The sequence below is a fragment of the Rhineura floridana genome, chromosome 13 (genome assembly GCF_030035675.1).
Source record: "Rhineura floridana isolate rRhiFlo1 chromosome 13, rRhiFlo1.hap2, whole genome shotgun sequence".
Taxonomy (NCBI): Eukaryota; Metazoa; Chordata; class Lepidosauria; order Squamata; family Rhineuridae; genus Rhineura; species Rhineura floridana.
Window position 1 is genome coordinate 39,643,052 of NC_084492.1, and position 122,174 is coordinate 39,765,225.

Below are 122,174 nucleotides of genomic sequence, written 5' to 3' on the forward strand. Positions count from 1 at the left end.
TCGCCCACTGGACAGCTTCTCCCAGAGGTGATAATAGATAAAGCAACTACTGACGACAGTGTAAGGATGTTTTAAGTAGCATGGGCATGGTGGGTCTACAGAATGGAATCCAAGCTGTCTAAATGCATCTGCATCTTAGAAAAAACAAGCTTTCGTGTTGTAACTATCCAGGCTTTCCAAACTGTGCAACACGGAAAGTAATGGTCCTGCCTTTACCTCCATGTATTTGCAAACACATCCCAAGTCAGGCAATTTAATGTGGCCAAATGTACATTTACTTCATGCAAAGTAAATACTTGTTAAGTGTCCGAGGCCCCTTTCCTCTTACCTCCTCCCAGCTCCTGCCTGTTCCCTCCCCTGAACGCCATCCTGTTCCTCTATTCCCCTTCCCTTTCCCCATCTCCTTCTCATTCCTCCAGTAGATCCTTGCATTTTCCCAATGATCCTCAGCACAGTAAGAGATAAAAGGATGCGTTCCATCACCTTGCAGGTCAAACTGCATTCTTCCATTCCTAGTGCCATGGTAGACTGCGCAAGGCCCTGCCCTCAAGCAGCTGTCATCTCGGCCCAACAGGGTAAGACAGAGAGGGAGGCAACAAATAATGGTTTTACAACAAGAAGAGCACTTCTTTTTAAAATATCATGTAGATCTCCTGTCACAACTTAGAAATAGTTGCTCACTCCAAGTGTAAAAGCACTTTCATTTGGAAACATTCTGGGTAGCACCATAAATTCCTCTAACCCTTTTCTTTCAGGGTAAGGGGTTTATAACCTCTGGTCCTTTAGATGTTGTTGGACTGCGGCTCCTATCATCCAAGACAGTTGGCCTTGCTGGTTGGGTCTGATGGGCATTGGAGCCCAACAACACCTGGAAGGCCATAGGTCCCCCACCCGTTTTACAGTCAGCAAAATCTTCTCCCGGGGCGGGGAGAGATCACCATTGACTTGAATATGGGAAGGGGGTGGGAAAAAAGAGCATGGATCCCTAAGAAAGACTGGAGTGGGGGAGATGTCACCCTCCCAGTAAGAACTCCCAAGGGTCATTGGTGGGGGTGGACCTATGCCCCTGCCACTATTTTGGGGGATACAATGGAGAGCTCCGCTGAGTTGCAAAGGCCAAGGCATAGATCCATGTGAAAAACAGTTGGATTACCCTGGGAAAATAATTCATTGTGATTAAAAGTTAGACCTCTCGATCAAAATAAAAGTTATCTGTATCCCTCCCTTCTCAGGCTCTGTATGTTTCCGCATTCAGCTTGGTTTTATTTCTGGGGGTGGGGGCTGTGTGGTTTCTTTGGACAGCCAAGGCAACAGAGCCACTCCGAAGCTTAGGGTGTCCTTGATTTGCCTCAAGATGCCTTGTTAATGGCATGATCCAACTTGGAAATATATCTTCCCCAAGTTTCCCTGATTCACCTCGTAATTTGGGCTATTCGCAGAGTTGATGCGCACCTCTAGTAAATGTCATATAATGCCACATTTGAGGAAAATGTTTGTAAAACTCACCCATTATGGCTTTATCACATCAGTAATGAATATAAGAATCCAACCCAACCTAAGAGCCATATTGGTTTAGATCCAGAGATACTCTGGCTTTTCCACCTCCCTGTAGTCACCTAAAAGTCTCCTGCTGAAGGATCAGAGGACCTTCTAGAACAATATGGGATGTGTTTGGGGGGGGTCTGCAAGGAGAGATGGATACTGTGTGGCCCACCTGTGTGAACAGATGCACCTTCCACTTGAGGAAAGGATCCTCTGGATCCCACCATTATGTTTTAAGTAGGCATCTTGACATGTGTGAATGTGATAAACAGGTACTTAAAAGGAGTTCAGAGATCCAGAACTGGCTGCAGCTTCCTTGAGTGTATCCTCAATGGTATATCTATACTAGTTGCTGTATAATGTATGCCCTGAGTAAGGTGAAATTTGTGGTTAGAAAAATACAGAAAAAGCTGCTATAGTCTTGTGATTATTAAGGTGCCTGACTTAAAACTTAGTATGTCCCTTAAAACTTATCTCTGCAAACCAATTTTTTCTCAGCTCCAGATCCCCATCTGTAAAATAGGAACAATTTCTTTGTTGCTGTACATCATTTAAAAAGTTCAACGTTATTTCAGAACAATTTTTTGTAATAATGGACACTATACATTGTGTTTGCAGGTGCATAGTGTATTTTATCCCAGTATCCCTGGTTCATGATTGGCATGCTGAAGCTCAGTTAAGTCAGACTTTTGTTGCTGATTAACTGAGATGAAAGTGGCAGGTTGTAAATGAGAGAAATTGGGCATGAACTACATTAGATATTTTATAAGGAGAAACAGTCCTGAATGGAGTGAAGACCTGAAGGAACACTGGTTCACAAATTTAGCGCTGATAAGTGAAAGAATTATTGTTCATGTGTAACTTCTTTTCTTTTCTTTACTGGACCTCTATGTGAAAGCTATCTGGATATGTAATCATAAAGCCAGACATTTTTGACCTCTGGTTCCAGTTCTTCATGCTTCAGTTAACATATAGCTTCTTCCAGTTTCTTTAGGGATAGGAAATCTGTGGCCCTCTAGATGTTGCTGAGACTACAGCTCCCATCATCCCTTACCATTGGCCATGCTGGCTGGACCTCATGGGAGTTGTAATCCAAGGACATCCAGGGGTTGTTCCCCATTGCTGCATTGCTCCATTTGTTAAATGGAGTTTAGAAAAATAATCAGGGAGCCAGTTCAGACATTTGGCCTACATATGCACACCCATCACCATCTGTAAGATATCATCTGTGAGCCAGGTAATTGTCCAATATTCATAATCCTGGCATCACACTGGAGAAGCAGAAAGGCATCAGGCAGTTCACATATGAAAATACCAGACTAACACATGAGCTCATTCATGTGATGGCAAGTGAGAGTGTTCCTGAGATGAGGTTCTGTCTCCTCCTCGTCATGCACATCCATAACATTACATTGTTGTAAACCGCCCAGAGAGCTTCGGCTATGGGGCGGTATACAAATGCAATGAATAAATAAATAAATAAATTGTTGTTTTTTCCACAGACTAATGCAGGCACTTGTCTATCCTGCTGGGAGGAAGGGCGGGATATAAATCTAATAAATCAATCAACAAATAATAACAAATACTAGATTGGTTTTTGGTCAATCCCATCTGTATTTGCACATGTTCACTGATTAAAACTTACAAGATCTGAACAAGGTGGTTCAAGACAGATGCAACTGAAGGTCACTGATTCATAGGGTCGCCATAAGTTGTAATCAACTTGAAGTCAGCAACAACAACAACAACAAACACTGATTACAGGACCAAGCTTTACTGGAAGGGTGCACCCCCTGCCCCCCAGAAAGAACATCACAGCAAAGGCAAGACCAGCCTAGTCCCATCCATGGGCTGGAGAAGGAGCAACTGTGGGGAGATTTGCTTCTTCCTCTGCCCCCAGAACATTGAGGTCCACTACTCCCTGCGCTGAGAGTAGAAGCATGGTTTGGCATCTGTGCCCAGTTCAGTGGACTACTGATTGTGGGTTTGTAGTATAACAATATATTGTAAATTGCCTTGATAATAATTGGATAGGAAGGTGGAATAAAAATCTTTAAAAAATATATTATTTATTTATTGGACATATTAATGTTCAAGGAGCATCAGTCGCAGCACCCTGCCCTATGATATGTACACACAGTGCGCACACAGTTAAATAAAGGTGTTTCCTTCTACCTTATGGGGCACACCATGGGTAAACATGATGCATTCACTCATTGCATAATATGTGAAGGAACTCTGAGGCTTCATGCAAACTGTCCTGTAGCAAAATGCTTCTCAGGCCACAAAAGCAAGAGCCTTCCACGGGTTCCCAATTCTCTATGTTTCAAGGCAATTTGCATTTCTTGAGAGAGCTACCACTTCTGACACCAGTGTTACCCACACCGCAATCTCTGAGCAGCACAAGACTTATTTATTTTATTTATTATTTGATTTATATCCCGCCCTTCCTCCCAGCAGGAGCCCAGGGCAGCAAACAGAAACACCAAAAACACCCCAAAACAAGACTTCCATGGGTGCCAGCACTTACCCTAGGCTTGATTTCCTTGGAAAGAAGGCCAGCAAAGACTGTGGTGTCTTATAGGAAATATGGTTTTTATTTGTACATATATACAATCTGAGGGTAACATGGAGGGGTTTCCAGCATGAACAGTTCAACAGATCTTGCTTTTCCATCTGGGTTGTAGAGGGGCACCCCAAAGCCACATGTCTTCCTAGTTCCCAGCTTCCCCAGACCAGACTAATTCTAACACAGACACACAAACTACTTCCTTTGGGGGGGAGGCATCTCTCCTGAAAGAGTTCTTACGGCCCACTTAGCTCTCCTGGCCAATCGAGCCTTACACTTGTTAATGAGGGCACTTGATGCATTTCACTGAATCTATTCTTATGAATGGAACTAGTCTGACCCAGAGCTTGGAAAAGTTACTTTTTTAAACTACAACTCCCATCAGCCCCAGCCAGCGTGGCCACTGGATTGGGCTGATGGGAGTTGTAGTCCAAAAAAGTAACTTTTCCAAGCTCTGGTCTGACCAGTAGAGCAGGCTTCTACCTTTGGACCGGACTGGACTGCCTTCAAGTCGATTCCAACTTATGGTGGCCCTATGAATAGGGTTTTCCTTCTTTGCAGATCGCAAATCAGAAGCTGGAAAGGGGATCAATAGAAATCATTTCTCTCAGCCTCCAAATCTCAATCAGCTACCATCACCCCCATTTCTAAGCACAGCACCTTACTGTCAGGACTCCCAGTTCTCAGATGGGTGGATCTGCCTCCTTCTTTCTACCTTCCTTTTGTGGTGATGACCACCAAGGAAGTTATCAGAAGGCTGTGCCCTTCTAACCTGCCCATCTTCGCACTTCATGTGCTTGCCTGGTCCTTTAAAACTGTGGCTTAATTCAGCCCACACACACATACACAGAGCTAACCAGCTGAACTTCTGTTTGCTCATTAATGTCTCCCTCACCAGGAAGGCATTGTGATCGGAGGAATTAGCAGAGTCTAGTTGGGTTGGTGCTTCTCTGCAAAACTGAGTTTTAATGGAACAGTCTGTAGGTATGTGCTGTTAAATACGATGGTTGCTTTGCTGTGTTCAATATTACCCACAAATACTTTTTTTAATTAACTGCTGTGTTAATTATAGGCCTTATAGGCCCCTTCCAACTCTACTATTCTATGATTCTATGATTCAGCTGACCCCAGAAGACCTTACCAACTGGTTTATGTTGGTATAGTTTAGTATAGAAAAGTGTTGCAATGCTGGACTCTCAGATCATCTTATGTTTTATTGGGCCAATTTCTCTAGGCAAACCTGAGTTATGCAGAGTTGTTAACTGTCTGTAATCCTAGGCCAGATGTTATTTTAATAGTGCCCTGGGCCAACAGTACTTCTGAACCTTTGCTTTACATGTAAGATAGTAAATGGGTTACTTACTTATTCTGCCTGACAAAGGACTTTTTTGGCTGGCTTGTTCTAATTCTTCATTTTCATATGCCTGTATTTTCCTGTTCTTTGAAAACCTTCCAACTATTAATATTCTGGTGCCATCAGTAAACTATTGATTATTATACTTGTTTTTTATGGTTAGAATTCAGAACCCCACCTTCCCTCCCGAGGGAGCCCAGGGCAGCAAACAGAACAACAAAACAATACAATAATGATAATACAAAATCTAAAGACTAACCACAAGTGCTCTAAGAGATTTTCCCAAATCTCACATGTACCCTCTACTGTCGGGCGTTCTTGTTTTCTGTAATTAGTAAGACTGGGTCTGAATCTCTTAAGGCAGGACCAGATAACCTCTCTGGCCTTCAGGCCTCTCTGTCTCTAGTCCCCCCCCCTCACCTGCACTGCTCTGTGCCCTCCCTGAGGAGTGCTTTTCCCTGGCTAGAAGGTGTCCTTGAACTGTGTTCACGCCTCTTGTTTCTGTGGATGGAGGGATGTGGGAGGGGTGTAGAAATTTGACTTTTGCATTGCTGGAATGCAACTTACATCCCATTTCCTCCTCCTCTTTCCCCTCTGGCTCTGCTCTCTGTTGGCATGTGGCCCTTCCACGGTTGCCTGCAAGAGAATGCATCCCTCTGGCTGGAAAAGTTTCCCCATCTCACACCTAACTGCAAGGTGTAGTCATCCAGAGTATGGAGGGGGTAGACCCTTTACTTTTTTAGGAGCAGCGTCCCTACATACAAGCCAGTCAGCATGAAAGCTGAGCGTGTTACTCACTGAGAACAGTCTTCTCACTTGGGTAACAACACACTTCCTTATACTTTGGGGCTTATTTAAACCACGTATAAGCATACTTGTGCTTCAGAGCATAAGCAGGGTGTTTTTCTGCTTCAAAAGGTCATAGGGTCTCCTTTTGCTGGCGGTAGTCATGCAGAGGTCAGACAGCCATCTGTTAGAGATGCTGTGGATGCTTCCTGTATTCCAGGTCCTGCATGAAGCAGCAGGTTGGCTTAGATGACCTCACAAGATCCCTTCCAGCTTTATGATTCTCCTGAGTTGCTGCAGCCAGCTCCCACACATCTGGGCCTAGGAGTGGCCTCCAGGGTTAGGAAGGTGTTTTTCTTTCCCCCCAGGCAGAGTTGAGCCTTGGCATTCCCCCTTTCTAGAGATGGATTGGATTATCCATTGTCTCTTGGGGCTGACTTCACACTCCCAGCCCTGTGCATGTCTAAAGTGATTCCTGATTGGAAAACTGGTGAGGATGAACAGGGTTTTCTGGAGACAACCAGCATGGTGAAGTGGTTAGAATGTTGGACTAGGACCCAGGAGAGCCCGGTTCAAGTGCCTACTCAGCTAACCTACCTCACAGGGTTGTTGTGGGATAAAATGGAGGAAGAGGAGATACATGTACACCATGTTGAGCTCTTTTATTTATTTTTATTAATTATTTTATTTATTATACTTGTATACCGCCCCATAGCCAAAGCTCTCTGGGCAGTTTACAGTAACTAAAAACATTAAAACAGATACAGTTCAAACATATTTTAAAAACAATTTAAAATACAATTTAAAATTTAAAACAATATAAAACACGTGCTAAATGCCTGGGAGAAGAGGAAAGTCTTGACCTGGCACCGAAAAGATAACAGTGTTGGCGCCAGGCACACCTCGTCAGGGAGATCATTCCATAATTTGGGGGCCACCACTGAGAAGGCCCTCTCCCTTGTTGCCATCCTCCAAGCTTCCCTTGGAGTAGGCACCCGGAGGAGGGCCTTTGATCTTGAACGTAGTATATGGGTGGGTTTGTATCGGGAGAGGCGTTCCATCAGGTATTGTGGTCTCAAGCCGTGTAAGGCTTTATAGGTCAATACCAGCACCTTGAATCAAGCTCAGAAACATACAGGCAGCCAGTGCAAGCAGGCCAGAATCAGTTTTATATGTTCAGACCGTCTGGTCCCTGGTACCAATCTGGCCGCTGCATTTTGCACAAGCTGCAGTTTCCGAACCGTCTTCAAAGGCAGCCCCACGTAGAGTGCATTGCAGTAATCTAATTTGGAGGTTACCAGAGCATGGACAACTGAAGCCAGGTTATCCCTGTCCAGATAGGGACATAGTTGGGCCACCAACTTTGGAGGAGAGGTGGGACATAAACATAATAATAAATAAAAATATTTAAGAGTAGCCCTGCTAGATCTCACAAAAAATCCACCTAATCCAGTCACCTGCTTCCTATAGTGACTAGTTGAATTTGGGGGGGAGGTCACTGATATAGCACACTGGGGAGGAAAGCCTGGCTGGGAGTCCAGAGTCTGTGAGTTCAAATCCCCGCTTGTGTCTCCTGGGTGTCAAGGGCCAGCTAAAGATCACCCCCACAGGAAGTGGCTCAGGGGTTACATGCCCTGCCACCTGTGCAGCTGTGAGCAATCTACATAGTCCCAAGGAGCCCAGTTGCCCCCCAACGGGCAGTTACGGACAAGGAAGGGGCTGGCTTGCGCAGCTGTGGCAAGCTGAGCAGGCCCTAGCCAGCTGGGGAGAACTAGCCTCAGAGGGAGGCAATGGTAAACTCCCTCTGAATACCGCTTACCATGGAAACCCTATTCATAGGGTAGCCATAAGTCGGGATTGACTTGAAGGTAGTCCATTTCCATTTTCACAGGGAGGACATGAGGGCAACAAACAACATGCACAGGAGCAAAGCCTCGGCATGGAAATTCCTGCATGAACTTGTCCCATTTAATTCCCTTCTAAGGAATTTAATTTCTTCCAAAGCTAGTGGCCCTCATTGTGTCTTGTGGCAGTTTCTTGTAGTAATTACATGTGTAAGAAATTCACTCTGCATGTGCTCCGAGGCACTCTGTATTATGCTGACTATTTCAGGACTGGCATGGAAATCCAGGTCCAGAGTCCGCCCTTCCTGCCTCCATCCTTGCAAGAATGGCGGAGATGTCAAAATTAACGGAAAGCATTCCTCTGAGAGAAGGTAGATCCTAGCTAGAGGCTGTGGTAGTGGACGGAAAAAGTGGCCTCCCTCTTATGATCTGTCGCCTTCTAAGATCTAATTTGGATATGTATCATTCCAAGGGCGATACCTTTATCAGGCCAACCAAAATGTCGAAGAATAGTCTGCAAGCTTTCGAGCTCTCCAGAACTCTTCATCAGTCTAGATTCTGACATTTTTCTGACCGGCGGACACGTCATTACTCAGGATGGAGCATGGAGGCTTCCCTCCCCCTCCTCCTATGATGTGAATGAATATTCTCCATGTATTTATGGGCTCGCCATAGAAAGGGTGTGTGTTCTTTTTCAGTCGCTCTCTGCACGCGCTCAGAGGCGCTGCGGTGAAGTCCCGGGTCAGGGCTGAGGCTAGGCGGCGCTGGGCCTCCGCAGTGGCGCCCCTGGAGGGCGGAGCCGCTCCTCTCCGCACCTTCCGCCCGCCCTTGGCCTCTCCATAGGCTGCGGCTGCGGGTTTGCCTCCTCGCCGCGCTGGGCTGGGCGGAGGACAAAGCACCGACGCTGCGGCCAGTCCGACTCAGCCCTCCCCTTCTTCCTCCTCCTCCTCCTCCTCCTCAGGCTGCCCAGCAGCGCCGCTGTTATGGCAACCGGCCCGCCTCGCCGGAGAAGCCGATGATGGAGCAGCGGCCATGGCCCGAGCGGCGGCGGGAGCGGCAGGCAGCGGCGGGAGCGGCGCCCCGGCCCCGGCGGCGGTGGCAGAAGCAGCAGCAGCCGCCGCCGTGGCGGAGGAGGCGGGCGAGCGGCCGTCGGGGGAGCCGGCGGAGCTGTCCCTGGAGGAGGTGCTGAAGGCGTACGAGCAGCCCATCAACGAGGAGCAGGCCTGGGCCGTCTGCTTCCAGTGCTGCCGCGGGCTGCTCCAGCCGGGCCCCGCCGTCGAGGCCGAGCAGCGGCAGCAGGGGGGGCGGCAGCGGCGCTGGGGGCCGGCCGGGCGCATCCGCGAAACCGCCGACATCCGCCTGCACAAGGACGGCACCGTCTCCGCCCGCGGCGAGTACGGCGTGGCCGGTGAGTGGCGCGGGGGGGCGGGCAGGCGCCCTTCCTTCTCAGACCTCCGTCCCCGGGACAGGGCGGGGGAGCCCCTTTGGCCATCCCCGTCTGGCCGCTTTCGGGGGGGGGGCGCCAAGGAAAAGGCTTCAGGGACCGAGGAGCTTTGGAGAAGCTGCGGCGAAGCGCTTGCCCCCCCCCCGGCGGCTCTTCAGCCCGCAGGGTTTGCGGGGGCGGGGGAAAAGAGATTTTAACTAAGAGCTAAGCGCCCCGTGGGCGGCAGGGGGGGCTGCTGAAAACCCTCCTCCCCACCGGGCTCCCCCAGGGATCGCTGCTGGCACCTGCCGGCCCGTGGGGCGGGTAGTGGACAGGTGTATCTGAGCTCGTCCTTTAACTGGGAGGGGGAGTCCTGTCGAGACCCGGGGACTGAACTGCAAGGCTAGTGCCCCCTCGCCCCCCCCCGCTGCCTCACACTTTATTTCCCCCCAAATTTCCTTCAAAATAAAAAGTGCTTCTTTTCAATCGTCTCTAAGGTACCAATAAAGCCCTCCAGGTTCATCTGAGCAGGAAACAAATGAACGTTGAAATACCTGGGGGAGGAGCTTTTTGGAGGGGGGGGGCTCGATGTTATGGTAAGGTTTCTTCTCCTTCCTGAGCTTGAGAGAGGCTCAAGAAGTAACAAAAGTGCTTAGGTGGGAAGCCAAGTCTTGCTTGAGCCGTATAAGGGGTTTGGAAAGACCCTGCCTCTGAATAATGAACACAAAACCTGGACTTCTTGTTTCTGAAGGATTCTGATGGTTTGGGGTAAAAAATTCTAACGACTTGACTAGTTCTGAACTTCTCAAGGACGTAACTAGAGATGAATTGTGGCAGGGGCAGACATTAAAGCCTTTTCTTGGGAGAACAGCGTGCAAATAATGAATAATGGGAAGAGTTTATTCCCAGGCAGACAAGGAATGGTAAAGACACCAGTCAGCCAGCTGCGATGGCTTTTGAGGAGGTGCTGTTTTGTAGGAGTTGGTCTTTGCTTTTGGGCCTTCTGTCTCTACCCCCCTTGTGTAACGGGCAGAACTTAATTCTTTGGAAAGCAAGTTAGGAAAGCGCAGAAGAATTAATTCAGGCTATGTCAGTTGACGGCTGTGTGGACTACATTAAAGTTCTGTCCTCATCTGTGAATCAAACAATATGTGTGTGCCTGGTTCTCACTTCCAGGTGCAATGCACTTAAGCTGCAGGAAGGTTCACAGGCTTTAAAAACAAACCAGCCTTCAAATGGAAGAATGGGTAATTCTGAGATAGAGTGTTTTAACAGTCAATCTGGCTTCCTAGGGGACTCTGGGAATTGTAGCTCTGGCAGGAGAACAGAGGTCTCCTAACTCTCTGCACCTTTAACAAACTACAGTTCCCAGGATTTGGGGGGGGCGGAGCCATGATTTTTAAAGTGTGTTATACTGCTTTAAGTTTATGGTGCAGATTCAGTTGCCGGTCTGCTCGGCTCTCATACATGGCATTGGGGAGGAAGGTACAATCTTATCTATCTTAAGCACCAAAATGTCTTGGGACAGCCTGGAGAATTGCTGTAAAAGAACAGTTTCTTTTTGTTTGAGTTTTAACATTGTTTTATTTGGAAATCAACACCATACCTATCATAATAACATATCTTAATGTAGTTGCGTACTAACAAATCCTTATCCAAATAATATATATTTAGCCAGTTAACTGCTATTTGTCTAATATAATTTCATACTTTCCCAGTTATTTATTTATTATTGGATTTATATCCTGCCCTTCCTCCCAGTAGGAGCCCAGGGCAGAGTTAAAATGATAATAGCAAAGAACAGTTTCTTATAGTAAATTACTGACTTCTTTAAAGTAAACCTTTTGTCTGCTCCACACCCCACTTTCCTGCTCTCACGCAAGTCCAAAGGCTAAACTTCCCTTTGCCCCAGTGAGCTGGGTGGGGATCCTGGACTGTAGTAAGTACTGGATTATCTTTAGCGGGTGAGCAAAGAGATCAAAGTATCTCGCAAGGATACACTTCATATCCTTGGTATGCTTATGACAGGTGTAATTGCGCCAACTGCCAACATAGATATGGTGCAATTTGCTGAGTGTTCTCATGTGCCACCCCATAAACCCAAGCCATTTACTGCTGCAGTTATGCTGCCTGCCTTCACAGCTCTGCACCTGTCTGCAACGCAGATGCAGATATTTAACAGCTATCGGTTCTGTCTTATTATCTTTCTTGTGCACAGGGAAGTGGTATGAGCCCAACAGGTGAAGCAGCAAGAGGTGGTGAGCCAAGCCCTGTAAGGCATCGTGGGGGGTGGCAATGCTGGGGTGCTCAGCACCTCACATAATCGATCACATGGCAGGAGATGAGGGACTTGTGCATGGAGTTAATGCAAAGTTGTTCTCTTTGTGGATTCTGTGGAATGCAGCAGAGGAGATGTTCTTGCCAACGATGTGTACACACATGCACACACTTTAATTTAAGCTCTTGCCAATATCTCAAGGTCTGGGGCAGGTAGGAATAGCTATAGAAATTTTATCTGGGAAGCTGTTGATGCATTATGTATCTATTAAATTTGCTAGTTGCTTTTCTCCACAAATACTGTATGTGCAGTCAAAGTGACTTACAGTTAATGAAAAATTAAAATTAAAAAGATATAAAAAGTTAGAAACAAAACAGTACATCTGCAATGGAGCAACCCTTCTTAGGAAGGTGACACAACAGAAACCCTCCCAAAGCCTTCCAGAGCTAAGAACCAAATGCCTGAGAGAAGAGAAATGTTTTTGCCTGGTGCCTAAAGATGGATAATAATGGCGCCAGGCATGCGTCCCTGAGGAGAGCGTTCCAGAAACAAGGGGCCGCCACTGAGAAGGCCCGTTCTTGTGTTGCCACTCTCCGCACCTCCTTCGGAGGGAGCACATGAAGAAGGGCCTCCAGTGCCGAGCACAGGGGCTGGGTTGGTACATAAAGGGAGACGTGGTTCTTGAGCTATTGTGGTCCTGAGCAGTGCAAGGCTTTATGGGCCAAAACTTGCACTTTGGATTGAGACCAGAAACTAATTGGTAGCCAGTGCAGTTGCACAGAATTGGTGTTATGTTCTCAAACCATCTTGCTTTGATTTGGATTCCTGCATTGCGCAGGGGGTTGGACTTAATGGTCTTATAGGCATCTTCCAACTCTACTATTCAGTGATTCTATGTACCGGTGAGCAGTCTGGTTGCTGAATTTTGCATCAGCTGCAGTTACCAAACTGTCTTCAAAGTTAGCCCCGTGTGTAACGTATTGCAGTAATCTATTTTAGAAGTTACCGGAGTGTAGACAACAGAAGTCAGGCCTTCCCTGTCCAGATAGGGTTGTAGCTGGGCCACCAGCCAAAGCAGATAGAAGGCACTCCTCGCCACTGAGGCCGCTTGAGCCTCAAGTGACAATAGTGGATCCAGAAGTACTCCCAAGCTACGTACCTGCTCCTTCAAAAGGAGTGTGACCCCATCCAGAGCAGCCCACAACCCCTCCATCTGGTCTAGGGAACCACCCACCAACAGTGCCTCGGTCTTGTCTGGATTCAGCTTCGGTTTATTGGTTCTCATCTGGTCCATTACCAAGGCAAGACATTGGTCTGGCACATCTATTGCCACACCTGGAGAAGTAAAGTAATGACACCTGTGTGTCATTAACATATTGCTGACAACTTACTCCAGATCTCCAGATGACCCCACTCAACAGTTTCATGTAGATGTTAAATAGCATGGGAGATAAAACCGAGCCCCATGGAACCCCACATTGGAAGCTGTTGAAAGGGTGGTTGGGGTTCAAAAAGGTAAAACTATAATAATAATAATAATTTTAATTTATAAGTCGCCTATCTGGCCAATGGCCACTCTAGGCGACGTACAACTCAATTAAAATACATCATAATAAATACAGTACAACAATAAAACAGTAAAACAGTGACAGTTCAGAGTAGCAGGCAATTAGTCAAAAAGATTAACCCTCCCCGGAAGTCCCGAAGGCCTGTCTGAAAAGCCAGGTCTTCAAGGCCTGGCGGAATACATTCAGGGAAGGGGCATGGCGAAGATCGAATGGGAGGGAGTTCCAGAGAGTGGGGGCCGCCACTGAGAAGGCCCTCTCTCTAGTCCCCACCAGCCTAGCTGTTTTAGTTGGTGGGACTGAGAGAAGGCCCTGTGTGGCTGATCTTGTCGGGCGGCATAATTGGTGGCGTTGGAGGCGCTCCATCAGATAAACTGGGCCGAGACCAGTAACTGAAAGCATTTAAAACACCACAATATAAAAGTGATAAGAGGAATTAAACAGGAAGCAGCATGAAAGCAACGTACTGTGGGATTGAAAAGCCTAGGAAAATGAAAAGGGCTTTGACCAGTCCTCAAATGACACCAGGGTAGCCTGTGGGCAGCATTCAGGGTGCCACCACTGAGTAGGCTCTTTCCCCTGCAGCTGGTTGCCACAGTTTGGATGGCAAGGACAGCCGAAGTTGAACATCTTAAGGTGGGGGTAGTCAATGTGGTATCTTCCTAGATATTGCATACCTACAATTCTGTCACCCCTTCCATTGGCCATGTTGGCTGGGTTGATGGAGTCCACAACATCTGGAGGGTAGCCCACTGGCTATCCCTTTCGTCGAGCAAGGTTAGGTAACCTGTGGCCTTCCAGATGCTGTTGGACTTCAACTCCAAGCAGCCAGCATGACCAATGGTCATGGACAAGGGAGCTGTAGTCCAACGACATCTGGAGGACCACAGGCTCCCCATTTCTGTCTTAGAGTTTGGGCAGGCAAATGTGGAGATGAGGAGATCTTCAGTCACCCTGGTCCCAAGCCTTGAAGGGCTTGTAAGGTCAGACCCAGTGCCTTGAATGGAGCCTCAACATGAATGGGGAGTCAGTGCAGGTGGCTAATCACAGGCATAATGTGATCACAATACCCATTCCCAGTTAAAAGCCTTGCAATGGTATTTTGCAGTTTCTGAACCATCTCAAAAGGCAGTTCCATGCATAACACATTACAGGATATTATATCTGCAGCTTAGAGACCAGAGTTAGCCTAAGTCCAGAGCTGTCTTCCTTCCTTAAAACTCTAGGGCAGCCTTGCCCAACTTGGTGGCACCCTCTAAATGTTTTGGACTACAACTCCCATCATCCTTGACCATTGGCTAGGCTGGCTGGGGCTGATGGCAGCTGTAGTCCAAAAGTCTGGAAGGCACCAGTTTAGCAACAGCTGATGTCAGGTGTACAACTGAAACAAATTAAGGAAGTGACACGCATGCACCACAAGTCTCATTTGGCTTTTCTTTCAGGTGCTTATCTGCCCCAAGGAAATATTTGCACCCTCTGCCTAGTTCAAAGAAGCTGAAGGACTTGAGGGTTCTGGGCAGGTTGACACAGTGCCACGTTTGCTGTCAGACACAGATTTCTACTTGAAGTTGACAAAACGAAGGTGGTTCCTTCTCTTCAAACAGTTACTACCCTTTCCCTCAGCCATGTCAGCTATTCTTTATATTGTTGAAGAATGTGTCCTGAAGTCAGGCACTAGCTATTGGGCAGTGAGTGACGTCCATTTGGTCATCTGCAGTTCATGTATCATTAATCTGGTTTTACTCTCAGTCCATAATCGGGGAATAATAATAATAATAATAATAATAATGCAGATGCTTCAGCACCCTTGTGGCTTGACTTGTGGTCAAGAGCTGCAGCCACATCACAGAATCCTAGAACAGTAGAGATGGAAGGGGCCCTATAAGGCCATCCGGTCCAACCCCCTGCTCAGTGTAGGAATCCAAGCTAAAGCATTCCTGACAAGTGGCTGTCCAGCTGCCTCTCGAATGCCTCCAGTGCTGGAGAGCCCACCACCTCCATAGCTCATTGTACTGTGCAACACTTGCTACAGAGGCAGCATTCATGGCTTGTGCATGGTGGCAGCAGGTGACACTAGGGGCTTCTTTATATTTGCCTGAGCCTTTCAGCCCATACTGCCCCCAGGAGGGACGCTGCAGAGCCGGGGTTGACCCCAAATTTGGACTGCAAGGCTGTTCTTCCCCAAACCAGACCCACCTGCCCCAAACCTGACCTCAAATGTGACATCAGGTGTGTTGCAGGTGAGGACATAGCTCCAAAGGAACAATTAGGAGTTTAAAGTGAGCTCCTGATGGCTTTAAAAGAGGATTGGACAAATTCACAGAGGAGGAGGCTATCAATGGCTATGGTCTGCCTCCATGGTTGGAGGCAGCGTGCCTTGTGAGTCCCAGCAACTGGTATTCAAAGCAGGAAGAGCGCTGTTGCTCTCAGTCCTGCTTTTGGCCTTTCCATAATGGGCATCTGGTTGACTGCTGTGAGAACAGGATGCTGGTCTAGGTGGGGCCCCTTTTGCCTGATCCAGCAGGCTCTTCTTATGTCCTTGTAATTGTTGCTTTGCAAGCAGGGCTTGTTGATAATGCCAGTCAGCGCTGATGATGAGCCTCACTGGGATCAGCTGCACTAGGGAGTTCCCCGTTGGCTTTGCAAGCTCTGACAATCAACCACACAGCTCTGACCTTGCAGTTGTCCTGTCCTGCTCTCACAGAAGTGGCTACAAGCGGCTTATCCAGTCTGCCTCTGAAAGTACATCACCCCTTCTCTACTGGTGTTCTTAGCATGAAGGTTAATACCTGTCTGCATATCCTAGTCACTAACCTGCACACTCCTCCTCCTCCTCCTCCTCCACAATGAAAGCCTTTTTCTCCAAATTTCTGAATCGGATTGGCTGCTCCATTACCAGTTCCCGCCAGCAGGCAATGGATTTCCTTCTACTGCTTCATAATCCCACATGTGTTGACATCTCTCTGGTGTCTGCGAAGGCATTTAGCAATTTTATTTTTAAAACCCAAATCCCTCCTCCTAATCGCAAGATAATGAAATACCAAAAGAAATGCATGGGGAAGGTAATTGTTTTCTGTTTTGATGTTCTTTGTCTTGCATGAAAACCCTAATAAATGAGAGATGCACAGAGACTAAGCAAACTGGAATGCTGAAAACTGCATCTGCAGAGGGCCATTATCTGTGCAGATCCAACAGCTACTTGTGTGAGGGTTGCTCTCTGCCCAGTAGCATTTTTGCCTTTGTTGTCCTTGTTCAAGATGCAGTAGGTTGGGTTGGAGTCTTTGTAGGAGAAGGTAGTGCTGGTCTGCTGCTTGTTCTGATAATATTTGCTTAGAAGTGCTGCAAAGAGTGCCTCAAAAACTGGTCCACCCGGTTCTGGGATATGCACAGCCTAGCCTATGATTGTCACCAGGTACTAAAGGCTCACTGACTTCTTGACCTCCAGCTAGTGATGCACAGCAAAGGTGACTCTGTCGGTGCATTTAATCATTCCGGCCCAAGAGCTCTCTCTGCTCACCGCTGATGTTTTAGTGGGGAGGAGGCCAAGACTTGCATCAGTGTAATGGCCCCTGAAGGAACATAACAATGAACAGCGATGGTATAGCGAGGAATCTTTGCTGCAGCAGAGAAGTATTCCATTCTTAGCAGGTTACTTTCTACGGAATGAGTAAATTTGGATTAAACCAAGAACAAGCAACAGCTAGGATTGTGATGACAAAGATGTTGTGTGGATGATGTGAAAAAATTCCAAGGAGGAGCAGTACTGATTCCAAAATAAAATTCCACCTGGAAGACACTGTGCCCATCAGCAGCAGCGCCTGCAATATTTCAGGGATGTATTTCTGAGTCCTGCTTACACGCAGGAGGAAAGGGCTTTCCACTAGTCACTGTCACTTTTTTTATTGGACTGTTCAGCACTTAACTCTGCATGCTTGCCTTTCCATAACTTGGGAAATATTTTGACGGGGAATCATGCAGAGATACATACGCAGTTGATCATTGCATTCTGCAGATACCATCTCATCAGGAGGTCTGTTCCTCACAACATAGGAAGTGAGTTTTTAGTGTTGTGGCACCTACCCTTTGAAATTCCCTCCCCTTAAATATTAGACAGGCACTATCTCTGTTATCTTTTTGGCACCTACTGAAGACCTTCCTCTTTCAACAAGCCTTTTAAGTAGAGACCTTATCCCAGTCTGCATCTGTGTTGGAATTGCTTTTTAAGATGTTTTAAAAGTTTTTTAAAAGATGTTTTTCAGATGTTTTGTTTTAATATGTTTTAAAGTCTTTTGTTTTTAAGATGTTTTAAGTGCTTTTAGTGTGTTTGTTTGCCACCCTGGGTTCCTTCTGGGAGGAAGAGCAGGATATAAATTGAATGAATGAATGAAAAATAATTTGCCTTCTTTTCAAGTCTCTTCCTGGGCCAACTTAAGTTCGCATAAGGAGTATGCAGGCTTCTTCAATGTCACAGAAATTACCATTGAGCATCATAGAAAAGGAAAGTGAAATCTGTAGGTGATCCAGTAGACATAGTGTACTTGGACTTCCAAAAAGTTTTTGGCAAGGTACCTCGCTAAAGACTCCTGAGTAAGTGTAGCAGTCATGGAATAAGAGATGTCCTTTTGTGGATCAGGAACCAGCTAGGAAACAGAATGTAGAGTACAAAGAAATGGACAGTTCTCCCAGTGGAGGGATGCAGAAAGTGGAGTCCCCCAATGATTGGTATTGGGACCTCTTGTGCTTTTTAATTTGTTTTAAATTATCTAGAGTTTGGAGTGAGCAGTGAGGTGGCCAAGTTTGCTGATGATACTAATTTGTTCAGGGTTGTTAAAACAGAAAGGGATTGTGAAGAGTTCCCAAAGGACCTCTCCTAACGGAGTGAACATGCAGTCAAATGGCAAATGCAGTTCAATGTAAACAAGTGTAAAGTGATGCATATTGCAGCAAAAAAATCTTAATTTCACATATACACTTATGGAGTCTGAACTGGCAGTGACTGACCAGGAATGAGACCTTGGAGTCATACTGGATAACTTGATGAAGATGTCGACCCACTGTGTGGCAGCTGTGAAAAAGGCAAATTCCATGCTAGGGATCATTAGGAAAAGTATTGAAAATAAAACTGTTGGTATCATAATGCCATTATACCAGTCTAAGGTACGGCTGCATTTGGAATGCTGTGTGCAGTTCTGGTCGCCTCACCTCAAAAAGGATATTGTAGAGCTGGAAAAGGTTCAGAAAAGGGCAACCAAAATGATCAAAGGGATGGCATGACTCCCCTTTGAGGAAAGATTGCCACATTTGGGGCTTTTTAGTGTAGAGAAAAGGTAAGTCAGAGGCGACATTATTGAAGTGGATAAAATTATGCATGGCCCGGAGAAAGTGAATAGAGAAAAGTTTGTCTCCCTCTGTCATGCTACTACTGACGATCACTCGTGACTGAGTAAGATTGTCTTCCAAAATAAGGTTGGTTAGAAGATGCCTGTGCGTGAATTTGTTTTATGTGGGGAGATTGGCGCACAACGATCAACACACAATCTTGACTGAAAAAGGCTATCCAATTGCATGGGTACCATGACGATTGGAAGTCTTTTATCTGCTGCAGCCTTCATCTGCCTTCACAGCTGTTGTAACATACACATTGTTATCCTCCACCTGTTCTGCCATTGAGGACTTTCTTGGATCGTTCTTTGTCTGGTTCCTCTCCCTTGACCTTACTGCCATGCGTGACCCTGCTGGGAGTACATGACTTCTGACGGCATCACTCACAGGGTTCATTGGAACACACAAGCCCACTCACCACTACAAGGTAACAATCCAGCTCTCATAACACTAGAACTCGTGCACGTTCAATGAAGCTGAATGTTGGAAGATTCAGGACAGACAAAATAAAGTACTTTTTTACACAGTGCATAGTTAAATGAGTGTTGAGATAGATTATTTTGTTGTGTCCCCTTCAAGCCGGTGATCTTGTATCTGAAGTTGAGATATGCAAGCAAGAAACCTACTCTACTGGTCAGACTAGTTTCCTTTGTTAAGCTAGCCTGTGAGTTAATGGACTTATTGAATGGTAAATCTGCATCTCCAAAGGGATGTAAGATCCTGTGACTATTGGAACACTTTTTCAGGAGAGTGGCCCTCCTTCCTGCTCCCATCCAGGAACCAAAGAGAGGCTTTTGTTTTCAGTGTACTGTAGTCTTGACAAGCTGGGAACTGGGAAGATGCCCAGAGAGGCCTGCTCTCTGCACCATGGCTTTGGGGTGCCTCCCTAAAAGCCTGATGAAAAGCAAGATCTATTGTACTGTTCATGCTGAGAAACCCTCCATGGTCTCTCTATGGTCTGAAGGCACATGTGACCAGCTCCCTGCTGAAGCTAAGCAGGGTCAGGTCTGGTCAGTGCCTGGATGGGAGACCACCTGGGAACCATATGTAAGCTGCCTTGGTTTTCTCTCATGGAAAGAAAGGCGGGGTATAAATGTAATAAATAAACAAATGAAATAAATGAATACATCTTAAGGTTAAGGTTGTGAATATGTGTAAATAAAAACCATGTATCATAAAGATACCACAGTCTCCACTGACCTTCTTTCCAAGGAAACCAAACCCTGGGGAAGTGCTAAAACCCCCGGAAGTCTTGCATCACTCAGAAGTTGGGGTGGAACCCAACACTATGGAATTGGCTCCCACGGTAGGCAGTGATGGCCGATAACTTGGATGGCTTTAAAAGAGGATTAGACAAATTCATGGAGGACCAGGCTGTCAAAGGCTACTAGCCACGATGGCTGTGCTCTGCCTCCATGTGTCCACTGGCCTGCGTGTGCTGCTGTTTCATGCCAAATCCAGCAGGCTCTTCTTGTGTTCTTGGCGTTGTTAGGTCCAAACCCAACACGCAAGCCGCCCTGTCTCCCCAACTCTCTTATTACACCCGGGAAGAGTGCGGAGCTGGGTGCAAATGAACCCACTGTCAGAGACCAAGTAACACAAGACAAAAACCTTTGCAAAGGGGACCCAATACTTACACGCCGGAGCTTGTTAGCATGGGAACCTCGTTTATTTGCGTGCAGGAGAATATATAGGCTCACCCTGAAGTTTACAATATCGGGTGTACGTCATAATAACAAAAGAAGCAATTGCCAATAATTACAGTTCTAGGAGCATATGAAAGGAGGTAAAGGGGTACAGAAAAGGAGCACAATTGGAAACATCAAGACTATCTTCCAGACTCCATGTCTGCACATTTCACATGTCCTTGAGATAAGCACTATGTAACAGTAGACAAAGACAACTATTGAGGGGAGGCCCAGCTGCAACCGGGCGCCCCCTAAACTGGAGACAGGCATGATATTGCTTTGCTTGCATATCAAAGGTACAAAACAAGTCAAGGATATGAGGGGCATAAGAACAGCATTTGACATTCTTGTGTAAGGCACATTAGCAACAATAAGCAAGGTTACATGAATGTGATAAAGAAATGCATAGTAGGGAGGTTTCCAGCTTAAACCGGCTTTTATTATGCGAGCCACTGGAATGTAGGTAAGGGTCAGGTCACCAGGAAATAAACCGACATTTTATATCAAAAAGCCCAAATAAAGGCCACTTTGGTTCTATTTCCCAGAAAGCCCAAGCTGGTGTTAGCCTAAGTGAACTATAGTACCATAAAACAGAAGATCACAAATTATCCTCAACAGCGTGTTATTTCTAAAAAGAGGGGCATGTAGCATTCAGAGCTCAAGCATTCTTGGAACCTCATGCCATCTTTCCTGGAAGTCCAGCTTCTTAACCTTGTGTGGGCAGAGGTTGTGGCTTCTTGGTGGTGATGGAGAAAACCCTTGCAACATGCTCAGAGGCACTCTTCACTGTTACTTTGCATATCCAAAGGATAAAGCCTAGCTGTTGCATCAGAATCTCAAGCTGAGTTCTAACACTAAGCTCTGCTTTTGCATTCAGTATATCCAAAGCAAGCTCTGTTACAAATTGTTGGATTGGTTCCCACACTGCCACCATTTTCTTTTCACTCTCCCTTTCGAAGAGTTCTGTGAAGCTCTAAACCCTGCTTATTTCTACACAAACCTAATCAAAATGTAAATACAGAAAGAAATATTTTCTGCTTGGCACCTGCAGTTAGTTCCTTTTTCAGGGCCTGGCTGGTAACGGAAATGGAACTAGGTGAGGGGTGAATGTGATAGATGGGAAATGCTAGGAACTTGCTCCGTGCCATGTTGACAAGGCTGGACATTTGAGTTGCTTTGGCTGCTTCTTTCCGTGTCTTTTTTTTTTAGTTCTGCCATTGAATTGCTGAGTTGAGCTGCCTATGGAGATGTTTTCATTTCTCTGAAATGTCTTCGGGTTGCTGAGAATCTGCTGATTCTGTTAGATCGCTTTGCTGATGCGGCTCCAAAGCAAATTATGCCTCTTTTAACAGCTTTTGCTCTTGTTGTGATGGAGATAATTGGGAGTTTGGGGCCACTTGCTCTGCTCATGTGGCTGTATTAAGCCACTCTCTGCTTCCCCCCCCCCAAATGTAAGGGTAGCCTGTCTGGCACCCGCTAGATATTTTGGACTACAACTCCAGTCAGCCTCAGCCAGCATGGCCAATGGTCAGGAGTGATGGGAGTTGTAATCCACACCTGGAGGACACTTACCTTTCTCCTGAGGGTAGGGCAGCCTTCCCCAGCCAGGGCCCTCCAGATATTTCAGACTACAACTCCCATCAGCTCCAGCCACCAGTCATGCGGGAACAGGCAATGCGGCCATACTGGCTGGAGCTGATGGAGATGTTCTCCAAAACTTCTGCAGGGCACCAGGTTGGGGAAAGCTGTGGCAGTGGGTATCTTTGCAAAAAACTCGAGTGCATTGGTTTTGTCTTTAAAAGTACCTCCAGAGAAAGGTGATTTTGCTCATCTTATTTTCCTCGTCTTATCACCTGGACTGGGCAATGAGGGCACTTAAGCAGGGGATGTTGTTTTAATTTGTATCCCTGCACCTTTGTCTACGACAGTCCCCAGAGCAATCATTTTTGGTATACAATTAAGCAAGCTTCTGTTGTTACAGCACCACCACCAGAGTTACCCTTACCCCCCTACACATGCAACAGAACCAAACCCCAAACCATCCTAAACAGCATCAAATAGTATTGTGAAAAGCAAGCCGTGCATGCTAAGAGAACTGTCCAGTGTCACTTGAGACAGACGTTGTGTGGGTTGGGCTGACCTCTGTGCAATGCAGGGCAGCGTATAAGTGGCTCATTGATTGAGTAAATGGCAGGAAATGGGGAGGGGATGTCTGAACTCCCTCAGGGAGAGGGAGCATGTCTGGCAAAGTGTCTCTGAAGCAGTGCTGGCCATTTTAGAAGGCAGAGCAGCTGGAGCCAGGCTTAACCAGCCCCAGAGTGAAAGCCCTCCCCCATTTAGTGCTCTTTCCCTCTCTTCCCTCACCCCAAATAGAGCTCTGCATTCATAAATAGCACTTTCTGTGGTGTGAGGACTACTTAAATGCCTCACTGGTCCTTTAAGGATTGAATGACCTGGCCTTTAGGGTTAATTCCTCTCTTGGCAAATGCCCACTAGAAAAAGCTCTTCCCCCCCCCCCGAGCTTTTTCACTCAGAATTGTCCAGTTGCTGCGTGTGCATGAGTCTGATCTACAGGTGCAGCAGAATGAGGTAGAGGAGTTGGACTGTGGCACTTCAGACTGCAGGTGGAGGCCGTCACCATTCCAGAGTGCCTCCCTGTTTGTGGCTTTTGAAAGCATGTCTCGTACGCGCTGCTTGGTTTCTCTATTTCATTGGGACATCATCTGTTGGTGTTTGTAAACTGTCCTGGCATCTATCCTGACAAAGCTGTGGAAGATGTATAAATATTAAAAAATAAATAGCTCCCTGTGAGAAGTAAAGAAGATTGTCAGAGGGAAAGGGTGCGCTCAGCCTTCTTCTTCTGCAGATCTGGTTTTCAACTTTCAGTCCCAAAAGTAAATTGCAAATTTGCTCATCAAGTCTACAAAGTGTTTTGATCTCTGAAATCACAGTTTTCTTAATCTGACTGAGTCCAGTAGGATTTCATTGTCTTTGATTTTTACCTGCTGTGCGACAGGTAGGGAGGGGGGAGAAATTTGATATAGTTTGCATTTAAAGGAGAACCTACCTGATTCGCACCTTCCAAAACAATACGTGAACCAAAACGCAGCCATCCTTGAAAATTCACACTTATTTTGCAGTGCAGTTCTCGAGACAGCTAGCATGTACAGAAATGTATATACTGGAATACATGCATAAAATGTGCATCAGTTAAAATAACAGAATGTTTTATATTAGAGAAAATTGCTTTGCAGAATTGTGTATATTGGGCAAAAGTACATAAAATGTGTATATTGGGAGAAATTCACACTAAAATGCTGGTGAATTTTCTTGAGGACTCTTACAAAAAAAGAATTCTCAGACTGATAATGGATATGTGGACAACTGAACTTATGATTGGAAAAATGAGAAGGGAAAAATTAGAAGCTGAAATTGACATATTCGGCCATGCCTAGTGACGTGTCACTTCTCCTAGACTGTCTGCTGGCTGTGGGCAACAGCAGGTGCTCTTTGCCGCCGTGCATTCCACACTCATGAACATCCTTGTTTGGATGTGGTTGGTAGATCAGCCTCTCTGGTTCAACAGCTTTTCCTCTAATCCAGCGCAGCAATTCAGATGTACGATCAGCATTCAGATGCAGCCTGTCTCTGTTCCATTCCATGCATCATTTCAGAATGTGATTTCAGCCCAGCATACTTCCAGCATCCTGCTTTTCCTGGATAGTCCCTCCATGATGATTCGCTAGCAGCCAGTCAGGGTTGGAGAAGATGGTGCTTAAATGACAAATATGGGCTTGGAGAAGGAAGAGCATGTCCATACATATGAAATGGAAAATTTCAAGTTCAAGGTTCAAGTTTTGGTGTACAAAGCCCTACATAGCTTGGGACCAGGATACCTGAAAAACCATCTTACCTCTTATATACCCAGCAGATCACTACGCTCTGCAGGTGAGGGCCTCCTGCAGATATCAATTTATCAGGAGGTCCGTTCCACACAACATAGGAAGTGGAGCTTTAGTGTTGCAGCACCTACCCTTTGGAATTCCCTCCCCTTAAATATTTGACAGGCTGTTATCTTTTCGATGCCTACTGAAGATCTTCCTCTTTCAACAAGCCTTTTAAGTAGAAACTTTATCCCAGTCTACAACTGTGTTGGAATTGCTTTTTAAGATGTTTCTAAACCTTTTCTTTTAAAAAAACAAGATGTTTTTAAAGCTTTTGTAAAAATGTTTTTAAATATGGTTTGTTTTAATATATTTTAAAGTCTGTTTTTATGATGTTTTAAAGTGTTTTTAGTACTTTTGTTTGCAGGTCTGGGCTCCTACTGGGAGGAAGGGTGGGATATAAATCAAATAATAAATAAAATAAAATAAAATAATTATTGTACAATAAGCTTTGGTTTTCTCTGACCATTGAGGCTAAAGTGAGAATTAAAGGGTTGGTAATGAGGCAAGAAAGGAGAGAACATTTTTCTGTCTTGACAGAAACAGAGCTTGAGGTGAAACTCACTCATGGCATCTCAAGTCTTTGTAAAAAAAAAAAAGCAGCTGGAAACTGTGTTTGGTATGGAAAGCCACTGAGAGATCAAGGAGAATCAACAGAGTCACACTCCCCCTGTCTCTCTCCTGACAAAGGTCATCATACAGGGCAACCGAGGCAGCTTCCATGCCAAAACCAGGCCTGAAACACGACTGAAACTAGGCAATTTAACAACCTAAACTTAACAATATGTGATCTGGCTCCAAGGGGCAGGAATCTTAATAGTGTCATTTTCCTCTTGCAGAGCTCCCACTGACCTTGACGCCCTCTGCTGAAGCACAGGTATGTTGTTGAAGGCCTCATGGAAAATCAGTGGTCACTAAATATGCCAAATCTACCACCAAAGGATCTAAACCCAACCTTTACAAAAATAGAAATTTAAAAAATTGGGTAAATTAGTATACTGACTCATATTAAAATGTGTAAATTTATATAAAGTTTGTAGTTGTATTCTTTAATAGTTTAATAGTTATCACCATTGCATTAAGTGGATGTAATGTAAACCTTCCATCTTCACATGTGATGATAAATGTTATGTGATGAAGATATTTGTTCTAATTATGTTTTACGGTGATAACTATTAAAGAATACAACGGAATGGTGGAAGATTAAGGACAGACAAAAGGAAGTACATAGCGCAAAGTTAAATGCTGGAGTTGGCTCCCACAAGATGGAACCGTGACCACCAACTTGGATGGCCTTAAAAGAGGAGTAGACAAATTCATGGAGGATAAGGCTATCAATGGCTACTAGTCATGATGGCTATGCTCTGCCTCCAGGTACCAATTGCTGGGATTCACAAGTGTTGTCGCACTCGGGTCCTGCTTGCTGGCTTCTCACATGGGTATCTGGTTAGCCACTGTGAGATCAGGATGATGGACTAAATGGGCCCCTTTGGCCAGATCCAGCTGCAGCCTGGCTCTTCTGATGTTTTTAACTTCTCACGAGGGGTCTGAAGGCTGGAGCCCTCTCCTGTTGTTCCCCAGCAACTGGCATTCAGAGGTGCACTGCCTCGGAACATGGAGGTTCCATGTAGCATGAAAAATTGCCACAGACAGATGTTAAGTAATTTGTCTCAGCCTCTTTTGCTGGCCTCTCAGCTGTTGGTTTTCACCATCTTGTGTCAGCAAATGCCATAAATGTGATTTTATGCTACGTGAAGAAGCACTTCCAAGTTTTCGTCGAGCCTTGAAGACCTGGCTTTTCAGGCAGGCCTACAAGATCCCGGGAGTAGATTAACTCTATCTTGCTACAGCTGTGGATGTTTTTAGATTAATTTTAGATTGAAGTTTTGGTTTTTATGTTGTATTTTATTGTTGTATTTAATTTTAAATTGCGCGTCGCCTAGAGTGGCCGCTGACCCGGCCAGATAGGCGACCCAGAAATAAAATTTTATTATTATTATTATTAACTGGCTGCCCATAAATTTCACTGGATAACCCCAGTGAGAGAAGGGGGGAAATGTCTTCTCTGTGCCACGGATCATTTGTTTTAACGTTCCCATCATGTCTACACAGGGTTTTTTTCAATGTGAATGAAATTATTCTATAAATTAGTGCAAAGTGGACCCTTCTGAACCCTTGTGGCTTCTGTTGTGTCCTTCTGGTGAGAACGCCTCAAAGTGCGTCTTTTGTCTGCCTTCCTCCCCGCCCCCCAAACTCAAAGCAACTGCAACGCCATCCTCCGCCTGTCTCTCCTGGGTGCCTGTCGCCTTGGTAGCTAAGCCCAGGGAATGGTGCTTGATCATTTCCTAATTCACAGATGCTTCAGCCCCCAGTTAGAGAAGGAAACGGTCGTTAATTAACCATCCCCAGGCCAACTCAACTCCCTCCTTGCTGTAACTGGAAATGGCAAAACTGTGCTTGGGGGGCTGGAGCGTTTCTGCTTCCAATGGGGCTGGAATCCAAAGCAGCCAGCGAGCCCTTTGGCAGGTGCCGTCCCTTGCACTTCTTGAGCCTGGTTTGAGGATTTTGAAAATGAAATGGACTGCCTTCTAGTCGATTCTGACTTATGGGCGACCCTATGAATAGGGTTTTCATGGTAAGCAGTATTCAAAGGTGGTTTACCATTGCCTTCCTCTGAGGCTAAGAGGCAGTGACTGGCCCAAGGCCACCCAGTGAGCTTCATGGCTGTGTGGGGATTCAAATCCTGCTCTCCCAGGTTGTAGTCCAACACCTTAACCACTACACCACACTGGATCTTATCAAGGGTGAAGTTCAGGTCCCTTTTCATCTTCTCTCATCCCATACCCTGAGCACGTGTCTCTCTGTCTCCCCCCTTCCCCAGTCCTGTGGACTCCACAACTCAGCTCAACAGGACAGTATCTTTGTTTTTCCTCTCTAAATGTGCCCTTCCTGTATTACTACCCCCATCTCGACTTTGCCGCAGGGCAGGGAAGCCAGCTCACACTGTAGCTTCTGTGTCTCTGCTTGGAGACCAACCCCGGCTGTCCAGACCAACCTGTTCCGGGGTGGTGGTGGTGTCATGTTCTCCTTGACTTCTAGATAATGGAGTCTTGGTCCCCATTATATTGGGAGCAAGGAAGAGCTGGGCAAAGAAACCAATATTTTTTTTGCCCATCTGTATGTTGCTTTTTCACCAAAGATGATGATGATTAAACAGTGTTGGTACTATTGTTTTTTTTTAAGAATGATTGATATATTTGCCTTGCTGTTTTAACTATCATTAGCCACTTTATTTTATTTCATAAAATGTATATATGCTTGATTGTAACAAACCTCCCAGGAGGTTACACACCCACCTAAGCAACCCTATTAGCCTAACTAGGGATGGGATCCGTTGGCCAGTGCTGGTTCGAAAGTAATCCATCGACCTAACGAGCTGGTATCACTTAGAGTTTGTTCTTGGTCCATTCGCTGCTACTTTTACCAATCTGTTCCCCCTGAAAAAATATCGATATCAGAAAGGAAATATCAATATTTTGAAAGGAAATGTCGATAAATTTAAGGAAATATTGATACATTGAAAGAAATGTCAATATTAATATAAATATTTTAGACGCAGATTTTTTAAAAACCATTTCTGAAAATAGCCATGGAAAATCACTTCATAAAAATCCAGTCTGCACCAATCCCAGGCTATGGTCTGAAGGCACCTGAGGCCAGCTCCCTGCTGAAGCTAAGCAGGGTCAGGTCTGGTCAGTGCCTGGATGGGAGACTGCCTGGGAACCATAAGTAAAGCCGCCTTGGGTTTCTAGCATGAAAAGAAGGCGGGGTATAAATGTAATAAATAAATAATAATAAAGCGATAGCGAATAAACAAATTAATGGAATTTTTTTTACCAAATCTGAATTGGGTGGAACTCCAGTGCCTCCCTAGCCTTAGCCCTAACCCCTGGGTCTGATCTTCCGCTTGCTTGCAGATGGTGCAGTCTCTGGCACTGGCAATCTACCGAGCACTGGACTGGGGTCTGGATGAGAATGAAGAACGAGAGCTCAGCCCTGCACTGGAGCGGCTGATTGAATTGATGGCCAACAGTGATTCTGAGGACAGTGGGTGTGGCACTGCAGACGAAGGCTATGGCGGGCAGGAGGAAGAAGAGGAGGTGGCAGTGGAGGGCACCCTGAGGGCCGTGCGCACCTTCAACCGAGCCATGCGGCTCTGTGCTATGCGCCTCACCCAGCCTGTGGAAGCTCAGGCCCACTACCAGGCTGTCTGCAGAGCCCTATTCCTAGAGACGGTTGAGCTGAAGGCTTTTCTGGCCAAGATTCGTGAGGCCAAGGAGGTGAGAGGTGTCCTGCACTGGGAGAGGGCGCGATGTTACTCCTGCTATGTTGCCATTGATAGGCGTATTGCTCTTCCGTCAGTGCCACTTCGCTCCATGGAGGAGCATGTGTGCTTGTGACATGTTGCCTGCTTACTAGGGATACTGAAGAATTCCAACAAAAACAGGAATGGAAATTGCTAGTGTGCGCTTACTTGTCCCATGTCCAAACAGAAACCAGTCCAGGAAATGCAATGAGTATTTGCTGCTGTTGTTGCTTTCAGTCTGGAAATGATACATAATTGATTACCTTCCCCCCCATTTGCATTTGGCTTCCTTTGCATTGAGCATAATGACAACATAGGTTATGTAATTTGTGTAATTAATTCACATAATTATGTAAATGGTATGATTTACATAATTTCACCGCAGCAATCACTGAGACAAATAACGTAGTTTTTTACCAGAGACAAAGTGCAGTGCAACGGAAACACTGCTGCATGCGACGAATATAGGAAGGAACGTAAAACTGTGCCTTCTTCCATTCCTCCTGCTTCCATGGCAGTTTGGAGAGTTACACAGTGACATGTTGCTGCCTGCAAGGAGCTTACAGTATAAAATATACAGCAAGGAAAACAGAGAAAGGGGGAGTCAAGTGGGGAGAAGGAGGGAAAACTGAAAGCAAACATCATTACACAAACTTCCAACTTCATTAGAGTTAAGGAGATGTTTCATACATGTCAGCATCACTGCTTTATGCCAGAAGTTGCAACACACATAAGCCCCTGGCACTCAGCAACTAGAAGGAGGATTAGGGTAGCCTAACCCCTGCACCCATCTGCATCCGCACAGCAGGGACGTTGTTGCTCTGGGAAAGGAGGGCATGAATTGTTTGCAGAGCTGTGGCTGTTGCTAAAGAGGCTGTTTTCTGCCTCATTGAGTATGAGGCTGCGCCTGTCTGTCAGTCTGACGATGCCACCTGTATCCCACCTGGGTTTGTGTGCCAGGTTGCCAAAGTGCCTTGGGCAGGCCTGGGAGCAGCTGCAAAACAGAGGAGGTGCCAAGGAAAAGTTTGGGATGGAGGGGCAAGGATACTGTGGGTATCAAAGAGGGGAAGTTGTGAAGAGACTTTGGCAACAAGTCCAGACTTGGCCTGGATTAAGGATCAGCCACAGCCTCCAGGGCAAGGGTGGGGAACTGGATGCAGCCAGCAGGTCGAATCCTAATCTCCACCCCTGCCTTGTGGTCCAAAGTTGAGAAATGGGCAAGTCCGCCTACCTGTAAATCACTTGACCTCATTATGACGTCAAGTGGCAACTTCCAAAGTGCTCACTGTAACTGCCAAACAGGTGATTGATGGTTATAGCCAGCCCCTTTAAAGTCCATTTACAGGTGCGGTTTAGATTCAACCCCCACCTGCAAATAGACAGTTTCCCCCCGCAGATAGCAAGCTGTTTGTCTACAGACGGAAAATATCCATTTGCAAGCGTGGTTTGAATCCAAACTTCCTTGCAAGCAGAAGAGAGGGGCTTGTAGCAAGCTCCTCTGAAGCCATGCTCCCAATGCCAATCAGCTGACTGGCAGTGGAATTATGTCTCCAAAGGGGCTCACTGACAGCACTGATTGGCATTAGCAGTGACCCCCCTTGGCTGTACTGGGGTGTTCCTGTTGGAGAACTCCTAAGTGCAGATCCCAGAGGGGCTCACTGACAGCTGACTTTCAGCTCCTGATTGTTTCCTTTTGGAGTTGCATCCTTACCTGCCCCACACCTGATGTCACATATGATGTCAGATGTGGAGTCAATGGACATAGTTTGGGGACAATGGCCTCGTGGGCCGGATTGGGACCCATGCCAGGTCTAATTAGGCCCACGGACCAGAGGTTCCCCATCACTGCTCCACTGGATGACTGTTCTACAAACATGGGATAGCTGTTGCCAATGCCCCCTTCCTTCCCATGGTCTCAACTGGAGCACAGAGGATGCAGCCAACTGGCTAACTGCATCAGAGTGGGGGCATCAGGACTGAGTAAGGCCAGCCTAGAGATTATTGACTTCCCAACATCCCGCTGTAACCGGCTAGAACCCATCCAGCGGTGTACATTACAAGTTCTGGCTGCTGGCATGGAACAGTTTTCTTTGGATAAAATGTTGGGAGTTTCCTGGGTATTGTTCTGTTGGTCCTGTTTAATTTTTAAAGGGGTAGTGTCCTCTGTGAGTCCTTGGAATATGGTGGTGTAACAATCTCTAAATTGCTAAGTTTGCTGCTTAATGAACAGTGGTGTTTTTTCCACCTCCCACAGGCTCATGCAAAATGGCGTAGGCTTTACAGGAACTCATGGGGAGGGATGGGAGACAGAGAGAGCGGGCAGTGTGCCACATCCTGATGCCGCGCTTGCCCTTCCTTCTCCAAATACTTCCTGGTATCTCACGTGCGGTTCTGGGGCCCATCCCTGTTATGTCAACAACACAGCTCCTTTCCTTGAAATTGTGCAGCTGCTTCCAAGCACAGACTTATTGGGTTGCTGCAAAGACCCAGCTGCGACAGCGCCGCCCTCTGGTTGGCCTCTCCCCTGCAACCTCAGTGAGGCAGATGAAGCTCTGTAGCTTGCTGGGGGGGGGGCTGTTGCTTGCTTGAGCCACCTGTATTAGAATCCCCAGGAGGCTTCTGTTCCAGGAATGGGTGGGGCAGCCATCTCCATTCCTCCCACTCCAAAGGTTCCAAAGGACATACCTGCCCAGAGCATCACCTGTCCCCTGGGAGGATTGAAGGAGGGCAAGCAGTGGCCTCGCAGCCCGAGAGAAGTGATGGCACCCTCTTGGGCCTGTCACTCCTCACGTGGGAGGAAACCCATTAACACTAATTAGCTCACTGCTAGTTAAGAACTCCACAGCCAAACATTTAGTCAGAGAGGAACATGAGTTAGGAAATGACTTCATGGGGACCCAGCCTTCCTCCTGACAGCTTGTCTCTGGGAGGGTTGAAGTGTGTGTGCGGTAGACCAGAACTGCTCTTTTTGGGGTGAAATGCAAAGCAGCACTTCACAGCTCTTGCACTGAGGAGCTTCCCTTAGGGTGGGTGGGGGAGCCTGGGGCCTCCAGAGGTTCAGAGACTCTTAACTCCCAGCAGCCAGCGTGGCCAGTGGTCAAGGATGAGGGAAGTTGTAATCCACCAACACCTGGAGCGGCCCCCACAGGCTCCCTCTCCCTGGCTTAAGTAATTTGGCAGCCAGTGTGGGGTGGGGTCGGGGAGCAGCCCTTATAGAATGCTTTATAGTGCCTGGGAAGGAGGCTCTGAGAAGGGCCTTCAGTACTCTACAGCATTGGCAATGGATGCAAAGGTTGGTGGGTTGAACATGCCAACTCATTGCATTGGTTGGTATCCTGGGACGCACACTAGAAGGGGCAGAAATTAATCCAATCGTGTGCAGACACCCCTCCGATCCTTTCAGGGATAGTTTGCTCTGTCAGAGTCAAGAGTCTCACTCTGAGGATTTCTGCCACCATATCCATTAATGCTGCACTTTTCCCTGGGACCTGGCCATTTGCCAGGGAGACCTGGAGCTGAGATACGAAACTGAGGAAGCATCCAAACCAGGAAAGGTGGTAGTAATGGGTGACTTCAACTACCCGGACATAGACTGGCTGCATATGTGTTCCAGTCATGACAAAGAAGCAAAGTTTCTAGATATTCTAAATGACTATTCCCTAGACCAGTTGGTCATGGAACCGACCAGAGGGACAGCAACCTTGGACTTAATCCTCAGTGGGGACCGGGACCTGGTGCGAGATGTAAGTGTTGTCGAACCGATTGGGAGCAGTGACCACAATGCTATTAAATTAAACATACATGTAACTGGCCAATTGCCAAGAAAATCCAACACGGTCACATTTGACTTCAAAAGAGGAAACTTCACAAAAATGAGGGGATTGGTAAAAAGAAAACTGAAAAACAAAGTCCAGAGGGTCACATCACTCAAAAATGCTTGGAAGTTGTTTAAAAACGCTATATTAGAAGCTCAACTGGAGTGCATACCGCAGATCAGAAAATGTACCACCAGGGCCCAGAAGATGCCACCATGGTTAACAAGCAAAGTCAAGGAAGCTCTTAGAGGCAAAAAGTCTTCCTTCAGAAAATGGAAGTCTTGTCCGAATGAAGAAAATAAAAAGGAACACAAACTCTGGCAAAAGAAATGCAAGAAGACAATAAGGGATGCTAAAAAAGAATTTGAGGAGCACATTGCTAAGAACATAAAAACCAACAACAAAAAATTCTATAAATACATTCAAAGCAGGAGACCATCTAGGGAGGCGATTGGACCCTTTGATGATAAGGGGGTCAAGGTGTACTAAAGAACGATAAGGAGATTGCAGAGAAGCTAAATGAATTTTTTGCATCTGTCTTCACAGTGGAAGATATAGGGCAGATCCCTGAACCTGAACTAACATTTGCAGGAAGGGATTCTGAGGAACTGAGACAAATAGTGGTAACGAGAGAGGAAGTTCTAGGTTTAATAGACAATATAAAAACTGACAATTCACCTGGCCCGGATGGCATCCACCTGAGAGTCTCAAAGAACTCAAATGTGAAATTGCTGATCTGCTAACTAAAATATGTAACTTGTCCCTCGGGTCCTCCTCCGTGCTTGAGGACTGGAAAGTGGCAAATGTAATGCCAATCTTCAAAAAGGGATCCAGGGGGAATCCCGGAAATTACAGGCCAGTTAGTTTAACTTCTGTCCCTGGAAAACTGGTAGAAAGTATTATTAAAGCTAGATTAACTAAGCACATAGAAGAACAAGCCTTGATGAACCAGAGCCAGCATGGCTGCTGCAAGGGAAAATCCTGTCTCAGTAACCTATCAGAATTCTTTGAGAGTGTCAACAAGCATATAGATAGAGGTGATCCAGTGGACATAGTGTACTTAGACTTTCAAAAAGCGTTTGACAAGGTACCTCACCAAAGACTTCTGAGGAAGCTTAGCAGTCATGGAATAAGAGGAGAGGTCCTCTTGTGGATAAGGAATTGGTTAAGAAGCAGAAAGCAGAGAGTAGGAATAAACGGACAGTTCTCCCAATGGAGGGCTGTAGAAAGTGGAGTCCCTCAAGGATCGGTATTGGGACCTGTACTTTTCAACTTGTTCATTAATGACCTAGAATTAAATTGTGAGCAATGAAGTGGCCAAGTTTGCTGACGATACTAAATTGTTCAGGGTTGTTAAAACAAAATGGGATTGCGAACAGCTCCAAAAAGACCTCTCCAAACTGAGTGAATGAGCGGGAAAATGGCAAATGCAATTCAATATAAACAAGTGTAAAATTATGCATATTGCAGCAAAAAATCTTAATTTCACATATACGCTTATGGGGTCTGAATGGCAGTGACCGACCAGGAAAGAGACCTCGGGGTTGTAGTGGACAGCACGATGAAAATGTCAACCCAGTGTGCGGCAGCTGTGAAAAAGGCAAATTCCATGCTAGGGATAATTAGGAAAGGAATTGAAAATAAAACAGCCGATATCATAATGCTATTGTATAAATCTGTGGTGGGGCTGCATCTGGAATACTGTGTACAGTTCTGGTCGCCCCATCTCAAAAAGGATATTATAGAGTTGGAAAAGGTTCAGAAGAGGGCAACCAGAATGATCAAGGGGATGGAGCGACTCCCTTACGAGGAAAGGTTGCAGCATTGGGGGCTTTTTAGTTTAGAGAAAAGGCGGGTCAGAGGAGACATGATAGAAGTGTATAAAATTATGCATGGCATTGAGAAAGTGGATAGAGAAAAGTTCTTCTCCCTCTCTCATAATACTAGAACTCGTGGACATTCAAAGAAGCTGAATGTTGGAAGATTCAGGACAGAAAAAAGGAAGTACTTCTTTACTATAGTTAACCTATGGAATTTGCTCCCACAAGATGCAGTAATGGCCACCAGCTTGGATGGCTTTAAAAGAAGATTAGACAAATTCATGGAGGACAGGGCTATCAATGGCTACTAGCCATGATGGCTGTGCTCTGCCACCCTTGTTAGAGGCAGCACGCTTCTGAAAACCAGTTGCCAGAAGCCTCAGGAGGGGAGAGTGTTCTTGCACTCCGTCCTGCTTGCGGGCTTCCCATAACTGGCATCTGGTTGGCCACTGTGAGAACAGGATGCTGGACTAGATGGGCCACTGGCCTGATCCAGCTATAGGGCTCTTCTGATGTTCAGGGCACTGCTGTCTCCCCCACTTATTTCCTGCTGACTCGCTACTTTCCAAGGCTATATTCACATGAATGGAAACAAGCCAGGTTAGGTACTTCTCAGGGGGGGGGTCAACTGGGAGGTGTGTGTCTTATTCTTCCCATAATCATTAGGCCACCCTTCCCTAACCTGGTGCCCTTCAGATTCTGTGGGCTACAATTCCTATCAGCCTCAGCTGGATTGGCTGCATGACACTGAGGATGATAGGAATTGTAGTCCAAAACATCTAGAAAGCACAGGTTAGAGAAGGCTGGTTTAAGCAGAAAGAGAATTCCCTATGTCCTCTCGATAGGGAATAATCCGTTTCAACAAGTCCATCTCTCCAAGTTATCCTCTTAATTTTATTTGTGCCCCTGACCTTTTAAGCAGCCTGCAGTTAAAATCTGCAGTGGCCCAATATAATTAGGGGAGTGGGGTGGTGGTGGAGGCGAGGGCAGTCTCTTCTGGTGCAACAGTTCCTTTTTGTCTAAGGTGGACAGATGGAATCTGGGAAGAGGTAAACCAGGCCCTGTCTGGGGATGGAAGGAGGCAGCAGACTCCATTCCATCCTGGGTTTGCTGCAATCACCGCTGTTTCCATTCTGCTATAGTTTGGCTTCAGCCAAAACTTACATTCATCTCACTATCTGCTATTGCCAAAACTAACACAATTATGTACGTAATTAATTAATGCATTTCAGTGATAAGGAAACTTCAAAAACAATGCGGAAAATAACATTAGTTATTGACATAGCATTTGCAGACTGAAAAAACAATAGCAAATACCACTTATGTTTGCTTGTGTCATTTCCATTCCTGACCTCTGACGAACATTCCAATTGCAACAATTTCCGCTCCTATTTCCACCTGTCAGAATCTCTGATAGTCTTGTCCTGGTACTACCATCCTGAGCAAAAACTTTAGGAGCAGGAATTTGAGGAGTCCATTTTTCTGCTTCCTTTTTCAGTGTTTAAGCACATGTCTCATTTTGGAAAAGGCCCTGCAATGAAAGTGGGCCCTGCAACAAAATAGTGCCTGGTGGAAATTTCCAGTTCAAGAATTTGGCCAGCCATGTCGTTTTCCAGGATACTCTATTTCTCCCCGTCTTCCTCCCCCCACCCATACTCCACATTCTGTGGCCACTGAGCATGCTCAGCCCTCATTGAATTGTTTTGGGGTGTTCTCCAAAAAAAAAAAAAAAAGTGCTTCTGCAAACCTTGAAGTTCCTCTCAAGACTGTTGATGCCACCTTCTTTTGCATGGATGATACCATTTTGGCACTCACAGAATGAGCTTGCTGATCATATACAGCAGGGGTGGCCAACGAGCTAAACGCCAACTCCTCTCAGTCTCAGCTAGCCTAGCCTAGGATTAGTGATGATGCGAACTGTAGCTCAACAACATCCGGAGGGCACCCTGTTGGCTGCTGCTGATATGCAAGCTGCCCCTGGCCTTCCTGGAGTGTTAGTGAGGAGCTGTGTGGGAAGGGGTAGAGAAGGTGTTCCAAGGCACTTTGTCCGTCAGGGAAGACAGGAGAGTCAGAGTTAAGTGAAAGAGAAAAGAAGAAGATGGAGAGAGGAGACTGTTCAGGTGCTCCTGTGGTCAGGGGTTAACGTTGGATGCTATTAACATGTTAGAGGAATTAGTGGTTCATAAGATAAATGTCTTGTTTACATTCGGTTCTTCATTTGGCAGCCACAGCCTCTGCCTGCTCTGTATGTCGAAAATATGGCGTGTTCTCCTCTTAGAATCGTAGAGTTGGAAGGGGCCTATGAGGCCATCGAGTCCAACCCCCTGCTCAGTGCAGGAATCCAAATTAAAGCATCCCCGATAGGAAGCGGGAGTTGACAAGAACGCATTATGGATTTGTTAAATGGAAATAACTGTTTGTACCAAAGCTTCCCCAGATAGCTGCTTGATGCCTCTAAGACACATGAGATCTGCCTCTGTGGCAATTCATATCTTTTTGGATGGTGGCTCTTGGTAAATTGCCCATCCTGGTAGAATCTAGGGTAGGAAAGGAACCCACTTCTGCCCTAGATAAACTAACAAGCCCTGAGCTGTTGGTCCAAGGGCCTGTACCCCACCACCACCACCACCACTCTGCTCTCACTGGAAATGCTCTGGGGAGATTGCTGGGTTGCCCATGCTGATGTTTTGTTGTCTTGTGGTGTGCAGATGCTGACGAAGCTGAAGGATGAAGACGAGGAGCTGAAGGACCGAACAGCTGCAGATCTGGACAACCTGAGGAACACAGACTGGGTACTGAAGGGTGGTGGGGTGGGAAGATGTCACTTGGATAAATGGCCTGTGACTATAGCCCAGCTCCAGGGGGATAGCTATGGTGAGAACTTCAAAGCTGGCCAGTGAACTTCAGTTTCCTTTCCTTGGACCAGTTATGGGGCCACCAGAAGAGGGCCCCTGTATCTTGGCATGGTGTCCGTCCATCATGAGTTCAGCCTCTCCTGGCCAGATTGCAGGAGGGGATGTATATAAAGCAACTGTGTGTGTGTATGTTTGGTAGGGTCCCAGCAAGACGACCCTAAGGAGAGTTTCCCAAGGTGGACCCACGGATGGGTGGCAGAGAATCTTTATGGAACGGGATGAGGTCTGAGGCTTATGCCAGACCATTTCTCAGAGCTTCTCATTTGCAGATGCCCTGTCTCTCTGTGTGCTGCAGGCTCGGCTCTGGGTGCAGCTAATGAGGGAGCTGCGGAATGGAGTCAAGCTCAAGAAGGTCCAGGAGAAGCAGTTCAACCCCTTGCCCACTGAGTACCAGCTGACGCCCTTCGAGATGTTGATGCAGGACATCCGAGCCCGCAAGTATAAGCTCCGCAAGGTCATGGTGAGTCAGAAAAGGTGGTGGCATCACTGGCTGCTTTAGGGCCCCATTACCCCCCTCTCTCTTCCCTCCCCCCTGCCCCTTCCCTCCCCCCTGCCCCTTCCCTCCCCCCACCGCCAACGTCTCCCAAAGCCCAGTCCTGCTGCTCTGTGCTTTGAGATCAGGTTGACCGTTCTCCCTGGAGAGGACCTGAGCTGTGACGTCCTCTGGTGTTGCACAGAAGAGAATGGGGGCTGTCTTGGAAGGAACGCCCTCATTCTCCTAGGAAAGGGGGGCATTCCACGAGCCCCACCGAAGACTCTGTGCTCTCTTCTGTATACTGAGCTTTGCTTACAGTCGCCTTTTCTCCACTGATCTAACAGCCAAAACAGTCTTTGTTGTCTGGGCTAAAAATATATTAGGCTGCAATCCAATACACACTTACCTGGGAGTAAGGCTTATTGAACCCAATGGAGCTTACTTCTGAGTACACATGTATTGGATTGCAGCCTTAGAAAAAGGTTGTTATTCAACAATAGGGTTGTATCTAACTGTTAGAACTGAAATTAATGAACCTAAGTTAGTCAAGTCCATCAGTTTCAGTGGGTCTACTCTGAGTAGGGCTAGCACTGGATACAACCCTTGGTTTCTTAGCAGTTCAACTTTTGGGGCTCGTCCACACAACCTGCTTACTGAGCATTCATCCTGATTTCCTTGTACAAAGCTATGGCAGATGTGCTTTAATGTTCATGTGTGTGCATTTACATGCATGTGTCCTAGAGGAGGGTTGGACAGAAGGTATCAGGATGCTTTGATTTGGATTCCTGCATTGAGCAGGGAGTTGGACTCGATGGCCTTATAGGCTCCTTCCAACTCTACTATTCTATGATTCTAGGATCTACTGGTAGATCTCTGGATGATTTGCAGTAGATCAGCAAGGCAGACAGCTTTTGTTTTAACAATGGCAACAACAAAATGGCTTCAGGGCCGGCCCTACCATTAGCCAGAGTGAGCTGACCGTCTCAGGTAGCAGATGCTGAAGGGACAGCAGCCCACCAACCACTTCCCTCTGTTAGAGGCCAGAGCTGATACAACCTTTCCTGCGCTAGCCTGCTGCCCTTGGGTGGTGGAGGGCACTACCAGAGTAGGGCTTAACTGCCACTCTAATTGGCTTCTGTCCGTGGAATGGAGTGGGGCACCATCCCTCCATGTGGCTTCTGGAGCTCAATATGTAATTGGCTCTGTCCCTTGAGGTGCCTGTTTTGGCTGTGCTTGGTGGGCCCATTGGAGGCTGTAATTCCCACAAGACCACAATCCAGGCCTCGAGAGATCCATTCCATCCATGCTTGGAGATCTGAACTTGGGAAGACTCTCTCTTGGGAGGAAGGTGAAATCTGAAGGATTACAGCTGTAGCAACTCTAGCTTTTTAAGGCGTTCCCCAAAGCCAAAAACGGGGAAATTGAGAGATACTGGGAAACAGGAGCCCTTGGATAGTGACAGCTACTCATCCTTCCTCTTTGGGCCTCTATCAGGTGGATGGTGACATTCCTCCCAGGGTGAAGGAGGACGCTCACGAGCTCATCCTCGACTTCATAAGATCTCGGCCACCCCTGAGACAGGTCAGTGCAAAAGGCTCTTCTGGGAGAGACTCCTCCTTTCTGGTTTTGGTTTGCCATGTAGCCTGGCCGGGGGGGGGGGTAGCTGCTGCTTTTGGACTTGGAGAAACAGATCTCATGAACTTCTTAAGCTACTTTCTCCTGATTCATTGGGCTAGCAGATTTGCAGTAGCCAAGTTCTTCACCTGCTCTGGTTTGCAAATTCCTTCTCCAGGGGGGAGGGGGAGGAGTGGCTAATCTTTTTGGCCCAAGGGCCACATTCCCTATCTGCCAACCCTGACCACACGCCAGCGGGGAGCATGATCAAAATAAAAGTGGGTGTGGCCACCCAGGTATGCCCACAGTGTGCGCGCACACAGCAAGGGAGGAATGGGTCTCTACTTAAGCCACACTCTGGGTCCCTCCGGTGGTTTCCTCCTAATGGGGACTGGGTCATGCAGGCAAAGGCAGGGCAAGAGGATCCTCCTGTGAAGCCCCATTGATTTACCTTTTTCTTGCCACTGTGGCATTGCTGCCACTCACAAGGTCAGGGGGTGTCTTCGGGGGCTGGAAAAGGATGCTGGAGGTGAGAGTGACACCCTGTCTGCAGGCCAGCAGTGTTCTGACTGGATGTGCCAGGGCTTGAACCTTGGACCCTTCTGCAGGTTCAGGATTGTTCTACAATGTGACCTATGGTGGCTCCTCTTTGGCACGTGGGACTACTTCTGTGGTTCCTGGAGCTTGGTCACTCCGTCACCCTTGTCTTGTGGGATTGACATCTGCTAGGAATCCTTAGTAAGGAAGGTGCTGGTGGTTAAAGATGTAGCTCCTCTGAAAGTGGAAAACAGGCGGCCTTCCACCCCACTGCAGGCTTCAGAGCGGAGGTTGCGCCCCCTGCCTCAGAAACAGAAGACGCTCCATGAGAAAATTCTGGAGGAGATCAAGCAGGAAAGGAAGCTCCGGCCTGTGGAGTCACGGTGTCAGAATCAGAAAGGTAAGTCTGCCTCCGTGACAAGAACGAGGGGAGACCTTAAAAGCTAATGAGCTGCATGTCCATCGGTAGAGGGTAAATTCAGTCCCTATCCTGGAATGAGGTGGAAACTGGGAGGGGCAAAAATCAGGAGCCAAGTTATTTGGCCCAAGGAGAAGCTCCAAAATCGCAGTGCAAATCTTAGCAATTCTAAGGTGTTCCCAAAATCTGCAACACTGAAGAGATTCCCCTTTGTAGAACCAGCTAATATTGGCTGGAAGAAAATTTTAGAGCAGCCTTCTCCAACATCGTGCCATCCAGATGTTTTGGACTACAACTCCCATCAGTCTAAAACATCTGGAGGCCAACAGGCTAGGGAAGCCTTCTTTAGAGTTTCACAGAACGCTTTCTCCAAAGAAAGATATTTGGAGCAAAGATGTGTCATGTGCCCAGCATATTCCAAATGTTTTATAAAGAGGGAAACCATGTTAAAATGTTTTATTTATTATTAATGTTATACCCCACCTTTCCTCCAAGGAGCTCAGGGTGGCATAAATGGTCCTTATCTTCCCTATTTTATCCACACAACCATCCTATGAGGTAGGCTAGGCTAAGAGACAGTGAGTGGCCCACGGTCACCCAGAGAGCTTCATGCCTGAATGGGGATTTTAATCCTCATCTTCAACACTCTAACCATTATGCCACACAGGCTCTCATATTGAAAATGTTCAGTATGCCCAGCAATTTGTGGAAAGTAGAAGTCATTTTGCTCCCATCCGACCTCCACAGTTGTGTTCTCGTTCTTCCCTCTTTCAGGGTTTGGCTCCCTGCCCTGCATTATGAATGCCTGCTCCGGTGGTGCAAAATCGACCTCCTGCATCAGCCTCTTGGAGGTCTCGGACTCCAACACCCCTCCCCAGCGCCAGAGGCCAAGGGTCTTGTTGAAGGCTCCCACTCTGGCCGAGATGGAGGAGATGATTACCTCCGAAGTGAGTACTTGACTCTGCCTCTCTTGGTGTATTTTCAGGAGGAGGGGGAAGGAGCGGAGAGAATTCCTGCAGGAACTGGTGCCGGGCTGCGAGGGGACACTTTCCCACCCTAGCCCTCTCCAGGCCACCCCCTTCCCAGATGCTGCTGCTGACCATCCATCTTTCTCTGCTGACGCCTTGGTTTCCAGCCAGCGTCTTGCCTTTCCCTGTGCTGATGTTCCCCCTTTTTCTTTTCTGCAGGAGGAAGACTCTCCGAGCCCCGAGGCTGTGCAGGAACCTGGTCCGCTGATGCCCCTGAAGCGTGACCGCTCCTTCTCGGAGCAAGACTTGGCCCAGTTTCAGAGTGAGAGCAGCAGCAGCCAGCCTGACTCGGAGTACTTGGGACCCAGTGGGTCTGAACCGAGACCCCGCTCAGGTACCGTGAGCCCTGCATGGACCAGCATGGAAAATACGGGCAAGTGCACTTCCTCTCCCCCTACACCACCCAAGCCTTCCTTCCTGAGCTGTCCATACACTGGCAGGACCGGGTCGACTTGAGGGCCCACCTGTTGTCTGTATCTTCTCTATTAATGTAAGAAGGCCTCATTTCCATTCTGCCTTGGGTTTGTTGCATGCAGCACTGTTTCTATTCTGCTGCAGTTCACCTTCCGCCAAAAACGATGTTATTTATCTCGGTATCTACTGTAGCGAAATTATGGAATTTATGGAATTTACATAATTGCACGACTTACAGGAATTGTGGGTTATATCCAGTGTGAGTCCTACTCAGAGCAGACTGTGACAATCCCTCCAGCTGGCTCTACCTGTGATACTCTCACCTGGGCCACCACCTGTCAGGATCTCGGTTTTTATTTGTTTTCTCACACGCTCTAGCACAGATCTCACAAGATCCCACTGCTATGCAGCACCACCAGTCACTCCCTGTAAACAATACTGTTAGAGACTTCACCTTGCCTCCCTATGGCTTATTGTTACTTTGCGTCTGGGTGCCCTTGCCGTCCACAACCCCCTTGTATCTTTGTCTATAAAGCATACAATCCTGGGTTGCTCTGGATACTTGACGATGTTACAATATCTCCCTTCACCGCTGCCACCATTTATTTGATACTGTTTCTCTCCAGCCTTGGTAATTACCCTGCCCTCCCTTCTGGTCTGTGTATCCCCAGCCAAGGATCAGGCTTTAGGTAAACCAATAAAAGTATTTATTTGATAACACCAGGAAATAACAAGATTAGTTTAGGAATGTTCAACAAGCGTATGGTTTCATTTAGTGTCACTCTTTATGTTTCCAGTCTTATATATTCTGCCTAAATACCAGCCAAATATAATCCAACCCACAACCAACTCCAATCCACACTCCACAACCAACCGACCAACAACTCCCCAACAACTCCCCCCAGACTCAACTGTCATCCTCTCATTTATACCCCCAGCCACTCAAACACTCACCCAATCATCATACAGCATTTTCCAGCATTCTAGCCATGTACTCTCCCCTCTCACTCAGTCACTTACCATATATCACTTAATAAACCCGCACTTACCATATTTACAGTTATCAAACTATAGGGACATCACACAGACCCACTGGAGTTAATAGACATGACGAACTTAGGTCCATTAATGCCAATCTGAGTGGGACAACCCTATGTAATCATGTTGTCATTCCATTATTGCACCCCATTCATTCCAATGCAAATTTGGGGTAGGGGACACACATAATCAATTACGTATTGTTTGTGGACTGAAAACAACAGCAGCAGCAAATACCAATCGTATTCACTGGATTGATTTCCATTCTGGACATTGGACGAATAAAGGAATAATGGCAATTTCCGTTCCCGTTTTTTGGGGGAATTCTCCACCATCCTTAGTCTTCTCTCAGTATGCCCTTTTTGTTCTTCTCCAACGGTTCTATCTTGTCTGCAAATAGCTGTGGAGACTGTAGCAAAACAGGCATCTGCCCTACGCCCCCACATGTGAGTGCTTTTGCTTTGGCATTTTACTACTGGTTATCCCCACAATTGTAGGGTTTGCAGTTTTGACACTAAATGGGGGGGGGGTAATCATCTTGAATGCCCTGAGTCCTGCATTGAGCAGTGTGGAAAACGTGAGTAAGAACCTTCCTTTCTCTCTCTCAACACGTGCATATCTGTGTATATATAGACACTCCCTAAGATAGTGCTGACTATTGTCTTGTTGACATTCCGCCCTCCTCTTCCAGGTTCAGTTCCGGCTAGCTACCCCCAGGCTCTCTGTGATGCCAGATCTTTCCCCCGCGAGCACGGTTTTCTCAGCTCAGTGGAGGAGAAGTCAGAGGCTGGTTCCAGTACTGCCTCAGATGCCAATTTGAAATATTTGTGGCTGGTAAGTATCTGGTATGAACCAAACTCTCATGGAGCATGATGTGCCTCAGCACTGAGTACACTTCCACCTTTTCTACAGGAGGCTGGGCAGGGCATCCATCCAGTGATGTGGCTGAAATGTAAAAGTGGATGTGGCCACAACAGCAACAAAATTAAAGGATAAGCTGGGTTTTTTAAAAAATTACCAAACAATTGATAAAGGTGGGAGGCACAAAAAACCCTTTTAACACAGTATTCCAGCAGGAGACTAATGCAGTCAGTAAAAACAAAATAATGAAAAAAAACAACCCTTGGTTGGCAGGGTATGGGCCACAGATTAGCTGCCTCTGTTTTTTGTTTTAGCCCTTATTTGATTACCATATATAGATACAGGACATGCAGACATAACACACGTATATTTTGGGTTTGTTATGTGATTAGTTTTCAATGCATGATACATGAGAAATGGAATAAATAAACAAGCAAAAACAACAGTTACTGCAAAACCAAGAAACTATCCTTATATTAGATTGCTCCTTAAATTGGGTGGGTGGGATCCAGTGTTCATCCTACTCAGAGTAGACCTATTGGAGTTAATAGACATGACTTGGGTTCCTTCATTTCAGTGAGTTTGCTCTGGATATCACCCCTTGTTTCCTTCCAACATATATACTGTCAGGACGCAACGTAAGGAGCAACGTAGGGTTCAGAGAGCCATTCCCTAGTTTAAGGGCTTTCCCCCTGAAGCAATAGATGCAGACCCCCCGTTTCAATCTCTAGTGGAAAAGGGCTGGCAGTTGATGGCTATGAGGGGCCCTGGCGAGCTGCTGCTGGTCAGGGCTAGCTGGGCCCCATGCCTTGGCCTGGTGGCTGAAAGCAGCTCCCACGTCCCGGGGTCCTCCTCCTCTCTCCAGCAGGAGTTCAGCCACCCTGTGGAGAGCCTGGCGCTCACTGTGGAGGAGATGATCAACGTGCGCCGGGTGCTGGTGAAAGCAGAGATGGAGAAGTTCCTGCAGAGCAAGGAGCTATACAGCAGCCTGAAGAAAGGGAAGGTGAGTGTTGGGTGATCCCGATGGGGGGGGAAGGCGCGCCTTGCACAAGAGCCACCTTTGATGCTCACGTGTCTCCTTTTGTCACCTCTTAGATCTGCTGCTGCTGCAGAACCAAGTTTGCTCTGTTTTCCTGGCCCCCGACTTGCCTCTTCTGCAAGAGGTGAGCAACCTCTGGGGCTCAGGTTTGGGGGGAGGTTCCAGGCCAGGAGCGCTGTTGATGGATGGCTGTCCAAAGGGCTCCTTACTGATCTGATTCTCCCTCCCCCCCCATTTCATTTTAGGTCTGTCTGCAGCTCCTGCAGTCTAAAGGTAAGCCAAGCTCTCGCTTAGCTCTTTTCCATGATGTGAATATGCCCAACGGCATAAGTGCAAAAGGAGGTGAGCCCCGCTGGAGGCTCAGAAGCTGTTCCCCTCCCAGGGGATTGAACCTGAGACCCTCTGCATGCCAAACAGAGGCTCCACCGCTGGGCCATGGACGTTCCCTGAAGTGTTGGACTCCAGCCCTCCTCAGCCCCAGCCAGCGAAGCCTCAAAGTCAGGAATGACTGGAGCTATAGTCTAAAAACTCCCTGATCTACAACGAACTTCTCCTTGCCAGTCGGACACAGCGGGCCATTGCTCTGGTGGCTCCCTGTCATGGCAAAGAGCTCCAAGGCTCCCCACCTTCCCCTTTGCTGAGAACCTTTGTTCTTGTGTTCTTGTAGATCAAGATGCCTTCCAAGAAGCTTGCCCATATCCCTGTCTACGCCCTGGGCTTTGAGACTCTGCCAGGCTCGTTGGGTACCAAGGCACCCCCATTCCGGAGGAGGGAGGCTTTCCAGTAAGTAGTGCCCCATTGCTTCCTTTGCATCTACCCCCCCCACATTTCAACTGGTCCATGTGGGCACTGTGAGGCTGCTTTGTTTGATCAGTGGTGGGGTGAAAGGCCATAAATAGGACGGTGCAACGTTTTTTCTTTCCCCCGCCTGTTGCCCAAGACTGGAGTCAGCAGACCCTGCTCTGTTGCAAACAAATAGGCACTGGGCTGCCACCATTGCAAATTGCCCATGGTCTGAGCCAGGTTGGCCACTGTGAGAACAGGATGCTGGACTAGATGGGCCACTGGCCTGGTCCAGCAGGCTCTTCTTATGTTCTTATGTCCAAGCAGCGGAGAGGTGGCAGACTTTCTGCTGGGACTCTTGTGTGTCCACGATTCTGTGAACACACCTCCAAATCCTGGATCAGCACTCCCTTTTAAAGCAGTCTTCTAGTCCTTATGATGATCAGATTGTTTCTGGAAATCTTATTTGAGCTAGAGGAGGCTGAGTGTTCAGCGGGGTTGAGCTTCAGAGCTCTTCCCTGGCTCATGGTGGTGGGAGAAGAATTAACCACACGTGCCTCTTGTGACCTTCCCTTCTGGCCACGCTACCTTGAGGAGTGACACTCTCTTGCCACCCTATTTATCTATCCTCAGGCAGAGGCCTCTGTCTCTTATCTGCTGGCATGGGGGGAGAGTGAGCTTCTGCATTGTAAAGAAGCTTTAATGAGGTTTGGGGATGGGAAAGGGGTATATAAACGAGTGTGTTTAGATTTTACAACAATGCACTCTAACTTAAAATACCCTGGCTTTTTTCTAACCTAACATACTTCCAAGTCTGCTATCTACTGTAGCAGGAATTAGATGGGTTTTTTTTGTCAGCTGGCCTTTTACAGGTTTAGAGAGTGAAAAAGGCCTCTGGACTGAGGAGAGATCACAGAGATGCATGTCACCAAAGAGTGGAGCTATTACCCTCATACAAGCACTCCAAAACTGGAGAGATGGGGGTTGTTTGTAAAACAGGATTCAGAAGGCTTTAGAAATGAAATGTTTATGTTTATTACCCATCTTTCCTCCAAGGAGCTCCAGGTGGCATACATGATTCTACCCCGCTCTGTTTTATCCTCACAACAACCCTGTGAGTTAGGTTAGGCTGAGAGGCAATGAATGGGCAACGGTCACCCAGTGTGCTTCATGGCTGACTGAGGATTTGGAATTGTTGTTGATCACAAGCTGAATATAAGCCAACAGTGTGATATGGCCGCAAAAAAGGCAAATGCTATTTTAGGCTGCATTAACAGAAGTATAGTTTCCAAATTGAGTAAAGTATTAGTTCTCTATTCCGTAGTAGTTAGGTCTCATCTTCATCTCCAGTTCTGGACACTGCACTTTAAGAAGGATGCAAACAATCTGGAAGAGGTTCAGAGGAGGGCAATGAGGATTATCAGGGGAATGGAAACAAAGCCCTATGAGGAGAGACTGAAGGAACTGGCCATGTTTAGCCTGGAGAAGACTAAAGGGAGATACAGAGGAGGGCCACACAGAAGAGGGCCAGGATCTCTTCTCGATCGTCCCAGAGTGCAGGACACGGAATAATGAGCTCAAGTTACAGGAAGCCAGATTTCGGTTGAACATCAGGAAAAACATCCTACCTGTTAGAGTAGTACAACAGTGGGACCAATGATCTAGGGAGGTCGTGGGCTCTCCAACACTGGAGGCCTACAAGAGGCAGCTGGACAGCCACCTGCTTGGTACACTTTGATTTGAATTCCTGCATTGAGCAGGTGGTTGGACTTGATGTCCTTATAGGCCCCTTCCAACTCTATTCTATGAACCCAGGTCTCCCAGGTCCTACCAAACCATTCATTTAAAGCACACCCAACACACATTTAAATCACATGGCTTCCCCCAAAGAACGCTGGGAACTGCGGTTTCCATCTCCCAGAGCTACAAATTCTCAGCAACCTTGAGAAACTACACTTTCCATAATTCTTTGGGGGAAGTCATGTGCTTTACACGTGTGTTGGATGTGCTTTAAATGTATGCTGTGGATCTGCCTGTACCACTACATCATTATGGTGGCCAAGCCAAGGGGCTGCCAGTAACCAGGTTTAGTTGCCTCTTGGGGCATTTGTGACAAATCCTCCTCTTCCTCCCCCCTCAAACTTGTTTTTTCAGCTCCCTGCAGGGCATGCGCTGGCGCAGCGTGGAGGAGGAGTTCCCCTACATCTACGCGCATGGCTCTGTGCTCAAGGATGTTTGCAGTGATTGTTCTGGCTTCGTCACGGACGTTGTCAGCTCCAGCCGCAAGAGCATGGACATCCTGAATACCACGCCGTGCAGGAGCCGCAAGACCCAATCTCTCTACATCCCATCCAGCTAGATGTCCCACCTCTGCCACTGGTCCCCCCCCCACTCCAGTGCCCTCTGCACCCAACCTTTGCTTTTTGATCCGCCGTATTTTTAAGCACCAGTCGGGGACACACACTTTCCCTGGCCAAGGAAGCTCCGGCTGGCTTTGTCTGGACTCCCTGAGGATCCTGGCCTCCTTGCTTATTTGTGTCTGCTCAGATGTCCAGCCCATCCCTTCCCCCTTGCCCACCCCCTATGAATGTCCCCTGCCTGCCTGCCTGTGTACATATATACATAACCTATAGAGACACTATATTTATATTTGTGGATCAGCTGCTGTGGTGATGCCCCTGCCTGGCAAATGAGGACTGTACTGAAGGAAACTCCCTGGCAGTCTTCCCATTCCCACATCCCCGCCACCACCATCGCACTTTTTTTGGATTGTAAGAAAGCAGATTTGGGGCAGGATAGTTCCAGAGCATTTAGGAGCTTGGCCATCTCTGTTGCTGCAAATGCAGCCTAGAACGCAAGGCCACCCACACACCCCATCTTGGAGTTCTCTTGAAGACTCTGCCCTTTCAGCAATGCTAGTGAGAGAGGCTCTTTCTGAGATCTCTGCAGGGGATGTCCTATTGGTGCGCCTTCTGCTCTTGTGGAAAATGGACCCATCATGCAGCAGTCTGTCTGCTGCTTGCCGGTGCCACAATCTCTCCTCCTCCTCCTCCAAGCTACTTTTCTTGTCCTTTCCCTCATTTCCTGTCTGCCTTTCTCCCCCTTCCAAGCAGTGGAAGGTGCTTTTTAACGCCTGTTCAGACAATCATTTCCTGCCTTCTAATCCTTGCTTTTGTTGGGGCTGTGACTTTGGGAGGAAGGGGGGGGTCTTTTCTCTCCCTGCGAATTAACATGTCTTCCCCCCTGCCCCCTCCTGTGAATTAATGTGTTTTGTTTTGTTTTGTACAGCAAACAATAAAATACCTAATTTTTGTAAGCATTTAGACAAAGACTGAGCACTTCCCGCACGGTGCGTCTTGTGCAGCCAGTGGATGGGAGGCGGTTGCCTACCAGAGCTGTAATTGGGGGTTTGCGTGGTTGATGGCAATGGGCCAAGCCAGGCGCCTACAGAATCTCAGTTCTGTGTGGCAGCAAGATCCTGTGCTTCAGTTGGCAACTTCTGTCCTCATTGAGAGCAGGGCTTTGGCTCCCCAAAGGCTGCAAATACCAACACCCTATTTCCACATGTACCACGAGCCTCCCCGCCCAAAAGAAACAATCAGGATTGACTTGAAATTTGAGAATAGAGGTACAGAAGATGTCCTGCAGACTGAATGAAAGTCAGATGATGCTGGGCTAGCATGAATTTGGCCACTGTTGCCCTTAAGGGTGATGGGGGGGAGGCTGCAATGGGCAGGGCTGCCCGAAAGTCTTTGAGGCACCTTCCCTGTTAGGCCTGATGCGCTGGGGGCTGGCACATGTAAAAGTGTCATGTCTTGCCATCGTGAGCACATCTATCTCAGTAGCTCATTTCAGAACCGTGTACCTGCAAAGTCAAATTTGGCAACATCAGCCTAAAACACCAGATTAGCACACTTTGGACTATTGCGTGGGGCAGGGGAGGGAGTGGATCGATTTATTTCTGAAGATGTATAGAAAAAGGTCTTGCTTGCGCTGCCCCCTTGTCCTCTTCCTCCCTCCTGCCCTAAGTTCTGCCAGGGAAGACAAGCCCTGCCTTTGAATGTTCAACAGGGCAAGAGGCCAGGCTGGGCAGGCTGAATGGCATTCTAGCAATGGTAGCCTAGTCTTCCACCAGCGAGCCATTTAGTCTTCTGAGTGCATGAAGCAAAGACAACAAAGAGCCCCCCGTAGCAACTTAACTAATTTTATTGCGGCTAATGTAGTGTCCTCCACGTGTTGTGGACTACAACTCCCATCAGCCCCCGCCAGCATGGCCAATAGACAGGGATGGTGGGAGCGTCGTCCACATCATCTGGAAGGCAGCACATTGGCTAACCCTAACATAAGGGTTCAAGGACTAATGATCCACCGCGGCATCTGATATGGTGGGCCTCTAGTCCACAAAAGCTTATGCCATAATAAATGAGCCTTTAAGGTGCTACAGGACGCTTCTTTGTTGCACTTAGCCTTGTAGCTCTGGCCATCCTGTTGCTTTATTCTGCCCTTTGGGCCGTAGGTAGCAAGGTCCTGGGTCACTCTGGCGTTGCCCAATTGTCCTGTTGAGAAAAAGGGGTTCAGCACTGCCCCTTGGCTTTGGCAAGATCCTCCAGCCCTCAGTTCTTGCATGGCACCTTTCCACAGTGGCTCTGCTGAATAGGAGACCCCACTAGCCACTCATATGGCACTGAACTGCTGCTCCGGCTCAAAAACAGCAACTGCCTCCTGCCATGCCTACAGCCAGCCTCAAGAGCTGTGCTCTCTCCTCCTCTTCCTGCCCCAGGGGGAAATAACAGCTTCCTGAGATGCCACCAGGTTGGTGCATAGCGCCATGGGGCTCAATATTTTGTACCTTGCCAGTACTTGCAAACTGCACATGCCAAATATACAGCTCATGCAGTGGATGCTCTATATTGGAACGGCCTATACTTGCAGGCAACGCAGCTGGATGTGCAAATACCTAGCTGTACAACCAGTCACTTACTGGGCGCAGATCAAGTGCTTGGCCATTTGCACACGATGCAAGCGGGAAAGCGAGGCTCGAGTCACGGGGTTGAGGGAGCGTATGGGAAAGGAAAAATCCCATGTGGCTTTTTGAGGGCTGAAGAGGAGGCCAGGCATTTGCAGGTCAATGATTGAGCCCGGAGGGCGAATCCGGCTCTAGGAACTGCTAGTGCTTTTTGCTGCGGCTGCTTCTCCATTGCTGCCTATGCCAACCTGCTTGCTTGACCTCTTGACTTGGCTGAACTGCTCCTGCCTGCAGACCTCAGCTTGCCTTGCCACCTTGCTCACCATGTTTGCCACCATTCATTGCACTCTGTGTCAAAGAGAGGGGGATGGCCCCTCCTGTTCGTTGCCTATCCTGCCTGCACTTACTCTCCCCCAGCCAATGTTTTATACGCAGCCTATACTGTAAAGAGTTGTAAATAAAATGTAAAGTGAAACTGACCTGGTGGTGTTGCTCTGTAAATGGCATCATGTCTTGTCTCCCCGAGTAGTTTTTTTGAGCTGTGAGAGGTTTCCCAGCAGGTACCTTGGGTTTGCACTCTGTTACAAGTGCTCGGGCTAACCTCCACTTTGGTTTATTTGGAGTTGAAGGGGTGGCAAGGCCCTGGAGTATTCTGGACCACATTTCCCACCCCACACCCCGTTTTCTGACTCGTCCCATCTAGAAGGATCTCCAGCTATTTGGATACTCTGGCAACACCTTGCCTGCCCTCTCAACTCTTCCAAAAAAAAAAGGAATGTGCCAAGCTGTTGACTTACCAAAATAAGCTGGGTTGGCTGTTTTTGGTGGGGTTTTTTGCAGTCCTCTTCTGTAGCCTCTCAGCTTACAATTATAAAATAACATGGCAGGAAGGCATCCCAACAGGACATCCAGCCCAACCACAGTCCTATACAACTCACTCTGTTAAGGGGCTGGACAGCAGGTAGCGGAAGCTGGAATGGGGGTGGCTGAAGGGAGATGCGCTGTGCAGCTGAGCCAGGAGGGTTCACTAGAGTAGAGGGTTCAGTAGAGGATTTGGTAGAGTTACTGTGACACACACGCACACGAAGGCCATTTCAAGGCTAATGGGAAAGCATCGTAACATTGTGGGTATGTGGCCTTGGTTGCATGGGTGCTCTAAGGAAGTTGGGGTAATGAACATACATGGTTTCCCTCCCCCTCCAACCCACATCACGCTCAAAACCAACCAATCTTATCAGTAGATTAAGTTGAGAATTGCCAGCTAGCCCAAGGTCATCCACCCAGTGTGCTTTATGACGCAGAGGGATTTTAATCCAGATCTCACTGGCCCTAGTCTAACCACACTGGGTCTCTCGAATGTGCAGAGGTGTTCAGCAAAGCAGTCTTGCCATCAGCAACTCCCCTGGTTCCTCCAGGTGTCAACAAGCGTAGGCTGAGCGCTGCTGGCTCAGTCCAAAGGCCCATTCCAACATCCTGTCTTCAACAGAGGCCAACTAGTCGCCTCTGGGGAGCTCAGAAGCTTATCGGGGTTTCTGCCTGGCAGGTTTGGATTTGTGCATTCCCTTTATGTCGTATCAGAAGCTGTATACTGGGGAAGGAGCATCTTCTTGCACGGGAAGCTGTTGGCGCGCTTCGGGGTCAGAAATCTTAAAACTCCAGCCTCCAGCATGCCCAGGCTTTAGCGAACCTCCCAGGAAAGAAGCCCTCCAACTGAGGCTGCGCAGGACCGCTTAGGCAAGCTGGGCATGCGTAGAGCGTCAGCTCGGAGAAGCCCTCTCCGGCAGAGGCGCATGCGCGCAACCGAGAAGCGCATTTCTCCCCCTTCTTCTGCTCTCTTTCGGGTCCTCACCGGCTTCCGGTCCGTCGGCGTCTCTTGCTCGGGCTGCTACAGCTCCATTATGTCGCGACGGGCCTTGAGGCGACTGAGGGGGGAGTCGAAGGGGCAGTCGCTGCTGGGGGGGCTCGATGGCGGCGAGGAGGAGGAGGAGGAGGAGGAGGAGGGCGGAGAAGAAGAAGAAGAAGGAGTGGGAGGAGGCGAGGCGTCACCTTCGCTGCCGGGGACTGGAGGCATCAGCAGGAGGCGGAGGCGGCCCCGGCAGGAGCCGGTGGGGCGGGTCACCAACCTCTTCGAGCTGGTGAGGGTCAGCCGGGCTGGCGCCCCCCTTGCAAGTGGCGCTGCGGCGGGAGGAGGTTTGCCTTAAGGACCCAGGAGGGAGGGAAAAGGCCCGCCACCTCCTCCTCCAACGTCCTTCTTTACCCCCACGGTGGCCAGCCAGATGTTTCTAGGAAGCCCAAAAGCAGGGCGCGATGGCACCTCTTGGAAGTGCCGCATCACTGTCATGGCTAGCAGCAGTTGATAGAGCTGCCCTTTGCTGTGAATTTGTCTAAGCTTCTTAAAGCCAGCTGACCTGTTGGCACATTTTCTGGGGTAGGAAATTAATTATGCTATTCTCTTGGGGAAGGCCCATAGCTCAGCAGTAGAGCATCTGCTTTGTATGCAGAAGGTCCCAAGTTCAATTCCCAGCATCTCCAGGTAGGGCTGGAAGAAAATCCTGCCTGAAGCCCTGGAGAGCCACTGCATGTCAGTGTAGACATTACTGAGCTAGATGGACCAATTTTCTGACTCAGTATAAGGGAGCTTCCTATGAGAAAGTCTATCCAGGCCCATAGATATTGATCTGTTTTAATTTTTTTAGTTAGTAGCTGTTTTAATTGTTTAAAGTATGTTTTTAATTATTTGTTTTTAACTGTTTTATTGGTAATTTTAATATTTTTTGTAAACTGCTTAGAGGTCTTTACACTCAAGAGATATAAAAACTGTATTAAAGATTTTTTTAAAAAAAAGTGCACTTTCCCTTCAGTACTGCCAGTCAACTTTACTGGATGATCCTGTGTCGTAGTATGATGAGAGCAAGAAAAAAAATGGGAGGCAATTCATCTTTCCCCCTCCCCCCTTCTATATACCCACAAAGCTACCTTATATTGAGTTGGTCCATCTAGTCTGTGGTCACAGTGGCTTTCCAAAGTCTCAAACTGGAGATCTTTCCTAGCCCTGCTTTCTAAAGTGTGCTTAACTGGAGAGTGGACTTGTGATTTTCTACGTGCAAAGCATGAACTGTTTATCAGCAGGCTGTAGCCTTTACCCTTCAGAGGGTCAGTGAATCCATCATATCTCTGCATCATTCTGCTACCACCCAAAATGGAGCAAGCACAGCCTCTACTTCAGTTTCAGAAAATGATTTGAGAATAGGTCCTGTTTATTTAACTATTTTTACCTGCACAGATAACCAACGAAGAACCAGATGATGATGTAGCATCCAAAGAGGATTCGAGGCGGCAGAATGAGGGTGACAAAGGGAACAAAGGAGAAGTGGAACTGGGAGGTCTAGAAAGAGATTGGCGGAGAGAGAGAGAGGAGACAGAGCAACTGGACCAGATGGCAAGTACCCTGTAGGCAGCTTGGATAGTAATGTAATGGGACACAGTAGGGCCCCACTCATACAGCGGGTTATGTTCCGGCCCCCCGCTGTAAAGTGAAAACCGCTGTAAAGCGGAACCCATTGACTAACATTGACCAAAATGTTGCCCGACAGCAAAAAAACACCGTAAAAGTGGAACAAGCGCTGCAAGAGCGGGGCCTTTCTGTAATTGACAACCGTTGCATTAGTGGAACGCTGTAAAGCGAAGCGCTGTAAAGCGGGGCCGTACTGTACTGCAAAAGAGTGATGAGTTCCCCAGGAGTATCCCTGGAAAAAGCAGGGAGTCTTTCTTGGGACACTCTCATACATAATATATGTCTAGCTGTGCAGTCTGCTTCCTGGATAGGAAGGCTGCTCTGGCTTAAACTCCTGGCAAATCAGAACTTCAGGAGTCAGTTGTACTACATGATTGCATCTAATCTGTAGAATAACCACCATGCAAATATGTCTGATGTATTAGAATGCGTGGATCAAGAGATAAACCAATGAAAATAATTTATAAAGTAACGTTTATGCCTTTCTCAGGACTAGGTCCTCTATTTGCATTTGTACTTCTGACTTGATACTGCAATACATATGCCTTAATGGTGCCATTCACTTTTATTTTAAAAGCCTAGTTCAAATAACAAATCACGAAAGAAAAAAAAGAAAAAAAAGAATAAGAAGAATGCATCTGGTGAATCTCAGGTAAATTTGCACCAGGTCTGTGGGTTTAGCTCCAGGAGGGAGGTGCCAAGTGGAGCTGGCTAATGCATGTGAGAAGGATAGGACAGGGCTGGATAAATCCCACACTCCCGGTCACCTTGCCACCTTTGAAATATTTATTCAGTCTTGTGCAGGATTTGCTCTTTAAAATGTGATGTTGCCTCCATGGAAATTTTGTTCCACACAGGCAAAAGCTGATTTTCCATTCATAAGAAAATAAGAAGAGCCTGCTGGACTAGGCCAGTGACTCATCTAGTCCAGCATCCTGTTCTCACAGTGGCCAATCAGATGCCCCAGTGGGAAGCCCGCAGGGAGGACCTGAATGCAAGAGCGCTCTCCCCTCCTGCGGTTTCCAGCAACTGGTATTAAGAAGCATGCTACCTCCAGTTCCATAGTCCAGTCCAATTTAATAATCCATTCACCAAGACTAGATGTAGTGATAGATACACACACTTTGTATGTGTGGAGGGGAGTGAGACTTGTGCAAGGACAAGCTAGAGCAGTAAGTCTGGACATGTGCAGGACATCACTGAGTGCTCCTTTACTATGGACTGAGAAGGTTGTGCTCTGCCACCCTAGTCAGAGGCAGTATGCTTCTGAAAACCAGTTGCCAGAAGCCTCAGGAGGGGAGAGTGTTCTTGCACTCGGGTCCTGCTTGCGGGCTTTCCCCAGGCACCTGGTTGGCCACTGTGAGAACAGGATGCTGGACTAGATGGGCCACTGGCCTGATCCAGCAGGCTCTTCTTATGTTCTTAAGGTTGGAGCTTTCTTTGCTAGCTTTAGTGTTTCTGCACAGTGCCCTGGTGATGAAGACAATGCAGAAGACATTGAGAGCATCCTGGTGAGGATTGAGAACTCCAATGGACCATCTTGCCAAAGCCAGAGCAGAGTAGTCACAGACAATCGGCCTTTGCTCTACATAGAGCACAGGTAAGATTCTGAGTCTCTTTTCGGTGTTTTCCTAGTCTGGGGTCACTTTAGATTGAGGGTGAGTTAATCAAATAAAGTATTTGGCTTGTAGTAGGAACCAGGATTCTTGCACCAGAATACATTTGCTTTGGAATTAAGGTAGGCTAACCTGTAGCCCTCCAGATGTTGTTGGACTATAATTCCCAACAGCTGGGGCTGATGAGAGTTGTAGCCCAACAACATATTGGGAGCCACAGGTTGCCCACCGCTGCTTTAGAGAGTGCTGTTGCAGCTTGTGTTGTATCCTTTTCAATCTGTTTTGCATCTTTGCACCATCCACAGAAGTCCCTTAGCTCTCTAAAATGTCCCAGTTTTATATAGTCATGACTGCCTGTGTTCCGTGTGCTGTGCAGGTTAAATAAAAAACTAATAAAAATGAAAAATACATTATATATATTTTTTAAAAAAGGTATGGGACAACCTGTGGCTGCCCTCCAGGTGTTGCTGGACTCAGCCCCCCCCAATCTATGATCCCTGGCTATCCTGGTTGCAGTTGATGGGAGTTGGAATCCAACAGCATCTGGAGGGCCCCCACCACTCCCCTATCCCTGCCTTACTATAGCAAAGCTTAAGGAAACTGGAGCAAATGGGTATTTGTCCCCTGGCTACTTCTGCCTCCATCTCCCCCTCCTTCTTCTCCTGCTGCTTTTAACATAAGAAGAGTCCTGAGGCTGGATCAGGCCAGTGGGGGCCCACCTAGTCCAGCATCCTGTTCTCACAGTGGCCAGCCAGATGCCCAAATGGGAAGCCCGCAAGCAGGACCTGAAAGCAGAAGTGTTTCCCCACATCTTGTTGAATTTTAGATTGTAAGCTCCTCGCTGCGAGGACCTGTCCTCTTGTTCTTTGTAAAGCGCATTGACAGTATTGTACAAATAATAAAGTGTAATTAATAAATAATGGTATGGATTTATGTTACAAATTTTCCAGAAACCTGAATCCAGAAACTGAGCTGAAGAGATATTTTGGGGTCCGAGCAGTTCTTGGCGATCAGAGGTAAGTTCAAGCTATAAAAACATGAAGCATGTGCTTAATTGGGTCATGTGGGAAACCAAAGCATCTGCCAGTTGTCCTATAAACGCACACACTTTTTGCTCAAACCCGAAACCGTGTAGGCTAAAAAGCTCTGAAAGCCTCTTACTCAGCACTCCACTTTTAGCCTGTCTCTGAGACTAGCGATATTATGGAGGTCTTAGAAGTCACAAAGTGCTGAAGGCGAGGGAAGTGGAGCCTTCTCAAGCGCCAGTGTCTCCCTTGAGGGAGGGCCGGTTTTCCACTCTTTGTGCTCATCTAACCTACCAGTCCAAGTCCAGCCTGTCAGCATGAGAGGCCTGGATGTAGATGAGTACTTGTAGGTCATTTGGATGGGGTTGGAAGGAGGAGACACTGGTGGCTTTGAACCTTGATTGTGCCACTCTTCCAAGTGCAGGATGCAGCCCAGAATTTCCTCAGGCAAGCTCAGGGCATGGAAGCAGTTCAGGACAAAGATGTAGGAGCTGCGTTCCCAGGTCTGGTGGGCTCCATTCAGCTATGTGCTGCTGTCCTAAAGGCCTGTCCTGTTGACCTTCTCCCCCACTATCCCCCAAGTGTCAATTCTTAGGGTGAATTTACTGTGGCACTACCTGTGACTTTCTCAGGTTTGTTGTTGCAACTACAAGCAGAGCGCAGCAAAGAATAAAACAACCTTGGTCAACCTGGTACCTTCTTTCAGATTACAATTCCCATCAGCCCCAGCCAGCACACCTATACTGGTTGGGGCTCATGGGGGTTGTAGTCTAAAACATCTGGAGGGCACCAGTTTGGGGAAGCTTCAAACATACACATCTACTGAAAAAGAAAATGGTTGTCTAGTTATGGGGAGGAAAAGAGGCGGGGGTATTAGACCTTCCTAATTCTGAGATACCAGATTGCATTTATTATCTACAAGGAGGTAACCACAGGAGGAAGCCGGGGCAGGTCAGCCATGTGGCAAAGATCTTTAATGGTAAAGCACTTCTCAAGTGTGAATGGACGGATGGACACACTGAGTCTCTATGGAAGAAAACAGGAGGCATGATCACAGTTCAAGCACACATTCCAGTCAGGTGAAAGCAGGCTGAGGGTGCACAGCAGGGCCTGATATGTCCCAAGGGCCAGACAGATCTGCAGGGGCACATTTTGCCTGCTGGGCCTGAAGTTTCCCACCCTTCTTTTAAGACGAGATGCTGAGTCATCAGGTTTTCTTTATAGGGAGCAGATTGAATGCATTTCTGTTTTGTTTTCGTGGTGCGTGTGTGTGTGTGTACATTGTTTAAAACTTTGTGTTTGCATTTTTATTGGAATGTGGCTCATCCTGAGATCACTTGCAATAAAGGATGGGCTATAACTATTGCATAAATTTATTTATTTATTTATTATACTTGTGTACCGCCCCATAGCCAAAGCTCTCTGGGCGGTTTACAGTAACTAAAAACAAATACAATTTAAAATACATCTTTTAAAAAAACAATTTAAAACACAATTTAAAAATTTAAAACAATATAAATAAGAAAATAAATGCCAAAAGTGATTTACTGTAGTGTCTTCAGCCAAATTCAAACTTTATTTTGCTTGAGTCTCTGCCTGTCTCTGGAGAGCCTTGTAGTGTTCATTGGTCTTTTATTCAGTCTCCAAGCTCCATTTCTTCTGCAGGCCACGGCAGAGGCAGCGCCAGTATGTGCGCAGCACGTGGCTGACGGTGCCCAAGAACACTTGGCCACGCCATAGCAAAACAGGTGAGAGGCTTCCCCGTTTCCCTAGGGCATTGTGGCACGCCTGCTGGCTGAAATTGTTTTTAAGCCTGAAGAAAGCAAGAATCCTTGACTGGGCAAAATAACTAACAGAACTAGTTAAGTTTGGGAGGGAACAAGTTTCCTTAGCTAGGCGCTGTATGTATATTACATCATGTGAAGTCCAGAATTAGTGTGGGAAGTAAACAGTGCAAGTGAAGTCTTTATCGTTTTCACAGTAGTATACTTCTTTCAAGATTTGGTTTCTCAAGGAACTATAATCTTTTTGGTGAAGGTAGGAGTAAGAGAAAGGCAAGGTGGAGATCTCCCCGGGTGAGAGACTGGGAGAGGGAAGGAAAGCTCCCAGGTGAGAGCTGGGATGATCTGTCATTTTCTGTGAGGACCGGAGCGAGAAATTAAGCACTACTTTTGTAGAGAGAATAGATTATGGACTTGTATATTATTGTTGTATTTTATGTACCCTTCACCTGATTTTCCCTGCCCTTATTTCTTAGGTTGTTGCTGTTATATATTTATTTATTATTTTATTTATACCCCACCCTTTCTTCCAGCAGGAGCCCAGGGCTGTGTTTTACAATTATATCCAGGGCCGGCACCAGAGGGCCCCTCCTTAGGGTGGGTGGGTAGTGCTCCTGTTCCACAATCCGTGGCAGCGTCGGCACCCGACCCTGCCACGGATCACAGAGAGGGAGCTTCCAGGCGCACACACACCCCAACCGTGCAGTCTTGCGCCGCCCGCCTGCACACCCCACCTACCTCTCCTGTTGAGGTGGATTCCCTAAGGGGCTGATGCCTCTGCCACCATCTTGGTTGATGGTAGGCATGCACGTGCAGCGCAGCCAACATTGACTGCAGCAGGAGAAGTAGGTGCGGACAGGTACCATGGGTGCAGGCATGCCTGTTGCTGGCCCTGGTTGTATCTAAGATTTCGTGTTTTATTTCTTCTTATTATAATTGCTTTAAATTTTGTGTGGTTTCCATATTAATTAAAGTATTGTCATATATTGTTTGTTTTTATGCTGTAAACCACCCTGATATCTCTTGTTGAGGGGTGGTAATTAATCTGTTAACTAATGGGACTGGTGGGCCGAAGCTAGAAGATGGAGATGGGGGATGAGCTGCCCAGGTCTCAGAGCAGCATTTTGTCTCCAAACTCTGGTGCTCCCCACCCCAGGATAAATGGTGTTTGCACAGGCTTTGCTTTTGAGGTTTTAGCTGGCAAAGCATTTGGAGCATCTCTGACAGGGAATGAGCACCTGCCCCTTTTGGCATTAACAGCTCTTTTTCTTTCCTCTATCCCTCCCCCCCCAATTCTGCCTAGGCATCTCCATGGCACTGCTAGAGACAAAGCGAGGGCTTCAGCACTTTGCCTTCGAGCACCATCGAGAATATCAGCAAGTGCAGTTCAAGTTCTTGGATGCTGTGGAGTCCATGGATCCAAACAATCTTGTGGTAGGTCCTCAGTGAGGCAAGGCCCCAGAGTGATACCTGCAGCTGCTGTTGCTCTTGCCAGTAACTTTGTCTCTGAATCAGTCTCCTAGTTAGTTTCTATAAACAGGCCATCGTGTATATTGAACATCTTGCAAGAATGACTCTCCTGGGTCAGAGTAAGGGTCCTGCCAGCTCAGCGTGGTGTCTGTGGAATTGTCCTGACCCAGGACTGGCCGTAGCCAGTGAGATACCTCGGGAGGTGCACAAGCAGGGCATAACAATGGGCTATCCTAACACTGTGGCGGTCAGAGGTGGGCAGCTCCTGGGAAAAGTGGTGGCTGCCGATACCAGCAAGAAGTGCAATGTTGTGGGGCCAAACTTGATGTGCTGTTGGTAGTTCAGTGGGCAGAGCATCTGCTTTTTATGCAGAAGGTCCCAGTTCAGTCCCTAATAGCATCTCTAGGTAGGGCTGGGAGAGAACTTGCCAGAAACTCGGGAGAGCTGCTGCCTGTCAGTGAAGACAATACTAGATGAAGCAATGATCTGACTCACTATAAGGTGGTTTCTTATGTTCCTAACACAGTTTGCCCTAGTCTGCTTGAGTTTTGTATTTTTTAAATAAATAGCCTATGAGTGGGGAGCCTAATCAGATTGTAACCCCTTGCCCCTGCTGCGGTCATGACTGAAACTCCTCCTCCCCCTGCCCAACCTGCTGCTTGCAATGGGAGGAATGCTGCCATTGGAGTTCCCCATTGGCGAGCAGGAAGCATGGGTGGGCGGGGGATTCTGGTCATGCCTGTGATGGGAACAAAGGGTTGAAAAGGCTCTCTGCACCTGTACCACAGCCCCACTCTGTCTTGGTCCCATGCTGGATATTTGTTTTATAAAAAAAAAAAAAGCTCAAATGCACCAGGACAAACTGCATGACCAATATCTCATCTAGTTTGACCCTTAAGTGTGGAGAACAAGAAATGTGTTGTTGCATGAAGATCTATGACCAAAGGCCTTGTTGTGTTCTGGGCCCTAGTCATCCTTCACCATACAAAACAGTGAGGCATTCTTCTGCCCAAATCTTATGCACAATGTTTGCCTAGGCTTGTAAGATTTGGACTGAAGGGTACGGTGGCTAAGGGCAACCTTGGCATTATTTGCTACCACGTTTAGAATCTTGAAGGTACTTGGCAGTTAGCTACTGATGCTTCCCCACTCACACACACACCCTGTTTTTCATCTAGTCCTTTTTCAAAAGCTGTTTCTATGGGTAGTATCACAACATCTTGATGCGGTGAGTTCTATAGGCTGATTATGCATTTCGTGAGATGGTGGCGGGGAGTTCTTCCTCTTGCTCCCTTTCTGAGAATCCAAAAATTACTTTTGGGTTTGGGATGGAATTTTTCTTGTACACACTGTGATCTGTTCCGTGGAGAACTCCATGGAACAAGATTCTGCTGTGGCACAGAGGCTGCCCTTCTTATCATAAAAGTACTTGAGTTCCACATCGGACTTGCAGCCCTTCTTGTTGTTGACCTGAACAGACCCTTCTAGAGAGCAAGCCCCTGGCTGAGGACACCTCTCCTGCCTTGGTTTTCTGCCTGGTGGGGGTGAGGAAAGAGCACTCCCGTGCTTTCAGTGAGCAAGATTTGAATAAGCAGCTGTGCTATTTTTAAACTTTTTCCAGCTTTGAAGAAGGGATGCCTAATTTATCTTGGTACTTTAGCAGAACAGGCATGGCTTTCAGGCTTTTATTGAGCATATCCAAGCAAGTTAAATTGGGCAACAACTTTGATGACACACACATAGCAAAATTGTTCTTGGCCTAATATTAGCATAATCAGGAATTGCGCTTGGTGAGCCCCCCAGCCCTCCCCCCCTCCCTTTCCTGATGAGAGCAAACATGGCTCTTTGAAAATTCAGTGTTCTGTTTTTTCAAATAGAAGAGCCTTTGTCCAGGAAAGACTCACACTTTGCCCTCCTTTCTCTCACTGCCCAGGCACAGAATCTATGCTTGATGGGTATCTTTGGCTTGGTGAAAACTGGAGGCAGTTGGAAGCTGCAGCTTGGCAAATTCAGATGCCCTCAGTTGTTGCAATGTATGCCTTGGCACTGTGGGTCATAGACCCACTGACTATGTCTGCTGAGCTCAGCATTCTGTTGCCCGTGAGTGGCCAGACAGATACCTCAGGGAAGCTCACAGCTGGAGCCAGGTGGTCCCATTATTTCCCAACTTCCTTCAAGGCCCTTGTTGACCACTTGGCTTGTCAGGATGTAGCTATCCTAGCATGACTCCAAGAGCCTCAGATCAGCAGTCTTGGACAGCAGAGTTGCCACTTGGTCACTACCTCACAGCCGAACAAGTTCTGAAATCATTTGTCTCCTAAGTACACTGTGGTGGTGATAAATCAGGCTGGCTGATCAGATTCAGGGTCTGTTCCCTGAGATCTCTCTGATGTTAGGTCCATTTTCCTATGCAGGTCCTAGCTGATCAGCTCTTGAGATCAGTGAGCCCATCCCAATTTCACTTACTACACTACTTTTAAAATACTCCATTCCTTGATTTTTCCAGTCTTGGAGTAACCTTTTTTCATAATATATATGCATACATATATTCACAGTTCATGGAGATCAGGATGATTTATGACTAGCAAACAAATGCTTCCTTTTGTAACGAATGTGTTGCATAGCTTGCTGTTGCATAGCCTGTCCTTCTCTGGATTAGTAAAATATGAACATAGGGAAATGACCATGCTGCAGATTTCAAAACACTTGCCTGCTCTGTCTGTTGGTTTGCAGCTTTTGCTCCAGATGAACCCTTCCCACGTGGACTCGCTCTTACAGCTCAGTGACGTCTGCCGGATGCAGGAAGACCAGGAGATGGCCAGAGACCTTGTTGGTAAGACTCTGAGGGCACCTTGTTGGTTGCTTGAGCTGTTCCGAGAGTTATGGGAGGAGGGAGGCTAGTAGGGATGGATGTGTTCGAAAGAGGGCCCTGCCTTCCAGAAGAGGTGACTGCAGGAGCCTTGCCTAGTAGTCCAGAGCACTCCCTCCATCCATTAGGAGGCAACTGTTCTATAGATTAGGAAGCACCTCTCACCTCCTCTCTAGAGTCAGTCATAGATGGTAACAGGGCCTTTTCAGTTGTAGCATCTTGTCTTTGAAGTTCCCTGCACGGTCAGTTCATCAGGTTCTCAGTGTGACTACATTTACAGAACTATAGAAGACCTTTTTAATCTTTTCTGTTGCTTAGTGGAATCTGGGTTAATGCTGATGCAAGAGTCTTTGACTGAGAGGCAGGACAGAAATATTTTAACTACAACAAAAAAAGAACTCTGTAGAAGAGTGGTGTGTTTTGCCTGTAGGAAAAGGGTAACCAACATGGTGCTTTCCAGATGTTGTTGATCACCAGTTCCTGGCAGTCCCAGTCAGCATGGCCAATGGCCAGTGATGATGGGAGCTGTAGCCTGCAACATCCAGAGAGCACCATATTGCCACCGCTGCTCCAGGGCTACAGGAGACAAGCTATCCCCATTTCCTGGGACCAGACTGGGACTGCTCTTCTGTGGCTACCTCTGTCTGACCTTTTTGCTACAACCTTCGCAAGGCACCTGCAGCAGCAAGAACCAAGACAATTGGCTTGTTTGCTTTACTGTGTTTTATTAAATCTGTATTTCATAGTTTATATCAGAATTTCTGCTCCACTCTTTTAGCGCATGTGCATCACTCAGACAGCTTTACAACAGCTAAAATCATGTTGTCATCATAAAACCACAATTTCAAATAAAATACCATGCAGGCAGGCAGAACAAGTCTACTTTTTTTTAGCTGACAGAAGATGGTTAAATATGGGGCCATCCGAATTTCGTGGGGCAAGGTATTCCACGGTTTGTGTGTGGCCGCTGCTGGAGCCCCCCCTCTTCTCACAGCTAGCTGGGCTGCTTCCCCGAAAGGCAGGGCATAGAGAAGGCCCCTCCACCAGTTATTAGGTAGCAGGCAGGAGGAGGGCTTGAAGTATTCAGATTTGATACAGCGCCTTGGGTGCTTTTTGGGCAGACAATTTTGTTGGGACGTACGATTAGTACATCAAAGGCTACAGAACGCGGCTCTGGTGCCTCTCTTGCAGAAAGAGCCCTCTACACCCTGGAGTGTGCCTTCCACCCAATGTTCAGCCTCACCAATGGGACCTGCAGGCTGGATTACCGGAGGCCGGAGAACAGGTAGAAACCCTTTCTCAGTGTTGAATATGAGTTTGTTTGGTCACTGAGGATCTCACACTACGGAAGGATGACTTCCTTGCACAAACCAGGAAAGGAGTTCAGCCCTCTTGTGCTGCCCTTCACAGCTGCTCAAGCCTCCGAATCTGCCTGGGGCTGTGTGCCCCCATCCACCTCCAGACTGTGTTACAGGAGAGCCACTCTTCGTCTGTGCTGGGGTGTGTGGGTGTGTATAATATTAACAGCGAGTCTTTCCTTTTTCTTTGCTGTCCCTCTCAGAGCTTTCTTTCTGGCTCTCTTCAAGCATATGATTTTCCTTGAGAGGAGAGGTTGTCTTCGCACTGCCTTGGAATTCTGCAAACTTATCTTGAGGTAACTGCTGGCTGCTGTGAAGCTGGTTTAGGCCTCTTGTTTGTCTTTTAGGCTCAGTATAGCACAGAGCCAGACTGGGAGGACAGACCAGCACACCCCTGTCCACCTTCTTCTCTGGGCAGATGTGTATGTGTGTATTTTATATCCTGAGCCCTTAACTGCATGGCTAAAGTTCTTAAGGGAGCAGTTAATTCCCATCCAGTGATCTTGCGTGTAGACACAGAGAAGTGTAAGTGATTTGAGACAAAGGTGCTTTCTTTCATTGGTTTTGTAATAGTCTCCCCCTTTTTTTAATCTTCCACCCCCACATTCCACTCCCGTCTCCAAAGCCTTGATCCAGATAATGACCCGCTGTGCACACTGCTGATCATTGATTTGCTGTCACTTCGAGCTAAGGAATACACCTTCTTGACACGCATGTTCCAGGAGTGGGAGGTGAGTTGTTGGTTTTTGGTGGGTGGCCCCAGCAGGAGCTGCACTAAGAATCAAAGAGCCCAGCTTCCTGGGTCTGCAGCCGTGTCGGTGCTGCTGAGTTGACGAAAGGTCAAAAGCCTTTCTTATTCTCTCCCCCGTCCAACCTCCATTAAAGAATTAGGTTTAGGTCACTCTGGCTACAGCCTGTTGAGCTTCCGATCTCTCTGGGGACTCCACAGCCCACTTCTGGGCAACTATCTTAAGCATTGTCAAAATCTTTTTATTTGGGCTGGGGGCTGTTCATCTCTGAAATTTTCAATTTCTTTATTGATAAAAGTGTTTCTATACCACCATATCATAAAATATCAGGGTAGTGTACAATGTTAAAACAAAACAGCATTTAAAAAATAAAAAATAAAAACCCTCATTAAGGTGACTGGCTAACCAAAAATAAAAGTTCACAGCTGCAAAAGCCTCTCGGCGTAAAAAGTTCTTCAAGAGTCAGTAGGGAGGGTGCTGACCAAATCTCCACTGGAGATCTGCATTTGTGTTAGGGCTGAGAGCCCAGAGGATGAATATGGCCCTCCAGACATCTCTGTCTGGCCCTTAGGACTCCCCCAGGCCCCATCTCTGACTGGCCCTGTTCTTGAGGTTGCCAGGCTGGGATGTGCCCTTAACTGTGCTAATGCCGCTTGGATGGATGGATGGGTGGGTGGGAGTGTAGAAACCTTGGACGTTGGCATGGCTGGAATGCAGCCCCCTGTACAATGGTGAGAGCTGCCACATTTGTTGCCCTGCCCACTTTTGCCTCTTGCCACACTCGCCCTGATACGTGACCTCGAAAAGTTGCCCATGAAGGAATGAGGCCATCAGGTTCAAGGGTCAAGGTGGCTAAATTTTTTAAATAGCTATTAAATTAATGTCTTGGTGAAGAACACGAGTGAACATCTGAACATGGGAAGCTGCCTTACGCGCAGAGTCAGACCCCTGCTCCATCTGGCCCAGTACTCCCTGCTCTGATCAGCAGCACCAGCCGGTCTCCATGGTTCCAAGCAGAGAGAGGTCCCATTACATGCTCCCCGTTTTTTGTTTTTCAACTGGCGATGGTGGGGATTGAACCTGAGGAGTTCTGTGTGCAAAGCCGGTGCCCTACCCCTGAGCTAAAGTGTTTGAAGCTCCTTTGGTTATCTACTGGAAGACCTTCCCAGCTTCCCATTTCTGATCATCTGCTTGCTGCCTGGATGTTTCCAAACCCTCCAAAGTCACAAGCTCTGAGAATTCCCCTGAAAAACAAGGCGAAGAATCAGCTGAGCTGTGAACGGGATTTTTACTTGGTTTTTCTCCCTTTCATCTCCCCCCCTGGCCTGTCTCCTTAGAGTCATCGGAACCTGTCGCAGCTCCCAAACTTTGCCTTCTCGGTCCCTCTGGCCTATTTCTTTCTGAGCCAGCAAGAGGATCTCCCGGAAGCAGAGCTCAGCCAAGCCCATGAAAGAGCTGCCACCCTCATTCAGCAGTCGCTGATCATGTTCCCAAACGGTGAGTCCAGCTGTGTTAAACGTTCCAAGGTGGGTGTAAAGATGCAGGGCCAACGGCAGCAGGTGGGAGGGTAGGAGGTCAAAGAGAGCCAGAGGTGGCCACTGAGTAGAGACTTGGATCTGGACACCTTAAGTCATTCTCACTGTGGGAGGGTTAGGGCACATTAGTATCAGTGGCCCATGTCATTGCTCTTGGGAGAACAACCAGGGCAAATATTGGGAAGTGTTTTGACTACTAAAAGTGTTGTATATGTCATGCCCTACGCCACCCTGCCAGGTGCATGTTTTGGACCCATTTCCCCACCTAGGGTAATTGATCCTGTCCACCTGATCCCCCTTCCAAGGCTGTGCAAACCAACACCAACCCTGCAAGGTAGGAGGAAGGCTGCCACCACCCCTTAACCTGAACAACCACTCTGAGTCAGGGGAAACGCAGAGCCCAGGCATAATTCTACCAGGGATTTCTAGGGACAAGAGCCAAACAGGCACTTTTTGTCCAGAAGCCCCAGGCAAAGCCAAAACACAGTAGTTTGTGGTCAGTGGCCAAGGTACCAGGTTCAGAGCCAAAATGGCCCTCCAACAATGAACACACATGGATAATTAAGAAGTAGCTTTATTGAATAAAATATAAGTGCACAATTAATAGCAGCAAAACAGTTCCTTAAAATCTACACCGAAACAGGGGTTTAGGTAAAACATATAAGAGAGTTCAAACACAACCAAAAATAACAAAACTAACTAGCCTATTCTACGTACTTGAAGAGGTAGTTGTAAATCTCACCTCTCCTCAGAGAGGCATCAGTTGGGTAGTGAAGGCAGTGGAACCCCACTCAGGTAACCACCCGTCTAGATGGAATCCCCTATACTTAAGAAAAATCCATAGCAACAGCTCACAGTAAATTAGCAAATCAGAGGGCTTTCCAGTGCAGTAAGATGGGGGATACTTGGCTCAGCAATATGACATGTGAGAAGGATCTTGGAATTGTCATTGAACACAAGCTGAATGTGAGCCAGCAGTGTGCTGCAAAAAAGGCAAATGCTATATTAGGGTGCATTAACAGAAGTATAGTTTCCAAATCACGTGAAGTATTAGTTCCCCTCTATTCAGCCCTGGTTAGGCCTCATCTTGAATACTGCGTCCAGTTCTGGTCTCCGCACTTCAAGAAGGATGCAGACAAACTGGCACAGGTTCAGAGGAGAGCAACAAGGATGATCAGGGGACTGGAAACAGCCCTGTGAGGAGAGACTGAAAGAACTGGGCATGTTTAGCCTCGAGAAGACTGATGGGGAGATAGGATAGCACTCTTCAAGTACATGAAAGGTTGCTGCACAGAGGAGGGCCGGGATCTCTTCTCTGTCATCCCAGAGTGCAGGACACGGAATAATGGGCTCAAGTTGCAGGAAGCCAGATTTCGACTGGACATCAGGAAAAACTTCCTAACTGTTAGAGCCATACGACAATGGAACCAATGACCTAGAGAGGTAGTGGGCTCTCCAACTCTGGAGGCCTTCAAGAGGCAGCTGGACAGCCATCTGTTGGGAATGCTTTGATTTGTATTCCTGCATTGAGCAGGGGGTTGGACTTGATGGCCTTACAGGTCCCTTCCAACTCTACTATTCTATGAGTCTATGAAGCTTCTTCACTTTTCGCGCCTAGCAGGCCCCCTCCTTCCCCCCTGATCTCAGCTGTTCTCAGGCCCGCATGGCCTTGAGTACCAGGCTCCCAGCAGATAACAGAGATAACCAGGTGCTGCTTCTCCAGCTCTTAATTAGCGGCAGCTGAAAATGCAACAAAAGTTTTTCACTCACTCAGAGGCCTATCTCCTCCTCAGATGAAAACCCCACCATTCTCTGCATCAGAGCCATGTTATAGTTTATTTATTTATTTTATTTTATTTGTTAAATTTTTATACCGTCTCACTAGCATAGCTCTCTGGGCGGTGTACAACAAAGAAATACAAATATATACAATAAAATCCCAGTAATAAAATACAACAAAAATATAAGAGAGTAAGAAAACTAAAAACAGTTACAGCACATGTTAAAACTAGATTAAGTTAGATTAAAATGCCTTAGAAAAGAGGAAGGTTTTGACTTGGCGCCGAAAAGATAGTAACATCGGTGCCAAGCGCACCTCATCGGGAAGACTGTTCCACAGTTCGGGGGCCACCACTGAGAAGGCCCTAGCTCTTGTTACCACCCTCTGAGCTTCTCTATGAGTCGGAACTCGGAGTAACCATTCTGAACCATGATACAATTTCATGACACAATTTGGGTTGGTCTTTCACAGTCCAATCCACTTCCTGTGTAGCTTGCTCAGAGGCACATGTTACCGAATTCTTGCAAACTACACAGCAAGTGGATTGGATTGTGAAAGACCAACCCAAATGGTGTTTGCATTTTGACAAATTTGTAGGGCAGTCCAATATCTCAGAGAGGACATCAGGTCTCCTGCTCCCCTGGTGCATTCACTATAGCCGCCCAATTTCCCTGCTTTTAAAAGTTTGATAGAAATAGCTGTGGGCTAAAGGTATGTTCTTAAACCACAAGGTTTTTTGCCTATTAGTGAATATATCAAAAATGTACTGGCGGGCACACAGAACAGGGCCCTTTCTGTGGTGGCCTCCCAATTGTGGAACTCAATTCTTAGTGATTTCAGGATTGGATAAATTCACGGAGGATAAGGTTATCAATGGCTACTGGCCATGATGGCTGTGTTCTACCTCCACTGTGGGCGGCAGTATGCCTCTGAATGCCACTGGCTTGGAATCACAAGTGGAGACAGTGCTGTTGCTCTCTGGTCCTGCTTGTGTTTTCCCATGGGCATCTGGTTAGCCACTGTGAGAACAGGAGTAGATGAGCTGGACTAGATGGGCCTCCTTTGGCCTGGTCCAGGAGACGGCTGTTATGTTCTTTGGCAAACCCCTTTTAAGAGAGACTGTTTTAAAGGGCCTTAAGGGTTCACTTCTTTACTGTGGCCTCTGGAGGGTTAATTCAGGATGCTGGATGTCAGGATGCTAGATTTAAATGGACTGTTGTGCCTTTTGGTGGTTTTATATATTTTGGATGTAATCTTGGGCATTTTAGTGTTTTATTGTTGTTTGATCATCTGAGAGGCAGTAAAAGTGGTCCAGAAGCCTTTTAAATGCATAAATAAAATAAGGAAAGGTTTAAGAGGGGACATGCTGCCTAGTCAGGCTACGTAGGAGGATCAGCAATCTTTAACTCCCCAGAGAAAAAAAGAGTTAAGCTTCCTAATTCCAAAAATAGTTCCCATAACAAAACAGGCCTGTGGGAGAGTTACAACATCTCCTTCCTTGGAGATTTGTTTTGACTGCTTTCTGTTTGGGGATGCTTTGGCTACCAGGGATCTCACTTCAAAGGAGACTTGCAATCCCAGTCACTGAAATGAGCGGTGGCTACAGAAGCGTGTGGGCCAACCTGGTGCCCTCACAGTGTTTTGGACACCAGCTCCCATCAGCCCCAGCCAGCACGATCACGGTCAAGGATCTGGAGAGGAGAGCTCCATGTGGGTGTAGAGAGGGAGCCCCAGTCAGTGGTTTGTTCCACCTCAGCCGCCCTCATCTGTGAACGAAGTCTTGCTTATTCCGTCAACAGGGCTGGCTCGGTGGGCATTTTTTTGCTAAACCACGGAAGGGAATAGGGTTGCTTTAATCTGGATTTTCTGTGACTGGCTGTCTCCTTTTTTGTCCACACTTTAGCTGGGAGCAGCACACAGGTCCTCCCTTTCATCCTGCTGCAACTCTTGTGCCTGGGAGGAGCCATCCAGCTCCCCCTTCCAGCCCCAGTCTCCAGAGGGATAATGGGCCGCCAAAGCGGTCTTCCCTGGTTGAGCAACAAATATCTCTTGCTCCAAACAAAGGGGTCCAGCTTGGAATGCTGACCCATGACAGGGCACACACTTTCTGTTCCTTGACACAGTGACTTAAAATAAAACCCCTTAAAAATAATAACTAGGGACTAGGAAACATTTGCACTCGATGTGTTTTAATGACACCTTATTGCTTGACAGTCAGGTTTGTTCAGAACCCTGTTTCTGTGGTAGGAAGAATATTTATTTTATTTATTAAGATTATATCTTGCCCTTCCAGAAGCAGCCCACAGGCATAAATCAAAAGCAAGAGGCATAACCGCAGGATCATGGTTTATGAATGAATGCTGGTGAATGAGGATGATGAAGAGACTTTTGCTGGGCCTGGGCTCCTGCTGGGAGGAAGGGCGGGATATAAATCTAATAAATAAAACATGACGGTCAATCCAGTCAAAGCACATGACCCTACATTCCCCTTTTGTCTTATCGGGGAAATCTCTGTAAAATCCATATTGCAGAAACAATCTTGTGACCCATTCTGAGCACCCTAAAACCACGCCACCATTATGGGGATGGTGGTCCATTTGTGGCGGCTGAAGGGGTCCTCCCCACCGATCTCTTTGTCTTTCTGCCTCTTCCAGTTCTGATGCCTTTGCTGGATCGCTGTAGTGTGCAGCCAGACTCCACAGTAGCGTCCCACTCGGTCTTTGGACTGGATGCCCAGTTAAGGTGAGGAGCCTGTGGAAAGGCCCTTTGCAGCCCCAGGAATGTGCAAGCCCTACAAGAGTGGGGTGAGGAATTTTATGGGGTCAGCTGCTGAATCTTGTGGGTGCCAGACTTTGGAACGTAGTAAGTGCTGACAAGATTGGGGTGAGGGGAAAGCTGTTTCAGAAAACCCTGTACGTCAGAATGCTGAGGGACCCATCAGAACCAGATGGTTGCAGATCAGCGCAGTTTATCCATGAGGTCAGACTGGACGCTGTTGTTGTCAGCTTCTGGGGCCGATAGCCATTGGTGGGAGAGTAGAAGCTCCTTCCGATGCCTTCAACAAGCTTCAGCAGGGGCTTTCTAGAGCAGACTCTGGTCAAGAGGCTGGGGAGGTACCTGGTTCAAGACTACTCCAGGGAGTCAGAGGGTCGCTGTCTGCAGGTCACTGTCTGTAAAATGGTCATAAGGATGACTTTATGCCTCTGTCCTCTTCCCCCAGGGCAAGGGCACAGTAAAGAGCAGTACATTGTTGCGTGCTGCAAACTTGCCTTATTAGGGGGCTCAGCTCTGCCGTTTCTTGTGGGATTGCCTTAGCCCATATGTGTCCACTTGACTGCTGCGATCTGCGGAACTGGCACTGTGTCAGGCGCTAAATACTGCTCATTCTGCACTTCGAATACATTGATTTATTATTTGATTTATATCCTGCCCTTCCTCCCAGCAGGAGCCCAGGGCGGCAAACAAAAGCACTAAAAACACTCTGAAACATCATAAAAACAGGCTTTAAGATACATTAAAGCAAAACACTGGGATGGCTGTTTCCATGTGGCAGCACCTACGCTTTGGAACTCCCTGCCTTTGCCGCACTCTTTTCAGCGCCTGCTTAAAACATTTTTGTTCAGGCAAGCCTATCCAGACATGTGGACTCTACATGTGTTTAAATCTATCTTTAGCTTCCTGTCAGTTTTAGTTATCTTTTGAATAAATACTTGTTTTTGACTGGCTCTTATTTATGATGTGTGTTTTCCAAAGCCACCTATAGGTTCTATTACAGTCAAGTGGTATACAAATTTTGTTAAATAAAATCTAATAAATAAATGTCTGTATCAGCCTTGCTGCCTTGTGTGCAGAACTGAGGGGTGGTCCTCTTGGTGCCTCCTCCCTGGCTCCAGAGGGAGGACCTCAGCAAGTTCTCCTCTAACGTAATGAAGTCCTCTTTAACCTGCCCTTTAAAGAAGGTGCCTCCCTTTTCCTCTGCAGTTCTCCCCCTGCACTGAACCAGCTGGTTGCCCTCTACCTTGGGAGGACCCACTCCCTCTGGAAGGACCCGGCTGTCATGGCCTGGCTGGAAACGAACGTGCGGGAGGTGTTGCGGATGGTGGACTCGAAGGACCCAATGTTGGAAGAGGTTGAGCGGAAGTAAGTCTGGCCAAGGCCAGGTTGCTTTCCTCTGCACCTGCTCAAGACGGATTGCATCTTCCGGGGTGTGTGTGAATGTGTGTGTGGGCGCAGAATACTTCCCCACACTCCAAACATTTCCTGCCGTGTTCTGCTGAGTCCTCTACGCCATCAGCCTCCAGCCGCTGTATGCTGAGAGAAAAGAGTGCTCGCCAGCCTGGGGGAGACGTGGCCGGGCAGTGGATTGTTCCTGGTGTCAGCTTAGATGGGTCTTCTCGCCTTGGGGCAGTGGGGAAGGGGTGGGTCCTGAAAAAGACCTTTTGAGCTAGCCGGGACTGTTAACTGCGATGACACAACGCAGCTCCCTCGTCCTGGCAATCTGTGAGCAGCTCTGAGTGCCAGTGTGGTTCAGGAGAGGCCTGCTTACAGGGTGTGAGGAAGGCTGGCTCTGAGGAAAGCCTATTGCAAGTTCTGTCCTCCTTCAGTTGGAGCCACTTCTCTGAAATCCTTGGCACTTTTTCTCTCTCATTTGGCCCTTAGGCGAAAGGCAAGGTACCAGAACGCCCCCAGGAATGTCTATCGCCACGTGATCCTCTCAGAGATCAGGGAAGCCACAGCAGCATTGCCTCCGGTGAGATAACTGAGTGGGGGGGATATCTAATGCCTATGCTAGTGGTACCCCTTCCTTGCCTTGACGTTGCCACTCTCCAGGGCCTATGACCGTTCTGGTCTTTGCTGCTCCCCCTCCTATCTCAGCTCTTTGGGCATAAGGAGGTAGCTGGCCTGGAGCTGCCAGTGGCCTGTCCAGCACAGGTCTGTCTGGAGCAGAGCTTTTCGCAGAACTTCCTTGCCTAACACCTTTCAGTGGAAATGCATGGGACCTTCTGCATGCAAAACATGCGCTCCTTGCCACTTGTCAGCTTAGCTTATTTACTGATGCCAAGGAAGTTGCAGTGCTAAGTTGGGCTGCTTGACTGTTCAGAAGAAAGCCAAGCCCGGGAGAAGGTTGAGAATCTTTGCAGCAGGTGTCTCAACATTGCCGCTGGGCCTCGGTGTTACGTTGGGCTGAACTGCTGAAGGGCACACCTCCAGGCGAACCGGGCAGGAATCTGGGAGAGGGTGAAGCACTAGCAGAGGCACAAAGAGGTCACTGTGAAAGACGAAATAGCTGGCTGGGACCCATAGTAGTTGCTAGGGGGTCTCTGTGAATGCACCTGGTTGGCCACTGTGAGAACAGGATGCTGGACTAGATGGGCCACTGGCCTGATCCAGCAGGCTCTTCTTATGTTCTTATGTTCTGAGGTTGGGGAGGGGCTGTCTTGAGCATGGCTGTGTAGAGCCCTCCCACCCACAAGGAGGACCGCAACAAGTCTCTCTCTAGCAGAGCTTGGAAAAGTTACTTTTTTTGAACTACAACTCCCATCAGCCCAATCCAGTGGCCATGCTGGCTGGGGTTGATGGGAGTTGTAGTTCAAAAAAATAACTTTTCCAAGCCCTGCTCTCTAGTCATCTCAGAGTTGCATCTGCCATGGCCTTGAGAGCAGCTGCATGTTTCCTCTAGAGCTGTCCCAGCGTGTACAAGGTCCCCTTTTCCTTTGGTCTTGTATTTTTTTAGAGCGCAAGCCTGTGGGGGGATGCTTACGATTTGCACAGTGCCTCGCACATGTTTGGGGCTTTATATGCATTTCCATTAGGCTACAGCAGAGGAGAGGAGAAGAGCCACAGGGAGCCTCCTGCCTGCTCTGCCAAGAGTCCAGCTCCGTCTGGCTGCTCCTTCCCACCCTCCCGGATTGTTTCCATTCAGGCTGGTCATTATAAAAGACCAGTGTCTGAACTTTGAGAAGAGGGGCCTGAGTTGGCTTCTCCCTGCTTTCCCCCCACACACACACACACACGCACCTTCTCTCCTCGCCCCTTTTTGTGTCTCTGTGTCTTTTAGATTGCAAGTCCACAGGCAAGGCCCACCTTGACAGGTATAGTTCTCCTGTAAGCTTTTCTGGGAGCCTCTTGAAAAGCTGGGTTCAAATGCTCGAAATTAAATGAATGCATTATGATGGGCTCTGACCGGGATTCCGTTTCCCTCCCTCTCCCAAGGAAGTGACCTCCCAGCCCATCATGGGGTTCGATCCCCTGCCCCCCCCGGACTCCATCGTTTCATACATAAGGCCAGAAAGGTACCGTCTCTCTCTTCTTCCCATCCCGCCCCCTGTGTGCTTCAGTAGATGGGGCATTGGCTCAGGCCTGTGTGTCAGCCTGGGGTGAAGGCTTGGAGGCTGACAAACAGTCGCCAGCCAGCAAGAACATCCTTCCTAAGGAAGTGGCCCAGATCTCTGGGTCTGTCAGGCCACATGTGCTTACATAGGCAGTGGAGGCTGGCCCATTAGGACAATGGGGGGCATGCTGCCCTCAGCAGGCCCTGCCTGCCTGCTTACTTGCAACCAGTCCAGCGGGTGGCCCAGCCTGTCAGCTTCCTCATTTCAGCGTTGCCCTTGATGGGCCATGATGCGCCGCCTCTTCTTGGGAAGGTGATGTGCGTTTGTGGGCCGACTGGAGTCTCCTCTGTCTCTTTCCCAGGGCAATTCATCCCTCCAATGAAAGCACTTTATCTCTCTTCTTTCGCTCGCTCTTGCCAAACTTCAACTTGCAGGTACGTTGAGTGTGCAAGGACTGGCCTTGGTGAGGCAGGGTGTTCCGGGCTGCTTGTGTGCAGTGCCCACTTCTCCTCTTCTGGGAGACTCAGGGCAGTTGTGGGGGTGCCATGTGTGTGTTCTTTGGCAGAGCAGAGCGTATCCCAAAAGACAGCCTCCTCCAACTTGGTGCCCTCCAGATGTTTTGTACATTCAGATGCTACTCCTCTTTGTCCTGTGTTGCGTTCCAGGGGGAAGTCAGAGGTGCTGGAGAGGAGGAGCCAGGCGCAGGACAGAATCTGAACCAGGGTGTGAACAGGCTGATGGCAGCCATGCGGGACATGCTGGCAAATATCCAGTTCCAGGACCCTCCTCGGGATGAGAACCCCGATGGCGATGGGGGGGAGTGGGACTAAGCCCAGACTTGCCCCCTCCTCCCCATGTAACTTGCCTTGCCATTACAATAAACAGTCATAAGCCAGAGGAGAAGGGCGTCTCTGTGCCTCTCGCACACACCCCAGAAGAAAGGGCACTCCTGTTCCATAGGGCAGAAAAGGCCCGTGGGGCAGCCCCTTTGCTCTGAAAGCTGCACGCAGTTGGCTTCTTGAGTCCCTGGGTTCTGTTAGCGTGAGGCTGTCTTGCCTACGAGCAAGAAGGTGGGGGAGGCACAAGCACCATTCTCAATCCCCGCCCACCCCAGCCTTGTTTTCTTTCACAAAGACTCCTCGTGTGAAATTGGGGGGTGCCTAATTCTACACCAGCAGCCTACCTTTCCTCAGGGGCTCATGTTGCTACTTGGCCTTCAGCCAGTGGGCTGGGACCCCCTACCAAGTCATAGCCTGATCCAAAGTGGATTGCAGCAGCACAGCCACCATATAACCGTACAGTAAAAAATTAAGAAATGGGTCCCTAAACGTGTATGTTTGGGTTAAAGGTGCGTCCCAGTTTTGAAAAGGTTGAAGACTGTTGGGCTAGAGGATGCATTTTCAAGTTCCTTCTTGCTCTCCCACTCGTGAAATGATCTATAGTGCATTTACAGGACATGTTGTGGGAGGGAGGATATGAAAATTCTGTGTCAGTGACTTTGGCATCACAGAAAGCAAGACGTAGGAGAGCTGTGACTGTCTCCTAACGCAGTGGCTATTCGAGGCTTAAAAGGAGTTGCCTGGAGCAAACATGGAACAGGGCCATAGTGTTTGAGGAGAGTATGTGTTAACCTGTTCACACAGACCAACACTTTTTGTGATCAGATCCCCCCCCCTCCTGGAAAAGCTGTGATTGGAGAGGAAAAAAGGTACCCCTATTGTAGCTGTCTTGTCTTCTCCTAGTGAGGTTATTAGCAAGTGGGAAGGGTAATCAGGAAGACTCTGAAGGGCTAACCACCCTTTCTCAAGCACTGGGGCACTGATTCTGTTTGCCCCATGCCACCTCTTCAGCATCTAGTCCACCATCCTGTTCTCACAGTGGCCAGCCAGAGGGCTTAATGGGAAGTCCGCAAGCAGGACCTGGGCGCAAGAGCAACTCTCCCCTCCTGCGGCTACCGGCAACTGGTATTCAGAAACAGACTGCCTCTGGCCATGGAAGTAGAACATATAGCCATCAGGGCTGGTAGCCATGGATAGCCTTATCCTCCATGAAGATGTCTAGTCTTCTTTTAAAGCCATTCGTGTTGGTTACCATCGCTGCCTCTTGTGGGAGTGAATTACAGAGTTCCACTGGTCGCGCTGTTTGAAGAAGTACTTTTCTTTTGTCTAGAGTGAAACAGACTCCAGCTAAGTGTACACAAGATTGCAGCCTGAATCTCTTACCAGCAAAGCTGACTGACACAATGAATTAAAATTGAACAGTAGGATTATATTCCTAGCACAGCCGATCTTGTGAAGGCAGAGTTGCTGAGCCACTGTGATGTAATCCCATTAGCACTAGGAACATAGGAAGCTACATTACACCAAGCCAGACCATTGGTCCATCTAGCTCAGTATTGTCTGCACTGGCTGGCAGCAGCGTTTCATGGTTTGCTACCCTGCCTGCAGATGGCAGGGACCAAACCAGGCACCATCTGAATGCAAAGCAGATGCTCTTCCACTGAGCATGTCCCTGAGAAGGCCGTCATTAAAACTGCCTGACAACTGTCTCCCAAAGACAATGTCCCATGGAGAATTAGCAAGAGGAAAGAGGGTTCTGTGAGCAAGAGCAGAGGCTGTCCTGAAGCAGCAGCAGATTGCTGTTAAGATCCAGAGAGGAACATAGCACGTCCAAAGCAATATGAAATGGGGGAGGGGGGGCAGGAAAGGAGAGAAGTGCCAGCCCACAGTAACAATACAACCAACATAAATACATCCATCTCAATTTACACATACAAAAATATAATTCTCTATCTTTGGAGATCTTCAGAGGCATATGTTACCAAATTCTTGCAAGCTACACAGCAAGTGGATTGGACTGTGAAAGACCAACCCAAATTGTGTTTGCATTTTGACAACTTTGTAGGGCAGTACAGAGTGCTATGTTCACTGAAGCTCTTTCCACACTCCACACATTTATAAGGTTTGTCCCCTGTGTGAATTCTTTGATGTGTAGTAAGGAGGTACAGCTGAGTGAAGGTCTTTCCACACTCTAAGCATTTATATGGTTTCTTATATGTCTTCTCCAACATGTATTTGGGGCTTTTTGCAAGATTTTACTGCAGTCAGACGGTCCTTACACAAAGAACATATTATTGCATCAAACTCTACTGTGAACTTCTTGTGAAGAGCTGTCTGTCCTGGATCAAGCAGGACACTTTCCTCTTCCGTGAATTGCAAGCCCACCTCTTCAAATGTCCCTGGATCCTGAAATAAGAAAACAAATACCTTCCTCATAAATGCTCCCAGCAAAGGTGTGGAAATTGTCTATCCTTCACTCACAATCTGGAGATGTGGCAAGTGGAGATTATTCCTTCACAAATCACTGGGTTGTGATGGCATCTATGCAAGAGTTCATAAAGAACTCAGAAGTGAAATTGCTGATTGTCTAACAAAGATATTTAATTTGACCGTGAGGTTGGCTATCATATCTCAGCAATTCGTTAGTGGCCAATGTAATACAGAACTCAAAACGGGGATGCAAAGGGTATACTGGAAGTTAGAGGCGGCTAGTTTAATGCCTCTTCCAGGAAAACTAGCAGAAAACAGTATTAAAGACAGAATTACCAAGCCTATAGAAGAGCCCAGTCTTTCTGAAGCAGAACCACCATGGCTTCCACCCTTAGATCTAGCTGTCTCACCTGAAAAAGGACACTGGAGAGCTGTAAAATGGTTCAAAAAAGGCAACTAAAATGCAGCTCTCTTATGAGGAAAGGTGAAAACATCTGCAGCTTTGTAGTTTAGAATAAGATGACTAAGGAAGGACATGATAAAGAGGTATATTATTATGCATGGTGTGGGGAAATTGGACAGAAGCAAGTTTTTCTCCCTCACACCTTAACGTGGTGAGGCGGTTTGAGTGTGCTGAAGAAGCTGAATGCAATGCCATCAGGAGTCTAGACCAAGGGGCTACACTCCTAGCAGGGTTACTCAAGGTGGAATGGACAAAGCTGAGATGCCAGACTAAGATGTGTCCAGACTCAGAGGAAGGCAGTGGTAAACCACCTCTGATTATCTCTTCCCATGAACACCTTATGAATAGACTATACCCTATGCAACACTAGATAGTGCTGGAAGATGAGACCCCCAGGGTCAGATGGCACCCACCAAGCTACTGGAGAAGAACAACGGACGTGTACATGCAGCTGGGTGACTAATGACATGACTGGGTCAAAGCCAAAAGGAAGCCCAGAGGCTGATGCGCACAGACGTGAAAGGAGAGTCCAGAGTTGTACGACGTCCACAATAGGAACATGGAATGTGAGAAGCATGAACCAGGGAAAGTTAGAAATTGTCAAGCAAGAAACGGAATGTATCAACATTACAATACTTGGTGTGAGTGAATTAAAATGGATGGGAATGGGATATTTTCATTCAGGCAACTACAAAATATTTTATGCAGGAAATGAGAAATTAAGAAGAAACGGGGTTGCTTTAATGGTGAGAAATGATGTAGCAAAAGCAATTAGGAGCTACAATGCAAGGTCAGAGAAAGTGATATCAGTGAGACTCAACAGGAAGCCTATTAACATAACCATCATTCAAGTCTATGCTCCAATGGCAAATGCAGAAGAAGAGGAATTGGAGAGATTTTACACAGAAGTACAGGAAGAAATTGATCACACGCCAAAACAAGATATGATGATAATAATAGGAGACTGGAATGCAAAAGTAGGGAACAGAGAAGAACTAGGAATTGTGGGGAAATGGGGCTTAGGAGATAGAAATGAAGCAGGTGAAAGACTTATTGAATTCTGCGAAGCTGATAATGTGTTTCTTGCAAACATATTTTTTGAGCAACCAAAATGACGACGGTACACGTGGACTTCGCCAAATGGTCAATATTGGAATCAAAATGATTATATAATAGGTAGCAGAAGATGGAGAAGTTCCATACTTTCTGCGAAAACAGGATCAGGAGCAGACTGCGGTACAGATCATGAACTGATAATATCAAAAATCAGAGTAAAGCTAAAGAAGAAGAACAAAACAATCATAATGCCAAAATACAATTTAAACGACATCCCAGAAGAATATAAAGAGCAAATAAGGAACAGATTTGAGGCTATAAACTTAGTGGATAGAGAACCAGAAGAACTATGGATTGAAGTCAGAGACATTATCAGGGTAGAATGTAAAAAGACAATACCTCTAGATAAAAGGAGAGAAAGACCTCAGTGGATGACTGAAGAAACTCTTAAAATGGTTAAAGAGAGAAGGAAAGCAAAAACAAAAGGAGACAGAAACACGGTCAAAACCCCCAACACAATAATACAGCAACTAGTATGTAGGGCCAAGGAGAACTGTTACAACAACTATTGTATAGAAATAGAAGAGGTAATAAAAAAGGTAGAACAAGAGCTTCATTCCAAATGATTAAGAGAAATTAAAGGAAAATTTAAACCACGAGTAGGGATGTTGAATAATCAATAGGGGAACACACTGACTGACCAAGATGAAATAAAAGGAAGATGGAAGCAATACACTGAAGAACTCTATAAAAAAGATGCCAGGATGATAGATTCATTCATGGAGGAACTGTATGATGAAGAACCAGAAATTTTAGAATGTGAGGTAAAAGCTGATCTTAAAATACTTGGAAGAAACAAATTTATTTATTTATTTATTTAAAACATTTATAACCCGCTCTATTTCCGAAGACTCAGAGCGGCAAACAAAGAACAATCATACACAAAGGTTAAAATGAGCAATAAAAACAATTTTGAAACAAACATAATCAGAGCAGGGCCTGTCAATAATTAAAAGACATCCTAAACATCATTTAAATTAAATGCTTGATGAAATAGGAACGTCTTAACCTGGCGACGGAATACAACAAGAGAAGGAGATAACCGCACTTCTAACGGTAAGGAATTCCACAGCCTGGGGGCAATAACAGAAAAGGCCCTAGATCTAGTTCCCATCAGATGAGCTTGGGAAGTTGGGGGGATCATAAGAGGAGGATCAACAGAGGACCTCAAGGGTCGGCAGGGTTCATAAAAAGACATACGACCAGATAAATAGAGAGGGCCCAAGCCATGTAAGGCTTTAAAGGTTAAGACCAGCACTTTGAATTGGGCTCGGCAGCAGATCGGCAGCCAGTGTAGTTGTTGGACAAGAGTTGGCTCGTAAGCCAGCTCCTGTTAACATTCTAGCTGCCGCTCTCTGAACCAATGTAAGCTTCCGAGCTGTTTTCAAAGGCAGCCCCACGTAGAGCGCGTTGCAGTAGTCTAACCAGGATGTAACTAAGGCATGTGTTACCTTTGTCAAGTCGGATGTCTCCAGAAACGGGCGCAATTGGCAGACCAGTCTTAACTGGGCAAAAGCACTCCTGGAGACCACCGAAACCTGGGCCTCCAGTTTCAAAGCTGAATCCAGAAGCACCCCCAAACTGCGAACCTGAGTCTTCAGGGGGAGTGCAACCCCATCCAACATTGGTAAATTCCCTATGTCCAGATCAGTCTTACGACTAACAAGGAGCACTTCTGTTTTGTCTGGATTTAATTTCAGCTTATTCACTTTCATCCAGTCCATCACTGCAGTCAGGCATTGGTTTAGGGGCTGAATGGCTTCCCTAGCATCCGGAGGGAAGGAAAAGTAAAGCTGGGTATCATCAGTATATTGATGGTAACTAATTCCAAACCTCCGGATGACCTCGCCCAGCGGCTTCATATAGATATTAAATAACATCGGGGACAACACCGAACCCTGAGGGACCCCACATGTTAGGGGCCAGGGGTCCGAGCAGAAATCACCGAGTACAACCATCTGAGTCCTACCCTCCAGGAAGGAGCAAAGCCACTTCAAAATAGTACCTTGCAATCCCATCCCAGAGAGACGGTCCCGGAGGATGCCATGGTCGATGGTATCAAAAGCCGCTGAGAGATCGAGGAGAACCAACAGGGACACACTCCCCCTGTCTAGTTCCCTACGGAGGCCATCAACTAAGGCCACCAAGGCTGTTTCAGTCCCGTGGCCAGGCCTGAAACCAGATTGGAGTGGATCATAATAATCCGTTTCATCCAAAAAATGTTGGAGTTGTGAGGCAACTACTCGCTCCACGATTTTACTTAGGAATGGGAGATTGGAAACTGGGCGAAAATTGTCTAAACAGAGGGGGTCTAAAGAAGATTTCTTTAATAATGGTCTAACAATGGCCTCTTTTAGACATCCAGGCAAGCAGCCTTGTTGGAGAGAGGCATTAACCACCCCCCAAACCCAATTAGCCAGTCCCCCTCTGGCCTGCTTTATGATCCAGGAAGGACAGGGATCAAGCCAGCAAGTAGTAGATCTCATTGCCCCAAGAAGCTTATCTATATCTCCGGGGTGAACAAGCTGAAAAGAATCCAACTTAATAGGACAAACAGAATCCAAAGGTACATCCCTAGAGACTGCATAAATATTGGCATCTAAGTCAGAACGAATCTGAGCGACTTTGTTCTCAAAGTGTAAGGCAAATTCTTGGCATCGGATAAATGAGTGACCTTCGGTTGATTCATGGTGGTCAGGATTCACCAGAAACAGATGGCTACAAGCTACTGAGACTGAATCTGTCCAAATTTTGACAAACATTTGTCAAGAAATATGGAAAGCTAAACAATGGCCCACAGATTGGAAGCATTCAATATATATCCCAATTCCAAAGAAAGGGAATCCCAGAGAATGCAGTAACTATCGAACTATTGCCTTAATATCCCTTGCAAGTAAAGTAATGCTCAAGATTCTACAACAAAGGCTCTTGCAATATATGGAGTGAGAAATACCAGACATCCAAGCTGGATTTAGAAAGGGAAGAGGTACCAGAGATCACATCGCAAACATACATTGGATAATGGAAAGGAGCAAGGAATTTCAGAAGAAAATCACCTTGTGCTTTATAGATTACAGCAAAGTCTTTGACTGTGTAGATCATGAAAAACTATGGAATGCTTTAAAAGAAATGGGGGTGCCACAGCATCTGATTGTCCTGATGCGCAACCTATACTCTGCACGAGAGGCTACTGTAAGGACAGAATATGGAGAAACCGATTGGTTCCCAATCAGAAAGGGTGTGAGACAGGTGTATTTTATCACCCTATTTGTTTAATCTGTACGCAGAACATACCATACGGAAAGCAGGATTGGATCAAGATGAAGGAGGTGTGAAAATTAAAGGGAGAAATATCAATTACTTAAGATATGCAGATGATACCATACTACTAGCAGAAACCATTAATGATTTGAAAAGAATGCTGATGAAAGTTAAAGAGGAAAGCAGAAAAGCAGGACTACAGCTGAACGTCTAAAAGACCAAAATAATGACAACAGAAGATTTGTGTAACTTTAAAGTTGACAATGAGGACATTGAACTTGTCAAGGATTATCAATACCTCTGCACAGTCATTAACCAAAATGGAGACAATAGTCAAGAAATCAGAAGAAGGCTAGGACTGGGGAGGGTAGCTATGAGAGAGCTAGAAAAGGTCCTCAAATGCAAAGATGTATCACTGAACACTAAAGTCGGGATCATGGGTGCCCCATAATGGTCTTGTAGGGTGGGATGCAGCTCCTATGATGGGTGCAGTCCCTGGGCAAATTGCAGCAGTGAGGGGCAACCAGCGCCCTGTGGGTTTGGAGGGCAAGAGACACTGGGAGGGTTACCTGCCTCTGTTTGGGCCCATGTTTTACACTGGAGATTGTGAGGGAGAACAGAGAAGATTCCTTTCTGCCAGCCTGGGTGGACTAGGCCAGCTAATCTTTAAGAAGATCTCCCCAGATAAAGACTTGTGGCAGAACGTTGATTTGGATTTTGGGGCAGGAGACCAAGTGGACTGGCTTTAAGACTTTTCCCAGAGCAGAGAGTGGCAAGAACATGGCTACAGCCTGCCATGTGCTGAGGAAACAAATCTCCAAAGTCCTGTCCAACTCTATGACTCTAAAAGCATCTAAGCCATCTTGGGTGGAATACAAAACGGGCCAATGTGGGAAAGATAGGGGTAGCTTGCTATCAAAAGTTAAGTCCACTAGCAAGACTATAGAAGGAGCAAGGCCAGCGTATGGGGAAAAGGAGTTGGTCTCTCTCATTCGCGCCAGCTATGTCTTTACCTATTATTGCACAGCAACCCAGTTGTTCTGAAATGTTGGCGCCATCTACTGTCCGGAGAGGACGCTGGCTTTTGTCCTTGTCCTTCTGGTCCTCTTGGGAGAACACCCTGAGTTGGTGCTATGTACCCATCCAGGGAAGGGTTGTAGCTTCTTGGCAGAGCATCTGCCTTGCATGGAAATTCAATCTCTGGTGACTCCTGGTAGGGCTCACTGGGTAGCTCACTTTAGGCCAGTCCCTGCCTTTCAGCCAGTGATCGGAGGGGGAGAGAAGAGCCGTGTTTGTATGCCACATTCAGCTCCTTGGATGAAAGGCACTCCTTGCACTTGACCCAGAAACTGCAACTAGTGCAAAATGCTGCAGCCAGATTGCCAATGGAAGCAAGACCCTGTCAGCATACAACACCTCTGCTTAGAGATGCGCACTGATTGCCAATTTGTTACCGGGCCGAGTTCAAAGTGTTACTGCTAGCATATAAAGCCCTCAACAGCTTGGGACCAGTTTCCTTGAGGGATCGCCTGACGCCATTTGTGCCCAATCAAACACTTCACTCTGCAGAACAGGCACTGTTACAGGTGCCACATCATACTCATTCCACACTTGTAAGAAATTGTGCTATTATTAATTATTAAACTGCTATCCCGCCCTTCCTCCCAGAAGTGCCATCTCTTTGGAACTCCCTGCCTATTGACATCAGGCAGGCGTCTTCACTGTATTCGTTTCAGCTGCTGCTTAAAACTTTTCTATTTGGGCAATTCTTTCCAGGAACATGGATGTTGATCTGCTTTAATAGTTTTAGTTAGTAACTGTTTTAATTGTTTTAAATATGTTTTCAATTGCTTGTATTTAAGTGTTTCATTGATAATAATGTTTTTTGTAAACCGCATAGAGGACATTACATTCAAGCGGTATACAAATTTTGTTAAATAAAATAAAATAAATAAATTTAATGATCATAATCATGACAATAACAACAATAGTGGGCTCGAGTTCAACTCCTGCTATCTCCAGGTAGAGCCGAGAGAAAACTCCTACCCAATATCCCTGGAGAGCTGCTGCCAGCCAGTGCAGAGAATTCTGGACTAAATGGGCCAAGGGGTGGAAGGTTTCCGGTGCATCCATTCCTGGCTGTGGCAGGTGCATGCTGGAACGAGCAAGGGGGTGAACTGGCTGCAGCCCCAGTTGTTCGCCCACTTCACAGGCGCACTCTGGCGATGGCCTTTCCTTCCTCCTAGGGCAGAAGTGCTTCTGTTGCCAGGCCCTTGCCTTGAGGCTTTGCTCTCTGCTGGCCTTGTGGTCTCTGGTTTCTGCTGTCTGCTGCTCCCTCTGCCAAGACAGGCATCTCTCTGGGCAAGCGGTTCCTGGGGGCAGCAACTTCACCCACCGTCCAGGGAATTCAGGTGCTCAGGGGAATGAACTCAACGGTATTTTTCCTTCCTAGGAATGTGAGTTCATTTTGCTGGCCCTGCTGTCACTCCAGATGCAGGGAGGAGTTGAGGCGGGAGGCAGCCCAGGAGGGACGCTGGCAAGGGAGTGTCATTGAACAGGCGCTATAGACGGAGAAGGGTGCAGAGGCCAGCAGGATCGATCCATGCCGACAGTCAGAGGTGTAGTCGGCCAGGGTATTGGGGGTCTTAGACCCCTTCCTTTTTTAGGAGCAGGGCCCCTATGTCTCCAGCATCCTACGAGGCAATCAGCATGAAAGGGGAGTGTGTTAGCCACTGAAAAGAGTCTTCTAACATGCTTCCTTGTCCTTTCCTTTTTTGCTGCTGGGTTGAGAATGAGGTCCTTGTTAATGCTTTCTCCCACAAGGTCCTAGGCTATGGTCTGAAGGCACATGAGGCCACCTCCCAGCTGAAGCTAAAGCAGGGTCAGGTCTGGTCAGTGCCTGGATGGGAGACTGCCTGGGAACCATATGTAAGCCGCCTTGGGTTTCTAGCATGAAAAGAAAGGTGGGGTATAAATGTAATAAATCAATCAATAAATAATAAACAACAGATATCCCTAGGAGCCAATCAGAGTGAAAGGAGGCAGCCACGGAGAAGACTCTTCTCAGCAGCTAACACTCCCCTCTTTCATACTTATTGGCTCCTAAGGATATCTGTTGTTGTGGGAGAAAGCATTAACAAGGACCTCATTCTCAACCCAGCAGCAAAAAAGGGGGGGAGGGGGCGTGGCAGTGACTAACATGAAGGGAGGCGGCACTTCTGAATTGGCCGCTACGCTACTGATTGCAGCTAGATGCTTTGTGAAAATTATCTAGTGGGAACTATTGGTTGCAGCTGCAAACATGGGGTTCAATAATGAGCTAGGTTGCTTCTTTAAAAAAAAAAAGAAGCCAAGGTAGAAAGAAATATAAAATCAAGGTCAGTAGTGTTTCCTTTCAACCTTAATGGCTTTATCCTGTTAGTACTGGAGCTTCCCTTTACTCTCCCGTGTCATTCCTCCCCTTCCCTTTTGTGCTAGGCCTTTCTTTCTGAAAGAATAAGTTTGGGGCGGAGATGCTTGTGGGTTTAGCTGGAGGATCGGTGCCTGGAGTTTGTCCAGCGGCCTGTGAGAGTGAGAGGAAAGCTTAAACCAGGTGCTGGATGCCACCACCGCTGCTGCTGCTGTTGCTAGGCTGCCCAGAGGAGCAGGCCAGAGAGGAGGAGCACCTTTTCATTGATTGTCACCTGTGCCAGGATCCAAGCCCTGCCATTTGTTGTCAGTGTAACAAAGGATTTGAGAGTGCCCTTGAGCATGTAGAGAATGCCACTACGTTGCCCCCAGTAGCTGGCATGCCTCTCAGATTTAAGGGCTGGGCTTGCAAGTGGGAAAGGGCGTGCCCAGGCTGACTGGCACCCAGCCCCCACTCTTTCCAGTAACGATATCCCGGGGTGGGGGAGCCCATAGACCACATCGAGGTCCCGCAAAGAGTCTGTCTCCCCGGAAGGCTTCTCCTGTGCTGGGCTGGCCCCTGCCCCTCTGGCGGCTGTAGGTGAAGCCGGTCGGGTGGGAGGCAGGAAGGTGTGGCCACTGAAGGGGCCCAGGCAGGCAGGCAGGCAGGCAGGCAGGTAGGCAGGCTGGCACGAGCCCCCCCCCATTCCCCGGGTTGAGCAGGGCTCCTGGCTACTGCAGCACGGGTATGTATATATGTATGTATTTGTTTATTTATATATATATATATTTATTATATTTATATACCGCCCCATAGCCAGAGCTCTCTGGGCGGTTTACAAAATTTAAAATCATTGAACATTAAAACAAATATATAATTGTAAAACCATACAAAGTTTAAAAACCATGAAGCACAAATAAACAAGGTAAAAGACCTGGGGTCAGAGCTCAGCACATGCTGTTAGAATGCCTGGGAGAAAAGGAAAGTCTTGATCTGGTGTCAAAAAGATAACAATGTAGGTGCCAGGTGAACTTCATCAGGGAAATCATTCCATAATTTGGGGGCCACCACTGAGAATGCCCTCTCCCTTGTTGCCATCCTCCAGGCTTCCCTCGGAGTAGGCACCCAGAGGAGGGCCTTGGATGTTGAGTGTAGTGTAAGGGTGGGTTAATGTCGAGAGAGGCATTTTGTCAGGTATCGTGGTCCCAAGCCACGTAAGGCTTTATAGGTTAAAACCAGCACCTTGAATTGGGCTCGGAGACATATAGGCAGCCAATGCAAGTGGGCCAGAATCAGTTTTATATGTTTGAACCGTGTGGTCCCTGTTACCAATCTGGCCACTGCATTTTGCACAAATTGCAGTTTCTGAACCATCTTCAAAGGCAGCCCCGCGTAGAGTGCACTGCAGTCCAGAGCATGGACAACTGAAGCCAGGCTATCACCATCCAGATAGGGATGTAGCTGGGCCACCAACTGAAGTTGATAGAAGGCACTCCGTGCCACTGAAGCTACCTGAGCCTCAAGTGACAGAGATGGTTCTAGGAGAACCCCCAAGCTACGAACCTGCTCCTTCAGGGGGAGTGCAACCCCATCCAGGACAGGTTGGACATCCACCATCTGGTCAGAAGAGCCACCCACTGGCAGCATCTCAGTCTTATCTGGATTGAGCCTCAGTTTATTAGCCCTCATCCAGTCCATTGTTGCAGCCAGGCACCGGTTCAGCACATTGACAGCCTCACCTGAAGAAGATGAAAAGGAGAAGTAGAGCTGTGTGTCATCAGCATGCTGATGGCAACACACTCCAAAGCTCTGGATGACCGCACCCAACGGTTTCATGTAGATGTTGAACAGCATGGGGGACAGAAGTGACCCCTGTGGAACCCCATACTGGAGAATCCATGGGGCTGAGCAGTGCTTCCCAAGCACCACCTTCTGGAATTGTCCCACCAAGTAGGAGCAGAACCACTGCCATGCAGTACCTCCCACTCCCAACTCAGCCACTCTTCCCAGATGTATACCATGGTCAATGGTATCAAACGCCGCTGACAGATCAAGGAGAATCAACAGAGTCACACTCCCCCTGTCTCTCTCCCGACAAAGGTCATCATACAGGGTGACCAAGGCTGTTTCTCTGCCAAAACCAGGTCTCATCCAAGAGTGTCTGGAGCTGGCCCGCAACCACTTGTTCCAGGACCTGGCCCAGGAATGGAACATTTGCCACCGGTCTATAGTTGTTAAGATTTCCGGGTCCAGGGAAGATTTCTTCAGGAGTGGTCTCACTACTGCCTCTTTCAGGAGACCCAGGACCACTCCCTCTTGCAAAGAGGCATTAATCACTTCCCTGGCCCAGCTGGCTGTTACATCCCTGCTAGCTTTTATTAACCCAGAAGGGCAAGGATCCAGCACAGAAGTGGTTGCATGAACCTGTCCAAGCACCTTGTCAACGTCCTCAAGCTGTACCAGCTGAAACTCATCCATAAAACCAAGACAAGTCTGACATCTTGCTTGATTCACCTGCTATAACACTGGAGTCTAAGTCCTAGTGGATGCCTAAGATTTTATCCTGGAAGTGCCTAGTACTCAGGGAGCCTCCTGCTGCAATTCTTGCATCTTAGGGAGGGGGCAGACCACCTCTCCCCTCCCAAGCCGCCCACATGGGGAAGAAGAATCTCCTGGCTGGCCTTTGTTCTCCCTCCAGAGCTGCTGCTGCTGCTGCAGCAGCCCAGACACAAAGGAAAACCAGGCGAGGAGGCATGACAGGAAACAGAGCCGTGGGGCCCCTACCCATCTCCCCACCCAGTCAAAGCAGGGGAGGGGGGAGAGAGCTTCCTGGCAGAGACGGGCCCCTCCCTGAGGCTGTGGCTGAACAAAGGGGGGGGCTGGCAGCAGCACCTCTCCCCTCCTGTTTAGAAAAAAAGGAGTTAAGGATAGCTAATACATAAATGTAAGAATGTTCATGTATCAAACAATAAAAGCAATTTAAATGCCTATTTCAAAGGCACTTAAATCACTAGTTGATGAAATATATATTTTAAATTAATTTAATTTTTTTAAAGTGTTCCTTAAGTTTAGCCAGATGCCTTTTGACCACCTGTATTCTTCAGTGGCCAAGTGCATAAAATCTAACATAAAAGTACAAATAATACTGGTTAGTGCCTCAAAAGGAAAAAAAAGTTTTGTAGCAACAATATATTATATATAATGACACTCACACAGGCTTTTGAATAAAAATTCGTTTCAAACTGGAAACAATATATATCACAGACTAATGTGGGCTGCCACAAATCCTACATAAAGGTTTAAAACATTCTAAATTATAAAAATAATGTAGCTAATCATTTAATGTAAAGCCAATCTGATATGATACATCTTTATAGTCCAATTCCAGTGAATAATGAATAACACTTAAACAGAAGCCATGGATAAGTGCAACTATCTGGATCCAAAGTTTTTATGGATAAATTTAAAATCAAAAGATAAAACAGCTGTGGGATCAGTTTGGAGTCTTATCCTTCCACAGCTGTTGGTCATATAGGTAACAGTTAACCCCTTCTAAGGCACTATCCAAATCAAACAAATACATGAAAATAAACAAAATTGAAATAACCAGGATGCTCAGCTATTTTTTATTTTATTTTATTTAAAATATTTCTATCCAGCCCTTCTACCCTGTAATAGGGCACTCAGGGCGGCTTACAAAAATAAAATCAAGCATGTACATAATAAAATTGTAAACAGTAAAATCACAACATTAAAATAAATTAAAATACATAAAATACAATTAAAATACATTATATATATATATATATAAAGTATACAGAAACCTCATTGTCAGACAGGTATCAATCAAATTCCATATTAACTACAATATGGAAGACAGATTCAAATCCTCATTCAAACCAACTGGCATCAAAGTCTTCAGAACAAAGGTCCCCAAAAAGTTGTCTCCTTCTTAGCTTACTCTCAAGTTGTTTTCCTGATCCAGTGATTCTTTCCAAGGTCCAAAAGCTGCAAGTCTTTACCTGTATGTCCACGTTCGATGAAATGCTTTGCTACGGGCATCCTGTGGTTCCTAAGGCAGCTTTTGCGTTCACACACTTCTCATTTTTATTTTCCTTCTTGTCAGACCTACGTACATACGTCTGCAGGGGCACAGAGATACTATATAACCCCTTTAGTATTACAATTATAAAAATCCCGTAGGATGTATTTTCTACCATCTTTGCTCTTGACAAATTCCTTAAGTTGTGCGTAAGTATAACAAACACTGGAATAATTGCATGGGGAGTTCCTTTAACTTTCTGGTGGAATATAAGCCCATTAGTACTATCTCTGCTTTGCTTGAGATTACTGCATACTAGCAGATCTTTTAGATTTCTTGCTCCTCTAGACAGAATTAAAGGTTTTACTTCGCATCCTGACATCTCAGCCAGTCGGAAAATAAAAATGAGTGCGCGAACACGACTGGGACACCTTCCCCGACAGCAGTGTCCCTGAGCCGTTTCTTGGCACGGCTCGGACGCCGCCGCGCCCCATGGCGCCCCTCTGCCCTGACTCCAGCAGGCGGGGCGAGGAGGGGGAAGCGCCGGCAATTCGCCGCCTCAGCCGGGCGGCTCGTATTGTGTCAGGTCGGCTCCGGCCGCCAAGGGATGCGCTGGTGGTGCTGATGCTGCAGAGATGTTGCAGTATTTTGCAGCGGAGGCGCCCGATTGGCCTAGCCCTCCGCGGTGACGTCAGCGCCCCGACCGGGTGCAGCAGAGGCGCCTATAAAACCCGCCCGCGGCAGCCCAGCCGCCTCCTCCAGCCGCTCCGCCAGCTGCAGCCGCCCGTCCGCCCGCCGCGCCAGCCCGCCCGCTGCAGCCCCCCGAAGCACCCGCCGCCGCCGCAGCATGAGAGAGATCGTGCACATCCAGGCGGGCCAGTGCGGCAACCAGATCGGAGCCAAGGTAAAGGCGGGCGGAGGCGGAGGCTCTGCTGGGGCCGCAAGAACCGGGACTTCCCCCCCCCCAGGGGAGCTCTGGCGGATCGTCCCCGACAGGCGCCTCCCCAAGCCCCAGGAAGGGCGAGGCGCTGCCGCGACGGGGCGCACGGCTGCTCTGCCGCTCCCCTTGCCCTGAATCCGGGGAAGGCAGCGCGGCCGGTTCCCTGGCTTGGATCCGGGTGGTGGTGGTGGTCGCGGGGGGAGGGCGGCGCCTTTGTTCTGGGCTCCCCTTACCACCCCCCGCGATGGGCGTGGAGCCGCCCTGAGGGCTGCGGGCAGAGCCTCCTGCAAGAAGAGAAGGCGCCTGGCAAGGGCGCTCCGGTCCGACCTCCTCTTCCCCAGGGAAATGGCCTTGGCCGGCGGATGGCAGAGGCCAGGGCCAGCGAGGGACCCTGCCCCCCGTCCCCTGTGGCGGCTGAGTGAGAGGCCCTTCCCCACCCTATGTTGGTGGCGCTTCCTGTAGCAGACAAAAGGAAGGGGGGTCTTCCTCCAGGCCCCCTCGCAGCCACCCACCCACCCAGGCAAGGGAGCTGCCCCACCCAGGGAGCGGAGTGACCCTCTTGGAACAAAGCGACCCTCCCTCCTCCCGTGACCTTGCCTCTTTGGGCGGTGACCTTGGCTAGATCAGAAGGCAACCTGGCCATCCCGGTGGCTTTGTTCCTTATTAATTCAGGCTAATTTTTGACACTCTGTGGCGAGTGGTAGATGTTCCTTCCCAGCCTGCTGTGGGGTGGCATTTCAGGACTGCTTCTGCTGGACTATAACCTGGGAGACCAGGGTTCGAATCCCCACACAGCCATAAAGCTCACTGGGTGACCTTGGGCCAGTCACTGCCTCTCAGCCTCAGAGGAAGTCAGTGGTAAACTCCCTCTGAATACCGCTTACCATGAAAACTCCGTTCATAGGGTCACCATAAGTCGGAATTGACTTGAAGGCAGCCCATTTCTATTTTTTCTGCAGAATGAGGGTGCGGTCAGCTCCTTTGTCCTGCCTCCTTGTTCCAGAGGCTCAGAGGAATAGGTGATTCCAAGGCCCTTTAAGAGCTTTTCGCTCCCATTGCAAAGCGACTCTATCAACGGCAGAGGGAAGGCAAAGAAAGAGTCCGGCCAGTGTTGTTTCCACTCTCGGACAAAGCCTCTCCCCCCCCCCGTTTCAGTCTCAGCTGATGCCGGGTTCAGGACACAATGGCAGAGAGCTGTCCAGCGCTCCAGACAAAGACCTGTAGGGATTGCATCCTCTGAAGATGTCTGAAACAACTTGAGTGTTTGCTGCCAGGTCAGGATGAGGCCGACTTTCTGGCTCCTCTTAGCTGGTGCAATTGCGTTGGGGTAGGAAGCAAGGGAGTTCCCCCTCTGTGGACAGCAAGATGGCTAAACTTGTTTTATTCCTAGTCAAAAAGGAAATGAACAAATCTGCAAAAAATGGGAGGTTTCTCAAATGATACTTTAGTTTCTGCTCCCCCAGGAGACACCTGCGACCATGACTTAGTGTCACAAAGACAGCTAATAATCCCTTAAGTTCCTCCCTCCCCCGATCATCTCCTCCCCTCCCCCAAAAAAACAGACATCTGTTCCTGCTCTGAATTGAAAGAAGGCCAGCCTGCTGCAGCGTGGCTGTGCCACTTAATACTCTGTCCCTGTGGGGTGGGGTAGCACAGCAGGCTGAAATCAAATCAGCCCTCTGGAGCTCTTCTGCAGCTGGGGCTGGAAGCTACATTCACACGTAGGCACACACACTTAAGAGAGAGCGACCGTCTAGTCATTATGCTGGGTGCCGGGTGGAGGGTGAGGGGTACAGAAAGCACCTGCCACTCACCCACAGCCAGGAAGCTGTTTAAGAAGCGGAATAATGAGCCTGGAAAGGCTGTCAGCATCACTCCCCCCAACCCCTCCCCCAGGTTTGTGTCAGCTTCTCACCATCATACGCCTTCTGAGGGATAGACGGGGTTTGCCACACCTTCTGCTGCAAGAAAGCCAAAATGCCCAGGATTGTTCTTGAGGAGAACATTTCTCTCTCTCTTTTTTTTAAATGCTGGGTATTGTCTACCCTCCGCTCTGAAGTACTGGGAGTAGAATCTTGTGGGATGCCAAAGGAAGTCAGATGGATTTCACATCTGAGATGCTGTTCGGTTCAGTCCCAATCTTCTCTGGAGCTGGGTTACAAAGGCAAGCAAATGGGGTTAGGGTGCTGCTAACCCCCTCCCCCTCGCTGCCATTCTCCAATGCCCTGCTGCTCCTGACAGGGATTGGGGGCAGTGTTCATCTCTGGTGGTGCTGCTTCTGCTTCTGGGGGCTAGCTTTCTACATGGGCTACCTAAGCAGACTCATCCATATGCTAATTTGCGTGAATAATTCAATGCAGCCTCACAGGCCCTGTAACTGACACATCGGATCAATGCAGGAAGGAGGCTGGGCTTGTATCAGGGAGCCTGGCTTGGCAGCCCATGAGAGATTGAAAGCTTCTTTCGTTTTTTCCTTTTCTTGCTAAAAAAGGAACAATTTTATTTAGCTGGTCTGGACTCTGGTATCACCCTGAGGCTCTGGGGAATTCTGCTGCCAAATTCAGGATATTGATTTCAAGAGCCTTCTCTGAAGCGATACCTCTGCCACGACAAAGATCTATTCTTTATTTATGCCTTAAGATTGACTTTTTGTTTAATCATGTATTGGTGTTCCTGTAAAGCCCCTCAGAGATGGGCAGGTGTCAATCTGAAAAAGAGGTCACTGTCAATAGATCACATCTCAGTCTCGCCTTTCCTTCCATGGACCCAACAGCAGCATATGGGGGGATTAATTCCCTATATTATTGTCTCCGCAATCCTGTAAGAAAAGTTGGGGGGTGACCCTTCTAAGGTCTATGCAATGCCCTTTATGGATTTGAATTTGACTCTCCCAAGTCAAACCCTCTCTTTGCCACACTAAATTAGTTGACAACAAGGCTTGGCCCTTGCCTCTGATTGGAGTGCTGGGGCTTAGTCCTGCCTCTGTCACCGAGTAACATTGGTCTACAGCATCATATATCTGGGATTATATCCATTTCCAGTCCTGCTTCATATTTAAAAAAAGATTTATCGGCGTCGAGGCCATCTGAAGGAGGAACTTTTGCATTGGGTGCTCAGTCAGCCCTGCAGCATGTGAACAATGCCCTTGTGTTTACAGTCGTCTTGACCTTACCATCAATTTCAGTTTGCCCTCTTAGTAGTGGGAGCTCTCTGGTGATTAAAGCTCCACCATTTGAGGACATGCTTCTTTCCTCCCCCCCCCCAACCCCAGCTGATTTAACACGGACTGAGCAATCTCCTGCAGCTGGTTCTAAATAAGGTTTATCTCCCATCCTCCTAACTGCCTTGTGAAAACAGCAAGTCCTTCAGTTAGTGAAAACCTCCATCAAAAGAAGCCCTCCCTGTTGTCCTCTGGGAATGCAGCTTAGCCCTTGATTGCAGGAAGCAATTGGTCCCAAGGTAAAGCACTAGTGATACGTTGTTGTTAGGTATGTATGAAGCTCTTGGTGCAGTCTGCGTAGAGCTGTTGCTTGCCAGATGTTTGCACCAATAACCAGCAGTGAGAAGTCATGTGCTGGTGAGATGACTCTGCACAGATTTAGCTGCTTTCCCCTGTATCTTATTCCAAAAACAAAATGCAGTGTTGCTTTCCAAAATGTGTGCCATAGACTATTGTAGATCAACCCTGAGCCAACCTGGTCCTCATGGCTACGCACTGCAGCTGAGTGCAGGAGTTTTGATGTGTGGCCGTGCTCAGCCTGAATGCTCTCACTGCCAGCAGTGTTAAGTACTAGAAGCCCACCCAAACAGCTGCTTGGCTATCTGCTTTGCTGCAGTACGGAACCAGCTTCTTATGGAACAAAGCTGGGAAGATCTTTAAGATAGCAGGAGGCCATGGGTTCAGCACCATGGCCAGATCCCTAGAACAGCACATAGTACTCCCTAGAATAGAAACTATACTGAAAGTGTAGGCACCACCTTCATACATATAAAATGTTTCTGCCCTAGGTCCAAGTGCAAACTGGTGGCCCTTTTGAGCCCTTTCAAGGATGGCTTGGCTTCAGCAGCCTGCAGTTACTGAATGTGGCTAAAACTTCTGTTTGGCTGTTGGAAGCAGCAAATCAAATTTATTAATTGCATTGGTATATCTCACCTTTGCTCCCAGGACATCAAAGTGATATACTTGGTTCTCCCTCCGCCCATTTTATCCTCACAATTATCCTGTGAGGTAGGTTGGGCTGGGCTGGGCTAAGAGGCAGTAACTGCGCCCAGGTCTCCCAGTGACCCAGTCTGAGTAAGGATATGAACCCTGATCTCCCAAGTCCTAGTCCAGTACTTTAACCACTACACCACACCTAGTCAAGCACCCCACACATTCTGAATAACTGTCTGCACTTGCACAAGGAGTGGTATACAGGACGAGGCCAGGGCTCTGTTCCGCCCAGAATGATGTCTCCAACCGGGAGCCAACTTCCCCACAGCATACTGAGGTAGATGCTCCAGCAGTCTTGACTTGAAATAAGGATGTTTCCAATATTTTAGCTAACGTGTAGGAATGTTCATCTTAATTCCTTCTGTTCCCCTCTCTTGTTTCAGTTCTGGGAGGTGATCAGCGATGAGCACGGTATAGACCCCAGTGGGAACTATGTTGGTGACTCCGACCTGCAGCTGGAAAGGATCAGTGTCTACTACAATGAAGCCTCCTGTAAGTCATGCTCTGGCCGCTCTTCCTGAGGGCCAGGGATATTCCGTTAAGTTTCCTCCTGGGCCCTTCCCTGCGGACGACGGGAAAGTTTTCACCATCCCCTGTGGGTTTTAAGGACGCTTCTTCCCTAAGCACTTAGTGTGACAATCCTACTGCCTCCTCACAATTGCATAAGGGACGGGCATTCCAGGGATAGCACTCTCATCCTGAAGAGGCCACAGTTTTGCAGTTTTGCGGTAACATTGCAAAGTTAATCTTGTTGTGAGGTGGGGGATGCTTTTTTGCATTGGACCCTCCTCTTGTTGACCATCCCAGAACTTCTGCATAGTCCTCTTCTGAGTCAGAAATCAACAAATCTGAGCAACAGCCCTGGAAATTACTTAGCTGGCACTGAGCACTGCCATGTGGGATGGGGGCATTTCCAGTGTTAGAGCAAGACAGGCTCCTTTGACCATGCTTCCTTTCAGCATAGCACTGGAGCAGGAGTATGAGCGTAGGGCAGTCATGGGAGGGAGAAACTTGTGGCTCTCTAGATGGTGCTGGACTACAGGTCCCATAATCCCTGACATTTACCATCCTGTTTGGGGTTGATGGGGGTTAGAGTCCAACAACATCTAGAGGGACACCACAGGTTCACCATCTCTGATTGGGGGGGAGGCACAGGTAATAAATCCCCACAGAGTGTTCTCCTTGGTAAAGGATTCTCTGGATCATTCCTGCCATGCAAAACTTTTGACAAAGCTGGGTGAGAATGAGACCAATGGCTGACAGTGCCCAGGTGGCAGACTTCCTGCTGAATGGGTGTAGAGAAGGGAAATGGTGGGAGGCAATCCATCTTGTAATGACCTAATTCTAAAATAATAAACATTGCTGTCCATTGGCAAGATGGCGTCTGTGGCTGATTCCACTGAAGAGGAACCTTTCGTTGTTCTTCCAGCTCACAAATACGTCCCTCGCGCTATCCTGGTGGACCTGGAGCCTGGCACCATGGACAGTGTTCGCTCAGGTGCTTTTGGGCACCTCTTCAGACCGGACAACTTCATCTTTGGTATTGTTCCTCTTGTTGCTTCTGCTACCTGACTCTCTTACCTTGCCTCGCAACTTTCCTAAGTTAGCCTCCAGTTCTGAACCAAGGAAATGGCACAGTCTATCCTCGGACTTGCTTAACTTCAGCTGTGGTATTCTGAATTTTTTGGAATTTAGAGCTGCAAGGGAGGAAGGATGGAAATCTTGGGATGGGGCAGCTGGCTTATAAGGAAAGGTGAGGTAGGAAGTTTTGAAGAGTAGAGAATCTCCACTCGATTACTCCTTGCTACTTCCTGTTTGGTTTTTGAGGCTTGATTAGGTGCTTCTAACCCTTAAGCTAAAATCAGAAGGCAACAATTTGGGGAGAGGGGGACTCCATTCAAACCTTATTTCTATACCTGAGCCCTTGTCAGTCCTTCAGGAAACTGAAGCTCTTCCTCACATGCTATAATGTGCTCCACAAGGCCTAGCTGCTTCTCCTGACTTCCTCTCCTTAATTAGGAGGAGGGTTCATTTCCCTCAAAATACAATGAGATGGAGACAGTTTAGTAGGAGGTTCACAACCCTGCATATACATTTTTTCCCCTCAAGGTGATCTAGGAGCCTTGCAATGAAGCTGGGAAATAGATCTGAAGTGCAAACTGGAGGCAGGGAAGAGGAGTGTGAAATCCCTTCTGATACAACCCATGCATTATGACCTCTTCCAGTGCTACTCTCTGTCTCATTCCTCTGCACCATTTAAGTCTCTGGCTAATGAGAATCTTACCAGAGCTGGAACTGGAAGAAGCTGGAAGTAGCATAGCAAAGTACGATTGTGCACCTTTTAGTTCTTTAGAGAATTCCCAATTCTAATTTCATAGAATCATAGAGTTGGAAGGGGCCTATGGCTTTGCCACAGGGCAACAGACCACCCCCCATTTCACAATTTCTTTAATGATATCCTTCTCCATTTGGTGAACTAACCATGAACGTTGTGCCATAGGGATGAGTAGATCTGCACTTTCTCACGTCGGCAGAGCAGGGCTCAGCACAGAGCCGCGTGGGTGGCTGTTGTTGCTACTCAAAATGTTTATTTATTATTATTTATTTATTTATTGCATTTGTATACCGCCCCATAGCCGAAGCTCTCTGGGCAGTTTACAACAATTGAAAACATTAAAAACAAATATACAAATTTAAAAACACATTTTTAAAAGGTTGCCAAAGCTGTGGCGATATCTGCAGGACCAACTCGCCCGACCACTTTTGACTGGGAGCCCACAGCTGGGGCCATTCAACGTAGCCATATAGCCACAGATCTTTGGACTTGTGGCACTTTTGAGAATCCACAAGGCCCCTTGTCAGTGGGGAATTTACATGTTGTTGCTGCCTCTTCCTTCACAGGTCAAAGTGGTGCTGGGAACAACTGGGCCAAGGGCCATTACACAGAAGGTGCTGAGCTGGTAGATTCTGTCCTGGATGTGGTGAGAAAGGAATGTGAGAACTGCGACTGTCTACAGGGGTTCCAACTCACTCACTCCCTAGGTGGGGGCACAGGGTCCGGCATGGGAACCCTCCTTATTAGCAAAGTACGTGAAGAATACCCAGACCGGATCATGAACACTTTCAGTGTGGTGCCTTCCCCAAAAGTGTCTGACACTGTGGTGGAACCCTACAATGCTACATTGTCCATCCACCAGCTGGTGGAAAACACGGACGAGACATACTGCATTGACAACGAAGCCCTCTACGACATCTGCTTCAGGACCCTCAAGCTGGCCACGCCCACCTATGGGGACCTCAACCATCTGGTTTCTGCCACCATGAGTGGTGTCACCACCTCCCTGAGATTTCCGGGGCAGCTCAATGCTGACCTTCGCAAGCTGGCCGTCAACATGGTACCTTTTCCTCGCCTTCACTTCTTCATGCCTGGCTTCGCTCCTCTGACAGCCCGTGGGAGCCAGCAGTATCGAGCCCTAACAGTGCCCGAGCTCACCCAACAGATGTTTGATGCCAAGAACATGATGGCGGCCTGCGATCCCCGCCATGGTCGTTATCTCACCGTGGCCACCGTCTTCAGAGGCCGCATGTCCATGAAGGAGGTGGATGAGCAGATGTTGGCCATCCAGAGCAAGAATAGCAGCTATTTTGTGGAGTGGATCCCCAACAATGTCAAGGTGGCAGTGTGTGACATCCCTCCCCGGGGCCTGAAGATGTCCTCAACCTTCATTGGCAACAGCACAGCCATCCAGGAGCTCTTCAAGCGCATCTCGGAGCAGTTCACTGCCATGTTCCGGCGTAAGGCCTTCCTTCACTGGTACACCGGCGAGGGCATGGATGAGATGGAGTTCACAGAGGCCGAGAGCAACATGAACGACCTTGTCTCAGAGTACCAGCAGTATCAGGATGCTACAGCTGAAGAGGAAGGAGAGATGTATGAAGATGATGAAGAGGAATCTGAAGCCCAGGGCACCAAGTGAGGGGCAGCAGGCCATGGGCAGTGCTTGGTTCCTCCAATGAGGGCTGAGCAGTGACACAGCCCTGCCATTCATCACCGCTACTCATTTGCTGAGTTTGTAGGCAACCAGCTTCTAGCTGCTTCTGATACAAGGGTTCCAAAACTTAAAAGCTGTTCAGTATTTAACCTTCTTGTTCTCCTCCCCCCCACCCCCCAGTTTCCTCTCCTCTGCCCCAAGTCTTATGAGTTAGTACAGCTCCCTCTCCCCATGACTTTGATAACTTCAAGGGCCCTGGTCTTTATTTTTTACTGGTCTGTGTCTATTTTTATGTTTTGGAATACTTAATAAATCTATTGCTGTCCAGCAGTTTGGGGTGTTCCCTTACTTGCATTTGGAGAGAGAGAATGGGGGGTGGGGTTTGGAGCACTGGGAAAGGATTTGAATGCATATTGTGATATGACACAACCACTTCTCGGAGTACTGTTGGGGGCAGTTCCTTTTTGGGGGGCTGTCTAGACCAGCCTTCCCCAACCTAGCACTCTCCAGATGTTTTGGACTGCAACTGCCATCAGCACAGCCAGTGGTCAGGGATGATGCGAGTTGCAGTCTAAAGCATCTGGAGGGCACCAGGTTGGGAAACACCAGATGAGAGCCAGCTGGAATTCACTCCCACAAGCTCTTGGGTGCTTTCAGGAACCCAGTTCTGCCTCCTGTGAGCAAGCCCAAAGCCCCAGGCTGCCAGCCAGAGAAATTCAACAATTGCTTGCATGATGCTAAGTATTAATGCCCAGAGCGTGGTCACTTAAAACACAACTACCACAGATAATTCCATGCAGGCCCATCAGTGGTCATTAATGAAAAGAGCTCTGTATTCAGGCAGTGGTGCCCTTTGGGGTACAACTCCAGGGCCCCGCTCATCAGAATAAGCAGGAATGGAATGGGAGGGGATCACCACATGTGGAAGTAAGGGAAGTAAATACCACATTCCCCTCTGAACAGCAGGACCTGCAAGCCTGTGAAGTCCAGCAGCTAACTTCACTCCTATGCTTATAGCTCATAACAGTTGCCTCCCAGATTCTGGGGTCAAGCTGGGAGCTATTAGATGACCACAACTGGAGGCAGATGGGAACAGGCTACCTCTGCCTGACCTGGTCACAGAGACAGCTCCAGCGCAGGGCGAGTCCTTAGCCAAGGGTTAATGCAGCTCTCTCTCACCTTAAGTGTATAACAGAGACAATGTGCTGCTTCCAACAAATGTGGCACCTTGTTTGAAATGTATTTATTTTACTTACTGCATTTATATCCTTCTTTCCTCCAAGGAGCGCAAGGTGGCATACACAATTAATCCCAACAGCAACCCTGTGAGGTAGGTTAGGTTGAGAGGCAGTGACTGGCCCAGGGTCGCCTAGTGAGCTTCATGGCTGAGTGGGGATTCAAATCCTGGTCTCCCAGGTCCTTCCCCAACACTCTAACCACTCGCCACACTGGCTCTCTATGCGAGCATGCCTGCGGGTCCCTTGTGACATAAATGCGTGTCCTTCCAGGTGGCCCCCTAAATTGTCTGAGCTTCAGTGAGTGTCTGATGATAAGGTTGGCTCTCTGCAGCATCTGTGACCTGCAAGGCATCCCTTAACCTGAGGGTTGACTAGATGTGTCCAGCAGACGTGGCTGCAACCTATGCTAATCTTCTGCCCGCATGGCTGAAGGGAAAAACAGCCTACACAGTGCAAGCCTCACCCCTCCAGAGCAAGGGGATGTTCCAGTGGAAAAAACCCATCCCTTCCTCTAATGACAACGGCCAGGCTTCAGATGGTTGCTACGTCTGTGGAGTAACCTTCTGTGTAATTTATCACAGAATAACCTGAAGCTACGATGGGTCTTGCAGTCCCTTACAACAGCCTTCACCAACCTGGGGCCTTCCGGATGATTTGGGCAATTCCCATCAGTCTGCTGTGCCGGCTGGGACCGATGGGAGTTGTAGTCCAAATCTTGAGAACATGCAGCTAGAAACAGCTGACATACCCTCTTGCTCTGGCCAGCAGCTTGAGGACATGAATCCCTCCTTTCCAGCTTATCATGGTTTTGCTGCTGTGGACTAACACGGCAACCTCCCCAGAGGCTCCTTCCAAGCTGTGTCTGGCAGGATGGCTTCAAGCTATTTAATGCGTCCTTCTACATAATCTCAAAGGTGCACCCTGGGGCTCAGATGGAAAAGTAAGACAGGAGGCACCCAAAAGTACCAGAAACAAGGAGGGAGGAACCCTCACAGTGCCTTGCCAGTGAAAAGCCAAAGGTGGAAAAACGGAAATGGCCTGCCTTCAAGTCGATCCCAACTTATGGCTACCCTACAAATTTCTGATTTCTCACTCATTTCTGTTTCTGGTGAGCATCTGCAGAGTTTTATTTTCCCATTTCTAACCAGCCAGCAATGCATTTGCCCTCTGTGGTCCACACAGGGAACTTCCCTATGTTCCATACAGTTGCTGGTACAATACCGGCAAAGCACCTTTGTGGATTCCAGGCTGGGATCGTTACCTGTCCTTCTCAGAGCTTGCAGGTAAACATTCAAGGTTACGCAGAATCCGTTTGGAATTGGAATGGACTGCCTTCAAGTCGATACCGACTTATGGCGACCCTACGAATAGGGATTTCATGGTAAGCGGGATTCAGAGGGGGTCTACCATTGCCTCCCTCTGAGGCTAGTCCTCCCCAGCTGCTCAGCTTGCCACATCTGCACAAACCAGCCCCTTCCTTGACCGCCACTGCCAGCTGGGGGGCAACTGGGCTCCTTGGGACTGCAGCTTGCCCACGGCTTCACAGGTGGCAGGGCACGTAACCCCTGAGCCACTCACTTTGGGGTGATCTTTAGCTGGCCCTTGACACCCAGGAGAGACGAGCGGGGTTTGAACTCACAGACTTTGGACTCCCAGCCAGGCTCTCCTCCCCACTATGCTATACCAGCTGTTAAAGGTGGAAACAAAAGTGTTTTTATTGCTGCCTGACGCATTTTGGATGGAAAGGGCAATCTGTAAATACATACATATACACAACATTAAAATTAATTGTCAATCATACCATTAATAATATTATATGTATACATTAATCAATTAAAAATGAACAATTCCATGATATACTAAACACTGGCTGCAAAAACTCTAACAAATAAGGAACAAAGGGACAACTGAGATGGAACATAATACAAAATAAAACTTCACATATGAATACATGACATCAAAATGGAAAATTCTAACACAACTTCTCTCCCAGAAAATGAACCGGAACCAAGCAAAAAGGACAAACAAATACAAAGGTAAAATACCTATTGCATTACACATATTGGTATCAAAACAATGTCTCAAACTTAATAGGCTGAATGAGATTAGCTCTAGGGGAAGAATAATTCAAAAAACTGAAAATGATAAGATATAATTAGAATTGACAAACAGCCAAAACTCTTGCGGAGCTGTCTCTATTACAAATGCACCGAAAGAAGTAAAAGGAATCAGCATGCATAGTGCAAATACCATACCACTGTCTCATTGGTGTACAAACACACAAAATGCTGTCTCCCAGCTGCCTCTTGGATATAGAAAGAAAACCAACAGCAGACAAAGTGGGCGTGACAATGAAGAAACAGCAGAAGAATATGAAATTACTGAAAATATGCACTGCTGGTCTTCATGGAAATAAATTTTACTCAAAAGTGAAAGCAAACATGCCTGTATGTGGCACATACAACTATTGTCTGTCATGTAATTCGCACTGAACTAACAAAAAGCTACAATTAAACAAACAACCTGGATTTGAAAATTCTAAAATAATTTATGTAATGGATCTAAAAACAGAGGATAAGGTAATCAAAATACCTAATGGAAGTCTCACACTGCTGTCTCATCGCTGCAGACAGCTAACTGAGTCCTTACACACCGCTGGCTCTAAAAAAGAGAGGCACAGCGCCCACACAGGTGGAAATAACAGTGCATTAAAGGCAGAAGAATTTTAAAAATTATTAAAGGTTCTGCTCTAAATGTAAATAGATCTTACAAGGAAGAAAATGTTTATCCATAAGAAAGATACAACAAACGACACAGGAAGGTGCGTGATGCTGTGACAGGCCATTGGTCCATCGCCCTCAGTATGGTCTCCACTGACCAGCACAGCATCTCTCCAGCGTTTCAGGCAGAAGCCTTTCGGGTCCTGCAGCTCCCCAGGATTTCAGGCAGGGGTCCTTTCCTGCCCTACTTACCAGTTGCTGGGCACGGCATGCATGCAAACTGAGACAGCTACAAGCCGCCAGGTGTCAAGTCTGGCCATTGCTCCATTTGGCTCAGCACTGCTCACCACGGCCGCAAAGCAGCTCTCGGGGCTTTCAGCCAGGCACTTGCCCCAGCCCCAGCTGGAGACCCCAGAGACTGAGCCTGCAATTGTCCGCATGCGGAGATGGGTGGTCTGCCACTGAGCTTTAGCCCCCAGTGGAAATGGAAAGCGGACATTTCTGCCTACCCACGCTAGCTTAATGTTGTTTTAATAATTTATTTACTAATGATGCTTGTGTGGCTGCACAATAAGAGGATTAAAAAAGGCTACTCTTAAGACCAATAAAAATAAAGGAAGGAAATCATTCAGCAACAAGAGAAGCTCTTCTTCAAAGTCACAAAGAACACATCTGAAGTATCCGCCGGTGTCCCCACAGGTGTGGGAGCTGCTGCATTGCCCTGGAAGGCAAAAATTCTGAGCAGAAAACATGTCAAGGCCCTTTAATTGGTCACCTCCGGCACCAAGGCCTCCCCGGGGTTGTGGCTCGGTCTCAGGGCTTGTGTGGCCTACACTGCAGGGAAGGGGACTTGCTCCAGACCAGGAGGTGGTGCCACCTCCTCCCCCCGCCACAACCAGGCGTCGCTGCTTCCATCTGTGTTGTGGGGAGGGGGAGGAAGGTGCAAGGTCTCTTTTTACGGGGGCTTGCCTTGCGATTCTAGACGCAGAAGGGGGGGCTGCGCGTGCATGCATGCAGGGGCGGAGGACGAGGACCGGCCTGATCCCTGCCCTGAGGCGCCCCCTGCCGGACGGTGAGCTCACCGCCCTCCGGCCCTCCAGGCCGCGCGGGGGCAGGCGCGGGCCGGTCCGCGGCGGGCGGTTTGGGCGGCGCTCGTCGCTGGCCTGGGCTCGGCTCGGCGCCCCTCCGGGCTACAATGTAGCGAACGGAGGAAGCGGCGAGTCCCGGCCGGGCCGAGGCGCGGGCAGCCGGGTCGGCCCTCCCTCCATGGGTGCGCAGGTAAGGACCGCGGCGGGCCGGACCGGGGGCTCCGCTCGGCCTTCCCCGCTCCGGCTCGGGGCCCCACCACCCCGCTCCCTGGGCGTGGGGGAAGGACGGAGCCCGCCGTCCCTGTGCCCATCGCCGTGGCCTGGGGGCTTCAGAGCGCTCCCCGCTGCCTGCTCCGTGCCTCGGTTTCTGCCGCCGCTGCTAGGCTGGAGGGGCTTCCCGGGGGCTCGATCGGGGGGGGGTCGGGGTGCTGCAGGGCGCCTACCGAAAGCGAAAGGACTCCCCGGCCGGCATCGCGTTCCCCGCCTCTCGGCCAGAGGGCCCCTCAGCCCTCCCTGGAGCTGCCGTCCGGCTCGCTGGGGGAAGCCCTCCGGGTGGGGCGGCCCTGGGGGGCAGGCGCCCAGCCGCCGCACTTGGGGCGTTCCCCGAAAGAGGTGGGACCGCCTGTCACCGCCGCGCTTGGCTTTCTTTCACCAGCGGGAAGCCTCTTGCAGTGGCGCCCGAAAACGTTAGAGAGCAAAGCCAGTTGAAGCCGGTGGGAGATTAACACCCCGTAAGAGAGAAATGAAGGGAAAAGCCATTCAGGACAGCGCAACCTGCAAGGTTGACAGTCTCGTTCTCTCCCACGTGAAAGGTTTACTATCTGCAGAGAATCCAGCTGCAGGCCAAGAGGTGACAGGTGACGGCTCTTGGGGGAGGCAATACCAGAGACTGTCAGCCCATTGCACTTTCTCAGACGAACTTCTGCCTCCCACAGTGATTCTTTTCCACTGCTTGTGGGGTCTGGAAATAACCTCCTTGCCTGTCTTTGCGTCTGTGCCAAATGTACATTTGTATGCATTTTTGTTTTTGCTTTAAAAAAAGCAAAAAAACATCCACATGTTGTCTAAACTGGCCTGGACAGCCCTGAAGCTTCATTATCAGTGTCTCTGTGGTGGAAAAGGGTTTCTTGCATGCCATTTGGGTGGTTTTTCCGGTGGTTAGTGATGGGAAGATGCTAATAACCTAGCAAAATGGAGATGACTCTTTGGATGATGTCATTTGAAAGGCTCCTTAGGGCACCTGACGGAAGAAAAGCTAATGGAGGCTCTTCCCCAAATCTCAGTTAAAAAGTTGGAACAGAATGGTAGAAAGAGATTTGTACAGCAAGACACTTAAAAAGGTGTATTATTTTTTTCATAGCTATCACCTTGCAGAAAGTTTCCTTTTGCAAGGATAACAACTAGTTTCAAACTCCTTCATCTGGTTTTCTCCCTAGCCACCCCACGCCCACAGACACTGAGTCCCTAGATAACCGATCTGAACAGATGCTCTTGGAGGTCGCTGATTCATAGGGTTGCCATAAGTCATAATCGACTTGAAGGCACATAACAACAACAGTCATGTGATCCGGCTCATAATTCATTGTCAGAGTTGCCAGAGGTCCAGTTCCCAAAGAGGAAGGCCAGAGAGTCATATGTGTTTTGAAAAATGGTCTCTGAAGCTGTGTAGGCTAAGCTTGGCTCCATACAGTGTGGGTGGACTTGCCCATTTAGGCCGGCCTTCCCCAACCTCGTGCCCTCCAGGTGTTTTGGACTACAACTCCCATCAGCCCCGGCCAGCATAGTTGTTGGGAGCTGAATCCAAGGTATCTGGAGGGCTCCAGGTTGGGAAGACTGGCCAAAGTTTGGGTGAGATGTCTAACCCTGGCACCAGAGCCTCTGGAGCTCTTGGGGATTCCAGGAACATACTAGCAATGACCTCATTGAGCAGGAAGGGGTGACACATGATTGATGCACAAGAGCTGTCGCTGGATGCCTGCATGACTCTGCAAGGAACTGTTGCGTGGCCTGTGGAGGCTGCAGAACCGGCTTTTCTTCCTTCTGGGTCACAAACAAGCTTGAGAAGCTGGCAAGGTCTGTCTGAAGGCAGATGCCATCTGAGGGACACCATCCTGAGTGGCTTTTGCCAGTGTGGAGACCTGAAAGGCAACAGCCAAGCTGCTCTGGGTCTGGGACTGCCTAGCCTAACCTGTTGTGCCTCACCCTGTCCTCTGTGTGGCTCTGGCAGGTCAGACTGCTATGGAATATGATGAGAAGCTGGCTCGTTTCCGGCAGGGCCACCTCAACCCATTCAACAAGGCCCTGCTGCAAAGCCAGCATGACCCAAAGACTAGGGAAGCTGGAGAGGAGTTTCAGCAGAAAGGTGAGCCAGGCACTCGTATCCTTATTGATTTATTTGTTAAATTTATATCCCGCCCTTCCTCCCCCTGGGGTGGGGCCCATAACAGCTTGGCTTTGGAACTCGGGTTCAAATCAGGCTCATGAAGCACTTAAGAAGAGGGTGCCTCTGTGTACATGCAGAGGGTTTCTTTTTTTCACTGGGCAAATGCATTTCCACCCCAAGACTAAGGGCCAGACCCCATGGCATATGAAGCTCCCTTACAACTGAGTTAGGCCCTTGGCCCACCTGGGCCAGTCTTGTCTGTTCAGGCTGCCCAGTTCTCTGACCTTGTCTGTTCCTGCTTCCTACATTCCTTGGCAAGTGCCAATAATGGCACCTGAAACCTTCTGCATGTGAAGGAAGTGGTCAACCACTGAGCGCGGGCACCTTCCATTTTTGAAAACGGAGCCCCACATAACCGCAGTGCCACCACCCCTCTCACCAAGACGCCTTTGGGTCTAGTGGGAGTAGAGGAAAGCAGCAGGCTGTGGCTTTTTGAATTAAGTGGGGAAGAGGTGGCACTGTTCATCCCCCAAATAGCTTCCATCGAGGCTGGCCTGCTGCTCTCTGCCCTCAGTGGAGAAGGAAGGTGGCCCCTTTTCAACGCTGGCCTTCCTGACTTTCAGCCTTGCTCTGTGGGCAGGCCCAACTCTTCTCGCAATGAGTTCTGTCCCAGCTTGGAGCACGTTTCCTTGGCCAGTAGCTAGTTTTCCTAGGGGAGGAGGGGGCAGGGAGGCTCCGAGCCACAGAACAAGAGCCGGAGGCTGGCAGCTGGCCAGCTATGGTACGTGGTGAGACGGGACAGTTTTGATCCCTACAGCAGGTCCTTCTGGTAGACGTGGCTGTATGTAGCAACTCTCCATGACGCAGAGTCTCTCTTGCAGAACTTTGGGCGGCCTCTTATTATGGGGCAGGCTCACTTTGCTGCCTCAAGAGCCGGGGGAGTGGGGAGACACAAGAAGGAAGGCTGCAATTCTCACCTTCTGCCTCTCTTTCCTCCTGGTAGACTTGAGGCTGGGCTTGTCCCCTGAGGAGGAGTCTGAGTTCCGCTGTTCGGAGCGCACCATGGACTTGGGACTGGCAGAGGACCACTTTTCGCGCCCAGTGGTGAGAGGAGGAATTGGCCCTGCTGCTGCGTTTTGGTCTTGGCCTATTGCAGTGGTTCAAACGGAAGAATGTTGCCGCCCTAAATTGTACCACAAACCTTTATGTATTTGGAGAAAAGCACTATTTAAAATCCCCAATGCAAATCCCCATTTGCACCCCACATGCTTAACTGCCAGCGCACTCCGTTGCCTCCCTAGCATGGCAGATCCCCGCCTGGACCGCTTGGCCCTGGGGCAGACAGTTGAGGCCATTGGCCATCCCTTGATGAACTGCTCTTTCTTTGCAGGGCTTGTTCCTGGCCTCGGACATTGAGCAGCTGCGGCAGGCAATTGAGGAGTGCAAGCAGAGGATCTTGGAGCTCCCCGATAACTCTGAGAAACAAAAAGATGCTGTCGTGCGGCTCATTCACCTGCGTCTCAAACTCCAAGAGCTGAAGGTGTGCAGACCGGCTAGAGGGTGGGCCTGACCAAGCTATGGGGTGGGCTTGGGGGAATAGAGTTCTGGGATCTTCCGGCTGTCAGAGAGGAAGCTGGTGAAATGGAGGGATGACAAAGCCAGGGCTTCTCTCTTGCTTTAGCTCAAGCTTGTAGAAGGCTGCAAACTTGCAGGTGCAACATACAACAATGAGAGCCATGTTGCTCCACTGGATGCGAGGTTGCTGTGGACCTCAGATGTGCACGTTGAATCTCTGCTCAGCCATGAGTTGCACAAAGGCCTCAGACCCACCTGCTGTAGCTCAGCCTCAGTCTGAGAGGAGAGAAGCCCCCATCCAAATATGGAGAGAGCGGCTTCCAGCTTGGAGGGCACAGGCCTTGGCAAGGTTGAGCTCCAGCACGTCTAACATTTGGACGTGAGCTCTGGAGCGAAAAGAAACAGAGGTAGAGAGCTTTAATATTCACAATGTTATTTTATTTTATTACATTTATAGCCTACCTTTCCTCCAAGGGGTTCAAGGTTGCGTGTATGGTTCTCCCCCTCCCCATTTCACCCTCACAACAGCCCTGTGAGGTAGGTTTGGCTGAGAGACAATGACTGGCCCAAGGTCACCCAGTGAGCTTCATGGCTGAGTGGGGATTTGAACCCGGGTCTCCCAGGTCCTAGTCTGACACTCAAACCACTATGCCACACTGTCTCTCTGTTTAAAATCCACCTGTTTTTAACACATCTTTCTTGCTGCCTTTTCTGATCCTCTGGAATGGCAATGAACTTGGTGTCTTCCAGATGTTGCTGGACTCATTAGCCCTATCAGCCAGCATGCCCAGTGGTCAGGGACGGTGGGACCTGTAGCCTGAGAGCACCCCCTCCGCCCCGCTTTAAACAATTCCGCCTGCTGTAGTGTTGCAGCCCGGTGTATATTAGGTGGTGTAGCTTTAATGTTCTGGCTTGCACTTCAGGAAGTTGGGGAGGGGGATGAAACCATAAGACTCCTGGTGGGGTCAGTGGCCGAAAGCCCTCTGAACGTTACTGCTTGCCTGCCTGCCTGCTTCCCTCTGCTGCAGGACCCGGGTGAGGATGAGCCCAACATCAGGGTGGTCCTGGAGCACCGCTTCTACAAGGAGAAGAGCAAGAGCGTGAAGCAGACCTGTGACAAGTGCAGCACCATCATCTGGGGGCTGCTCCAGACCTGGTACACCTGCACAGGTGAGAAGCAGTTCCTTCCCCTAGAGCAGCAAGCGGAGGGGAACCTCCAGCCTAGCCAGGATCCTGATTTGGCCTGTGAGGCCATTTCTCCCCAAGGCACACTCACTTGCCCTGCACCTGGTGTCAGGTATGGAGCAGGTACAGATGTAGCTGAAAAGGAACAATTTGGGTGCCTTGAAACGTGCTGCGGATTTTCATTGGTAAATGGGGCTCATATGTGGCACCTTTTAAATTTGGCAGGAAACCCAAGCCTGGCTCAGGTTGGCTGGGATCTCCCTTTGCAGCTCAGATTGAGTTCAACCTCACCGCAAAGGAAAAATGGGTCACCTGGCATTGTGGTGACGTCAGGTGGCTGACATTTGGGCAGCCCTGGCCTACTGTGGGGAGTGGGGGACCTCAGGATCTGGCCCTAGACGGTTTGAAGTCTACCCAAACTTGTCAGGCGGCCTGCCCCCAATCCCACTCTGATTGTGAGCAAGGAGAGGACCAAGGCTGGGCTCTGCCAGCTTCCTGGGCCGCGCTGTGCTTTGCAGGGAGGTCCTCACTTGGGCGCCGCCTTTGTATTTTACGGGGCTGGCTGCTGCATTCTTGTAAGTCAGGGTTAGGGAGCCTGTGTGGGCCTCCCAGCTGTTGCTGGACTCCACCTCCCATCCTCCCTGATGACTGGCCATACTGGCTGCTGGAGCAGGTGGGAGCAGGAGCCCAGCAGCCCCCGGAAGCATACTAGGTTTCCCCACTTCGAGATTCTGGGAACAACAGAAGGAGATTGTATGTGTGTACTAGACAGAAATTCAATGGCTTGAAATGTGCTCTCATTCTGGACGTGGCGTGGCCTAGATTCCACCCTGCAGTAAAAATCCTCATTGCCGACGTAACCTACTGGTGTTCTGGCCTCGCCCCCTTAGGAGGGAGCGGATGTAAACACCCCTCCTTGTTCTGCTGACCGGGGAGCAGAAGGACAGCGACTTCATCTCAGGCTAAATGGGGAAGATGTTGTTGTGGGGCTTGCCCCTTCTTCTACCCACCAAGCATATCGTCTCTTTTTATGCACCACTGCCTGTCCTGTAGAACTCCCCGCCACAGGAATTAGGAGGCTGGAAGCCTGCATTTGGTTTTGCACCAAGGGAAGCCCACAGTGAATTAATCTGAGATGCTGCTGCTGCTGCTATGAGGTGTCTCTGGAGAGGCCTCTAGAGAGGAGACAGGGCGTGTGGGTGGCATGCTGCTGTTGGGGCACTGCGGCTTCCCCATGCTTCGCTCTCGTTCTTTCCCAGGTTGTTCCTATCGCTGCCACAGCAAGTGCCTGGACCTCATCACCAAGCCATGTGTGCGCTCCAAGGTCAGCCACCAGGCTGAGTACGAGCTCAGCATCTGCCCCGAGATGGGGTTGGACAGCCAGGACTACCGCTGTGCTGAATGCCGGATGCCCATCTCGCTCCGTAAGTGTGGGCATGGAGCCAGCTGGGGACTATCCAGGGACCATGGGCCAAATTAGGCCTGCCAGGCCTTCCCCGCCTGGCTAAGCCAAGTCCTTCTTCCCAGATAGATGCGACACATCAGGTGTGCGGCAGATAAGATGCGGCTGGGCCGAAGGGGGTCTGTAGGCACCAAGAATCAGCTGACAAGCAGCCTCTGCAAATCCCTCTGCACAGCACTTTGCAACTGCCCACAATCAGCTGATTGTCAGAGCTCACAGCGCATGGCACTTTGCGAGCCCAATGATCGCTGATGGTGCAGGAAAAGAGGGCCACGTTATTGTTTTGACAGGTGGGGGATCCTAGCCACCCTGCCAGACTTGGCCTGCTAGCCAGGTCCAGGGCCCCAGCTCTGACCCAGACCTCCAGAACCCAGCTTCTGAGACCTCTCCAAGCACAAGACTTCAGCCGTGCCATGAGGGCTTAAATTCAGCTTTCCCCAACCTGATGCCCTGCAGATGTTTTGGACTGAAACTCCCTCCAGACCCAGCCAACATGGCCAAACGATGCTGGGGGGGATGGCAGGTGTCGTCCAAAACATCTAGAGGGCACTGGGTTGGTCTGACTCATGTTTTTCTCATTATTATTTTTTAAGACTGTGAATGCTAAGATTCTCCAGATGATGTCTAGCATGCATTTCAGCAGCTTCTGCTGTTCATAGAAAAGTAGAGCTGGAAGAGGTGTATGAGGCCATCAAGTCCAGTCCCCAGTTTGCATGCTGCCTTCCCTCTGTAGAAATCATTTGCAGTAGTCCCTGGTATGGCTTGCACACATCCAGGCCCTTTGGCTAGTCCTTGCAGTCATTATCGAGTCCTTACCCTCCGAGCTCTGAGGCTTGGAAAGAAAGACCCCCTTGGTCTGGCAAGGGCTCTGAAAAAGCATCATGGAATGGGTTGGAAATGCAGCTCAGTGGCAGAGCAGATCCTTTGCATTCAGAAATCCCAGCTTTGAGCCGTGACACCTTCATTTAAAGAACATCCAGCAATGGAAGCCTTGGAAAGACCCCTGAGCTGCTTTTTTTCTGGGTGGGTTAGACAGGACTGCTTTGGGTGGATGAGTGGCCTGACTCCAACCATCAGTGCTCATTTGTTGTCAGGGCTGCTTAGATGTCTGCCTGACCTGTTTGGGATTTAATAGTAGTGCTGCTTACGTTGACGTGGTCATCTCTTTCCGCCTGTCTCGCTGCAGGGGGAGTTCCAAGCGAGGCCCGGCAGTGCGACTACACTGGCCTCTATTACTGCAGCAACTGCCACTGGAACGACCAGGCTGTCATCCCTGCCAGGGTCATCCACAATTGGGACTTTGAACCCCGCAAGGTACGTGGGCCAGTCCGGCCAGGCCCAAAAGTCTTTTGTTGCCAAAAGAAGTCGGGAGAGCCACAAGGAGGGGGCACAACAGGGAGGGGGAACCATTTTCAGTCCAAGGGCCATGTTCCCTTCTGGGAAACCACCTGGGGGCCGCATGCTGGTAGTAGGTGGAGCAAAGGATGTAAATTGTACCTTTGTACAGGAGCCTCATTTCTACACACACTCTCATGCCCTTCTCTCCGTCCACCCAGGCCAGCGAGAAGCCTGATCAGAGTCCAAGGGCACGTTCTAGACTGGGGCCAAAGCAGGCCTTCCCCTTTCTGCTCCTCATTGTTGTAGGGTGTCCGTCCTTGATTGGTGATTGTGATTTCCAGGTATCTCGGTGCACCATGCGCTACCTTGCCCTGATGGTGTCGCGGCCAGTGCTCAAGCTGCGCGAGATCAACCCTCTTCTGTTCAACTATGTTGAGGAGCTGGTGGAGATCCGGGTGAGCGCGTTGGGGGGGGGATCTGAGGGTATATTCAGCCTGGAACCTCTTGTGGGAGTTGGGGGTGTTTGGGGTCTGGATGTGATGTGTCTTGTACAGGTATGCTAGCACCCAAAGGAGAGGTTCTATTACTGGGGAAGGACTGCCCGGCTGAGTTTTTCAAGCACTGTTCTCTCCCTCTCTCCTCCTCTCTCCCCGCTTCCCTTGCAGAAGCTGCGCCAGGACATTCTCCTCATGAAACCATATTTCATCACCTGCAAGGAAGCCATGGAGGCCCGGCTGCTGCTCCAGGTTAGGAGAGACCTGCCGGTCAGCTGGAGTTCTCTGTGTGTCCATTTTAAGCCAAATGGGGGAAGTACTTACAAGACTTTGGCTTTATGTGCTCAGCGTCCCTTACAGATAGGACATCCCCTGTACAGAGCAGCATACAGCCCAAGTCCTCTGTCCATACTCCCCTTGCAGCTCTGTGCTTTGTCCTCTCTCCCACCCCCTGCCCCATTTTATTCACATGTGAGAAGAGTAAGCCGTTGTCCTCTCCCTTCAGCTGCAGGATCGGCAACACTTTGTGGAAAACGACGAAATGTACTCGCTGCAAGACCTGATCGACATCAATGCTGGGCGTCTCGGCTGCTCCCTGACTGAGATCCACACACTCTTTGCCAAACACATCAAACTGGATTGTGAGGTGAGGAATGGGGGTGGGTAGGAAGCAACTGGCATCCAGAGGAACAGGGATTTCTTCACACCGCACATCATGAGAGTATGGAATTTGCTGCCACAAGATGTGGGCATGGCCACTCCTTTAGGTGGCTATAAAAAGGGAGTAGGCAAATTCATGGAGGGTAAGACTGTCAGTGGCTACTATCAGGGTGGCCAGATGCAAAAGAGGACAAGGCTCCTGAACCTTAAACAGCTGAGTCTCGGCAGGTGGAGCAAGTCATGCATGGCAAGGTGGAGCTGCTAAGTTGCCGATTCGTTTCTGGGCCCAGTTCAAGCTGCTCACATTCGCAGTTAAAGCCCTCAGCAACTTAGGTTCCAAATATCTGAAAGTCCACCTCCTTCCCTACAGACCCTCTCAGGTGTTAAGATCAGCTGGAGGGGGCAGGGCTCTTGGTAGTTCCTGGTGGCCCAGGAGAGGAAATTCTCTGTGGCAACTCCCACTAGTTTCCCTTCCCACACAGCTGTGTCTGGCAGTTTCATTATATAGTTTCTGTTGTATGCTGAAGACAGTACCTCTTTACCCTGGCCTGAGATGTACGTTTTGAGGACCACCCTATCCCTGTGATTGTAATTTGTTTTAACCTGCTTTTAATACTCAATTTTAAATTGTTGTGACATGCCCTGGGACTTTAGGGTGCAAGACAGGTAAGAAATCTAAATGTTGTTGTTGTTGATGATAATAATAATGCCTCTTCTGATCAGCCGTTAAAAGGTGCTCTGTCCTTTTCACATCCAGCCATCCTAGCTACTAGTCATGATAGCAACGTGCTACCTCCAGGGTCAGAGGGCCCATATGCATGGAGACCTGTTGCTGAGGAACAACAGTGGGAGAGTGCTGTGTTGCACTCACGTCGTGCTTGGGGGCTTCCCAGAGGCACCTGACTGGCCACTATGGAAAATGGGATGCTAGACTAGTTAGGCCTTTGGTTTGATCCAGCTTCGGGGTTCTTCTTGTGTTATTGTGATCATTAGCAACTGGCAGTGTTCTGTCCCTCCACAAATTTGTCTTATCCCTCTTTAAAGCCCTCTAAACTTATTGGGCATAGTCACATCTTGTGGTAGTGGATTCCTTACATCCTATTTTGCGTTAATGTTGTGCCATCTTTTGTCTGTCAGGTGATCCCAAGCTATAGTATCCTGTGATATTGTACTGACCTTCAGCATTAAGCAAATTAAAACACTCACTGTCCAGGTATTCTGAGAGAGGAAGAAAAATTTCTTTCTCTCGTGTATAATTTTATTTTATTTATTAATATTTATAACTTGCTTAATATTAAAGAAAGACCTCTACCATGTCCTTCTTATTTGAGATAGCACTTCTCTTGCAGGTAAACTGCATTTTCCCAGAACCTTTTGCTGCTGTGGAAAATGAAATTCTTCCCTTCCAAGCTTAGCTCCCCTGTGTGGCTGCATGAGTGTCACAGGTATTCAGTAGCTAGCAAGCAAGCAACCTCTGTGGGAGGTGTGGGGAATCTTTGGCCCTCCAGATGTTTGTTTGTTTATTTTTTTATTTATATCCCACACTTCCTCCCAGCAGGAGCCCAGGGAAGCAAACAACAGCACTAAAAACACTTTAAAACATCATAAAAACAGACTTTAAAATACATTAAAACAAAACATCTTTTTAAAAAAAGCTTTAAAAACATTATATTTTTAAAAGGTTTAAAAACATATTAAACAGCAGTTCCATCACAGATGCAGACTGGGATAAGGTCTCTACATAAAGACTTGTTGAAAGAGGAAGGTCTTCAATAGGAGCCGAAAAGATAACAGAGATGGCGCCTGTCTAATATTTAAGGGGAGGGAATTCCACAGGGCAGGTGCCACTACAGTAAAGGTCCATTTCCTGTGTTGTGTGGAATGGACCTCCTGATAACTTGGTATCTGCAGGAGGCCCTCACCTGCAGAGCGCAGTGATCGGCTGGGTATATAAGGGATAAGATGGTCTTTCAGGTATCCTGGTCCCGAGCTGTATAGGGCTTTGTACACCAAAACTAGAACCTTGAACTTAGCCCGCTAGCTAATAGGTAGCCAATGCAATTCTTTCAGCAGTGGGGTGATATGTTGGCAATACCTTGCCCCAGTGAGCAGTCTCGCCATTGCATTTTGCATCAGCTGACACTTCCGCACCAACCTCAAGGGCAGCCCCACATACAGCGCATTACGGTACTCCAGCCTGGAGGTTACCAGTGCATGGACAACAGTGAGGCTATCCCAGTCCAGAAATAGCCGTAGCTCTTTCCAGCTGAAGTTAATAAAAGGCACTCCTAGCCACTGAGGTCACCTGGGCCTCTAGCAACAAAGATGGATCCAGGAGCATCCCCAGATGTTGCTGAACTACAGCTGCCATCATCCCTAGCAAAGGCCGTGCTCACTGAGGCTGATGCGAGTTGTAGTTTGGTAACATCTGGAGGGCCAAAGGATCCCCATACCTGCTCTGTGGTGTAATCATGAGCCCCTTGAACACCCCCATCCATGGAGGCAGAGGCTAGAACTGTGACTCACTGGTCTCCCTTTCTTCTCTTCACAGCGGTGCCAAGCGAAGGGTTTTGTGTGTGAGCTCTGCAAGGAGGGGGATGTGCTCTTCCCCTTTGACAGCCACACCTCAATGTGCATGGACTGTTCGGCTGTCTTCCACAGGTGAGCACCAGAGCTCCAAAGTTCTCCTGTGCTAAATATAAGGGTGTAAATGAGCCAGCTAGAGCTAGCTACCTTTCTCTCCTCCAGACGAATGAAACTGACAAGGCCTTGTGTCTCCTCTTGCAGGGACTGTTATTACGACAACTCCACGACATGTCCCAAGTGTGCTCGGCTCAATCTGAGAAAGCAATCACTGCTCAGAGACCCCAATGTGGAGCTGCAGGCATAGAAGTGATGTGAGGGAAATGGCACAAAGGAATATGGTGTGCCCAGCATGCCAGTTTCACCTGTACTTGCCTGGGAGAAGGTCAGCCTTGGTTGGCAAGGAAGGGAACCTCTTACAGTTGTGCAGCTGGGAATGTGCTGTCGAAATCTGGAAAATGATGCCGCACGGCAAGTGTTGAACCTCAGTCCTATACTCCCTCCCTGGAAGAGTTGTCAAGACTGCAAAGTCTGGCATGTGCTGAGCAGACTCTGCCTGGGATTGCGAGGTTGAGGTCAAAAGAGCACTGCCCCACAGGACTCAGGTTTTGAGGTGTGAGGAGGACAAGCTTTTGGGCCACGGATTGCTCATGGCAGCTTGTGCCAGGCTGAACCCTGGAGAAAGGGCTGCCTGACTGTCATGGGAAATGATTAATGACAGCTTTCCTTGGCAGTTGCTTGTTAACTTTGCCATTTTGTGCTGGCATATGACATTGAGAATGCCCTGTGGCTTCTGTTTTGATAATGATACCATCAGCATGGAAGATGATCTTGGGCGGGTGGGGCATAGGGATGATATCTAGAAGTCATTCCCTCTGACTTAGATGCAGATGTACATCTGTGCTGGAGATAGGGAGAGCAAAGACACAGATGCCCCTTTCTCCTCCACCACCCCATGACTTTTGGTGATGGCAAATGCAAGGACTGGGATCATGAAGCTGGAACAGTCCCCAACACCCACAAAGAGGAGATGGATGGGGCCACAGTAAATTATCATGAGCACTAAAATCACTTTAAATAAAGCTGTGTTTAAATCTGGCTGTGTTGCTGTGATTTTAGGCTCTGCCTGCACAGACCGTTCATGTGTATTTGTCGTCTTCTGCCAAGATATTACCTTCCTTTTTCTCTCCCCAAAGGCTTCAATCTTGCATTCTCGGGGGCTATTCAAGATAGTTTGTGACCAAACAACTGAGGGCAAATAGCTTAGTGGCATTGCTTAGAGACACCAATTAGCTTGGGATCACATTGTCCAAGTAGCTGAGACTTTGTGGTGGAATTTGAAGCTTATGCAGTAATTATCTGGGTTTCATTCTCAGAATGGCATTAGTCCTTTTGTCTCCATTTGAACTTTGGTGCTTCAGGTGCAAATACAACAGCTTCATCTTTGCTCTGTGTCCTGCTCAGTGGCTTTCAACTGAATCTGTAAACTGTCTTTAACAGGCCTTTATTCAGTGCTGTGAACGCTGTGTGTGATCTGTTGTAGCTGTTTTATAAATGCAGGTCCCTAGCTGATGAGTAGGCATGTGAAAGTTCAACTTGTATTATGAGTGTATTGTAGAGGAATGTGAGAAGAGGAAATGTGGGTTTCATTTTCAGTCAGATAGTTGTGTATGGGGTTATTTTTATAATATCATAAAGCAATTTTTATCCTAGGACCAGGCAAGCAGGTGCCACAGTAGTCCTGTTACCTTTGGCTTGCCAAACAACACAACACAACCTTACCAAGAAGGCTTTCCCTGCCCTACCACAATCCATTGAGCATATCGGAGGGAATGCATATGTGAGCTTTAGCAGCTAGATAATATAACAGGCCCTGCTACATAAGAACATAAGAACATAAGAAGAGCCTGCTGGATCAGGCCAGTGGCCCATCTAGTCCAGCATCCTGTTCTCACAGTGGCCAACCAGGTGCCTGGGGGAAGCCCGCAAGCAGGACCCGAGTGCAGGAACACTCTCCCCTCCTGAGGCTTCCGGCAACTGGTTTTCAGAAGCATGCTGCCTCTGACTAGGGTGGCAGAGCACAGCCATCATGGCTAGTAGCCATTGATAGCCCTGTCCTCCATGAATTTGTCTAATCTTCTTTTAAAGCCATCCAAGCTGGTGGCCATTACTGCATCTTGTGGGAGCAAATTCCATAGTTTAACTATGCGCTGAGTAAAGAAGTACTTCCTTTTGTCTGTCCTGAATCTTCCAACATTCAGCTTCTTTGAATGTCCACGAGTTCTAGTATTATGAGAGAGGGAGAAGAACTTTTCTCTATCCACTTTCTCAATGCCATGCATAATTTTATACACTTCTATCATGTCTCCTCTGACCCGCCTTTTCTCTAAACTAAAAAGCCCCAAATGCTGCAACCTTTCCTCGTAAGGGAGTCGCTCCATCCCCTTGATCATTCTGGTTGCCCTCTTCTGAACCTTTTCCAACTCTATAATATCCTTTTTGAGATGAGGCGACCAGAACTGTACACAGTATTCCAAATGCGGCCGCACCATAGATTTATACAACGGCATTATGATATCGGCTGTTTTATTTTCAATACCTTTCCTAATTATTGCTAGCATGGAATTTGCCTTTTTCACAGCTGCCGCACACTGGGTCGACATTTTCATCGTGCTGTCCACTACAACCCCGAGGTCTCTCTCCTGGTCGGTCACCGCCAGTTCAGACCCCATAAGCGTATATATGAAATTATGATTTTTTGCTCCAATATGCATAATTTTACACTTGTTTATATTGAATTGCATTTGCCATTTTTCCGCCCATTCACTCAGTTTGGAGAGGTCTTTTTGGAGCTCTTCGCAATCCCTTTTTGTTTTAACAACCCTGAACAATTTAGTGTCGTCAGCAAACTTGGCCACTTCACTGCTCACTCCTAATTCTAGGTCATTAATGAACAAGTTGAAAAGTACAGGTCCCAATACCGATCCTTGAGGGACTCCACTTTCTACAGCCCTCCATTGGGAGAACTGTCCGTTTATTCCTACTCTCTGCTTTCTGCTTCTTAACCAATTCCTTATCCACAAGAGGACCTCTCCTCTTATTCCATGACTGCTAAGCTTCCTCAGAAGCCTTTGGTGAGGTACCTTGTCAAACGCTTTTTGAAAGTCTAAGTACACTATGTCCACTGGATCACCTCTATCTATATGCTTGTTGACACTCTCAAAGAATTCTAATAGGTTACTGAGACAGGACTTTCCCTTGCAGAAGCCATGCTGGCTCTGCTTCAGCAAGGCTTGTTCTTCTATGTGCTTAGTTAATCTAGCTTTAATAATACTTTCTACCAGTTTTCCAGGGACAGAAGTTAAGCTAACTGGCCTGTAATTTCCGGGATCCCCTCTGGATCCCTTTTTGAAGATTGGCGTTACATCTGCCACTTTCCAGTCCTCAGGCACGGAGGAGGACCCGAGGGACAAGTTACATATTTTAGTTAGCAGATCAGCAATTTCACCTTTGAGTTCTTTGAGAACTCTCGGGTGGATGCCATCCGGGCCCGGTGATATGTCAGTTTTTATATTGTCCATTAAGCTTAGAACTTCCTCTCTCGTTACCACTATTTGTCTTAGTTCCTCAGAATCCCTTCCTGCAAATGTTAGTTCAGGTTCAGGGATCTGCCCTATATCTTCCACTGTGAAGACAGATGCAAAGAATTCATTAAGCTTCTCTGCAATCTCCTTATCGTTCTTTAGTACACCTTTGACTCCCTTATCATCCAAGGGTCCAATTGTCTCCCTAGATGGTCTCCTGCTTTGAATGTATTTATAGAATTTTTTGTTGTTGGTTTTTATGTTCTTAGCAATGTGCTCCTCAAATTCTTTTTTAGCATCCCTTATTGTCTTCTTGCATTTCTTTTGCCAGAGTTTGTGTTCTTTTTTATTTTCTTCATTTGGACAAGACTTCCATTTTCTGAAGGAAGACTTTTTGCCTCTAAGAGCTTCCTTGACTTTGCTCGTTAACCATGCTGGCATCTTCTTGGCCCTGGCGGTACCTTTTCTGATCTGCGGTATGCACTCCAGTTGAGCTTCTAATATAGTGTTTTTAAACAACTTCCAAGCATTTTCGAGTGATGTGACCCTCTGGACTTTGTTTTTCAGCTTTCTTTTTACCAATCCCCTCATTTTTGTGAAGTTTCCTCTTTTGAAGTCAAATGTGACCGTGTTGGATTTTCTTGGCAATTGGCCAGTTACATGTATGTTTAATTTAATAGCACTGTGGTCACTGCTCCCAATCGGTTCAACAACACTTACATCTCGCACCAGGTCCCGGTCCCCACTGAGGATTAAGTCCAGGGTTGCCGTCCCTCTGGTCGGTTCCATGACCAACTGATCTAGGGAATAGTCATTTAGAATATCTAGAAACTTTGCTTCTTTGTCATGACTGGAACACATATGCAGCCAGTCTATGTCCGGGTAGTTGAAGTCACCCATTACTACCACATTTCCTAGTTTGGATGCTTCCTCAATTTCATATCTCATCTCAAGGTCTCCCTGAGCATTTTGATCAGGGGGACGATAGATCGTTCCCAGTATTAAGTCCCTCCTGGGGCACGGTATCACCACCCACAACGATTCTGTGGAGGAGTCTGCCTCTTTTGGGGTTTCGAGCTTGCTGGATTCAATGCCTTCTTTCACGTATAGAGCGACTCCGCCACCAATACGTCCTTCCCTGTCCTTCCGATACAGTTTATATCCAGGGATAACCGTATCCCACTGGTTTTCTCCATTCCACCAGGTCTCGGTTATGCTCACTATATCAATGCTCTTCTCTAAGACCAAGCACTCCAGTTCTCCCATCTTGGTTCGCAGGCTCCTAGCATTAGCGTACAGGCACTTGTAAGCAGTGTCTCTCTTCAAGTGTCTTTGGCACTTGTGGTTAGGCCTGTGGTAATTTTGCTCTTCTGAATTTATATCCTGTGCCCCTGCTCTCACAATGCCTACTTCTAGGCCTACCCCTTTTAAAATTTCATCATTTCTTTGGTTTTTATCCCAGGGGGGAGGTTTATTCCGAACCGGACCTTTCTCAGCTCCTGTCGGGTTTCCCCCCTCAGTCAGTTTAAAAGCTGCTCTGCTACCTTTTTAATTTTAAGTCAGACCAAAGGCTTATTTGCTCCATCTTACAAAGCAGCTAACCTGATGCCTTGGGGAAGTCTGCTAGTAGGACTTGAGCACAAGAGTACTCTTCCCATTTGTGCTCTCCTGAGCAAGTGGTGCTGAGGCATACCACCTCCAATGCTGGGGGTTGTACTGAGACATCATGGCTAGTAGTCATTTTATAGCCTTATTCTCTATTAATTTGTTCAATTCCCTTTCAAAGCTATCCAGATTGGTGGATATTACTACCATCTTGTGGTAGCAGATTCCATAGTATCTGCTAGTATGTAATGCTGAAGCATAAGCAATGAGGGATCTTGCATTTTAGGAGGCAGAGGGTGTTGCTTCTATATACAGTAGGGCCTCACTTTACAGTGCTTCGCTAATACAGCGCTCTCAATTAGATGCAATTAGACTAAAGCCCCACTCATATGGCTCTTGTTCCGCTTTTACGGCGGTTTTTGGGCATCGCACACCATTCTATTCAATGGGTTCCACTTTACAGCGGTTTTTGCTTTACAGCGGGGGTCTGGAACGTAACCCGCCGTATGAGTGAGGCCCTACTGTATCCTTGGATACTTTGTTTACAGCTTTACTAACATAGTCTCCCTCAAATGCAGGGTCCTTTAGGGGCTTTAGTATCTCTCACTGACAAGAAGAAAGCACAATGGTGCCGCTATATCTCCAGTTGCTGCAGGAAAAGAAAGACTGAAAAGACAGATGGGGTTGAAAGGCTGAACAGAGGGATTCTTTAGCAGGGGCTGCTGGACTGGTTATTATTTATTTATTTATTAAATTTATATCCTGCTGTTTCTCCCAGAAGGCGCCCAGGGTGGCAAACAAAAACACTCTAAAAGCATCTTAAAAACAAAAGACTTTAGAACACATTATAACAAAGCATCTTTAAAAACATCTTTTTTTAAAAAAAAAACCCTATAAACATCTTAAAAAGCAATTCCAACATGCACTGGGATGAGGTCTCTACTTAAAACTCTTGTTGGAAGCGGAACGTCTTCAGTAGGTACCGAAAAGACAACAGAGGTGGTTAGGGCATGCTTGTTATTACCTTGCGGCGCCCCGGATCCTGCTTCTATTCCAAGGCTGGCCATTTGATTCCCCTGGAT

At 48.0% G+C, this 122,174-nt stretch overlaps 4 protein-coding genes across 10 annotated transcripts; all 4 read left to right on the forward strand.

The window, feature by feature from the left end:
• The first annotated feature begins 4,964 nt into the window (after nt 1-4,964).
• On the forward strand, nt 4,965-50,943 carry SPIRE2 (spire type actin nucleation factor 2). 5 transcript variants are annotated; one of them, XM_061594595.1, is made up of 17 exons: nt 4,965-5,095; nt 8,364-8,466; nt 9,057-9,503; nt 25,215-25,252; nt 28,353-28,715; nt 37,085-37,168; nt 37,587-37,751; nt 39,261-39,347; nt 40,194-40,317; nt 41,110-41,282; nt 41,523-41,736; nt 43,507-43,649; nt 44,542-44,679; nt 44,772-44,839; nt 44,961-44,988; nt 45,383-45,498; nt 47,653-50,943. In XM_061594595.1, exons 2-17 carry the CDS (start codon nt 8,421-8,423, stop codon nt 47,855-47,857), a joined length of 2,439 nt encoding a protein of 812 aa, XP_061450579.1. In that variant the 5' UTR covers nt 4,965-5,095; nt 8,364-8,420; the 3' UTR covers nt 47,858-50,943. The 5 variants fall into 5 exon arrangements, with proteins under 5 accessions (XP_061450579.1, XP_061450580.1, XP_061450582.1 ...); XM_061594596.1 differs by having other exon boundaries at nt 44,545-44,679; XM_061594598.1 differs by having other exon boundaries at nt 41,523-41,697.
• Nucleotides 50,944-52,194: 1,251 nt separating this feature from the next.
• On the forward strand, nt 52,195-75,396 carry TCF25 (transcription factor 25). 2 transcript variants are annotated; one of them, XR_009758875.1, is made up of 19 exons: nt 52,195-52,599; nt 53,748-53,903; nt 54,556-54,630; nt 55,445-55,578; nt 56,545-56,610; nt 58,285-58,367; nt 59,704-59,834; nt 62,604-62,703; nt 63,931-64,024; nt 64,301-64,393; nt 64,723-64,828; nt 66,184-66,343; nt 70,816-70,903; nt 72,143-72,301; nt 72,821-72,911; nt 74,220-74,253; nt 74,375-74,454; nt 74,855-74,927; nt 75,159-75,246. XR_009758875.1 is itself a non-coding variant. In XM_061594600.1 (18 exons), exons 1-18 carry the CDS (start codon nt 52,210-52,212, stop codon nt 75,321-75,323), a joined length of 2,244 nt encoding a protein of 747 aa, XP_061450584.1. In that variant the 5' UTR covers nt 52,195-52,209; the 3' UTR covers nt 75,324-75,396. The 2 variants fall into 2 exon arrangements, 1 of the variants encoding a protein (XP_061450584.1); XM_061594600.1 differs by lacking the exon at nt 74,220-74,253 and having other exon boundaries at nt 75,159-75,396.
• A 15,380-nt stretch (nt 75,397-90,776) lies between these two features.
• On the forward strand, nt 90,777-99,507 carry TUBB3 (tubulin beta 3 class III). The gene is made up of 4 exons (XM_061594176.1): nt 90,777-90,936; nt 95,569-95,677; nt 96,615-96,725; nt 98,087-99,507. The coding sequence occupies exons 1-4, from the start codon at nt 90,880-90,882 to the stop codon at nt 99,160-99,162; spliced, it is 1,353 nt and encodes a 450-aa protein (XP_061450160.1). The 5' UTR covers nt 90,777-90,879; the 3' UTR covers nt 99,163-99,507.
• Nucleotides 99,508-104,257: 4,750 nt separating this feature from the next.
• DEF8 (differentially expressed in FDCP 8 homolog) lies at nt 104,258-117,001 on the forward strand. Of its 2 annotated transcripts, none has more exons than XM_061594025.1 (12): nt 104,258-104,413; nt 106,451-106,585; nt 107,610-107,710; nt 107,997-108,146; nt 109,210-109,351; nt 110,626-110,790; nt 112,015-112,142; nt 112,508-112,621; nt 112,832-112,912; nt 113,166-113,306; nt 114,670-114,765; nt 115,872-115,944. In XM_061594025.1, the coding sequence occupies exons 2-11, from the start codon at nt 106,462-106,464 to the stop codon at nt 114,733-114,735; spliced, it is 1,212 nt and encodes a 403-aa protein (XP_061450009.1). In that variant the 5' UTR covers nt 104,258-104,413; nt 106,451-106,461; the 3' UTR covers nt 114,736-114,765; nt 115,872-115,944. The 2 variants fall into 2 exon arrangements, with proteins under 2 accessions (XP_061450009.1, XP_061450008.1); XM_061594024.1 differs by lacking the exon at nt 114,670-114,765 and adding an exon at nt 116,108-117,001 and having other exon boundaries at nt 104,260-104,413; nt 115,872-115,981.
• The last annotated feature ends 5,173 nt before the right edge of the window (nt 117,002-122,174 follow it).

Bases quoted from the DNA above. Each gene is read 5' to 3' on its own strand.
- DEF8 (XM_061594024.1), top strand. From the start codon at position 106,462: ATGGAATATGATGAGAAGCTGGCTCGTTTCCGGCAGGGCCACCTCAAC. The intron at 110,791-112,014 runs GTAAGTGTGGGC...GTCTCGCTGCAG, and splicing joins CCGGATGCCCATCTCGCTCC to GGGGAGTTCCAAGCGAGGCC. The intron at 115,982-116,107 runs GTGAGCACCAGA...CTCCTCTTGCAG, and splicing joins TGTTCGGCTGTCTTCCACAG to GGACTGTTATTACGACAACT.
- TUBB3 (XM_061594176.1), top strand. From the start codon at position 90,880: ATGAGAGAGATCGTGCACATCCAGGCGGGCCAGTGCGGCAACCAGATC. The intron at 90,937-95,568 runs GTAAAGGCGGGC...CTCTTGTTTCAG, and splicing joins GCAACCAGATCGGAGCCAAG to TTCTGGGAGGTGATCAGCGA. The intron at 96,726-98,086 runs GTATTGTTCCTC...CTTCCTTCACAG, and splicing joins ACCGGACAACTTCATCTTTG to GTCAAAGTGGTGCTGGGAAC.
- TCF25 (XM_061594600.1), top strand. From the start codon at position 52,210: ATGCGTAGAGCGTCAGCTCGGAGAAGCCCTCTCCGGCAGAGGCGCATG. The intron at 55,579-56,544 runs GTAAGATTCTGA...CAAATTTTCCAG, and splicing joins TTGCTCTACATAGAGCACAG to AAACCTGAATCCAGAAACTG. The intron at 62,704-63,930 runs GTAAGACTCTGA...CCTCTCTTGCAG, and splicing joins GATGGCCAGAGACCTTGTTG to AAAGAGCCCTCTACACCCTG.
- SPIRE2 (XM_061594595.1), top strand. From the start codon at position 8,421: ATGGCGGAGATGTCAAAATTAACGGAAAGCATTCCTCTGAGAGAAG. The intron at 25,253-28,352 runs GTATGTTGTTGA...GCTTGCTTGCAG, and splicing joins CGCCCTCTGCTGAAGCACAG to ATGGTGCAGTCTCTGGCACT. The intron at 28,716-37,084 runs GTGAGAGGTGTC...TGTGGTGTGCAG, and splicing joins AGATTCGTGAGGCCAAGGAG to ATGCTGACGAAGCTGAAGGA.